The sequence below is a fragment of the Carcharhinus amblyrhynchos genome, unplaced genomic scaffold (assembly GCF_965287045.1).
Source record: "Carcharhinus amblyrhynchos unplaced genomic scaffold, sCarAmb.v2.hapA chromosome_245, whole genome shotgun sequence".
Lineage (NCBI taxonomy): Eukaryota > Metazoa > Chordata > Chondrichthyes > Carcharhiniformes > Carcharhinidae > Carcharhinus > Carcharhinus amblyrhynchos.
Window position 1 is genome coordinate 12174 of NW_027649985.1, and position 144179 is coordinate 156352.

The window sequence follows — 144179 nt, forward strand, 5'->3', positions numbered from 1 at the left end:
GGGGTGAACGGGATCAAAGGGGAGAAAGCAGGATGAGGCTATTGAGTTGGGCTATCAGCCCATGATGGTGATGAACGGTGGAGCAGGCTCCGAGGGCTGAATGGCCTCCTGCCCCTATCTACTACGTTTCTATAAGCTGCTACCAAACCCACGATTTTAACTCCTGGTGTCTGCGACAATCCATGTTCCAGCAATGGTCCAATTTAACCACCATTGGGACAGTTATCATAGAATCCCTACAGTGCAGCAGGAGGCCATTCTGCCCATTGAGTCTGTACCGAACTCAATCCCACCCAGCCCCTAGCCCCATGCATTTACCTTAGTGAGTCCCCCTGACACTAAGGGGCAATTTAGCATGGCCAATCCCCCTAACCCACACATCTTTGGACACCAAGGGGCAATTTAGCATGGCCAATCCACCTAACCTGCACATCTTTGGACACTAAGGGGCAATTTAGCATGGCCAATCCCCCTAACCTACACATCTTTGGACACTAAGGGGCAATTTAGCATGGCCAATCCACCTAACCTGCACATCTTTGGACACTAAGGGGCAATTTAGCATGGCCAATCCCCCTAACCTGCACATCTTTGGACACTAAGGGGCAATTTAGCATGGCCAATCCACCTAACCCGCACATCTTTGGACACTAAGGGGCAATTTAGCATGGCCAATCCACCTAACCTGCACATCTTTGGACACTAAGGGGCAATTTAGCATGGCCAATCCACCTAACCTGCACATCTTTGGACACTAAGGGGCAATTTAGCATGGCCAATCCCCCTAACCCGCACATCTTTGGACACTAAGGGGCAATTTAGCATGGCCAATCCCCCTAACCTGCCCATCTTTAGACACTAAGTGACAATTTAGCATGGCCAATCCACCTAACCTACACATCTTTGGACACTAAGGGGCAATTTAGCATGGCCAATCCACCTAACCTGCACATCTTTGGACACTAAGGGCAATTTAGCATGGCCAATCCACCTAACCTGCACATCTTTGGACACTAAGGGCAATTTAGCATGGCCAATCCACCTAACCTGCACATCTTTGGACACTAAGGGGCAATTTAGCACGGCCAATCCACCTAACCCGCACATCTTTGGACACTAGGGGGCAATTTAGCATGGCCAATCCACCTAACCCTCACATCTTTGGACACTAGGGGGCAATTTAGCATGGCCAATCCACCTGACCTACACATCTTTGGACACTAAGGGGCAATTTAGCACGGCCAATCCACCTAACCTGCACATCTTTGGACACTAAGGGGCAATTTAGCACGGCCAATCCACCTAACCTGCACATCTTTGGACACTAAGGGACAATTTAGCATGGCCAATCCACCTAACCTGTACATCTTTGGACACTAAGAGACAATTTAGCATGGCCAATCCACCTAACCTGTACATCTTTGGACACTAAGAGACAATTTAGCATGGCCAATCCACCTAACCTGCACATCTTTGGATACTAAGGGGCAATTTAGCATGGCCAATCCACCTAACCTGCACATCTTTGGGCTGTGGGAAGAAACCGGAGCACCAGAGGAAACCCATGCAGACATGGGGAGAACGTGCAAACTCCACACAGACAGTGACCCGAGCCGGGAATCGAATCTGGACCCCTGGTGCTGTGAGGCAGTGGTGCTAACACACTGTGCCTCTGTGCCGCCCCAGCTAGGCGAGGTACAGAGCCGACTTGGGCCTAGTTGATGCACTAATTGCTGGTCCACCGTGTGTGTCTGCACACTGGGGATTGCAGGGGGGCTGGGATGGTGAGGATAGAGGTGAGTGGACGGGAGAGGAGAACTTTCCTGACCATCTGCCTAACCAACAAATTTAAACACTCACCTTTATGTTACATCATCTCAGGACCATTCCATATCCTCCGTAACCTCTCCACCCCACCCTCCCCCACACTCCAATTTCCAAACCCTTCTAGCTGCTTCAATACCCCCCCCCCCCTTCTCCCCACCCCCCCATTTACCTCATCACTGGGCCCTAACCTTCCAAATTCCCTTAAACCTTTCCCTACACCTTTAAGACATTCATTTATCCTTAAGGGGGCGATGGCCTAGTGGTGATCGCTAGACTATTAATCCAGAAACTCAGCTAATGTTCTGGGGGACCCGGGTTCGAATCCCGCCACGGCAGACGGTGGAATTTGAATTCAATAAAAAATATCTGGGATTAAGAATCTACTGATGACCCATTGTGGGAAAAACCCATCCGGTTCCCTTTAGGGAAGGAAATCTGCCGTCCTTACCCCGGTCTGGCCTACATGTGACTCCCAGAGCCACAGCCAATGTGGTTGACTCTCAACTGCCCCTCCAAGGGGCAACTAGGGATGGGCAATAAATGCTGACCCAGCCAGCGACACCCATGTCAAACAAATTAATAAAAATGTATTGGGATACAGTGAAAAGCATTATTTCTTGCGTGCTATACAGACAAAGCATACCATTCATAGAGAAGGAAAGGAGAGGGTGCAGAATGTAGTGTTACCATCACAGCGAGGGTGTAGAGAAAGATCAACTTAATATTTGATTTGATTTATCATTGTTACATGTACTGGGATACAGTGATAAGTATTGTTTCTTGCACGCTATACAAAGCATACCGTTCATAGAGAAGGAAAGGAGAGGGTGCAGAATGTAGTGTTACAGTCATAGCTAGGGTGTAGAGAAAGATCAACTTAATATTCGATTTGATTTATTATTGTCACATGTATTGGGATACAGTGAAAAGTATTGTTTCTTGCGCACTATACAGACAAAGCATACCGTTCATAGAGAAGGTGGAAGAGAGAATGTCCAGGGTGTGTGGGGGGTCCTTGATTATGCCGGCTGCTTTTCCAGAGGCAGCGGGAAGTGTAGACAGAGTCAATGGATGGGAGGCTGGTTTGTGTGATGGGACTGGGCTACATTCACCACCCTTTGTAGTTCCTTGTGGTCTTGGGCAGAGCAGGAGCCCAGACCAAGCTGTGATACAACCAGAAAGGATGCTTTTTATGGGGCATCTGTAAAAGTTGGTGAGAGTCGTAGCGGACATGCCAAATTTCCTTAGTCTTCTGAGAAAGTAGTGTTGGTGGGGCTTTCTTAACTCTAGTGTCGACATGGGGGAGGGGACCAGGACAGGTTGTTGGTGATCTGGACACCTAAAAACTTGAAGTTTGATGTGGCTGGATAGTGAAATATTTGGCCGGTTCCCTCTTCTGGGGCTGCTTCAGGAGGCATTTTGTGAATGCAAGCAAATGTTCTGTTTTACATCCCAGGCCCCCAGGAACATCCCAAAAGGATTCTGCGCACTTTGAAGGTGATTTGAAAATCATACCAAATTATTCCAAGATCCTGACAATTAATGAAAGAATAATCATTCGTCCCGCCAGCAGCATTTTAGTATAATATTATTTTTGTGGGTGGCACAGTGGTTAGCCTCACAGCGCCAGGAACCCTGGTTCGATTCCGGTCTTGGATGACTGTGTGGAGTCTGCACATTCTCCCCATGTCAGCGTGGGTTTCCTCTGGGTGCTCCGGTTTCCTCCCACAGTCCAAAGATGTGCAGGTTAGGTGGATTGGCCATGCTAAATTGCCCCTTAGTGTCCAAAAATGTGCAGGTTAGGGGGATTGGCCATGCTAAATTGTCCCTTAGTGTCCAAAGATGTGTGGGTTAGGTGGATTGGCCATGCTAAATTGTCCCCTAGTGTCCAAAGATGTGCGGGTTAGGTGGATTGGCCATGCTAAATTGTCCCTTAGTGTTCTGAGATGCGTAGGTTCAAGGGATTAACAGATAAATATGTAGGGATATTGGGGTAGGGCCTGTGTGGGATTGTGGTCGGTACAGACTCGATGGTCCGAATGGCCTCTTTCTGTACTGTAGGGATTCTATCTATGATTCTATGAAAGTGGGAAGTCTCTGCCCTGCCAATGCCATTCAGAATCTACGTCCCGATAAGATGGGGTACTCATTCTTCTAAACTCCAATGGATCCAAGCCCAAAAATTGTAAAATTTCAACCTAAAACAGAATAAAGCAGGTTGAAATTCCCCCCCTCTCTGCACTAAGGGCAGGTGGCTGAAGGAGAGGACATGATCTCTTTAGCCTAGCTGGGTCAACCATCCTGAATGAAGGTGGCTGGAGAAGGATGGGGGAGGAAGAGTCCTCCGTACCGCCGCGTGGCGCTGCGGCCGGCGCCGCGCTGTAAAGACCGGGTGGAGATGTTCCCTCTTGCCCTCTGCTGCAGCCTCCTTGGCGCTGTCATGGCGAAGGGAGACGGATTCTCGCGAGATCGGGGCGGTTTCCAGTCCGGGCGAGTGGAGGGCGGGACTTGCCAGCCAGCCAGTCAGAAACAGCGCTGACTCGACTGACGGCGATATTGACCAATCAGATGGGGAACTTATGTTGAGCGACAGCTGAGCGCCCAATCGGCAGCTGTGCGCCTCTGAGTGACAGCTCTTACAACCAATGAGCGACCGAGGCGTCTTCCCGCCTCTTCTGGTTGGCCAATCACGAAGCAGAGGGGGTGGGCTTCCCTCGCTGGGTAGCTAATGGGGAGAGCGGGTCGCCGGGAACTGACCAATGGGCTCCCTTCAGTGGCGACCAAATGACCATCACAGGAAACCAACTGACCAATCAAATCCTTCCATGGGCAACCAACGGTCCAATCAGCCACTCTCGGGGGCAAATAATTGTCCAATCAAATTCCTTCAGGGCAAATAATTGTCCAATCAAATTTCCTCAGGGCAAATAATTGTCCAATCAGCTCCTCTTGGGGCAAATAATTGGCCAATTAGCTCCCATCAGGGGCAAATAATTGTCCAATCAGCTGTTGGGGGCAAATAATTTTCCAATCAGCTCTTAGGGGCAAATAATTATCCAATTAGCTCCTCTTGGGAGGCTACAGTTGATTGGATTATCATGGACAACATGGTGTCCATGGTCTCCATTGGAGAACCCCAGCTCAGGGCTGGCGGCCTTGGGTTGGGGGGGGGGTGTTCTCCATAATTCCCGTTTACAGTTTCCCGCCCGGCAACCCCCTCCTCTTAAAATCCTCATCCTTGTTCTCAAATTCTCCCCTCTCCACATCCTCGTCCCTCCCTATCTCTGTAACCTCCTTCAACCCCTACACCCCCTCCCTATCTCTGTAACCCCCTCCAGCCCCCTACACACCCTCCCTATCTCTGTAACCTCCTCTATCCCCTACACCCCCTCCCTATCTCTGTAACCTCCTCCAGCCCCTACACCCCCTCCCTATCTCTGTAACCCCCTCCAGCCCCTACAACCCTACAAGATCTCTGCGTTCCTCCAATTCTGTCCTCTTGAGCATCCCCCGGTTCCCATTGCTTCGCCATTGGTGGCCGTGCCTTCAGCTGCCTGGGGGGGGGCCCCTGAGCTCTGAAATTCCCTCCCTAAACCTCTCCATCTCCTTCTCTCTCTCTCTGTCTCTCTCTCTCTCCCTCACACACACTCTCTCCCTCTCTCTCTCTCTTTCTCAGATACTCCTTATAACTGTCCTCATTCACTGAAGCTTTGGTGATCTGTCCCTAATCTCTCCCCCTGTCTCTCCAGGTTGAGAATTATTCCTGTGAAGGTGTTTAATGGCATAAAGGTGCTATATGAATGCACATTGTTGTTGGGGATGGTTGACATTTCTCTCGTTGTCTGTTCCTGCTCTGTAACAATCTCTGATCCTGTTCCCTCTCACTCTGATCCCTGTGATTAGTCTCTGTATCTCAGAAAGGGATTATAGTTGCTGTTACTGTCTCAGTGTTTCTCCGTCCTGGGGAACCGGTGATATCCATTAGAACAGAACCACTCACTGGGAGCTGCTGCCCTGTGCAGATGCTGCCCTCTCCTGCTGCTTTGGGGTGTTGCTAACATTATGAAGTCAGCACCTCTCTTCTCCTCTCCCTCTTTCTCACATACACACACATCCATAGAAAACATCCTTTCTGGTTGTATCACAGCTTGGTTTGGGCTCCTGCTCTGCCCAAGACCGCAAGGAACTACAAAGGGTTGTGAATGTAGCCCAGTCCCATCGCACAAACCAGCCTCCCATCCATTGACTCTGTCTACACTTCCCGCTGCCTCGGGGAAAAGCAGCCAGCATAATCAAGGACCCCCCCCCCACACACCCCGGACATTCTCTCTTCCAGCTTCTTCCGTCGGGAAAAAGATACAAAAGTCTGAGGTCACATGCCGACCGACTCAAGAACAGCTTCTTCCCTGCTGCTGTCAGACTTTTGAATGGACCTACCTCGCATTAAGCTGATCTTTCTCTACACCCTGGCTGTGACTGTGACACTACATTCTGCACTCTCTCCTTTCCTTCTCTGTGAACGGTATGCTTTGTCTGTATAGTGCGCAAGAAACAATACTTTTCACCGTGTCCCAGTACCTGAGAATAAATCAAATCAAGTCATTTTCTCACACACTCCCCTCTCACACAGGGGCGGCACGGTAGCACAGCTCCAGGGTCCTGAGTTCAATTCCCAGCTTGGGCCAACTGTCTGTGTGTGCACATTCTCCTCATGTCTGCATGGGTTTCCTCTGGGTCCTCCGGTTTCCTCCCACAGTCCAAAGATGTGCGGGTTAGGTTGATTGGCTGTGCTAAGAAATTGCCCCTTAATATTTAGGGATGTGTAGGTTAGAGGGATTAGTGGGTATAATATGGGGGTAGGGCCTGGGTGGGATTGTGTTCAGTGCAGACTCGATGGGCCGAAGGGCCTCTTTCTGCACTGTAGGGTTCTATGATGATTCTATGATTCACACATGCTCACTCTCACACACATACACACACTCTCTCTCTCACCCCCTCAGCAGCGTGACGGGTTGATATGGCCACTTTCTATTAGGCCAAGAAATGTCATCACTTCACAATGGAATGGAGTTGATGGGAAGCCTTTGAAGGTACGATAGCCATTTAACGCATCCTTCCCGTCATCTCTTTTTCCAATGGAAACCCCCCCCCGCGGATGGATAATACCTCCGTCTTGACAAGGGAAGGCTGAACACTTGGAGACGGGGGGGGGGGGTAGTTCTGGCAGCTTTAGACGGGGGGGCTGGGGGGGTTAAAAGTGCACTGTTAGGTCATCCTGCCTCCAGAAGCCTGGCTGACCTTTACAGACACCCCTGCCGCAAGGGGAGGAGGCCACGGCCTAGTGGTATTATCCCTAAGGCTATCATTGCAGAAACTCAGCTAATGTTGTGGGGGAACCCAGGTTCGAATCCCGCCATGGCAGATGGTGGAATTTGAATTCAATAAAAAGTATCTGGAATTAAGAATCTACTGATGACCCATTGTGGGGAAAAACCCATCCGGTTCCCTTTAGGGAAGGAAATCTGCCGTCCTTACCCCGGTCTGGCCTACATGTGACTCCTAGAGCCACAGCAATGGGGTTGACTCTCAACTGCCCTCCAAGGGACAACGGGACGGGTAATAAACGCTGGCCCAGCCAGTGATGGCCACGGCCCACGAATGACTGCACAGCACAGTGGTTAGCACTGCTGCCTCACAGCGTGAAGCACCCGTGTTCGAATCCTGGCTTGGGTCACCGTCTGTGCAGAGTTGGCGTGTTCTCAATCCTGCGTCTGCGTGGGTTTCCTCCGGGTGCTCCGGTTTCCTCCCACACTCCAAAGGATGTGCAGGTTAGGTGCATTGGCTAAGCTAAATTGCCCCTTAGTGTCCCAGGAAGTGAAGGGATTAGCAGGGTAAATGTGTGTGTTTACAGGGATAGGGCCTGGGTGGGATTTTGGTCAGTGCAGACTCGATGGGCTGAATGGCCTCCTCCTCCTGCACAGTAGTGTTTCTATGTATGAAAAAACAGACCTCAGTCCTAAATCCCCAATCACCCCTCACTGGGGGATCATTATTATTTGGAGAAAGTGCGCAGAAAGCATTCCAGTGCCAATAAGAAGTGTAGAAACGCTTTGATCTGTGGTGACAATCCTCTCATGCCCCCAGCACCCTCCTACCACTGCCAGGGTATCTGGAAATGTGTAAGCACCAATGCAAGGTTAGTATTTTCAGTGCCTTGCCCAGGGCATGTTTCTGCTTCCCTGGTTAAGTAGTCATCAGAACTTGTTACAAAAGCCCCAATGGCCTAGGGAGCGAGAGTTTGTCTGCTTTGAGAAGAATGTGTTCCGTAAATGGTGTTCCTGATTTTGTGTGGACCAACTGATTGGGGTACTCACAGACATCTTTAACCTCTCAGTTCCCCAGTGTCACGCAGCAACAGACCCGTCCCCCAGCTGGTACCGTACCCCAGTGTCACAGTGACAGTCCCGTCCCCACCAGTGGTGTACCCGTGTTATACAGCGACAGTCCCGTCCCCCCCAGTACTGTACCCCAGTGTCGCACAGCGAGAGACCCGTCCCCCCCAGTACTGTACCCCAGTGTCGCACAGCGACAGACCCGTCCCCCCCAGTACTGTACCCCAGTGTTATACGGTCACGGCCCGTCCCCCCCAGTACTGTACCCCAGTGTTATACGGTCACGGCCCGTCCCCACCAGTACTGTACCCCAGTGTTATACAGTCACAGACCTGTACCCCAATGTTGCGCAGCGACAGACCCGTCCCCACCAGTACTGCACCCCAGTGTTATACAGCGACAGACCCGTCCCCACCAGCACTGTACCCTAGTGTTATACAGCGACAGACCCGTCCCCACCAGTACTGCACCCCAGTGTTATACAGCGACAGACCCGTCCCCACCAGCACTGTACCCTAGTGTTACACATCGACAGACCCGTCCCCACCAGCACTGTACCCTAGTGTTACACAGTGACAGACCTGTCCCACCGGTTGAAACAGTGTCGGCCGTCCTTCAAACAAAGATCTGTGTTTTCTTGCAAAAATCACAGCGATTCAGTGAACAGAGAGAGAATGAACTCCTGGTGGGTGGTAAAACCCACTGTCCCGACGGTTTAATTTCCTGTATGTATGTTATTTCTAGCAGACTGAATAACGAGCTGGTGTTACTTTCCACACCGCACTGTTTTGTAAATCAGTTTAATTTCAATGTGGTGTTTAACTTTTGTGGTTAACAATCAGCTGAACATAACATGGAAGGAAGTGAATCCTGATTCGCAACATTAAAAAACAAACACAAAACAAGACACCAGGTTCCCAGATTAACTGGTACTGCTTAGCCTGACTATCTAGGCACATGATTATATACAAACACAAAACATCACACAGAATATTCATCACAGGGACTTTCTCCAAACTCGGGAATCATAAATCTCCACTCATCTTCAGCAGCAAGACGCCAGGACATCAATCCTCGCGGTGATAACTCCTACGCCCAAGATTTACCAATGAACAGGAGGGAACTAGGGGATTTTCACAGTTGCCGTGTTAACGTAAGGCGACTGGTGACACTAAGAAATAAAGTTTAAACTTAAAATACTCACCAAAACGGAGGTGTATTTGGGGCAGATGGCAGGAAAGCCAATCGCCACTCACTGAGGTAAATCCTACAAGAGTTGGGGTGCAAGTGGTCATTGATTGGACGATGTCGTTAGGGTGCTGGAATCATAGAATCCCTGCAATGCAGAAGGAGGCCATTCGGCCCACACTGACAACAATCCCACCTAGGCCCTATTCCTGCAACTAATGTATTTACCCCTACATGTCCCCCAATATTAAGGGGCAATTTAGCATGGTCAATCCACCTAACCTGCACATCTTTGGGCACTAAGGGGCAGTTTAGCACAGCCAATCCACCTAACCTGCTCATCTTTGGACTATGGGAAGGAACTGGAGCACCCAGAGGAAACCCCTGCAGACACGGGGAGAATGTGCAGACTCCACACAGACAGTGACCCAAGCCGGGAATTGAACCCGGGTCCCTGACGCTGTGAGGCAACAGTTCTCTTATCCGGGGCGGATACGAAAGCAGAAAATGCTGGAAATGTTCAACAGGCCGGGCAGTGTCTGTGGAGAGAGAGAAAAACCAAATGGAAGTCTCTAGCTCTTCCTCAGAGCTGTGAAGAGTTGTTCAACTCCAAAGAGGAGTCACGTAGATTCAAGAGCAGGTTTCACAGACACAGCCAGACCTGCTGAGCTTTCTCCAGCACTTTCTGATGTTATTCCGGATTTCCAGTGTCCGCAGCTGTTTAGTTTTTTTTTAAAAAAATCTTGGTTTAGGAGCTGGTCGGTTCGGAGGGGCAGGAGGTAGGGTGTGTACCCTGCCACGGCCAAACCCACCCCATCGATTCACCAGCCCTGCTCAAAAAGACAGCGAGTTTTGGCTCAGTCCTCATTGCAGCCTGGCTCCCAGCGAGCAGACACGGTGATATTCCAGAAGCGCGCACGGTGACGAGGGGTTATCTTCCGGTGGTGCCTGCTCCTCACGCCAGCTCTGGAGGGTCGTCGGTCAGCTTAACTCACGAGTCCTGAAAGGAGGAAGGTAGTTGGAGGTTTAGTCACTGGAGGCCAGGGTGTATAAAACAACAGATCCACCCCCTCCTCTCTCTCCAAGGCTAAGGCCAGCGTTATTGCTTCAGGCACCATGTATGGCCCCCTTGTTAGTTAACCCGGTCCCTCTGCACGGCCCACAGTCTTTCCCCAGTCACCTTTCAATGCTGGTTAAATGTGGAGAGACTTAAACAAAGAAAATTACAGCACAGGAACAGGCCCTTTGGCCCTCTGAGCCTGCACCAACCATGCTGCCCGACAGAACTAAAACCCCCTATCCTTCTGGGGACCAAATCTCTCTATTCCCACATGTATTTGTCCAGACGCCCCTTAATTATCAACATTGAGAGATACAACCTTTCCAATGCATCACAGCTTGGTCTGGGCTCCTGCTCTGCCCAAGACCACAAGGAACTACAAAAGGGTGGTGAATGTAGCCCAGTCCCATCACACAAACCAGCCTCCCATCCATTGACTCCGTCTACACTTCCCGCTGCCTCGGGGAAAAACAGCCGGCATAATCAAGGACCCCCCCGCCCACTCTCTCTTCCACCTTCTTCCATCGGGGAAAAGATACAAAAGTCTGAGAACACATATGAATCATAGAATCCCTACCATGCAGAAGGAGGCCATTTGGCACATCGATAATAATCCCACCCAGGCCCTTTTCCACAGACTTTTGAATGGACCTATTTCTCACTAAGTTGATCTTTCTCTACACCCTAGCTGTGACTGCAACACTACATTCTACACCCTCTCCCTTCCTTCTCCCCCGTGTACTCTATGAACGGTATGCTTTGTCGGCATAACGTGGAAGAAACAATACTTTTCACTGTGTCCCAGTACATGTGACAATAATAAATCAAACATTAAACTGATCTTTCTCTACACCCTAGCTGTGACTGTAGCCTCTCCTTTCCTTCTCTATGAACGGCATGCTTTGTCTGTATAGCGCGCAAGGAACAATACTTTTCACTGTATCCCAATACATGTGACAATAATAAATCAAATCAAATTAAGGCTTTCCTAACATATTGGGCACTGAAGGATAAGGCTACCCTCATCACAATCATTCCACACCACCCGCCCCCCGCCCCACCAAAGTACCTAGTTCACCCCTGGGTCCCTGGGTGTTCAGCCTCAGCTGTGACTCCCTACATGGGGTAATCTGGTCTGAAGATGCCCACTGAGCGAGGGAGGGGCAAAGACAACAGTCAACACCGCCCGACCCGTGACAGACATACCCGCTTGCCCCACACCAGGAAGCCCCCCGCACCATGCCCTGAGGCAGATGCACCTGCCCTGTGCCAGGCACCCCGCCCCCGAGGCAGACACACCCGCCCAGCCCACGCCAGGCACCCCCACCCCAACCCGCCCCCAAGGCACACACACCCGCCTGGCCTGCGCCAGGCAACGCCCGCCCCACACCAGGCACCCCTGCCAAGCAGCCCCAGCCTACCCCCCCCAAGGCAGAGGCACGTGCCAGGCATCCCCTGCCCCACGCCCTAAGGCAGGCACACCCGCCCACTCCACGCCAAGCACCCCCACCCCGAGGCAGACAACCCGTCCGCCCCACACCATGAGGCAGACACACTTACCCAGATAGTCATCCATCAGAGAGCCAATCGCAAACTGGAAGGGAGAGAATGAGAAGAGAGCAGGTTATCAGAGCTCTGAACAAACGGGTGTGTGAAAAACACAGGGATTCCTCCCCACCCGCCTCACCATCGCCATGACACACACCACTAGCCCCCCACCCCAGGATCCTGCCACCTTCTCCAGAGTACTGGCAGAGTTGTGTGCGGAGGACCTGGTCCTGTTGGGAATCTCACAGTGGAGAAGGCACTGGTCACACCTGAGTGTTAAACTCAGTCCACCCCCCCCCACCCCTGCTCCTCACAGCTCTGTGGACATTCCCCTTTGGGTCTACGCCAGGTCCCCATGCAACCTGCTTCTTTCCGGCAGCGTGTTCAGGATCACAACAACTCGCCGTGCCAAGTGAAAATGGCTTTTGCCTCCCTCCTGCCACACACTTCACAGACATCCTCACGCACGGATAGTCTTCCGGCAGCATTCGTCAGAACGTAACGGGGAATGGGATGAGAATTCTTCTTTTTCAGACAAGGAGACCAGAACCTACCTGCCGCACACCTACCGGCTAATTCATAATGGTGCGTGGGTTCATCTGGGGCGAGGGAGCACGCAAGAGACTTGGTAAAACCTCAGCAAAATCTCAGGCTGGAGGAGGTTACAGAGATAGGGAGGGGGTGTAGGGGGCTGGAGGAGGTTAGAGATAGGGAGGGGGTGTAGGGGCCAGAGGAGGTTAGAGATAGGGAGGGATGTAGGGGGCTGGAGCTGGTTACAGAGATAGGGAGGGGGTATAGGGAGCTGGAGTAGGTTAAGAGATAGGAAGGGGGTGTAGGGGCCGGAGGAGTTTACAGAGATAGGGACGATTGTAGGGGCCGGAGGACGTTACAAGTATAGGTAGGGTGTGGGGACTGGAGGAAGTTACAGAGATAGGGAGGGGGTGTAGGAACTGGAGGAGGTTTCAGAGATATAGGGAGGGGTGTAGGGACTGGAGGAGGTTAAATAGGGAAGGAGTGCTGGGCTGGAGGAGGTTACAGAGATAGGGAGGGGGTGTAGGGGCTGGAGGAGGTTACAGAGATAGGGAGGGGGTGTAGGGGGCTGGAGGAGGTTACAGAGATAGGGAGGGGGTGTAGGGGGCTGGAGGAGGTTACAGAGATAGGGAGGGGGTGTAGGGGGCTGGAGGAGGTTACAGAGATAGGGAGGGGGTGTAGGGGCTGGAGGAGGTTACAGAGATATGGAGGGAGTGTAGGGGCTGGAGGAGGTTACAGAGATAGGGAGGGGGTGTAGGGGGCTGGAGGAGGTTACAGAGATAGGGAGGGAGTGTAGGGGCTGGAGGAGGTTACAGAGATAGGGAGGGGGTGTAGGGGGCTGGAGGAGGTTACAGAGATAGGGAGGGAGTGTAGGGGCAGGAGGAGGTTACAGAGATAGGGAGGGAGTGTCGGGGCAGGAGGGATTTGAGACCTGCTGAGATTTTCCAGTGTTTTCTCTTTTGGGTTCGAGCGACTCAATATATTAACAACCGAATGAAAATAACTTTAAAACTTCTCGGGGGCGACAAGGAATAAAATCCTGCCGAAATATTTCTCCTCGTTCTCCCAGTGGGTGAGGGGATCACAGCCCAGGCTCAGACACATCAGTGGATAGGTTGGGGGAATTATACAGTCTGCGAACGCTCGGGTCCTGTACTCACAATGTCGTTTTTGTCCACTCTGGTTCCGACCACCTTCAGTCGAATTTCGTCATCCTGCTGGATAACAATGTCCTGCGAACACACACACAGAGCGGGGAGGCCCGTGTTTACACTCAGAGTTCGGCAGCCTTGGCTAACACCGACAGTTTATAATCTCAACAGCACTCCGAATGATGCAAAGTGACCCCCCCCCCCCCCCCCCAACCCCGAGGCGCTTCCCGGGGGAGTTATAAAGCAAAGCGACGTGGAGGCACATGGATAAAATGGGGGACGCATGGGAGGCCAGAGTTGGAGGGAATGCACAGATCTGGGAGGGTTGTGGCGTCTGGAGGAGGTTAGAGAGATAGGGAGGGGGTGTAGGGGGCTGGATGAGGTGTCAGAGATAGGGAGGGATATAAGGGACGGAGGGGGTTAAAGAGATAGGGATGGTTGTAGAGGTTGGAGGAGATGACAGAGATAGGGAGAAGTGTAGGGGCTGGAAGAGGTTTTAGAGATAGGGAGGGGTATTGGGGATGGAGAGGGTTAAAGAGAAAGGAAGGGGTTGTAGGGGCTGGAGGAGGTTACAGAGATAGGGAAGGGGTGTAGGGGCTGGAGGAGGTTACAGAGATAGGGAGGGGGTGTAGGAGGGTTACAGAGATAGGGAGGGGGTGTAGGGGCTGGAGGAGGTTACAGAGATAGGGAGGGGGTGTAGGGGCTGGAGGAGGTTACAGAGATAGGGAGGGGGTGTAGGGGGCTGGAGGAGGTTACAGAGACAGGGAGGGGGTGTAGGAGGGTTACAGAGATAGGGAGGGGGTGTAGGGGCTGGAGGAGGTTACAGAGATAGGGAGGGGGTGTAGGGGCTGGAGGAGGTTACAGAGATAGAGAGGGGTATAAGGGGTGGAGGGGGTTAAAGTGATAGGGAGGGGGTGTAAGGGCTGGAGGAGGTTACAGAGATAGAGACGGTCGTACACATTGGAGGAGGTTTTAAGGTAGAGGGGATGTAGGTGGTTACAGGGACAGGGAGGTACGTGAGGGTAAGAACGAGAATCTTAAATGAAGAAATGCAGAGTTTTTGATGGCTTGAAGCTTCAGGAGGGTGAACGCCAGGAGTGCTCTGATGGAGCCGAATTCTGAGTTAAAAACATGAATCAGCTGGAGAGACTGGGCCGGGAGAAGCTGGGCAACGTTAATCAGGTGGAAAAAGGCTGAGTGAGGGTATGGATAGGAAATGGTGCACGAGAATGACTGCTGAGTGTGGAGCCGGTAATCTTAAGAGGGAGGGTACCAGAAGGAAGCAGGTTAAAATCACCGCCAGTCAACTCCACTCCCCTCAAAGAGGGGAGAGCAGCCTATGGTCCGTCTGGGACCGTGGTGGACCTTCTATTTAAATTTCACACATAGATGTACGAGGGAGAGAGAGGGATCGGCCGCTGGGAGGGGGCCAAGGCGTAGGTGAGGCTGTAAAGTGACTGATGATCGAGACAAGGGCTCACACTTCACAAACTGGCCCTGCACCGATTACTCAACATGAACTGTGACCCTCCAAGCTGCGGACATACCTCATCACTGGTCTTGTAACAGGGAGGGTTGGAATTGGGATCGAACTCCATTTCCGACGGGATAGACTAGGAGGGAAGAGAGGACAGTGAAAGGTTTAGCATCAAATCCCCCTCAGTTTTACACCCACCCCCAAGGGGACTGAATCCCGAGGCCCAGCGAGCCTCGAGGGGGAGCGGCATTCTGCTGGCCTCCGATCCATCAGGAGGCTGCCGAGACCGTGGAGCCCCTCGGCACTCTCTTCACCCAACACAGGGATTTTTATACCGGAGATCCATATATAAATGTGCCTGCCCTGGCAGAGAGGGATGAGGTTTATGCTCACGTCTCTCTACTTAGTATCTCCCTGCCGTTATTACAGGACTATAAAATCCTCAGTGCAGAAGAGGCCATTCAGCCCACCGGTTCTCTGACAGAGCAACTAACTCAGGCCCTTTCTCTTGCCCAATCCTGTAACCTCGCACATTTTCCACGACTAATCTCTCTCACTTGCACATCTGGGGACAATGAGGGGCAATTTTAGCATGGCCAATCCACCTAACCTGCACATCTTTGGACACTAAGGAGCAATTTAGCATGGCCAATCCACCTAACCTGTACATCTTTGGACACTAAGAGGCAATTTAGCATGGCCAATCCACCTAACCTGCACATCTTTGGACACTAAGGGACAATTTATCATGGCCAATCCACCTAACCTGTACATCTTTGGACACTAAGGGGCAATTTATCATGGCCAATCCACCTAACCTGTACATCTTTGGACACTAAGGGACAATTTATCATGGCCAATCCACCTAACCTGTACATCTTTGGACACTAAGGGACAATTTATCATGGCCAATCCACCTAACCTGTACATCTTTGGACACTAAGGGACAATTTAGCATGGCCAATCCACCTAACCTGTACATCTTTGGACACTAAGGGACAATTTAGCATGGCCAATCCACCTAACCTACACATCTTTGGACACTAAGGAGCAATTTAGCATGGCCAATCCACCTAACCTGCACATCTTTGGACTGTGGGAGGAAACCGGAACACCCGGAGGAAACTCACGCAGACGCGGAGAGAACATGAAGACTCTGCACAGACGGTGACCCCGAGCTGGGAATTGAACCCGTATCCCCGGCGCGGAGAGGCAGCAGTGCTAACCAGTGTATCACCGTGCTGCAGAGATGGATGTGTGACAGGTTATACGCAACCCACAGCCAGTGGGTCGGTCCTAAAGCTCTGCAGTGGTCTTGATGCCTCAGATGATGTGGTAGAGAGATGTAAAGCTTTCAAAAGATTACCCCAGCACCACACTGAAGACAACACACCTCCTGTTAATAAGTGTAACTGAGTCCCCTGGAGGTTCCTCCACTAATAGATGCCTTTCCATCACCACTGCTGGTCAGCAGAGGACACCACTCTTACTGACGCTACGACTCTCACCAACTTTTACAGATGCCCCATAGAAAGCATCCTTTCTGGTTGTATCACAGCTAGGTCTGGGCTCCTGCTCTGCCCAAGACCGCAAGGAACTACAAAGGGTTGTGAATGTAGCCCAATCCATCACGCAAACCAGCCTCTCATCCACTGACTCTGTCTACACTTCCCGCTGCCTCGGGAAAAGCAGCCGGCATAATCAAGGACCCCCACGCACCCCGGATGTGGATGGGAGGCTGGTTTGCATGATGGATTGGGCTACATTCACGACCTTTTGTAGTTCCTTGCGGTCTTGCGCAGAGCAGGAACTCATACCAAGCTGTGATACAACCAGAAAGAATGCTTTCTATGGTGCATCTGTAAAAGTTGATGAGAGTCTTAGTGGACACGCCAAATTTCCTTGGTCTTCAGAGAAGGTAGAGGCACCGGGGGACACCTTTAGCTTTCTTATCTATAGTGTTGACATATTGTGAACTGTTCCATGACTATCTGACAGCCTATGGTCACTATTGCCGCACCCCCCGCCCCCCCCCAAACTTTATTTATACATGGTTCAGGTTTCTTTTATTTTAAAGGAAATGCACAGAATTTGCTTTCTCAAGCTGTCGGGCTGGGATTTTAATCCCAGTGCCTGGATTCCCACAGCAACGAAAGCACTGTCACCAAAGAGGAGGTGTTTTAAACATTGCAACTCACGTGTCTGGAGATGAAACAGGACATGGGCCCGATCTCTGTGAAAAGTCCAACCTGTGACAGAAAAGAAATCCAATCAAACTAACAGGAACTCTGTGCAGTTACAGTGAGTGATCCTTACCCTGCTGAATAAACAGTGACTCTGTACAGTTACACAGCGAGTGATCCTTACCCTGCTGAATAAAGTATCTGAATAGTTACACAGTGAGTGATCCTTACCCTGCTGAATAAACAGTGACTCTGTACAGTTACATGGTGAGCGATCCTTACCCTGCTGAATAAACAGTGACTCTGTACAGTTACAGTGAGTGATCCTTACCCTGCTGAATAAACAGTGACTCTGTACAGTTACACAGTGAGCGATCCTTACCCTGCTGAATAAACAGTGTCTCAGTACAGTTACACAGGGAGTGATCCTTACCATGCTGAATAAACAGTGACTCTGTACAGTTACACAGGGAGTGACGCTTAACTTTGTGATAATACTGTACCATTGATGTATTTGATGTTTAAGGGGAATGTTTTAGAATTCAGTTTTTTTCCTACAGGCAGTCAGTATGTCTGGCAAACATTCAGCTCAGATGCTGGGAAAGCAGGATGATTACTCATTTTAGCCATGTCTTGTTAATTTAGGAGAGAGCTAATGGATTTTTGTTTCTAGGTGAAAAGGCAATTCCTACAATGGATCATCAGCTACAGAGTTTCCACCTTATGGTGGGTGTTGAATCTACAACTTTCTGACTGAGGGGCAGGCAGCGCTGATATCCCTTTGAAGGCAAAACCGAAGAACGGCTTCTTACCTTGTTGACCTGAGTGACCACAGCATCGACCACCTCCCCCTTAAATGGCCGGAAGACGATAGCCTTGTATTTGACTGGGTAGAGTACAAATCCCCTCCCTGGCTGAATCACTCCAGCTCCAATGTTGTCTATGGTGGTGACGGCAATGACAAAACCGTACCTGTGGGGAGATCACATCAATTAAAAGGGTTACTAGCTTAGGACATGCAAGATTCCGACTGGGACGCAGACGGTGCAATCACTGTATCCCAGTACACCTCTCCCAATGGTTTTGGAGCAAATGCATCAGGTCTGTTTTGATGCTTGATGGCTGGTGAACAGTACAGGCACAAGGAGGCGGCCATTCGGCCCACTGCTTTAGACATAGAAGATAGGAGTAGGTGGGAAAAAGACACAAAAGTCTGAGGTCACGTACCGACCGACTCAAGAACAGCTTCTTCCCTGCTGCTGTCAGACCACTGAATGGGCCTACCTCGCATCAAGCTGATCTTTCTCTACACCCTAGCTTTAACACTACATTCTGCACTCTCCCTTTCCTTCTCTATGAACGGTATGCTTTGTCTGTATAGCGCGCAAGAAACAATATTTTTCACTGTATCCCAAAACACGTGACGATAATAAATCAAATCAAAATCAGCAGCCCTGAGCAGGGAGAAGGGGCCTCAAATAATGGCTCCTCCAAAAGGCGGCACCTGTGACAGTGCAGCCCTCCCACAGTACCGTAACAGAGGGCATCAGCCTTGGTCTTTTTGGGGTGCTCAGGCCCACGGACTTGGACCAGGAACTTGTTGAGTCAGAGGTGGTGGTCCGATCCACGGCTGACGCTCGAGCAATGAACTGGGCGGCATGGTGGCACAGTGGTTAGCACTGCTGTCTCACAGCACCAGGGACCTGGGTTCGATTCCCTGCTTGGGTCACTGTCTGTGTGGAGTTTGCACATTCTCCCCATGTTTGTGAGGGTTTCCTCCCACACTCTGAAAGACATGCTGGTTAGGTGGATTGGCCGTGCTAAATTGCCCCTTAATGCTGGGGGGATTAGCAGGGTAAACATGTGGGGTTACGGGGATAGGGCCTGGGTGGGATTGTGGTCGGGGCAGACTCGATGGGCCAAATGGCCTCCTTCTGCAATACAGGGATTCTATAATTCCTGAAATGCCTAGGTCCCAAGAAAGGAAGAAGGTGAGAGGGTGGGAATCATCGCAGCAACTGGCTAGAAAAGCACGATAATAAACAGGCCACGGTGGAGGGGCACAGATTCTGGGTTCATGATTGCGTGTGAATGTTAAAATGGAGCTTGCTTAGCAGAGAATTGTACGATTCTACAGTGCAGGAGGCGGCCATTTGGCCCATTGAGTGTGCACCGAGCACAATTCCACCCAGGCAATCTCCCCATAATCCCATACATGTACCCTAACACATCCCCCTGACATGAAAATTGACAATTTAGCACAGCCCATCCACCTAACCTGCACATCTTTGGACACTAAAGGGACAATTTAGCATGGCCAATCCACCCTAACCTGCACATCTCTGGACTGTGGGAGGAAACCAGAGCACCCGGAGGAAACCCACGCAGACACAGGGAGAATGCGCAGACCCCACAGAGACAGTGACCCAAGCCGAGAATCGAACCCGGATCCCCTGGCGCTGTGAGGCAGCAGTGCTAACCGCTGTGGCATTGTGACAAAGGCTGTGCAACAAGGAGTGAGGACGTTCATGTGGGAAAGGGTGGAGGATGAGAGGGAAACATAAGAAATAAAGTTTAATATTTATTTACTACTGTCACAAGTCGGTTTACATTAACACTGCAACAAAGTTACTGTGAAATTCCCCTAGTTGCCACACTCCGGTGCCTGTTCAGGTACACTGAGGGAGAATTTAGCATGGCCAATCCACCTAACTTGCACATCTTTTGGACTGTGGGAGGGAAACCGGAGCACCCGGAGGAAACCCATGCAGACACGGGGAGAACGTGCAGACTCCACACAGACAGTGACCCAAGCCGGGAATCGAACCCGGGTCCCTGGCGCTGTGAGGCAGCAGTGCTAACCCCCACTGTGCCACCGGGTTCATCGTTGCTGCTTGTCACTCACTTTCCAGTGCAGGTTCCCTCAACTTCTGTGAACAGCTTCTGTTTGACGGTGTTGAGCAGGTTCGGGCCAAAATACCGAGGATGCAGCAGAATCTCGTGCTCCAGGGAAATCTAAAACATATCAGAGGAAAGCACAAATATTTAACAGGGGCTGGAATTTCACTGGAATGGAACATTCCCCGAGTTAGCGTCACTCATGGAAACTAGAAGCAGGGGGAGGCCACTCAGCCCTTCAAGTCTGCTCCACCATTCAATATGATCATCAAATTCAATATGCTGATTTCCCCCCCCACCCTTTACCCCCACATCCCTCAATCCCTTTAGCCCCAAGAGCGATATCTAATTCCTTCTTGATGTGGAAATGCCAGCATTAGACTGGGAAGGGCACAGTAAGAAGTCTCACAACGCCAGGTTGAAGTCCAACAGGTTTATTTGGTATCACGAGCCTTCGGAGCGCAGTTCCGGCGAGTCACCTGAGGAAGGAGTGCGCTCCGAAAGCTCGTGATACCAAATAAACCTGTTGGGACCTTAGCCTGGTGTTGCGAGACTTCTTATGAATTTCTTCTTGAAATCAAAGAACAAAGAGCAAAGAAAATTACAGCACAGGAATAGGCCCTTTGGCCCTCCAAGCCTGCACCGAACATGCTGCCCGACTGAATTCAAACCCCGCGACCCTTCCAGGGACCATATCCCTCTATTCCCATCCTATTCATGTATTTGTCAAGACGCTCCTTAAGAATCACTACCATATCCGCTTCCACTACCTCTCCCGGCAGCGAGTTCCACGCACCCACCACCCTCTGTGTAAAAAATCTGCCTCGTACATCTCCTTTAAACCTTGCCCCTCGCACCTTAAACCTGTGCCCCCCCTAGTAACTGACTCTTCCACCCTGGGGGAGAAAGCTTCTGGCTATCCACTCTGCCCATGCCTCTCATAATTTTGTAGACCTCTATCAGGTCTCCCCTCAACCGCCGTCACTCCAGTGAGAACAAACCAAGTTTCTCCAACCTCTCCTCATAGCTAATGCCCTCTGTACCAGGCAACATCCTGGTAAATCTTTTCTGTGCCCTCTCCAAAGCCTCCACATCCTTCTGCTAGTGTGGTGACCACAATTGAACACTATATTCCATGTGCGGTCTAACTAAGGTTCTATAAAGCTGCAACATGACTTGCCAATTTTTAAACTCAGTGCCCCTGCCGATGAAGGCAAGCATGCCGTATGCCTCCTTGACTACCTCCTCCACCTGCATTGCCAATTTCAGTGATCAGACAAAGTTTTGGCCTCAACTACGTTCAGTTCCAGGTATTAGGAAATAGAATGCCCACTGTTTCTGCAGCAAACTCCCGTAGACAGCTCTCTTATCATCCAGGTGCCCTCCCTCAGCCAGGAGGTGGGGGTTAGACATGGCTGAGAGCCCTACTAAGCACACGTGGAAAGGACCTCCTGGCTGTGGGACAGGGAAACCATTTCAAAAACATGGGTACTGATTCTGCCACTGTCACTCACACCTTGAGACCCATTGCTTGTTCACATGGAGTCATAGAGCATGGAAACAGGCCCTTCGGCCCAACCAGTCCATGCCGACCATGGTGTCCTCCCAGCTAGCCCCAATTGCCTGTGTTTGGCCCACATCCCTCTGATCCTTTCTTGTATTTATCTAAATGCTTCTTAAATGTTGCTTTTGAATCTGCCTCAACCACTTTCTCTGACAACTCATTCCAATGCACTCACCACCCTCTGGGTGAAGAAGCTGCCATTCAGGTCCCTTTTAAATCTTTCCCCTCTCACCTTAAACCTATGCCCCCTAGTTTTCAATTCCCCTTCCCTGGGGAAATGATGAGTGTGTTACTCCTATCTGATTTGAAAATCATGATTTTCTACACCTCAAGAAAGGTCACCCCTCATTCCAAGGGATAAAGCCCTGGGTTGGCCAATCTCTCCCTATAACTCAGCCCCACTCATCCTGGCAACATCCTTGTAAATCTCTGCACTCTTTCTCATTTACCAATGTCTTTCCTATAACAAATCTGACCAAAATTGTCCACAATACTCCAAGTGTGGCCTCACCAATGACTTATACAACTGTAACAATGTCCCAACTCCTATACTCAATACCCTGACTGAAGGCGGCCAGTGTGCTATCTGCCACTCTATCTATCTGAGACACTGCTCTCAATGAACTACACACTTGTACTCCTTGGTCCCTCTGTTCCCCAACACTCCCCCATTCACTGTACAAGTCCTACCCAGGTTTGACTTTCAAAACTGCAACGCCTCACACTTATCTGGATTGGAGTCCATTTGCCAATCCTCGGCCCACTTCCCCAACTGAGATCCCCCTATAATTTCTGATAGCCTTCTTCATTATCAACAGTCTTCATTTAGTCTCATCAGCAAACTTAACCATGCTGTGTACATTCACATCCAAATCATTCATATCAATAATGAATAAGAAGGGTTCTAACACATCTGAGACACAGCACCAGTCACAGGCCTCCGGTCTGAGATACAACTTTTAACCATCAATCACCCTCTGCTTCCTACCATAGAGCCAATTTTGAATTCAATTTGCTAGCTCTCCCTGGATTCCAAGCAGTTTAACCTTCCAGTCTAGCCTGCCACGCGGCCTTGCTAAAGTCTATATAAACAACATCCACTATCCTACCCTCATCCATCCTCTTGGTTAGCTCCACTTACCATCTCCCTTTGCTTTGCACCCTCGTCCCCTTTGTCACTTGCCTTTTAACACACAACAGACCTCCCGTTTTGTACCCTCCTCTAGCAACCCTCGGTAAATTAAAGATTAAGACGACGAGATTTTGTGGGACAGGTCGAATTGAGGAATGTGAGAATAGTGCGGGAAGTTGGGGGTCAAAGAAGGGTGGAAGAGAGGCTCGGCCACAACATCTTAAATTTTTAGCTAGGAATTAATCATGTGTACGGGCAACACAGTGGCTAGCACTGCTGCCTCACGGCAGTGGCGCAGGTTCGATTCCTGGCTTGGGTCACTGTCTGTGCGGAGTCTGCACGTTCTCCCCATGTCTGCGTGGGTCACTGTCTGTGCGGAGTCTACACGTTCTCCCCGTGTCTGCGTGGGTCTCCTCTGGGTGCTCCGGTTTCTTTCCACAGTCTGAAAGACATGCTGGTTAGGGTGCATTAGCTATGCTAAATTCTCCCCCCAGGTGTACCCAAACAGATGGCGGAGTGTGACGACTAGGGGCAATCTCACAGTAACTTAATTGCAGTGTTAATGTAAGCCTACTTGCGACACTAATAAATAAATTTTTAACTTAATTAAGCGTGAGAAGGGCCATTGAGTTGAGATGTTAACTGTTTTTTTCCCTCTTCATCAAACAGGTTAGAAGAGAGGGCAAAGAAGTGGCAGATGGAATGCAATGTGGAAAGGTATGAAGTTACACGCTTTGGAAAGAGGAATGGAGGCATAGACTATTTTCTAAATGGGAAAATGCTTAGGAAATCAGAAACACAAAGGGAGTCCTCGTTCAAGGTTCTCCTAAGGTTAACGTGCAGGTTCAGTCAGCAGTTGGGAAGGTAAATGCAATGTTGGGGGCTAGGGATGTACTTCTGAGGCTGTATAAGGCTCTGGTCAGACCCCATTTGGAGTATTGTGGGCAATATTCTGTAAACTGTGGGTGCCTTTATATGATGTGGATATGCCGGCGTTGGACTGGGGTAAACGCAGTAAAAAGTCTGACAACGCCAGGTTTAAGTCCAACCGATTTATATGATAGTAAACTCACAAGCTTTCGAGGTTAAGCACTTCTTCTCAGAACTCTCCATTCACCTGAAGAAGAGCTTAACCTCGAAAGCTTGCGACTTTACTATCAAATAAGTCGGTTGGACTCAAACCTGGTGTTGTCAGACTTTTTATATGGCCTGTTTGTGGTCAGAACTCTCCACTCACCTGACTGAAGAAGTGTTCCGAAAGCTAGTGGCATTTACTACCAAATAAACCTGCTGGACTTTAACCTGGTGTTCTGACTAGGTAGGCGCCTGCCAATCAAGCGACGTCACCGTCAGACGCCGCCTTGATAGGTCGGCACGGCTGTCAGTCAGGCGCGGTCACCGCCCACCTCCCGCTCCGGATAGGTCGAGAGGGCCTGCCAGTCAAGTGGAAAATCACCGCCCACCACCGGGCGCCCCGAGTCCGCGGCCGCCTTTCTTCTCCCTCCACGAACGATATATAGATAAAAAAAACAACGACCTCCCTCCCGACTTACACCCGTTAAACAAACTGTAACCGCTCACATGATAAAACATGTTTTCTTGCGTGAAGGGGAATCTGCTTCCCGTGAAGAGAGAGCGCGCCAAGCCAACAACCGTCAAGGCCACCACTAAGCCGGCGGCGGATGGAAGGGTGGGGCCGGGGGCGGGGAAACAGCTGACGCTGCGTCATGGCGTCACCAGGGGGGGATGCGCGCGTACGTCGTGACGTCGCCCAGCGCCCACCCTCCCTCCACGCATGCGCCGCCCCACCCCCCCTTTCAGAAGCATGCGCGCTCTTTCCCGCCATTTTGTCCGGCAGTTGTTGGTTGTCCCGTTGGGAGGAGCGGCGCCATCTTGTTCACTCAGGCGAGCGGTCGACGATCTGCGCCCCCCCCCCCCCCCCCGACAGGTAGGGAGGCTTCTTCCCTGACAGTGAATGGCATCCTGAATGTTGATCTTTATTAAAAAAAACCCTTGTGTCACTGTCTGTGCGGAGTCCGAAAGTACGTGCTGGTTAGGGTGCTAAATTCTCCCTCACTATTACCCGAACAGGCGCCGGAGTGTGGCGTCTGGGGGATTTTTCCCAGTAACTTCATTGCGGTGTTAATGTAAGTCTCACTTGTGACACTAAAAGATAAGCTTTAACTCAGAACTTAAACTTAAAACAATGCTGCTGCAGTAAAGTTTAAGTTTTGAGTTTAAATTTATTTATTAGTGTCACAGGTGAGGCTTACATTAACACTGCAGTGAAGTTACTGTGAAAATCCCCTAGTTGCTGCACTCCAGTGCCTGTTCAGATTACGCTAAGGGAGAATTTGGCGTGTACAATCCAGCTAACCTGCATATCTTTGGAGACTAAGGGACAATGTAGCCTGGCCAACCTACCTAATCTACACATCTCTGAACACTAAGGGACAATTTAAAGTTTAAAGTTTGTTTATTTTGTGTCACCATTAAGGCTTACTGCAATGAAGTGACTGTGAAAGTGTTAAAAGTGTGTAGGTTAGGTGGATTGACCATACTAAATTGTCCCTTAGCGTCAGGGGGACTAGGTGGTTAGGTGCATTGACCCGAACAGGTGCCAGAGTGTGGTGACTAGAGGATTTTCACAGTGACTTCATTGCAGTGTTAATGTAAACCTATTTGTGACACTAATAAATGAACTTTATATGGAATAACTTTGGTGCATTGACCTGAACAGGTGCCAGAGTGTGGTGACTAGGGGATTTTCACACAAACTTCATTGCGGTGTTAATGTAGGCTGACTTGTGACACTAATAATTAAACCTTAAACTTTCCTCCTCATCTTAGTTTTAAATCTACCGCCACGCAATCTCTTGTTCTGGATTGCCCCATGAGGGGAAGACGTTTACTCTGTCAATCCTACCCATCATCCTGGTAGCTATTAGCACCCTTATCACCACCATTTACATCCCCTTTGTCCATGACATTTTGGTCAATGATGAGACAGAGTATAGGAATGAGATAGAGAATCTGGTGAACTGGTGCGATGATAATCATCTCTCCCTCAATGTCAACAAAACAAAGGAGATAGTCATCGACTTCAGGAAGCGCAGTGGAGGACGTGTCCTTGTCTACATCAATGTGGACGAACTGGAAATGGTAGAGACCTTCAAGTTTTTAGGTCTCCAAATCACCAACAACCTGTCCTGGTCCCCCCATATTGACATAAATTTTGACCAGCCAGCGACGCGTATGTCCCACGAATGAGTAAAAAAAATTACACAACCTCCAAGCCCCATCATCCTTACAGTAGAAATTTTGTCTTATTTTCTTGATCTTCAGCTCTGACGAAGGGTCATCCCAACTAGGAATGTTGGGTCTGTTCTCTCTCTACAGATGTTGTCCAATCCGTTGAGAATTTCCAGCATTTTCTGTTTTTGCCTTGGAATTACTAGTCCGGTGACATTACTATTGTCTCCTCGTGGATAGAAAGAGGCTTGGCTCCTCCCTCTGCGTCTGGATCCTGAACTTCCTAACCTACAGACTGCAATAAGTAAGGATAGGAACAACATCTCTTCCACTATCATCCACAACACCAGTGCCCCAGAAGGCTGTGTCCTCAGCCCCTTACTATATTCCTCATACAACTATGACTGTGCGGCCAAATTCCCCTCCAACTCGATTTTCAAGTTTGCTGACAACACCAGAGTGGGTTGGATCTCAAACAATGATGAGACAGAGCACAGGAATGAGATCTGGTGTGATGACAATAATCTCACTCAATGTCAACAGAACGAACGAGATAGTCGTCAACTTTAGGAAGCGTAATGGAGGACATGCCTCTGTCTGCAACAATGGGGCCAAAGTAGAAATGGTCAAGAGCTTCAAGATTTTCAGTGTCCGTATCACCAACAAACTTTCGTGTAATTTAGAGAGCTCACCAATGCCTCTACTTTCTCAGAAGACTAAGGAACTTTGGCATGTCTGTACGATCCTCACCAATCTTTACAGATGCACGATAGAAAGCATTCTTCTGGTTGTGTCACAGCTTGGTATGGCTCCTGCTCTGCCCAAGACCACAAGAAATTACAAAGGATTGTGAAGGAAGCCCAGTCCTTCACTCAAACCAATCTCCCACCCATTGACACCGTTTACACTTCCCGCTGCCTCGGGAAAAACAGCCAATATAATTAAGGACACCACGCACCCCGAACATTCCCTCTCCCACCATATCCATCGGGAAAGAGATAAAAAAAATTCTAAGGACACATACAAACCTACTCAAGAACAACTTCTTTCCTGCTGCCATCAGGCTTTTGAATGGACCTACTTCGCATTAAGTTGATCTTTCTCTGCACCCTAGCTGCGACTGTAACACCACATTCTGCACTCCTTTCCTTCTCTATGAACGGTATGCTTTATCTGTATAACACACGTGAAACAATACTTTTCACTGTATCCCAACATGTGATAATAAATCAAATCGAGTCATAGAGGTTTACAGCATGGAAACAGGCTCTTCGGCCCAACTTGTCCATGCCGCTCTTTTTTTAAAACCACTAAGTTAATCCCAATTGCCCACGTTTGGCCCATATCCCTCTATCCCAATCTTACCCATGTAACTGTCCAAATGCTTTTTAAAGGACAAAATTGTACCCACCTCTAGCACTACTCTGGCAGCTCGTTCCAGACACTCACCACCCACTGTGTGAAGAAATGTCCCTCTGGATAAATGAAAGCCAAAGAGTCTTGACTAACAGAGGAGTCAAAGGTTATGGGGGTGGGTGGGTGGGCGGGCGGAATGTGGGGTCAATCTTATTTGAATGGCGGAGCAGACTCAATGGGCTGAGTGGCCTCCCTAATTTGGACAGTGACCAGCCTTCAACATGAAGGGGAAAGAATGAGATCATTTTGGGCTTTGGGTAGGTGGTGAGGTCAAAATGGCGGGCAAGGGAAAAGACCCATCTGCTCCATCAAGCCTGGCTGCTGGCCGTGGTCTTCGTGATCTGATACTGATTAACTGCAAACAGCCCACTCAATACAGGAGGCAATGCATATATATTGTGACAATACTGTGCCTTTAAGAAAGATATTTGTGTCATGTTTCTTGTGAGGGGACTGTCTTATACTTCAGCTCTGATTATGGTGCAGATTGTCTACAACTGGCAGCTTACATGCTGACCATAGAGAAGGATAATTGCTCTTAAGCATTGGGTTGTTAGTTTAATCCAGTTTTGTCATTTTTAGGTTGTCTCCTGAAGTTTCAGAGTAGGGTTTAATTAGGTTAATTGACAAGAAGAAAGAGTCATGCGAATGGGTGAAGCAAGGCTTGCAGAGAGACAAGCAGGCCATTGCTGTTTGAATTTGAAAGGAACAGCAGGCTTTTCTCTCTCTGGAAATTGAAGTCTGGATCCTGCTGGAAAATAAGTATCTCTCTCCAAAGGTCCGCAAATGGCAAGAGGTTTTTTCTCTCTGTCTCAAGTTCTGCTTTATGAAGACAGGTCGTTCTCTGGAGGCTGCTATCTGAGAATCAGAAGACAGAATCATAGAATTCCTACCATGCAGAAGGAGGCCATTTGGTCCATTACCTCTGCACCAACAACAATCCCCGATTGTGGGAGGAAACCAGAGCACCTGGAGGAAACTCATGCAGACATGGGAAGAACATGTAAACTTCAAACAGACAGTCACCCAAGCTGGGAATCGAACCCGGGTCCCTAGCGCTGTGAAGTAGCAGTGTAAATCACTGTACCACCGTGCCTCCCAAAGGTGTCTCTGTATCTCTGTTCAGAGGTGTTAAAAGGCTTGAGGACTGGAAACTCATGTAAGCCAGTGTGTTTTTGGTAACTGGTTCTGAAGAGAAGTTTATGTCTATGAGGTATTTTGCTTAAATTGGAACTAATAGAGAGAGATAGCAGTTAAGAATTATAGCTTTCATGCTTTGGGATTTCATTTCATGAAAGGTATGCTAATTCTTTTTGTTAGATAAGGTTTGTTTCAATAAAAACTTCCTAGTGATCAATAGAATCACACCTGGAGTGAATTACCTTATGCTCACACTAATGGCAAAATTCCCTCACAGATTGGAGACCTGCAGACCGCCCCCTCCCACCCCAAACACACACACACACACCGCCCAAATACCACTTGCGAACCACTTGTAATCACCCTGGGCATCCCTTGCCTTCCCTTCCCTTCCCTGGACTCTAGTCACTTACCTCACACCGGCATTCTGCACCCTGTACCCCTTTCAGCCACTGCAGTGCTGTGTCTGGATGGGCTGCTGAGCTGCTGGCTAATCAGATTGGCCGACAGCTCTCCAAGGCAGGTCTTCTGTCTTCTGTGATTAAAGCAAGCCCAAATGTTCCAGAATGGCCGTCCTGTTTTTGAACAAAAATGTCTTTACTGTTTACAGAACCCTGCAGCTTCAGTATTTTCCCAGGATCGATGCAGCACTTAACCACAGCAGTGTCTTATGGCAATACTAAAGGATATCTAGTTCTGAGATTAGCCCGCCAGTGACACAGCGGGGGTGGGGGGGGGGGGGGGGGGGGGGGGCGTGGGTGAGGAGTGGAATGTTCCTGTCCCGCCCGCCACGGAATCATAGCGGGTGGAACATGGCCTGCACAAAGGTCTGTTGGCCTTGGGTGGGATTTCCTGGTCTTAGAGTGAGGGAAAATCCCACCCTGGGTCTCCACAGTCCTGAGTTCTTGCCTGATTGATACGCTGATGAAAATCCACCCCACACACACACACACACACCCCCCTCAACTGCACCGCGACCTTTCACTCAACCCCAGACTCTCTCCCTCCTGATATTGGCTGGAATCCTCCAGCCTTGCCCGTGGCCAGGATTCTCTAGTCCCGGTGCAGTGAATGGAATTTTGGCCAAGCACCAAATTCCCCATTGTCACCGTCAGCGGTGGTGAATGAGATAGGAGAATCCCGGCCATTATCTCAGGGATTAGCCGCCTGCCTCATGACTCTCATTTCCCTCTGTATTTTTGATGCTGTGCCTCAGTGGGAATGATCGTGAAACAACATGGATGAGTCAGAGTCACTTGATCCTATGCTCCAAATTGAATCAGCCTGCTTAGTTGATTGAGTTAAGTACTGTGTTTCCGAAACTTGTGCCATATCGCTGTTCAATGTTTTATGGAATGGGACTAATTTAACATGTCAGCTATAATTCTATAAACATAACAGTTCCCCAGACAGAACAGGAAGGTTCCAAGATGGAGCTCAATCAGGGATTTGCTGACTTAGCTTGCCTCACTTGGGAACAAGCACTGTGCTCTGCGCTACCAGCTGGAAACGTGGAAGCCTCTGGATGTCAGGCAAAAACAGTGATGCCAAAGGCAGTTAAGTATCCTTGAGACACTCATATCCTAGGAATCCACGGGAGTCATTATCCTGGCACTTTTTAAAACTAATTCATTGGACATCAGCATCGCTGGATGGCCAGCATTTATTGCCCATCCCTGGTTGTCCGAGGGCAGCTGCAAGTCAACCACGTTGCTGTGGCTCTGGAGTCACATGTAGGCCAGACCAGGTAAGGATGGCAGATTTCCTTCCCTAAAGGACATTGGTGAACCAGATGGGTTTTTCCGACAATTGACAATGGTTTCACGGTCACCAGTAGATTCTTAATTCCAGATTTTTTACGTTGAATTCAAATTCCACCATCTGCTGTAGCGAGACTCAAACCTGGATCCCAAGAACATTAGCTGAGTTTCTGGGTTAATAGTCTAATTACGCCATTACAAATTGTGCCAGGGTCTGGGGGTGTAGCAAGTGAATATTTGTTTCAAGAAGGGTGATAAGATTATGCCAATTAATAATAGACTGTTTGGTTTAATATTAGTCAAGGATAAATTCTTAGACTCTGGTTTAATATTAATCAAGGCTAAATTCTTAAACTCCGTTGTTCAAGATTGACTTAGCGAGCGTTGGAAATGCGAGGGGTAATTGAGGTTAAATTTAATGGAGTATTTTGAAGAAGTGCCCATTTGAGTAGATGCTGTGGGTGTGGAATGTGTGGACTTTCAGAAGGCATTTATTAAGTTAACTCTCAGGAGGCTAACCTAGAAAGACTCAGTATTGTGACAGGAAGTGTAGCCAATGTGATTGGAGGAGGGGTTGACTGAGAGGAAATAAAAGGGTTAGGGTCAATGCTTGTTGTCTAAATTGGAGAAGGATTGAAAGTGGTGAGATTTGGGGGGTGGGGGTGGAGGTGTTGGGAGGGGGTGTGAGGGAGGGAGGGAGGGTTAACTCCTTGGGGAAGCTGCGGAAGACTGCTCAGGGCACCATTGCGGCAAGCTCTCGAATCACCCAGATCTCGATCTCCTGTCACCCAGCTCCCTCCCCCCACAGACATTGCCACCCTCCCAACCCCATCGTCAGCAACAGTGTAACCCTCCCCACCCCCAGCCTTCCCACGGCAACACGGGTTGCCAGCATCGGTACTCTCCCAATGAATTCCCCCATCACGACCTCTTCCTCAGCCCCATCCTTTGCCAATCATCCCCCCCTTACAAACCTCTCTTTGCCTCCCCGCTGCAGAGCTGCCCCCACTTGTTGTTCCCTCTCTACAGAACTCCCATCATTGCTCCCCCCCCACCCATCATAGCACCACCCTGGCACTGTTATGTTGCCTGGTGGGCACTGCCAGGATGGCACTCTCACATGGGTCCTGCCCCTGATCACCCAAGGGCTTCAATGGCCTTCGATTCCACACCACTGCCCCCCATCTCCCCCCCTCACCTGGTATAGCCGTCGTGTCTGGTCCCTGTTGGTGGGGACCAGCAAGAGGGAAACATCTGGGAGGCTGAAAACACAGTATGAAGTCTCACAAAACCAGATTAAAGTCCAACAGGTTTATTTGTAGCAAACGCCACTAGCTTTCGGAACCGAAGGAACAGCCAGTTTGCTACAAATAAACCTGTTGGACTTGAACCTGGTGTTGTGAGACTTCTTACTGTGTTTACCCCAGTCCAACGCTGGCATCTCCCCATCATGGCTGGAAACAGCCATGCCAGACATGTTAATGTCATGTCAATTTGTAAACTGTAAGCGTGAGAAGTTTTAGGTAGCTCATTACAGACAATGCATGGCTTAGATTCATCAGAATTATGTCAAATGATGGGAAACTCTAAGTAAGGAGGGGGAGGGGACTGTAATGACTTCAGTCAGGCCATTGAGATTGGCCTATTGGAATATGAACTCCCTAATTAAGGAGGCGGGTGTCCCTGGAAAGGGAGCACGCTGTGTCCGAGGGCACAGTTTGATGCCTTCTGTGCCCGCTGGGCACCGCAGAGGCTGGGTTAGAAATAGAATCAGAGAAATCCTACAGTGCAGAAAAAGTCCCATCGAGTCTGCATCGACCACAATCCCACCAAACCCTACCCCTGTATCCCTATATATACCCGCTAATCCCTCTAACCTACGCATCTCAGGACACTAAGGGGCAATTTTAGCATGGCCAGTCAACCTAACCCGCACATCTTTGGATTGTGGGAGGAAACTGGAGCACCCGGAGGAAACCCACGCAGACATGAAGAGAATGTGCAGACTCCACACAGACCCAAGCCGGGAATCGAACCCAGGTCCCTGGAGCTGTGAAGCCGCAGTGCTAACCACTGTGCTACTGTGCCGCCCTAGGGGTGTATTATTGACCCTTTTAATCACATTTTAATTTGACGTTTTAAGTTTCCTTTCCACATTGATTTTTGCTTCGGGCGGTTCCCCTCCTTTTATGGGAGCTGCCCTTTTTGATTTTTGCCCAGAAGTTAAGTTGATTTTGTTTATTTGATTGGATGCAGGAAGATGTCCCTGATTGGTGGACCAATCAGGGAGTCTTTTCCTTGTATTTAATGGAGAGTGTCGGTTCCTCTGGCACTCCCGAAGGTAGACTGCTGACTGCTAGCACTCTGTGTACTGCTGTTGGAATTGTAAATAAGGGAGTTTAGTGAAGGAACTTCTTCTGAAGACTTATTACAGACGCTTAGCTATATTGGGACCATTTCCAAAATACAACGTGGCTATTTGTATCTTTTTTAATTATCAAGAGTTTTGTAAGGGAAATGCTATTTCCTCTGGTTAGGAGTCAACATTGAAGGGACATAAATTTAAAATGATCATTGTAGCGAGGAAAAAAATTGGGATATCTTTTTAACGCAGAGGGTTGTTGAAGCGTGGAATATAGTTAAGCAGGGACACTTGTATCTTGGGAAATGAAAATTGCGTAAATAGTTCACAGAATTGTTATAGTGCACAAGGTCATTTGGCTCATCATTTTCGTACTGGCACTCCAAATGAACATCATGATTTAGTGCCATTCCCCAGCCTTTTGCCCATATCCCTGTTCATTGTTCCTTTTTGCACAGAATTTACATAGAATCCCTACTATGCAGAAGAAGGCCATTCAGCCCATCGAGTGTACTGATTGTCCGAAAGAGCATTTTAACCAGGCTCACCACCCACCCTATCCTCATAATCCTGCGCATTTACTTTGGCTAATCCCCCCAACCCCCACATTCCTGGAAACTAAGGGGTAATCTAGCATGCCCAGTCTACATAACCTACACATTTTTGATACTGGGAGGAACTGGAGCATCCGGAGGAAACCCACAAACACATGGGGTGAACGTGTAAATTTCACACAGTCACCCAAGGCTGGAATTGAATCCAGGTGCCTGGTGCTGTGGGACAGCAGTGCTAACCACTGTGCAGCCCTTGTTCAGATAATCATCTAATGCCCCCTCAAAAGCATTTAGTCGACCTGCCTCCACCACATTTCCAGGTGGTGCATTCCAGACCCGAACCATTTGTTGAGTGAAAAGGATTTTTATTGCACCACATTTGCTTCATTTGCTAATCACTTTAAATCTGCTCCCACTTGTTCCCAATGCTTTTACGAGTGGGAACGGTTTCTTCCTGTCTACTCTGTCCAGTCCCCTCATGTTTTGAACATCTCTGTCAAATCTCCTCTTAGCTTCCTTCTCTCCAAAGAGCACAGTCGCAACCTCTCCAATCTATCTTTGTAACTGAAGTTTCTCATCCCTGCACCCTCTCCAATGCGTTCACATCCTTCCTGTAGTGTGGCGGTCAGAACCGTACACAATTCTCCAGCTGAGATCCAACCAAATGGCCCCCATGTTGTACATTTCACTGCTTTTACATCAACAGTATCTCAGATGTACATAACCCATTCATGTAGCATGTTGTGCTGCCTGTTGTAAAATGAAATATCAGATGTGTTTTAATTTATTTTGAAGTGTTGATCTTGCACACAAAGAATTTTCAAAAATGCAATTCACAGTATGTGGTCTAAGAGGGGCCAGGTTTGGCAAACAGTGGTGCAGTGGGGGAGGAGTGTGCGTGCGGAGGCGAGCTGTTTGGAAGGGGCCGCTTCAATTCTCGGGGACAGCAGAGCAGGACGAGATTTTCCTGGGTTTCCCAGCCGCCTGGGGCGGATTCAGTGGGACTTTCCATTGACAGCGGTAGGACTAGAAGATCCTGCTGCTGGCCCGTGGTGGGGCACTTCCCGCCTCTGAGAAACATGCCACAGGCAGGCCAGAGAATCTCACCAATCCCCATTCCAATATTGTTCTAAATCACACACGCACACACACATATTCCACCATAACTCACTAAATTCTGGGCCCTGCTGCAGTTGTTCTCTTCGCACTTCAGCCCACAGTTCCTCTTACTCAAATCAAAGATTACTCTTTTCTTAATATGGATAAAAACTGAGAGACAGAGACAAGGCCAACCTTTAGGGTAATGAACAATTTATTTGATTTTTACAAGGTACACACTTGTCTTACATTCCCATTGTCTACTGTTTGACATAAAAGTGCGGACAGAATTATGAGGAAAAGTTCTATTAACAACACTTTTGAGTGGAACAAAAAAAAATAGACCAAGCAAAGTCATGATTTTCTTGTAATTAGTTGAAAAAAAAGAAAGTGTTTGCTATGTTACTGGGAGTATTGGTGCTATCTGTGGACTCAAGACAAGGCAGTATTTTATTGCAGTGCTCTCGTATTCGGCCGTTTAATGCTAGTAAAACAAATATTACGGGCTCCTTTGCTGAACAGCAAACTTCCATCAGACCAGCCAATCCACTCTGAAATTTCTACACGAGGCAATGCGTTTATGAACCAAGTCGTACTGCTGGGAGGGAAGGGGAATGGCGGGGAGCAGAGGGGAGGACATGTAGATGGACTATATGAGGTGCAATTAAATTGGATATTTAATTTAGTGACTCATACGTTTTAATATTGCATTTTGCTCCAAAGTATGCGGTTGGGCATTGAGTAATTTCCCCAGGACTTGACCTCTTGTGGCTTTGAGAGAACGGACACAGGGATAATAGATTACAGCAGCACCTCCACAAGATAAGATGGGTGGGGCGGGGGGGAGGGCAGTGAGTTGGGGAGAGAGAGAGACAGAGAGACAGGAGGGTGGCATTAACATTCACAGTGGAAAAAGGCCCTGACTAGATCCATAGACAACAGTTACACATTTCACAAAGCAGAAGAATTTAAGCTATCCAGAACAGATTGCTTTTTTTTTGCCATCCTCTTAATTTACAGGGAAAGAACGCTCCCAAAACTCATTGCTGTAGGACTTTGGCAATACGGCATTGATCACTGGACGAATTTAGTCTGTTCTCGCCATTGCCAGACTTTATATGGATAGGATGGCGTCTCTTTGTCTAAAAGACAGCTTAAACTCTTCCTCTCCAACTGTCTTTGCATCGGTCTTGCTCAAATCATTAATCAGTAAAACCTCTCATAGATTAGCTGCAATTCCATTGAATAAAATAAGCTAGCGAGAGAGCACCAGTGATTACATGTTTTAACACCTCCATTTTACCAGTATATGAAAATAACAAACCACTACATAGAAAATGTAACAAAATAGTTTTTTTTCTGCTAGTAGGCTATTGCTTTCAGCTCATAGTAATAGAACTTTAGTTTTGTTGTAATAGCTGGTACAGAAGTGTACTTGAAATACCTGCAGGTCAGATCTGACTATGATTCAATCACTTGCATTGTAAAAAAAACAATGGCTCAACACTTAAATATCCCATTCTATTTTTGACCTGCCAATGAGATAGGCACTGGACCCCCATGTCTCGGCTTATCTGTTAAAAGTAATGCAGTTAAATTTCTATTTACAAGGACTCGATTTTATTTACAGAATTATTCTTTGTTTTTGTTGAGACTTACTTCTACCTTAGGAAGGCGGAACCCTGTCCTGGATCCACTCTCGTTGCTGGATGAGGAGGACAGGCGGGACTTTTTGGAAACTAGAGATATTCCACTGCCCTCTCCTGCTGCCTCGCCTTCACCAAGCGTGACCTCGTAGGAGCCCTTTGACTTAGCCCCGAAGCCTCCGAATGTTCCAAATTTCAGCTTTGACTTTTTGCCTTTTGCGCCCACCGCCCCTTCTCCAAACTCTAGTCTGCCCTTGGGGGAACTCGGTGAGCCTTCGTGCTCATCGCTCAGAGATGACGATCTATGACGTTCTGACTTCTTGCCTTTAAATAATGAGAAATCTAGTGTGCCTGACTTCCCTTTTGGGGAAGTGCTTATATCCAGTCCAGAACCTTTCCCAGAAGCTGCCATTTCTCCTCCCTCCACCTCAACATCACCGAATCCCAGGCTACCCTTTGAGCCCTTAATGTCAATCTTTGGCCCTGATACACTGAATTCACCTTCTGCTCCTTCAATACTACTTTTCCCTTTAGACTTAGAAAAATTAAATTTGGGCAGCTTAATTTTGCCTTTTTTCACCTTGACCCCTGAACTTTCCATCTCACCCTCTGGCAGGTTGACACTTGCTTGTGGTCCTTTAATGCTGACACTTGCACTTTGTGACTGATCTGAAACACTGACTCCCGTTGCCATTTGTGGTCCTTCTAAACTCGGCCCCTTTACTTGAAATTGAGAGTGCTTGAATTTGGGTATTGTCATTTTATCCAGTGGAACGTCAAGGTCAGCTATTGTTGCTTTAATATTTGGCCTTACATCAGGAGCTTTCACATCAAGCTCTGGACCTTTCACATCACCTTTGAAACCAGAGGTCCCAACACCTTTTATCGTAGGGCCTTCTGCACCAAACTTCACATCAGTGGTAGGGATTTTCACTTCAGGGCCCTTTACTTTAGTACTTAGGTTCACATCTGGTACACCAACATTTATGTCTCCCTTCATGCCACCCTCGAGCTTTGGTTCAGAAAATCCTACATTAGCTTTTGGTACATTAAATTCAACACTGGGACCTTTTCCTTTTAAACCACCAAAGTTGATGTCTGGTGTATCCATTTTCACATCTGGCCCTTTAATGTCTACTTTAGGGCCTTTTATGTCAGTATTTATATTTGGACCAGAAAGATTAGCAGCCAAATTTCCTTCTAGTTTAGGTCCCTTCCCATTAATGTTGAAATCAGGTGCAGAGACCCCTTTCATCTCAATTTGAGGCATCTTTAGCTTTCCTCCTCCACCTTTAATGTCAATATCTGCAGCACCAAGATCTATATTAGGACCTTTCACATCCATATCTGGTCCTTTAAAGTCTCCTTTGATATTTGGGCTGGAAATATTGACATCACCTTTTAGTTGTGGATTCTTTAAATCTAGGTCCAGTTTAGGTGCTGAGATGTCAACTGATGGCATTGCAATCTGGGGGACTTTGAATTTACCATCAGCGTTGATGCCCACATCAGGTGTCTCAAGATTCACATCTAAACCTGGTGTCTTAAGATCGCCCCCTATCTTTGGTGCATTAATGCCGAAATTCAGATCAGAATCTTTAGAACCGGAAACATTAAATTCAGGCATCTTCAACTTTCCTTCTGCACCCTCGAAATTGACACCTGGTGACTTAAAGTCCAACCCTCGTCCTTTCACGTCTATTTTAGGTGCTTTGATGTCACCTTTTAGATCAATGTCAGATGAACAGATCTTGGGTCCTGAAAGTTTCAATGATGGCATCTCAAAACCTGATCCTTTCACTTTAGCAGCATAACCATCAATGTTTACATCAGGCGCACCAATTTTGATATCTGCCGCAGGTACGTTAATGTCACCCTCTAGCTTTGGCCCTGAAAGATCTGCCTTTGGAAGACTGACAGCAACATCCATATCTGGTCCTGTAGCTTTGGTGTCTAGTTTAGGCATGTTCAACTTTCCACCTACACCCGACGTGTCTAGGTTTATGTTTGGCCCTTTGATACCACATTGCATTGTTGGGTCAGATACAGTAACATCACCTTTAAGATTTGTCCCTTTCAAATGCAGATCTGGAGCGTCAATGTTAATATCAGGTCCTTTAATTCCACCTTCTAATTTAGATGTATTAATATCAACGTCCACACCTGAGCCTTTGAATTTCGGTCCTGAAATGTTGAACTTTGGTTTCTTCATTTTCATTTTTAATTTGCCCTCTGGTTTATCAATGTCAACATTTGGAGCATCAACATCAAAATCTATTTCTGGTCTCTTTACGTCAATTGTTGGTCCTTTTACATCTCCTGATACTTCACCTTTCAGATTTGCACCCTTTAAATTAATATCCAAATTTGGTTCAGGCATTTTTGGCGTCTTGATGTTCACTGAAGGCAATTTAAATTTCGTGCCTTTGGCTTTGAAATCAGGTCCTTCCATATCAACGTCTGTGTTGACATCTATTCCTGGTGCTTTGATGTCAACATGTGGACCTTTCATATCTGCAGTTGCAACATCAATGTTAGGCGCTTGTAGGTCTCCTTCAATCTTTGGACTAGGTAGTTCACCTTTGAATTTTGGTGATGCCAGGTCAAACTCGACATCTGGAAATGACAGCTTCATTTTTCCAAATCGTGGTTTCTTTACTTTGGATGGCTTGATGTTCAGTTGTCCATCAGATGATCCAAGGCTTACATTTAGATCTGGGGACTTCATATCTATATCTGGCTTGGATAAATCAAGGTCACTCTTTGGAGTAGTCACTTTCACGTCTCCTGCAGGCTTCTTTGATTTGATATTGAATCTAGGCATTTTAAATTTGCCCTTTTTACCCTTGGTGCTAATGTTCAAGTCTGGTGAATCAACATTCAAATCTACATCTGCACCAGATATGTCCAGAGATGGAGCATTTATGTCTCCTTGTGGTCCTTTAATTCCAAATCCAAATTTTGGTTTCTTTATTTTTGGCATTTTCAGGTGTGCTTCCTGACCATCTACATCAATTCCAGGTGCACTAACATCAAGACTTAAATTTGGAGATTTAACATCAGCACTACCTTCCAGATTTGGCCCCTTCAAGTCAAAATTCATTTCTGGGGAAGATATATTGGGAGCTGAGATGTCCAAAGAAGGCAATGAAATCTTGTGCCCATTTCCTTTTGCATCAGGGCCCTCAATATCTATTTTGGGGCCTTTAAGATCAACATTTGGGCCTTTTATGTCACCATCAATACTAATGTCAGCAGCAGCACTGCCACCAGGACCTTTAAACCCAAGATCAAAATTCCCTGGTTTAATTTTGGGCATTGAGATGTTAATGCCTGGCATGTGAAATCCCGGGCCTTTGACATCACCACGAGCATCCACATCCATCTCAGGAACATCAACCCCACCTTTAATTTTTGGTCCAGTTATATTAACATCTTTGTCAGGAAGGGTGGCATTGATGTCCAGATCAGGTCCTTCTAATTTAGATCCACCCATTTTGAAAGTGGGCATTTTAATTTTTGGCATGCGGAACTGTCCGTGGGCACCCTCCAACTCAACATCTGGAGTTTCTACATCAATCTTTGGACCTTTAATTTCTCCCTCTATATTTGGCGAAGAAATGTCAATATTCTGATCGCCCTTTACTTTGGGACTCTTGAAATTCAAATCAAACTCGGGAGCTTTAATATGTGGAAAATGTATCGAAGGCATAGAAAACGTTGGTCCGCTTCCTTTAACATCGGGACCTTCAATATCTACTTTGGGGCCTTTAATATTCAGATTTTGGCCTTTGATGTCGTGTTCCATTTGAATACCCGGGACTTCAACATCACCTGACAGTTTTGGACCTTTGAGCTCTAAATCCAAATCAGGCTTTGGGATCTTTAATGCAGAGATACTGAATCCAGGTTTTTTAAATTTAGGGCCTTGGAGGTCACCATCTAGACTAACATCAGGGACGTCAACATCACCTGACAGTTTTGGACCTTTGAGCTCCAAGCCAAAGTCAGGCTTTGGGATCTTCGGTCCAGAAATATGGAATTCTGGCATTCTAAATTTAGGGCCCTTGATCTTACCAGAACCTCCTCGAACATCTAGATCCACATCAGGCACATCAACACCACCTTCCATCTGAGGTCCAGTTAGTTTGGCATCTCCCTCAGGAAGACTGGCATCAATGTCTACATCTGGTCCTTCCAATTTAGGGCCACCCATCCCAAACTTGGGCATTTTGAATTTGGGCATCTGGAACCTCCCACTGGGACCTTTAATGTCAGCCGCAGGAACATCTACATCGACCTTGGGTCCTTTGATCTCACCCTGTATATCTGCAGAAGGAAGGTCTATATCATGGTCGCCTTTCAGATTTGGGCCGTGAAGACTCAAATCAAGGTCAGGAGTCTTGATTTTTGGCATAGTTATGGAAGGCATTGAAAACTTGAGGCCGCTTCCTTTGACATCAGGTCCCTCAAGGTCAACATTGGGACCTTTAATGTTCACATCTGGGCCTTTGAGATCCGTCCCCAGATTTACATTGGGGACGTCAACGTCACCGCTCAGTTTTGGACCTTTGAGCTGTACATCCAATTCAGGTTTCTTGAACTTGGGTCCTGAGATATTAAAGTCTGGCATTTTCAATTTAGGGCCCTTGATCTTACCAGATCCTCCCCCAACATCTAGATCCACATCAGGCACATCAACACCACCTTCTATGTGAGGTCCAGTTAGTTTAACATCTCCCTCAGGAAGCTTAGCATCAATGTTTACATCTGGTCCTTCTAATGTGCCCCCACCAATTCCAAATTTGGGCATTCTGAATTTGGGCATGTGGAACTTCCCACTGGGACCCTTAATATCAGCCTCAGGGACATCTACATCGACCTTTGGTCCTTTGATCTCACCCTGTATATCAGCAGAAGGAAGGTCTATATCATGGTCACCTTTCAATTTTGGGCCTTTTAGTTTCAAATCAAAGTCTGGAACATTGACACTGGGCAAATTAATGGAAGGCATTGAAAACTTGAGGCCGCTCCCTTTGACATCAGGTCCCTCAATATCAGCCTTGGGACCTTTAATGTTCACATCTGGGCCTTTGATGTTTGCATCCAGGTTAACATCAGGGACGTCAACATCACCTGACAGTTTTGGACCTTTGAGCTGTACATCCAATTCGGGCTTCTTGAACTTGGGTCCTGAGATATTAAAGTCTGGCATTTTCAATTTAGGGCCCTTGATCTTACCAGAACCTCCCCCTACATCTACATCCACATCAGGCACATCAACACCACCTTCTATCTGTGGTCCAGTGAGTTTGACATCTCCCTCAGGAAGATTAGCATCAATGTTTACATCTGGTCCTTCTAATGTGCCCCCACCAATTCCAAACTTGGGCATTTTGAATTTGGGCATGTGGAACTTCCCACTGGGACCTTTAATATCAGCCTCAGGAACATCTACATCTACCTTGGGTCCTTTGATCTCACCCTGTATATCGGCAGAAGGAAGGTCTATGTCATGGTCACCTTTCAATTTTGGGCCTTTTAGTTTCCAATCAAAGTCTGGAACATTGACACTGGGCAAATTAATGGAAGGCATTGAAAACTTAAGGCCACTTCCTTTGACATCAGGTCCCTCAAGATCAACACTGGGACCTTTAATGTTCACATCTGGATCTTTGATGTTTGTGTCCAGATTAACATCAGGCACATCAACACCACCTTCTATCTGAGGTCCAGTTAGTTTGACATCTCCCTCAGGAAGATCTAGATCTGGTCCTTCCAGTGTTCCCCCACCCATTCCAAACTTGGGCATTCTGAATTTGGGCATGTGGAACTTCCCACTGGGACCTTTAATATCAGCCTCAGGAACATCTACATCTACCTTGGGTCCTTTGATCTCACCCTGTATATCTGCAGAAGGAAGGTCTATATCATGGTCACCTTTCAATTTTGGACCTTTGAGTTTCCAATCAAAGTCTGGAACATTCACACTGGGCAAATTAATGGAAGGCATTGAAAACTTGAGGCCGCTTCCTTTGACGTCGGGACCCTCAAGATCAACATTGGGACCTTTAATGTTCACATCTGGGCCTTTGAGATCCGTCCCCAGATTTACATCGGGGAGATCAACATCACCGCTCAGTTTTGGACCTTTGAGCTGTACATCCAATTCGGGTTTCTTGAACTTGGGTCCTGAGATATTGAAGTCTGGCATTTTCAATTTAGGGCCCTTGATCTTAGCAGAAGCTCCCCCAACATCTAGATCCACATCAGGCACACCAACACCACCTTCTATTTGAGGTCCAGTTAGTTCAACATCTCCCTCAGGAAGATTAGCATCAATGTTTAGATCTGGTCCTTCTAATGTGCCCCCACCCATTCCAAACTTGGGTATTTTGAATTTGGGCATGTGGAACTTCCCACTGGGACCCTTAATATCAGCCTCTGGGACATCTACATCTACCTTGGGTCCTTTGATCTCACCCTCTATATCAGCAGAAGGAAGGTCTATATCGTGGTCACCTTTCAATTTTGGGCCTTTTAGTTTCCAATCAAAGTCTGGAACATTGACACTGGGTAAATTAATGGAAGGCATTGAAAACTTGAGTCCACTTCCTTTGACATCAGGACCCTCGATATCAACAGTGGGACCTTTAACGTTCACATCTGGACCTTTGAGATCCGTCCCCAGATTTACGTCGGGGACGTCAACGTCTCCGCTCAGTTTTGGACCTTTGAGCTGTACATCCAATTCGGGTTTCTTGAACTTGGGTCCTGAGATATTAAAGTCTGGCATTTTCAATTTAGGGCCCTTGATCTTACCAGAACCTCCCCCAACATCTAGATCCACGTCAGGCACATCAACACCACCTTCTATCTGAGGTCCAGTTAGTTTAACATCTCCCTCAGGAAGACTAGCATCAACGTTTAGATCTGGTCCTTCTAATGTGCCCCCACCCATTCCAAACTTGGGCATTTTGAATTTGGGCATGTGGAACCTCCCACTGGGACCTTTAATATCAGCCTCAGGAACATCTACATCCACATTAGGTCCTTTGATCTCACCCTGTATAGCTGCAGAAGGAAGGTCTATATCATGGTCACCTTTCAATTTTGGGCCTTTTAGTTTCCAATCAAAGTCTGGAACATTCACACTGGGCAAATTAATGGAAGGCATTGAAAATTTGAGGCCGCTTCCTTTGCCATCATGTCCCTCGATATCAACATTGGGACCTTTAATGTTCACATCTGGACCTTTGAGGTTCGTGTCCAGATTAACATCAGGCACATCAACACCACCTTCTATCTGAGGTCCAGTTAGTTTGACATCTCCCTCAGGAAGTTTAGCATCAATGTCTAGATCTGGTCCATCTAATTTACCCCCACCCATTCCAAACCTGGGCAGTTTGATATGCGGCATGTGGAACTTCCCACTGGGACCTTTAATATCAGCCTCAGGAACATCAACATCGACCTTTGGTCCTTTAATCTCACCCTGTATATCAGCAGAAGGAAGGTCTATATCATGGTCACCTTTCAAATTTGGGCCTTTAAGACTCAAATCAAGGTCAGGAGACTTAATTTTTGGCATTGTTATGGAAGGCATTGAAAACTTGATGCCACCTGCTTTGACATCAGGTCCCTCAATATCAGCCTTGGGACCTTTAATGTTTACATCTGGGCCTTTGATGTTTGCGTCCAGATTAACATCAGGGACATCAACATCACCTGAGAGTTTTGGGCCTTTGAACTCCAAACCGAAATCAGGCTTTGAAATCTTCGGTCCAGAGATATGGAAGTCAGGCATTCTAAATTTAGGGCCCTTGATCTTACCAGAACCTCCCCCAACATCTAGATCCACATCAGGCACATCAACACCACCTTCTATCTGTGGTCCAGTTAGTTTGACATCACCCTCAGGAAGCTTAGCATCAATGTTTACATCTGGTCCTTCTAATTTACCCCCACCCATTCCAAACCTAGGCAGCTTGAATTTGGGCATGTGGAACCTTCCTTTAGGAGCTTTAATATCAGCCTGAGGAGCATCTACTTCGACCTTGGGTCCTTTGATCTCACCCTGTATATCTGCAGAAGGAAGGTCTATATCATGGTCACCTTTCAATTTTGGGCCTTTTAGTTTCCAATCAAAGTCTGGAACATTGACACTGGGCAAATTAATGGAAGGCATTGAAAACTTGAGGCCACTTCCTTTGACATCAGGTCCCTCAAGATCAACACTGGGACCTTTAATGTTCACATCTGGACCTTTGAGATCCGTCCCCAGATTTACATCAGGGACGTCAACATCACCACTCAGTTTTGGACTTTTGAGCTCCAAATCCAAATCAGGCTTTTTGAATTTGCCACCTGAAATATTAAATTCTGGCATTTTAATTTTTGGTCCCTTGATCTTACCGGAACCTCCCCCAACGTCAAGATCAACATCAGGCACATCAACACTCCCTTCAATCTGGGGTCCGGATAGCTTAACATCTCCCTCAGGAAGATTAGCATCAATGTCAAGATCTGGTCCTTCTAATTTACCCCCGCCCATTCCAAACCTCGGCATTCTGAATTTGGGCATGTGGAATCTTCCTTTGGGAGCTTTAATATCAGCCTCAGGAACATTTACATCAACCTTGGGTCCTTTAACCTCACCCTCTATTGTTGCAGTAGGGAGGTCTATATCATGGTCACCTTTCAATTTTGGGCCTTGAAAACTTAAATCAAGGTCAGGGGTCTTTATTTTTGGCAGAGTTATGGAAGGCATTGAAAACTTGAGGCCGCTTCCTTTGACATCAGGTCCCTCGATATCAGCCTTGGGACCTTTAATATTCACATCTGGGCCTTTCACATTAGCATCCAGATTAACATCAGGGACGTCAACATCTCCTGAGAGTTTAGGGCCTTTGAGCTCCAAGCCAAAGTCAGGCTTTGGGATCTTTGGTCCAGAGATATTAAAGTCTGGCATTTTCAATTTAGGGCCCTTGATCTTACCAGAACCTCCCCCTACATCTACATCCACATCAGGCACATCAACACCACCTTCTATCTGTGGTCCAGTGAGTTTGACATCTCCCTCAGGAAGATTAGCATCAATGTCGATATCAGGTCCTTCTAATGTCCCCCCACCCATTCCAAACTTGGGCATTCTGAATTTGGGCATGTGGAACTTCCCACTGGGACCTTTGATATCAGCCTCAGGAACATCTACATCCACCTTGGGTCCTTTGATCTCACCCTGTATGTCTGCAGAAGGAAGGTCTACATCATGGTCACCCTTCAATTTTGGGCCTTTTAGTTTCCAATCAAAGTCTGGAACATTGACACTGGGCAAATTAATGGAAGGCATTGAAAACTTGAGGCCGCTTCCTTTGATATCAGGACCCTCAAGATCAACATTGGGTCCTTTAATGTTCACATCTGGGCCTTTGAGATCCGCACCCAGATTTACATCATCAACATCACCGCTCAGTTTTGGACCTTTGAGCTGTACATCCAATTCGGGTTTTTTGAATTTGGGTCCTGAGATATTAAAGTCTGGCATTTTCAATCTAGGGCCCTTGATTTTGCCTCCTCCAACATCCAGATCTAGATCAGGCACCTCAACAGCACCTTCAACCTGAGGTCCAGCTAGTTCGACATCTCCCCCAGAAAGATTAGCATCAACGTCTAGATCTGGTCCTTCTAATTTACCGCCACTCATCCCAAACTTGGGCAGTTTAATATGCGGCATGTGGAACCTCCCGCTGGGACCTTTAATATCAGCCTCAGGAACATCTACATCAACCTTAGGTCCTTTGATCTCACCCTGTATACCTGCAGAAGGAAGGTCTATATCATGGTCACCTTTCAATTTTGGGCCTTTTAGTTTCCAATCAAAGTCTGGAACATTGACACTGGGCAAATTAATGGAAGGCATTGAAAACTTGAGGCCACCTCCTTTGACATCAGGTCCCTCGATATCAGCATTGGGACCTTTAACGTTCACATCTGGGCCTTTGACATTCACATCCAGATTAACATCAGGGACATCAACATCTCCTGACAGTTTTGGGCCTTTGAGCTCCAAACCAAAGTCAGGCTTTGGGATCTTTGGTCCGGAGAGATGGAAGTCTGGCATTTTCAATCTAGGACCTTTGATCTTACCAGAACCTCCCCCAACATCCAGATCTACATCAGGCATATCAACACCACCTTCTATCTGTGGGCCAGTTAGTTTAACATCTCCCTCAGGAAGATTTGCATCAACGTTTAGACCTGGTCCTTCTAATGTGCCCCCACCAATTCCAAACTTGGGCATTTTGAATTTGGGCATGTGGAACTTCCCACTGGGACCTTTAATATCAGCCTCAGGAACATCTACGTCGACCTTGGGTCCTTTGATCTCACCCTGTATATCTGCAGAAGGAAGGTCTATGTCATGGTCACCTTTCAATTTTGGGCCTTTTAGTTTCCAATCGATGTCTGGAACATTGACACTGGGCAAATTAATGGAAGGCATTGAAAACTTGAGGCCACTTCCTTTGACATCAGGTCCCTCGATATCAGCCTTGGGACCTTTGATGTTCACATCTGGGCCTTTGATGTTTGCATCCAGATTAACATCAGGGACGTCAACATCACCTGACAGTTTTGGACCTTTGAGCTGTACATCCAATTCGGGCTTCTTGAACTTGGGTCCTGAGATATTAAAGTCTGGCATTTTAATTTTAGGGCCCTTGATCTTACCAGAACCTCCCCCAACATCTAGATCCACATCAGGCACATCAACACCGCCTTCTATCTGAGGTCCAGTTAATTTGACATCTCCCTCAGGAAGATTTGCATCAACGTTTAGATCTGGTCCTTCTAATGTGCCCCCACCAATTCCAAACTTGGGCATTCTGAATTTGGGCATGTGGAACTTCCCACTGGGACCTTTAATATCAGCCTCAGGGACATCTACATCGACCTTGGGTCCTTTGATCTCACCCTGTATATCTGCAGAAGGAAGGTCTATATCATGGTCACCTTTCAGTTTTGGGCCTTTTAGTTTCCAATCAAAGTCTGGAACATTGACACTGGGCAAATTAATGGAAGGCATTGAAAACTTGAGGCCACTCCCTTTAACATCAGGTCCCTCGATATCAGCCTTGGGGCCTTTGATGTTTGCATCCAGATTAACATCAGGAACGTCAACATCACCTGACAGTTTTGGACCTTTGAGCTGTACATCCAATTCGGGCTTCTTGAACTTGGGTCCTGAGATATTTAAGTCTGGCATTTTAATTTTAGGGCCCTTGATCTTACCAGAACCTCCCCCAACATCTAGATCCACATCAGGCACATCAACACCACCTTCTATGTGAGGTCCAGTTAATTTGACATCTCCCTCAGGAAGATTTGCATCAACGTTTAGATCTGGTCCTTCTAATGTGCCCCCACCAATTCCAAACTTGGGCATTTTGAATTTGGGCATGTGGAACTTCCCACTGGGACCTTTAATATCAGCCTCAGGAACATCTACATCTACCTTGGGTCCTTTGATCTCACCCTGTATATCTGCAGAAGGAAGGTCTATATCATGGTCACCTTTCAGTTTTGGGCCCTTTAGTTTCCAATCAAAGTCTGGAACATTGACACTGGGCAAATTAATGGAAGGCATTGAAAACTTGAGGCCACTCCCTTTAACATCAGGTCCCTCGATATCAGCCTTGGGGCCTTTGATGTTTGCATCCAGATTAACATCAGGAACGTCAACATCACCTGACAGTTTTGGACCTTTGAGCTGTACATCCAATTCGGGCTTCTTGAACTTGGGTCCTGAGATATTTAAGTCTGGCATTTTAATTTTAGGGCCCTTGATCTTACCAGAACCTCCCCCAACATCTAGATCCACATCAGGCACATCAGCACCGCCTTCTATCTGAGGTCCAGTTAATTTGACATCTCCCTCAGAAAGATTTGCATCAACGTTTAGATCTGGTCCTTCTAATGTGCCCCCACCAATTCCAAACTTGGGCATTTTGAATTTGGGCATGTGGAACTTCCCACTGGGACCTTTAATATCAGCCTCAGGAACATCTACATCGACCTTGGGTCCTTTGATCTCACCCTGTATATCTGCAGAAGGAATGTCTATATCATGGTCACCTTTCAGTTTTGGGCCTTTTAGTTTCCAATCAAAGTCTGGAACATTGACACTGGGCAAATTAATGGAAGGCATTGAAAACTTGAGGCCGCTCCCTTTAACATCAGGTCCCTCGATATCAGCCTTGGGGCCTTTGATGTTTACATCTAGATTAACATCAGGGACGTCAACATCACCTGACAGTTTTGGACCTTTGAGCTGTACATCCAATTCGGGCTTCTTGAACTTGGGTCCTGAGATATTAAAGTCTGGCACTTTCACTTTAGGGCCCTTGATCTTACCAGATCCTCCCCCAACATCTAAATCCACATCAGGCACATCAACACCACCTTCTATCTGAGGCCCAGTTACTTTGACATCTCCCTCAGGAAGATTAGCATCAATGTTTACATCTGGTCCTTCTAATGTGCCCCCACCCATTCCAAACTTGGGTATTCTGAATTTGGGCATATGGAACTTCCCACTGGGACCCTTAATATCAGCCTCAGGAACATCTACATCAACCTTGGGTCCTTTGATCTCACCCTGTATATCTGCAGAAGGAAGGTCGATGTCATGGTCACCTTTCAATTTTGGGCCTTTTAGTTTCCAGTCAAAGTCTGGAACATTGACACTGGGCAAATTAATGGAAGGCATTGAAAACTTGAGGCCACTTCCTTTGACATCAGGTCCCTCAAGATCAACACTGGGACCTTTAATGTTCACATCTGGGCCTTTGAGATCCGTCTCCAGATTTACATCGGGGACATCAACATCACCGCTCAGTTTTGGACCTTTGAGATGTACATCCAATTCGGGCTTCTTGAACTTAGGTCCTGAGATATTAAAGTCTGGCATTTTCACTTTAGGCCCCTTGATCTTACCAGAACCTCCCCCAACATCTAGATCCACATCAGGCACATCAACGCCACCTTCTATCTGAGGTCCTGTTAGTTTGACATCTCCCTCAGGAAGATTAGCATCAACATCTAGATCTGGTCCTTTTAATGTACCCCCACCAATTCCAAATTTGGGCAGTCTGAATTTGGGCATGTGAAACCTACCACTGGGACCCTTAACATCAGCCTCAGGAAGATCTACATCCGCCTTGGGTCCTTTGATCTCACCCCGTATATCTGTATCAGGAAGGTCTATATCATGGTCACCTTTCAATTGTGGGCCGTGAAGACTCAAATCAAGGTCAGGAGACTTGATTTTTGGCAGAGTTATGGAAGGCATTGAAAACTTGATGCCTCCTCCTTTAACATCAGGTCCCTCAATATCAGCCTTGGGACCTTTAATGTTCACATCTGGGCCTTTGACATTCGCATCCAGATTAACATCAGGGACGTCAACATCACCTGAAAGTTTGGGGCCTTTGAGCTCCAAACCAAAGTCTGGCTTTGGGATCTTTGGTCCTGAGATATGGAAGTCTGGCATTTTAAGTGAAGGGCCCTTGATCTTTCCAGAACCTCCCCCAACATCAAGATCCACATCAGGCATATCAACACCACCTTCTATCTGTGGGCCAGTTAGTTTAACATCTCCCTCAGGAAGATTTGCATCAACGTTTAGATCTGGTCCTTCTAATGTGCCCCCACCCATTCCAAACTTGGGCATTCTGAATTTGGGCATGTGGAACTTCCCACTGGGACCTTTGATATCAGCCTCAGGAACATCTACATCGACCGTGGGTCCTTTGATCTCACCCTGTATATCTGCAGAAGGAAGGTCTATATCATGGTCACCTTTCAATTTTGGGCCTTTTAGCTTCCAATCAAAGTCTGGAACATTGACACTGGGCAAATTAATGGAAGGCATTGAAAACTTGAGGCCACTTCCTTTGACATCAGGTCCCTCGATATCAGCCTTGGGACCTTTAATGTTCACATCTGGGCCTTTGAGATCCGTACCCAGATTTACCTCGGGGACATCAACGTCACCGCTCAGGTTTGGACCTTTGAGATGTACGTCCAATTCGGGTTTTCTGAACTTAGGTCCTGAAATATTAAATTCTGGCATTTTAATTTTAGGGCCCTTGATCTTACCAGAACCTCCCCCAACATTTAGATCAACATCAGGCACATCAACACCACCTTCTATCTGAGGTCCAGTTAATTTGACATCTCCCTCAGGAAGATTAGCATCAATGTTTAGATCAGGACCTTCCAGCGTACCCCCACCCATTCCAAACTTGGGCATTTTGAATTTGGGCATGTGGAACCTCCCACTGGGACCTTTAATATCAGCCTCAGGAACATCTACGTCGACCTCAGGTCCTTTGATCTCACCCTGTATATCTGCAGAAGGAAAGTCTATATCATGGTCACCTTTTAATTTTGGGCCTTTTAGTTTCCAGTCAAAGTCTGGAACATTGACACTGGGCAAATTAATGGAAGGCATTGAAAACTTGAGGCCGCTTTCTTTGACATCAGGACCCTCAAGATCAACATTGGGACCTTTAATGTTCACATCTGGACCTTTCAGATCCGCACCCAGATTAACATCAGGGACATCAACATCACCGCTTAGTTTTGGACCTTTGAGCTGTACGTCCAGTTCGGGTTTTTTGAACTTCGGTCCTGAGATACTAAAGTCAGGCATTTTCACTTTAGGGCCCTTGATCTTACCAGAACCTCCCCCAGCATCTAGATCCACATCAGGCACATCAACACTACCTTCTATCTGTGGGCCCGTTAGTCTGACATCTCCCTCAGGAAGATTAGCATCAATGTTTACATCTGGTCCTTCTAATGTGCCCCCACCAATTCCAAACTTGGGAATTTTGAATTTGGGCATGTGGAACTTCCCACTGGGACCTTTGATATCAGCCTCAGGAACATCTACACTGACCTTGGGTCCTTTAATCTCACCCTGTATATCTGCAGAAGGAAGGTCTATATCATGGTCACCTTTCAATTTTGGGCCTTTTAGTTTCCAATCAAAGTCTGGAACATTGACACTGGGCAAATTAATGGAAGGCATTGAAAACTTGAGGCCACTTCCTTTGACATCAGGTCCCTCGATATCAACACTGGGACCTTTAATGTTCACATCTGGACCTTTGAGATCCGTCCCCAGATTTACGTCGGGGACGTCAACATCACCGCTCAGTTTTGGACCTTTGAGCTGTACATCCAGTTCGGGTTTCTTGAACTTGGGTCCTGAGATATTGAAGTCTGGCATTTTCAATTTAGGGCCCTTGATCTTACCGGAACCTCCCCCAACATCAAGATCAACATCAGGCACATCAACATCACCCTCTATCTGTGGGCCAGTTAGTTTAACATCTCCCTCAGGAAGATCAGCATCAATGTTTAGATCTGGTCCTTCTAATGTGCCCCCACCCATTCCAAACTTGGGCATTCTGAATTTGGGCATGTGGAACTTCCCACTGGGACCTTTAATATCAGCCTCAGGAACATCTACATCCACCTTGGGTCCTTTAATCTCACCCTGTATGTCTGCAGAAGGAAGGTCTATATCATGGTCACCTTTCAATTTTGGGCCTTTTAGTTTCCAATCAAAGTCTGGAACATTGACACTGGGCAAATTAATGGAAGGCATTGAAAACTTGAGGCCACTTCCTTTGACATCAGGACCCTCAAGATCAACATCGGGACCTTTAATGTTCACATCTGGGCCTTTGAGATCCGTCTCCAGATTTGCCTTGGGGATGTCAACATCACCGCTCAGTTTTGGACCTTTGAGCTGTACGTCCAGTTCGGGCTTTTTGAACTTGGGTCCTGAGATATTAAAGTCTGGCATTTTTAATTTAGGGCCCTTGATCTTACCAGAACCTCCCCCAACATCTAGATCCATATCAGGCACATCAACACCACCTTCCAGCTGAGGTCCAGTTAGTTTGACATCTCCCTCAGGAAGATTAGCAGCAATGTTTAGATCAGGTCCCTCCAGCGTTCCCCCACCCATTCCAAACTTGGACATTTTGAATTTGGGCATGTGGAACTTCCCACTGGGACCTTTAATATCAGCCTCAGGAACATCAACATCTACCTTGGGTCCTTTGATCTCACCCTGTATATCAGCAGCAGGAAGGTCAACATCATGGTCACCTTTCAATTTTGGACCTTCAAGACTCAGATCAAGGTCAGGAGACTTTATTTTCGGCATAGTTATGGAAGGCATTGAAAATTTGATGCCATCTCCTTTGACATCAGGCCCCTCGATATCGGCCTTGGGACCTTTAATATTCACATCTGGGCCTTTGATGTTTGCATCGAGATTAACATGAGGGACGTCAACATCTCCTGACAGTTTTGGGCCTTTGAGCTCCAAGCCAAAGTCAGGCTTTGGGATCTTTGGTCCTGAGACATGGAAGTGTGGCATTTTAAGTGTAGGGCCCTTGATCTTTCCAGAACCTCCTGCAACATCTAGATCCACATCAGGCACATCAACACCAGCTTCTATCTGTGGTCCAGTTAGTTTAGCATCTCCCTCAGGAAGATTAACATCAATGTCTCCATCTGGTCCTTCGAGTGTCCCTCCACCCATCCCAAACTTGGGCATTCTGAATTTGGGCATGTGGAACTTCCCACTGGGACCTTTGATATCAGCCTCAGGAACATCTACATCGACCTTGGGTCCTTTGATCTCACCCTGTATATCTGCAGAAGGAAGGTCTATATCATGGTCACCTTTCAATTTTGGGCCTTTTAGTTTCCAATCAATGTCTGGAACATTGACACTGGGCAAATTAATGGAAGGCATTGAAAACTTGAGGCCGCTTCCTTTGACATCAGGACCCTCAAGATCAACACTGGGACCTTTAATGTTCACATCTGGGCCTTTCAGATCCGTCCCCAGATTTACCTTGGGGACGTCAACATCACCGCTCAGTTTTGGACCTTTGAGATGTACGTCCAATTCGGGCTTCTTGAACTTAGGTCCTGAGATATTAAAGTCTGGCATTTTCACTTTAGGCCCCTTGATCTTACCAGAACCTCCCCCAACATCTAGATCCACATCAGGCACATCAACGCCACCTTCTATCTGAGGTCCTGTTAGTTTGACATCTCCCTCAGGAAGATTAGCAATGTCTAGATCTGGTCCTTCTAATTTACCCCCACTGATTTCAAAGCTGGGCAGTTTGATATGCGGCATGTGGAACCTCCCACTGGGACCTTTAATATCAGCCTCAGGAACATCTATGTTGACCTGGGGTCCTTTGATCTCACCCTGTTTCTCTGCAGAAGGACGGTCTATATCATGGTCACCTTTCAATTTAGGGCCCTTAATGTTCAATTTAACATCTGGGACAGTCACACTGGGCATAGTTACAGAAGGCATTGAAAACTTCAACCCCCTTCCTTTTACATCAGGGCCCTCAATATCAGCCTTGGGACCTTGAATACTCAGATCTGGGCTTTTGAACTCATCCCCAAGATCAACATCAGGAACATCAACTGCCCCCGTCAATCTGGTTCCTTTGCCATCTAAATCAAATTCAGGTTTTTTGATTGTGAAACCGGAGATATTGAATTTTGAACCTTTGATATCACCGTGCAGATTGATGTCAGGTGCGTCAACATTATGTTCCAAGCTTGGACATTTCTGCTGCAGATTAATATCAGGCTTTGTCATCCTGGTTGTAGAGACACCTAACGCAGGCATTTCAAAGGTAGGGCCTGTGATACCACCCGCCACTTTAATGTTAGGGGCATCAACACCATCGGTTGATTTTGTGCCATTGACATCCAGATCAAAATCAGGTGTTTTGATTGTGCGTCCTGAAACACTGAATCCTGGCATTTTAATCTCAGGCCCTTTGATTTCACTGACACCCCCTCCTATCGCGTGTGTTTGAATGCCACCTTCTATCTTTGGTCCAGACAGCTTCAGGTGTGTCTCAGGCAATTTAGTACCAATGTCTACATCTGGTCCTTCTACTTTTGCCCACTTACTCGTAGCTTGGGCATTTGGAATTCCTTTTCCATCAGCATCTGAAACATTGAAGTGTGCTGTCTTCATTTTGATATTTAATTTCCCATCTTGCGCATTGAATCCTGAACCATCAAGCTGCACTTTCGACGTCTGAACATCAATCTTTGGACCTTTCAAATCATCACGATTTCCAGATACATTAAGATCGGCATCAACCTTAGGAGAAGAGAATTCTGTTTCTGCTCCACTCGTGCTGATATCAACAACCTTACCTTTCACAGTTACCTTTGGGACCGTGACATCAAGTTCTGAAGTCTGCACTGCCCCTCCTCTTCCTGCTATATTGATCTGCGGCATGTGGAACGTAGCCTGACCCTGCTCTGTATCCGGCCCAGTTACCTCTATGACTTTCGTTTTCACAATGTGCATCGTGTGTGTCGTCCGTTGGCCATCCGTTTGAAATTTCAGACCTTCAGTACTTGGGAGATTAACATCTACATCCATCTCTGGCGCATCCAGTTGCTCCGATCTCTCAATGGTGACTTGCTCGAACCTTGGAACTTTTATTTTAAATTCTGGATCCTGGATGTCCACGTCTGTTACGACCGTTGGGCCAGATGTATGAATTGTGCGTGTGATAACCTTTCTGGTGATATGCACATTGGAAGATCTGTCACCTTGATCTGATGCCTCTACACCATCTTCTGACTTCAGTCGCGGCTTGATTTTTGTTCGGAAAATCCTCTGATAGTCTTCATCGTCTCCACTCTAGAAAAAATATTAAATCTTTTGTCATATCCAGCTTTGTTTTTATTTAAGAGAAATTCTCATTCAGCACAGTAAAGTCTTAGTGTCAGGCCTGTGCTGAGCTAGCTAGTTTGGTAGTATGAGATCTCAGGAGCGAGTAAACTGTCAACCAGAATATCTATTTTGGACCTGGTCCTGTGATTCTGCTGAAAAGAGCAAGGCCGGCATTCTCCCCAAAAAAATTCTCAAAGCTCCCAAAAAAATGGGAGTAAATCTCGCCAAATTTTTTTGCATGATTTCCAGAATGAATCTCTGACACTCTGTACATCACGAAGTGTCCAAGTGGGATTCACTCTGGAAATCTGGGGGCTGAGCGGACCACTGCGCGGGGGCTGATCTTCCAGCGCCCACCCACTTGCCGGCTTCCAGATTGCTGGCCCTGCAAACCGCTCCCCTCACCGTCTCCCGATCGCCAGTCCTGATTGCCCTCATTCCCTCCCTTCTTCACTTTCTCTGGCAGCATGGCAGTGGTCATCCCTCCACCCCCAAAAGGCCTCTGCCCCGTGCTACTGCTGTGTGCCACTGTCAGATGCTTGGTGGGTGGTGCCAGGATACCCTTGGGTAATGCCAGGGTGCCTGGCTGGTACTGCCCAAGGGGCACCCCCCTTACTCCTGAGCTCCTGGGGCGGGGGGGGTTTGATAGCCTCTGTTCCTTTCAGCGGCGTCAGGCCGCCTGTTCCCTGTTAGTGGGGAGCGGGAGTAAGCCCCGTTGGAGTGAACCACTCCCGGCAGCAGGTGGAGACGTTAGCAGGTGCGGAGAATTCAGTCCCGGTCCAGTGCCGATTTCAATATGAAAAAATCAGCTCTGTGCGTATTTCTAGCACGGAGCTGATTACACAAAACAGTTTAAATCTGGGACACGCAGAGATTACTAGAGCAGCACAGGGGGCTGGGCGAATCGCACCCCAGCATGTCTTAAGACATTCAGTAGGAAGAGGATCAAACCTGACTCTGATGCCCTCCCTTGCCCACAGCTGGAAGGCCTTCCAATACAGACAGCCTAGACGCTAACACCACCTCTAATCTGTCTCATCCCATCCTCTATGATCTAATATCCAATGGGCCCTCTCCACCTTCCATTCCCCACTCCTTTGCCTTAAAGCTTCTCAAGAATTACTTTTGCTTTGCAACCCTTCCATCTTGCTACTCCCAGCCCACGCTTGAAAGCCTTTTTAAAACATGCATTAGTCCACATTTTCAGCCTGCTTTTCACACTCTCCCGCCTGCCATTTGTATTCTCCAGTGTGAAGTACCGTAAACTAATCTCTGCATCGAATGTGCCAATATTAGTGCTGTTGGTCTAGTTGCCCTATAGATAACAAATGAGTGGGATGCAGAGGACCCCAAGCAGTAGGAAGAGATAGCTCCTTCAGCAGTAACGGGAAAAATGCAAGAAATACATTTTGTTTAGTTTATTTATTAGTGTCACAAGTAGGCTTACATTAACACTGCAATGAAGTTGCTGTGAAAACCCCCATGTTGCCACCCTCCAGCACCTGTTCGGGTACACTGAGGGAGAATGTAGCATGGCCACTGCACCTAACTAGCATGTCTTTTGGACTGTGGGAGGAAACCAGAGCATCTGGAGATAACCCACGCAGACACAGGGAGAATGTGCAGACTCCGCAGAGACAGTGACCCAAGCCGGGAATTGAACCCGGGTCTCTGGCGCTGTGAGGCAGCAGTGTAGCCCTACTATTCTGCTAACATGCCATGTTCATGGTACTGCTGAAAAAAAAAACACATGCGACCGAAGCTTTTCATCTAGGTAGATTTGCCATGAATGCAAAATCTCCAAGGAAACGACAGTTCATCCTACATGAACAGAGGATGCTTATTGGTGGCAAGTGGGACCTGATGGAGACTACTGTGCTGAGAGTTACACTAACAACCAAATTAAGATTATCGGTCAAGACCATAGTGCACTCACCTATACAGCTAGAAATGACATATATTCATACACAGGTCCCTGTCCTTTGAAAACAAATGTGCATGTACTGCACCTTTTTACAACTGAACAAAAGCTTGGAGATGGCCATTCCTGGTTCATTTCCCATGGCAATGCTTTGACCCATCAAGAGTCAACCAGCCTGAATTTGAACTAAAGGCTTGGGAATTAACTGTTCCCTGCTGCATCCTCCATGACAGCATCTCTACCAATCAAGAGCCCACTGGTCAACAAATCAGCACACCCTACTCGTGCATTACAAACTGTTGTTCCTTTTGAGACTTGGTACACTTGCGAATCTGTCGCCGTGAGTGCAAAATGAAAAGTTTCAGCAACGTGGGCGGAATTCGCCATTCTCTGCACAGAGTGCTGACTGGGGCAAGAAAACCTGTGTGCAGCTTTCCAGCTGGCTTTTCCCGCAACGTTTTGTACACCCTGCTGGAAAGCTTTCTCCCACGCCATCATGCTTAGATTTAAATATTCATAATGAGCCCGGGATGAAATCTTCCGACTCACTTGCCTTAATGGCCTCGCCGGTGAAGGTCCTCACTGGCGAGAAACGCGCGTGGTCCCCAGCAACAGTAACCTGTCACGATGGCCTTGTTGATGGGACCAGAGACTGTGGAGGCCCCTGGGTGGTTGGGGGCAAAGTGGGCAGTGCCAGTCTGGGGCCCTGGCACTGCCCACTGTGCAGCCTGGCACAGGGGGTGGGGCCATGATGGGGCAAGAGCTAAGGGGAGGCAGGTAGGGGGGAAGCTGCGAACACTGCAGTTGGGGATCAACTGAGGAGGTGATCAACTGGGTGGTGGTGGGGTGATTGGCCCGAGGGGGTGGGGTGGGTGGTTTGTGAAGGCGTGATGGGCTGGGGAGACCAGCAATTGGGAGTGGTAGGGGGGGATGTCTTATTTTGCACAGAACACTGAAGATCTGCACATGCACAATAGTGCCCTCCAATGTGAGCAGCCAGCTTTCCAGTGTGAATAGACTCTGTCCATTCCACCTACTGGCATGAATCGCACTTTGTCTTTTCTTTTGTACTTTTGTCTGAAAGCTCGCTGAAAAAGTGAGCGCGATTCTCTCCCATTTGCATACTTGCTTGGCACTTAGAATTGACTTGGAAAGATTGTCACCCTTGCCTCTCCAGTTATTGGCGTGTACAGTAATTTTTAGAAAGAGAATTTTTATGCCATGAACTGCATTCGTCCATTATTTTGTTTTCTCCACAAATTCTCTCTGCTCTCCTCTTCTGAATGTGCTGCCTGCCTGGTTGAATGACTGTCTGGTACCACTAGTACAGAAGTGTAACACTGGAAAACCTGGGGGGGGGGGGGGGTGGTGCGGGGGGGATCCTGGGTCTAGGCCTCCATGCTGTGCCACAGAATGTGCCATACAATGTAAATGGGCTGGCCCACAGAACCTGGACTCTGGGGGTATTCTAGACCCACTCCTTTCCTGAAGCAGTTACGCAACATGAAAAAAAGTAATGCCATTCTGTGATTCTAAATTGTAAAAAATCATTTTACTTGCGACTTTATTCAACATGCCACACGTACCAGTACAGCATCTGGACTTGTAGCCTCAATCCGTTCTGGGTTCCAGGAATAGCTTCCCCCAGGAGAAAGCTTTTCTCCTTTTCGGTGTAGCTTCAGTCCCACAGTATGTCGATCCACAGTCTGTAATATCTTCTGCGCTTCTTCATATCCCATGTCATCAAAGTAAATAGTTGCACTCACAATCTGGTCACCTTAGAGACAGAGGTGGGGGGGAGGGGTGTGGTGGAGAGAAAGAGGTCATATTTATACAGCGCCTTTCAGGTTTGCAGGACATTTTAAAGTACAGAGAGGCTTCAAGATTAAAGCCAATCTCAGCCCAGAGTTAGATGAGAAACCAGCTGCATAGAATGAAAGAGAATGCCAAAGAGGGAGAGAGCAAAGGCTCATCTTGTGAGTGCACCATTCTGTGTGAATCTGTAATTACACAGAAGCAATCCCTAGTCTGTGCTGAGTTAACCAATTGGTCCCAGCTGTGTTGGCAGTTATAATGCTACAATCAGGCCCTGTATATGTCTGGCTGAACTCTATATTCAGTGACTTGTGCTGGAATGTACAGGTATTTCTTCTGGACCTTGGCTCAGGATAGAATTGAGCTTGACAGTGATGCCCAACAGCTTGCCAACACTCACTGTGATGAGGTGTGTCCACCTGAGTGAGACACTGGAGACCTGCAGCTCTTCTAAAGCCAGTGTCTATGGAAAATAAGATTGGCCATGGAAATTTTTAAAAATTCATTCATGGGGACATGAATGTGTGCTGGCTGGGAGCCAGCATTTTTTGTCCATCCATAATTGCCCTTGAGAAGGTGGTGGTGAGCTAACTTCTTGAATCACTGCAGTCCATGAGCTGTGAGTTGACCCACAGTGCCATTAGGGAGGGAATTCCCAGATTTTAAACCAACATGTGAAGGAACTGCCGCTACATTTCCAAGTCTGTTTGGTGTGTGGCTTGGAGGGGAACTTGCAGGTGGTGGTGTTCCCATGTATCTGCTGTCCTTGTCCTTCTAGATGGAAGTGGTTGTGGGTTTGGAAGGTGCTATCTAAGGAACCTTGGCGAGTTGCTGCAGTGCACCTTGTATATAGTACACACTGCTGCTACTGAGCTTCGGTGGTGGAGGGAGTGGGTGTTTGTAGATGTGGTGCCAATCAAGTGGGCTGTTTTGTCCTGGATGATGTCAAGCTTCTTGAGTTGTGATGGAGCTGCACCCATCCAGACAAGTGGGGAGTATCCCATCACACTGCTGACTTGTGCCTTGTAGATGGTGGTCAGGCTTTGGGGGGAGTCAGTCGCCACAGTATTCAGCAGAATTTCTGTTAACTCATAATATAGTTCCTGTTGTCCATCAGCAAAAGAGAATTAATGATTTAAACTTAGTGAAACAGGTTACGTAGAGGTTAGTGTATAAAATAATCATGTAATGATACATACCTTTCTGCTGGGGCCTGATTTCAAAGTTCCCTGACAATATTGCAGTTATAACTCTGAGTGACCCTAGCCTGTCTTTACTCAACAATAACTAGACTTTGCAGAAGAACGGGAGAGCTGATACAAACTGAACTGGCTTTTCCTAATAGTACAGCAATTATACTCTGAATGACCTCAGCATTTACTCAACAATAATTAGACTCTGCAGCTTTAAAGAGACATAATCACTGAAGCAAAATAACATATTGTGTATATGTGGTGTAAAACTTCTATCTTTATAAAGCATTATCCAATTTTATGGTAAACACAGGCAAGGAAGGTCCACCAATACATCTTCAAGTCTGTAACAGTAACTTCCAGATGTACAAACCCAGAAGTCTACATTTCTGAATGATTTTAAATAAGCTGTACATTTTGAACATAATCACAACAAGAGTGAAGGTAATTATCACTTAATTTTAATACAATAAATGATGAGATTACAAGGCCCTCCATTTAAGAATTAGACCATTTGTTCAGAGTGTTCTACCCCAACCTTAACCGTGAAAACCAGTATATGGAAAATGGCACTGGTACCTTCTCTCATCACACCACTCTTCCCTGCTGGAGAGTTCTGCACCACATCCTTGATGAAGATCCCATCATCGCCACCACTAATGCTGAATCCATGCGCAGCTGCTCCCGACCAGTTTGGGAGCAGCACATCGAGATCATCCTCCTTTTTAGCCATCTGCCAAAACCAAGAACAGCAAAATATAAGCCAACCTGCAGGAAAAAAGGGCTATCTGGAAGGTCAGGGAGTATATCTATCGTCATCAGTGTATCTGAATCCTTAACAACACTATTACCACTGCTTGCATTGGCAGTTAAAAGCTAAGTTCGACACAGGAAAGTCTGAGGTGATACCTTTTTTTGGTCGCAAGATGGAATGAGATGATGTGAATTGAATGCTACAATTTTAAAGGGAAAAGGGAGACCTGGAGGACTGTTTTCTTAAGGTGTAAGGATACATTAGCAAAACATAATGCATATGGGATCTTGATGTGGAGATGCCAGCGTTGGACTGCAGTGGGAACAGTGAGAAGTCTCACAACACCAGGTTAAGGTGTTATTTGGTATCACAAGCTTTTGGAGCACCACTCACCTGATGAAGGAGTGACATTCCAGAAGCTCATGCTACCAAATAAACTGCTTGGACTTTAACCTGGTGTTGAGAGACTTCTTACTATGGGATCTTGGTTAAATCAAGGAAGTTATGATTTATGAAACGTAGTTTAGCCTATTGTTTCTAATCCTGGACATCATATTTTACAGAAGGTGTACATACTTTGGCGAGGATACAGAAAATATTTACTAGAATAGTTCCAGGGGAAGGGATTGCAGTTACACGGAGAGATCGGAGACTTGGGAGCAACTGTTCTCCTTAAAACAAGAGGTTAAGAAGAGATTCGATAGAAGTGATTGAAGTCATGAAGAATTCAGATAAAGAGAAACTGTTTCTAGGGCTAAAGGGTTGCTAACTGGAGGGACACAGATTTAAGATGACTGGCAAAAGAACCAGAAATGACATGAGGTAAAACTTCTATGTAACGTTTAAAGTTTATGAAAGTTTAATTTATTAGTGCCCACAAGTTGGCTAACAATAACACTGCCATGAAGTTACGTGACAATCCTCTAGTCGCCGCACTCGGGCGCCCATTCGGGTACACAGAGAGAATTTAGTATGGCCAGTGCACCTAACTAGCATATCTTTAAGACTGTGGGAGGAAACCGGAGCACCCAGAGGAAACCCATGCAGACACGGGGAGAACGTGCAGACTCTGCACAAACAGTGACTCAAGGTCAGAATCGAACCCGGGTCCCTGGCACTGCAAGGCAGCAGTACTGGAATGTGGCAGCTAAGGGATTTTCACAGTAACTTCATTGCGGTGTTAATGTAAGGCTACTTGTGCCACTAATAAATAGACTTCAAAACTTTAAACCAGATTAGGAAAGCTTACAAACATTTTGAAGCACTGGTGTTTCTCCTCAACTAAAGTGCCAGAAGATATAAAACGGAGGCAACAAAGCGACGCCACGATTGGAAGGATATGATTACAGCATAACAAGTTAAAACAGGCAGTTTTAGGAATGTTAAGAAGGAAAAGTTGACAACAATAAGCAGGGCTTTGTAGACAAGAGGTAAATGCAGACATTGGGCAGTATCTGCTTCCCCTGTGGAGTGTTCTACAGAGGCAGCCTGCAACTGGCCAGAGGGAGAATCTTCCAGGGTTTCCTGCTGATCGCACCCTCCACCTATGGGGAACCTGTGGCTGTTTGGTTGCTGTTGGCAGGAATGGAATATCCGGGTGGCACGGTAGCACAGTGATTAGCACTGCTGCTTCACAGCTCCAGGGACCCGGGGTCGATTCCCGGCTTGGGTCACTGTCTGTGTGGAGTTTGCACATTCTCCTCGTGTCTGTGTGGGTTTGCTCCGGTTTCCTCCCACAGTCCAAAGATGTGCGGGTTAGGTTAATTGGCCATGCTAAAATTGCCCCTTAGTGTCCAGGGATGGTTAGGTTCGAGGGATTAGTGGGTATAATATGTAGGGATATGAGGGTAGGGCCTGGGTGGGATTGTGGCTGGTGCAGACTCAATGGGATGAAGGGCCTCTTTCTGCACTGTAGGGTGCTATGATTCTATGATTGATCCCACCAGCAGGAACAGCTGGTAAATTCCACCTATTGAGTTTTAATGTATTAAGGTATCTCTCTCTCGCTTTTGTTTTCAGCTAGGATTTTTTGTACCTTTTAATGTTATACCTCGTGTCAAACAATTTTTAAAAAATTCTCCAGCAACTAAAAATGCCCCTTTTCAGTGGCTTCAGGATGCTCTTGAACTCTCTAATTGTCCTGCAAAATAGGTGGGTTGGCTGTAGAAAATTGCTCATTATTAGCTAAGATGTGTAGGTTAAGGGGATTAGCAGGGTAAATATGTGGGGTTACAGGGATAGGGCATGGATGGGATGCTCTGATGGAGAGTTGGCACAGACTGAATGGGCCGAATAGCCTCTTTTTGCACTGCAGGCGTTCAACGATTCTAAATGATTAGACTTCAGAATCTTAAAAGGATAGATCATTAACAGCAGAATAAATACCACAGCAGAATAAATACTTCACATAGAATAATGCTCCTGTTCAAATTAAGCTGTGGATCATCTGCCTTGACAGTAAGCTGTGCCACAGGAGGTTAGGAATTTATGAAATGAACAACAACTTCAATTGCAATGTGTTCACAAACACTTCTGTGGCCCACTGTGCCTGTGGGGTCTGAGGAGGACATAATCAGAAAGGACATACCTTTGTGCAGTTTCTCCGGCTCTGGAAGTATAAAACTAAATCGCTGCCGGTTCTTTGGCTGGTATTGGGGTCTGTTGCTTCACTTTGGTGCTTGCTTCGGGCTCACAGCACTGAAAGAAAGGAGAGCAGCAGGGGGTCAGACTCAGAACTTTCAATCAAAGCCCACCTCTCCTACACACCACCAACAAATCTGACTGATCTTTTGTGGGGTGTCTCCAGTAAAATGATCAAGACAACTAATGGACTGTCATAAAAACACAACTTTTTAAAAATTCATTTGTGGGACATGGGTGTGGCTGGCTGGCCAGCATTTATTATGATGTGGAGATACCGGCGTTGGACTGGGGTAAACACAGTAAGAAGTTTCACAACACCAGGTTAAAGTCCTACTTTAACCTGGTGTTGTGAGCCTTCTTACAGCATTTATTACCCATCCCTAATTGCCCATGGAGGGGACATTGCTTTGGCTCTGGAATCACACACAAGCCAGACTAGGTAAGGACAGCAGATTTCCTTCCCTAACGGACATTAGTGAACCGGATGGGTATTCCCGACAATTGGCAATGGTCTCATGGTCATCAGTAGATTCTTAATTCCAGATTTTTTAAAAATTGAATTTAAATTCCACCATCTGCCATAGCAGGATTCGAACACAGCTCCCCCAGAACATTAGCTGAGTTTCTGGATTAATAGCCTAGCGATAATACCGCTCAGCCATCACCTCCCCTAACTGGTTCAGGGAAAGGGAAAAACTGCTATCCTTGCCCAGTGTAACCTAGGTGATTGCTACGTGTGATTCCATCCTACCTACTTGGTACTCTCTATGCTCTTTGAAAGAAACCAAGCAAGTCACTAATTTCTCTGGGGATACTTCCTGAGTACCGAAGGATTTCCTTGTGCGTTCCGAACCTCATGGTCTATCTAGGATGGTCTATCAAAAATGGTAAGAACTCACTGAATTACAAGAAAAAGGCCCCAATTGAGCTGTTCCAGCACAACAATGGAGCAGACACAAACTAGGTAGAGGCTTGATTTTTGTCAGATTAATAATAGAGTAAAATCCCTCTCTCTATTGAGGACAGTGTAATGAATTGAGTCAAACAGAGCCACACACAACCCCAAGGAAATACTGATCCAAATGCAAAATACCACAGATACTGAAAATCTGAAATGGAAATAGAAAATGCTGGAAGCACTTGGCAAGTCTGTCAGCATCAATGGAGAGGGAAGCAGAGTTTGGAGACACTGAACCGACTAATTATATAATTTGGACCTCTGCAGTTGGCCCCATTAGACTGAGGTGAACACCAAGTGGGGATGGGATCAGACTAGGCTGTAATGGCCACCGTGTTTATTGGCCACGCAGGACTGATTTAAATTGTTTGCCGAAAGAACCTGAAGTGATTGGAGGAAAAGCGCTTTTGCACAGTGGGTGTATAGGGTCTGCAATGTACCGCCTGCAAGCGTGGTGGAGACAGATTCAATCGTGGCTTTCAAAATAAAAAGGGTTGGTTAATTATCTGAAGGAAAATAAGATTGCAGGGCTATGAGGAAAAGGTCAGGAGTTACTCTGACAGAGACCTGGCACAGACACCTTTGGCAAAATAGCATCCTTTTGTTCTGCAACCATTTCCATGATAGTTGCTTCCATTCGGCTTCCTCGTGAGGCAGGATAGATAGAGCAACAACCAAAGAAATATTCCTCAGCACCTTCAGGAGAAGGAAATGTTTGATCTTGACATTGCAAGTTTCCCTGGACACCTCCAGTGAGAGATTTGGTAACCCTTGCAGGTTGCCTGGAATGGCAAGTTATGTTTTTTCCTTGTTCAAACATCCTTTACTTTGATGAGGACAAAAGTTCAAAAAGAATCTGGACCAGAACAACCTGTCTTGGAAACAGAATTATTCTTTGCATGAGTTACATTCTAAAGCTTAAAAGACCTGTGTTTTGACAGCTGTGAAGGAAGTACAGTTTTCAAAGGGTCAAATCCAGTTCCATCCACTGATTATTCAAGGTTATTTCCCTAATACATGATATGCTGGGACCAGTCCCATATTGCTGCCAATATTAAGTCAACAACTGCTCTTCTAATGTGACAAAGCTCTGTTCTAATCTGATTAAAACCTCTTTGACTATCACAAAAACCTAAAGAACAATCTTTCAACAGCTTGTGAGTTTGCAACACTCCCAGCCAAGTCACTGGGGCTGGCTGCCTCACTCATCTGATTCAGTTTTGTCGGTTCCCACCTCTCACCCCGGTCTGCCAGCCTCACTCAGTGAGTTTCGTCACCCTTTTTTGAAAAAAAACCCATCACTGCAGGGGAGATCTTCTTTCCCTGGAGAAGGAACCCACATGCTCAGTGCCAAAGTAATTCCTGCTCATTCAGTTAACTCTACCTTGCACTAGTGAGTGTGTGTCCCTTGCGTCACATGTTTGTTTGCAAGCAGTTCATGAGGGGTGAGGAAACTTATAGCAAACAAGTATAAAGAACAAACAATCTACAAAAGCTCTGTTCCCTCAACGTGCCAATTCACTGCCTAGATGGAACTGATCCATCCAACATCAATTTGGTTTGGCTTAAGACTCCCCCCAACAGCCAAACAACTTGCTCACCATCTTGGTCCATGTGAGGGATTGGGTTTGTCATGAGATAGAAAGAGAAAGCATAAAAAGCCTTGAAACTATTTAAGATTTTTTTCTAAAAAGAACCAAATACTGACATGCATCAATATAAGTCAATATAAGTAATAAGCTGAGCTGCCCAGAATCCTGCTTCCAACAATTTTGGGGACCAACAATGTTGGTTCTTATTCATTCTGAATGGGAGAGATCACCCACGTCAGTATATCTTCCTGCTTTTCTTGTCAGCGATGGATGGTTCACTGGTAGCATTCTCAGCCCTCAGAGGACTCTGTGTTCAGAGCCCATTTAGGAGCCTTGAGCCTACAAAAGTAGTCTGATGATCCAGTGCAACACTGAGGGAGTGTTGAATTGTCAGAGATGCTGCCTGCCAGAAGAGGCAGCATCTTTCAGGTGAAAGAAAAAGATCTTACGGTATCACAGCATTCAAAAAGCAACAAGTTTCCACTGCTGTCTAGGTCAACATTCCTCCCTTAACGAATAGCACCAAAACCCATTTAATGGGCCATTCATCTCAATCTTTGCTGGTGGGATTGGGCTGCATGGGGCAGTTGCCTGCCGTTTTTGCTTACAGAACAATACTTTGAAGATTGGCCATCAAGCACTTTGGGATGCCACCAAGTGAGTGACTAAATGCTTCATCAATACAGCCTCTTTCTTTATTCTACCATCTTTGCTTGCCCTGCTTTGTCAGCGCCCCACCTGCTGCAATAGGATTTCAATCTGTGTGCCATAGGACTACAAAACCACCCCGAATTACATTCCTGCAAGCTGACAGAAGCCTGAAAGAGTCATACTTCAGCAACAACTAACTATCTCACTGGAGCATTAAAACTGGAGCAGCTGTCAGGTGCTTAGTCCCTTCCTTTAACTGCCCCTCCCTCCCTCCTGACAGGCACAAAATGACAGAGTGGGCGGAATTTTACTGCCCCGCCTGCCATGGATTCAAATCGGGTTCAAATCCCATCACGCAGCTGGCGGAGTTTAAAATCTGTGAATCTGGAAATTAAACAAAACTTATCCAGACCACTGAGGATTGCTTTAAAAAATTATCTGGCTCACTAATATCCTTTAGGGAAGGAAATCTGCCATCCTACATGTGACTCCAGACCCCGCAACAATGTGGTTGACTCTTAACTCTCAACCACAACAGATAAGTCAACAAGGAATGAAACCAGATGGACCACCCAGCATTGAGCAACAGACGGCGATGGCACACCCAGCATTCTCCACCCTGCAAAGTCATCCTTACTAATATCTGGGGGCTTGTGCCAAAATTGGGAGAGCTGTCTCACAGGCTAGTAAAGTAACAGCCTGACAGTCCTACTCACAGAATCATATCTTACAGACAATGTACCACTGTCATCTTCCCTGGGTATGTCCTAACTATCCCGCCAGCTGTGAGACTGGGTTTGCAACAGATGGTGAGGAAACCAATAAGAGGGAAAAACCTACTTGACCTCATTCCCACTAGTCCATCTGTTACGGATGCATCTGTCCATGACACTTTTGGTAGCAATGAACAGTCATTGTGGAGACAAAGTCCCGTATTTACATTGAGGATCCCCTTTTGTGTTGTTTGGCACTAATACTGTGCCAAATGGGATGGATTTCGAACCGACCTAGCAAGTCAAAACTGGGCATCCATGAAGCATTGTGGGCCATTGGCAGCAGCAGAATTGTATACAACCACAATCTATAACCTCGTGGTCTGGCATATCCCTCACTTTACCATTACCATCAAACCAGGGGAATCAACCCCCATTCAATGCAGAGTGCAGGTGGGTATTTGAGGCACAGCACCTCAAAATGAGGTGTCAACCCAGTGAAGCTACAACCCAGGACCACCTGCCAAACAGCAAGTGATAGACAACCAAGAGATCCCACAACTGACAGATCAGATCTAATTTGTGTGGTTCTGCCACAATCAGTCATGAACAGTGGTGGACAATTGACTAAGGAGAAGGAACTTCCATAAATATCCCCATCCTCATTGATGGGGAAGTCCAGCACATCTGTGCAAAAGACAAAGCTGAAGCATTTGCAACTGTTGATTGCCAGAAGTACCAAGTGGATGATCCATCTTAGCCTCCTGTTGACATTCCCAACATCACAATCTTCAGCTATTTCGATTCACTCCATGTGATATCAAAAAAGGCTGAAGGTGCTGGTAACCAAATGCAAGGGGGGGCTGACAACATTCTGGCAATAGGACTGAAGGCTAGTGCTCCAGAACTGGTCGTGTGTCTAGCCAAGCTGTTTTCGTACAGCTTCAGCACCCACATTCACCAGATAATGTGGAAAACTACCCAGTTATGTCCTGTCAACAAGCAGCAGGACAAATCCAACCCAGCCAATTACTGCCCTATCAGTCTACACTGGATCATCAGCAAACTGATGGAAGGTGTCTTCAACAGTGCAAACAAGCGGCAGTTAAGGAGCAAGAATCTGCTCGCTAACACTCAAGTTTGGATTCTGCTAGGGTCATTCAGCGCTTGGCTTTAATCCATATATGAACAAAGGAGCTAAAGTCAAGAGACCAGGTGAGAATGACTGCCCTTAATACTAAGGCATCATTGCAAAACTGGAATCACTGAGAATCGGGGAAGACATCCAATGGTTGGATTTATACCCAGCACAAAACAAGTTGGTTGTGGTTGTTGAAGGTCAATCATCTCAGTCCCAGTATATCACTGCAAGAGTTCCTCACGATAGTGTTGTAGGCCCAACCATTTTCAGCTGCTTCATCGATGACCCTCCCTCCATTAAAAGATCAGAAGTGAGGATGTTCACTGATGATTGCACAATGTTCAACACCATAATACAACACCTCAGATACTGAAGCAATCTATGTCCTAATGCAGCAAGACCTGGACAATATTCAGGCTTGGACTAATGAGTAGCGAAAGTTACATTCAAGCCACACAAGTGCCAGGCAATGAGCATCATCAACAAGGAAGCAACTAACCATCTTTACTTGACATTCCATGGCATTACATCCTGGGGTATGCCATTGACCAGAAACTGAATTGAGAGTCAAAAAAATACTGTAGGTACAAAAGCAAGTGACAGGCTGAAACTTCTGTAGAGTACCTCACCTCTTCACTCTCCAGAGTTTGTTTACCATCTAAATGGCGCAAGTTTGGAGTGCAATGGAATTCTTTCCACATGCTGGGATGAGTGGAGCTCCAACACCTTCCAGGGCAAAGCAGCTCACTTGCCACCTTAAACATCTGTACCTTTCACCAGAAATGCAGCAGCTGTGTGTACCATTAACAAAATGCACAGCAGCAATGCATCAAGGTTCCTGAGGCAGCACCTTCCAAATCTACAATCCCTACCATCTAGAAAGACAAGAGATGCGTGAGAACACCACCACTTGCAAAGTCCCCTCCAAGTAACAGCTGTTCCTTCACTGTCACTGGGTCAAAACCTTGGAACTCCCTCCCTTACAGCACTGTAAGGGAGGGAGGCATACCCTCTGACAATGGTCCATAACCAGCGTCTTCAACTTAAGGGTGGATATGCTAAATACATTTTTTTGCATCAGTCTCACCGTGGAAGACACTGCAAATATCCCTAAGATATCAGATGGCCTGATTTAAAATAACATGGCAGAACTTACAAAAATCCCAGTCATAATGGAAAGAATGTTAGAGAAGCTCAAGGAGCTAACGGTGGACAAGTCACCAGGACCCGATGAACTACACGCTAGGGTTTTAATGGAAGCGACTGCAGAGATAGTGAACCCATTTGCTAAATTCCAGGAGGGTAGCAAAAGATTGGAAAACAGCCAATGCGACGCCTTTGTTCAAAAGGGAGAAAGGCAGACGGCAGGGAATTATAGGCCGGTTAGTTTAACATCTATTATTGGCAAAACACTAGAGTCAATAATCAAAGAGGAAATAGCTAATCATTTAGGAAAACTGAATATAATCAAACCATGGTTTTATGAAAGGTCAATCATGTTGATTTGAGGATGTTATAGGGAGAGTAGATAGAGGAGAATCTGTAGATGTTGTGTATTTAGATTTCCAAAAAGTGTTTGACAAGGTGCCACATAAGACACTGGTGCATAAACTAAAAGCCCGTGGATTTGCAGGGAGTGTGTTAGTATGGATTGAAAACTGGATGTCACATAGGATACACAGTCAGAATAAATGGATCCTTTTTAGAGTGGAAAGGTATAACTAGTGGGGTACCGAGGAGATCTTGCTCTGTAATTATTCACTATTTACATTAATGACCAGAATGCTAGGATTCCAAATTTGCTGATGATACAAAGGTAGGTGGAAGGGCGTGTTGTGATGAGGATATTGTGATTCTGCAAAGAGATATAGATCAATTGGGTGACTGGGCAAAAACCTGGCAAATGGTGTTTAATATGAGGAAGTGTGAGGTTGTGCACTTTGGTAGGAGGAATCAGAAGGCAGATTATTATCTAAATGGAGAGAGACTGTGGGGGAGTGAAGTACAGAGGGATCTAGGTGTTCTAGTGCAGGAATCACAAAAAAAAAAGGCAGATCCAACAAGTAGTTAAGAAGGCAAATAGAATTTTGGCCCTTATTGCAGAGGACTTCGAGTTTAAAAACAGGGAGGTTTTGCTGCAATTGTGCAGGTTGTTAGTGAGGCTTCACCTGGTTACTGCATACAGTTTTGATACCTTTGGACACAGTAACATTGGAGGCAGTCCAAAGGAGAGTCACCAAGCTAATTCCTGGGATGAGAGGGTTGTCCTATCAAGAAAGAATAAATCGTCTGGGTCTTCATTCCTTGGAGCTTAGAAGAGTGAGGGGGTGATCTTATTCAATCATACAAGACCCTGAGAGGGCTTGATAGGGTAGACTGTGAGATGGTTTCACTAGTGGGAGAGTCTTGAACAAGCGGAGATAGCTACAAGGTAAAGGGCTGCTCATTTAAAACAGAAGTGTGTAGAAATTTCTTCTCGCAGACGGTGGTGAACCTCTGGAATTCTCTGCTCCAAAGGATCATCAGAAGTATTTAAAGTGGGGGCTGGATAAATATTTGCTAGATCGAGGGATAGAGAGCTATGGGGAAATGACACAAAAAAGGGGTGGAGACCAGCATAGATCAGCCATGATCACATTGAATAGCGAGGCAGGCTTGAAGAGCCTGATGGCCTACTACTGCTTCTGTTTCTTGAGTGTTGTGCATAGACTGTAACATTTCATGAAAGGAGCTCACCACCACCTTCTCAAGGACAATTAGGTGTGGGCAATAAATGCTGGCCTAACCAGCGATACTCAGCCCTTGAAAGAATAAAAAAAAACTACTGATCACTGGTCCTGTGATGCCGTGGATGAAGTGATTTATTTCGTATAGTGATGGTAGTGACTTTTAAGGGGGCATCTTGACAAGTATATGAATAGGATGGGAGTAGAAGGATCTGGTCCCCCGTTGGGCAGCATGGTCGCTGCAGGCTTGGAGGGCTGAAGGGCCTGTTGCTGTGCTGTAATTTTCTTTGTTCTTTGTTCTGTATGTTGGATGTTGAAGGATGAAGCACTGGAATAGTTAGACATGAAAGACAAAAATGGCCACCTCGCTGAGTGGGGAGTGTTAAGAGAGTGGAAATCTAAGGAATGCTAAATCGTTTTAGAACGTATTGTGGCTTTGTTGCCTCTTACTGATATAAGACTGCATTGTTTGTGTAGGGTGGGTGTAAACTGACAAAGGCACTATTGTGCACACAGGGTATGGCCATTCTCCTCCTGAGAAGAAATATTGGCTGCTACTGAGCGACGGCTCAGTCAGGTAAAAAAAATATCTTGCAGTGATCAAAGATAAACAAGACTGGAATTTGGAGATAGCCCGGTGTCAATAGGCAGTACAAAGCAAAAGAAGCGGAACAGCAAAATGAATGAAATCGCGAACAATGGCGTGGTCTCCAGGATACTCCTCTGGTGGAAAGGGAACAGGTCCACTCACCTCTCCCTGTATATAATTAGACTTTCCAGACCTAGCCATGCAGGCAAGAAAGACCCCAGATCTGAAGTTCCATCTCTTTGGTACGGAGAAGGGCAGGATTTTGTGTGTGTGTGTGTGTGTGTGTGTGTGTGACTCCCAGAAAATGTGCTGGTATGAATACTGGATTAGATAGCGTGATTCCCTACCCTTTGCTGCTTCTTTGCCTTGGCTAATACTGGTAGGAGGTTTAAACAAATACATTCAGTGGCTCCAAAGGTCATCCCGGAAAATGGAAAACTCATGAAGACATCAAATCCGGGCTACATGAGCTCAGAACCTTTCAGGCAAATACAAAAAATGGAGTAGAAGTGGGCCATTTGGCCATCAAGAATGCTCTGCCATTCAATATGATCATGACTGATCCTCTATCTCAACGCCATACTTCCACTCCGTCCCCCCTTGATGCCTTTAGTGTCTAGAAATCTATCTATTTCCTTCTTAAATATTCAGGGGCTTGGCCTCCACAGCCTCACATGGTAGAGAAATGCACAGGTTCACCAACTTCTAAGTGAAGATATTTCTCTTCATCTCAGCCTTCAGAATGGAATCATGGAATACCTACAGTGCGGAAGGAGGCCATTCAGCCCATCAAATATGTGCCAACTCCAACAGAGTATCTTACCCAGGCCCACCCACACCCCATGTATTTACCATGACTAATCACCCTAATCAACCCATCTTGGGACACTAAGAGATAATTTAGCATGGCCAGTCCACCTAACCTGCACATCTTTGGACACTAAGGGCGCAATTTAGCATGGCCAGTCCATCTAATCTATACATGTTTGGACATGAAGGGGCAATTTAGCATGGCCAATCCACCTAACCTCTACATCTTTGAATGCTAAGGGATAATTAACATAGCAAATCCACCTAGCCTGCATGTCTTTCTATGGGAGAAAACCAGTGCACCCAGAGGAAACCCACACTGACATGGAGAGAACGTGCAACCTCCAAACAGGCAGTTACCCAAGGCCAGGATCAAACCCTGATGCTGTGAGGCAGCATTGCTAATCACTGTGCCATCGTGCTGTCTTTAATGGCCTCTCCCATATCCTGAGACTGTGACCCTCTTCTAGATCCGCCAGCCAGAGGAAACAACATCCCTGCATCCAGTCTGTCCAGCCCTGTCAGAATTTTATACGTTTCAATCAGATTCCCCCTCTCATTCTTCTAAACTCCAGTGAGTACAGGCTCAGTCGACCCAATCTCTTCTTGTACGGAAATCCTATCATCCCAGGAATCAGTCTGGTGAACCTTTGCTGTCTTTTCTCTGTGGCAAGCGTGTATTTTCTTAGGTAAGGAGACCAAAACTATACACAGTACCCCAGGTGTGCATTAGAAAGATAGCTTTGAGAACTTGGTACCTGGATGAATTCTAGGTGCTATTAGCTGCTGTTTTTTTAATGCATGACCCAATTGGGCAAGAAATTTGCATGGTGCCCCTTTAGAGGCACTAAAATCTTCCAGAAGGCATCAGCACCAAAGGCAGGCGACAGCTATCTTGTGAACAGGGGGTGAAACAAGGCGGAAAATGGCCATAGAAGCTAAGGTATACTGCTGCGCTCGACAGCGTTAAGTGGCCTATCAAATTTCATTTAAAATAAACCCAGACAAACGTTCCAACACTGACATGCACCAGACCGTTTGGGTTTGCCAGAGAGAAAAAAAAATAAACGTGGAAAATGCCATTCTGCACCAGACAGGCCCCTTAACAAACCCCGGGTTTCTGGTTCCCTCTGCTTCACCACAAATAACCAAAGTTGAAATGGTGCCCACGTTGCATCCTGACCCCACAACCACTTAGATGACAATGTGCGACTTTAAAACGGGGACTGAGCGACATCTGTGCTCACTGATAATTAACCTGGGCCTCTGACACGGCTTCATCTCTACTTGACTCCCTGGACTGCTTTTAATTTTCAGCCTCAGTGGCAGGGATGAGGCGGTTCAACAGGGAGCCTGAACTGCCATCGCCGGCTTTCTCCCTACCCCTGTGAGCTGAAAATCAGACCTTCCCTTGTGCAACATCACAGATTGGCACACTAAAATGTGCTTTCGCTGAAGTGGGCAGAGAATGATCTTTTTTAAAAAATGGTTTATTTTCCTTTGAATTTTTGTTTCTGCTTGACTTCCAATCCTGCGTGTACTGGGGTGTGGATTTATCGACCCTCGCATTTTTCTGCTGCTACATGTGATGTCATTCTTCATGGGTGAGTTATTCGATTGCTATGGGGGTGGGCAGCACCCCACCTGCAACATTCATCAGCAAATTCCGAAAAACAATACACAGTGGGTAGCGTGGTTGGTTTTCTTTTGTCTCCCTCCCCACACACTGTGTCAGCTACCACAGACCCTCACCCTGTCTAGTTAGGTCACCTAGCTCAGTCATCTCGGGCAGAGTTCCCAGCCCATTTTTTTAAACTCTGAAGTTCCCTAGTTGTTCAGGACAGGAGCGTGAACACTAATCCTCAATGGGCAAAGCGGTCACCTATACCGCCCGGCCTGCACCGTCAGTGGGAGACACATAGGTCTAATCCTCTTTGGTGCTGTCACCTACATTCCAGCACATGTGAATGTAGCCCAATCCATCACGCAAATCAGCCTCCCATTGTCTCTGTCTACACTTCCCGCTGCCTCGGGAAAAGCAGCCGGCATAATTAAGCACCCCATCCACCCTGGACATTCTTTCTTCCGCTTTCTTCCATTGGGAAAAACGATATAAAAGTCTGAGGTCACATACCAATCAACTCCAGAACGGCTTCTTCCCTGATGCCATCAGACTTTTGAATAAACCATGTGCGGCATGGTAGCACAGTGAGTTAACGCTGCTGGTTCACAGCTCCAGGGACCTGGGTTCAATTTCTGGCTCGGGTCACTGTCTGTGTGGAGTTTGCATGTTCACCCCATGTCTGCGTGGGTCTCTTCCGGGTGCTCCAGTTTCCTCCCACAGTCCAATGATGTGCCGGTTAGGTTAATTGGCCAAGCTAAAATTGCCCCTTAGTGTCCTGGGATGTGTGGTCTAGAGGGTTTAGCAGTTAAATATGTAGGGATACGGGGATAGGGCCTGGTTGGGATTACTGTCGGTGCAGACTCGATGGGCTGAATGGCCTCTTTCTGCACTGTAGAGTTTCTATGGAGAAAAAAAAGCCTACTGCACTCCAAGTTGATCTTTCTGTATATACTAGCTGTGACTGTAACACTACATTCTGCAGTCTCTCCTTTCCTTCTCTATAAACGGTATGCTTTGTCTGTATAGCGCGCAAGAAACAATACTTTTCACTGTATTCCAATACATGTGACAATAATAAATCAAATCAAATCAACCCAGAACCTTTCACAAACCTGCATTATCTGCAGGAAACTCTATCAGACAGACTCCAAGGCAAGATTTCTCATCATGACTGCGGTAGACAAGTATCCAGAAAGGCCACACAGAACACTGATTGTATAATGAAATGGTGAGATAAAATGCTGTTTAATGAGCTGACCAGGGTAGAGTTCCCAGAATGCTTGGCATCCCTTCAAAACTTCAGCCAAATAACCATTTCCTATATATGTGTAGTCTGTGCTACTCAGTATCACATCAAGAATAGGCTGTCTCAACAATAAAACCGTGATGATTGCTTCAAGGTTTTATTGTATTGTTGTGAGTTATCTTTTTTCCTCTAATTGTTTAATAATTGGCAGTATAGATCTTTAAAGAAGTCAGTGCAAACAATGCATTGTTTTATTGCACAATTGTGTTCATCCAGATGAAAGTTTCAGTGATTTAGACACACTTTCAGGGCTACATTGCACTTTTATACTGCATATCTGAAGGAATACCATCACGGTTTTAATTGGCAGGCTGCAGCATTCTGCAAAGAATACTTCCCAACAAATCACATCTGTCTTAAGACTTTGGCCTACATGGGACTCCAGAACCACAGCAATGTCGTTGACTCTCCACTGCCCTCAGGCAACTAGGAATAGGCAATAAATGCTGGCCCGGCCAGCGACGCCCATGTCCCATGAATGAACAATAAAAATCACCGATGCCACATTTTGAGAGGCTCTTCAGTATGCCTGTCATCTGCCAGGTCATTGATGTTCTGCACACCTCGCATCTTGCAAGGTGTACCTTATTGTCTGTCTACAGATGGTCTTCTGTGTCTCGCCCTTCCTAAACTCCTCACACACTGCCCCACCTGTCCTTCCACTCACACTGTTAAAATTAAACTCACTGTACTGCTTCCAGTTATGATGCTTCATTTTGTGAACCTCAAATCTGGAGAACGTACATTGTTACTGGGAGAGCAGCTGAACCACAGGCAAGAAAGTCCCAGGGACCATCCCCATCAGCGCTAACAAACATTGCTGATCTCTGCTCAGTGGAATAGTACGGCTCGTATAATTGGTCCCAGGGTCAACTAAGGGCTGAGGAGAAAATTTGTCCAGAGTTCCAATTCCTGAAAATTATTCAATTTAACTCCCTCCCTGACCTCTCCCACCCTCACAAATGAAGGATGAAGATTGGGTGCAGCTTTTCAAATGGACACTTCAGTAATGAAGACTCAGACATGGCGACAAGGGGTAAGCAGAGCCGCTAAAACCTTAGACCAGCAAGGGCTCAATGTCTTTGAAGCACGTTTGAGAAAGTGGTTCTGAAAAATGACTCTCCTTCCACCCACAATCCACAGGTTGTGGAAACCAAAGCTTGGTGTCATTTGATCACCACTTCTTGGATTTATGCTGTCCTCTCTTCTGGAATTTGGTGATCTCCCCCACCGCAGCCCTTGGCCTTTCACCATGGATTTCCCCCTCTTCTATTCCAGTCTTCCTCCCCTTCAAGTTCTGATCCTTGCTGCCAGCAGTCACACCTACTTCAGGTACACCCATAAGTAGGTAACACGAAGCCCCAGAATATTAGCAGGCTGCTTCATTGCTGAGCATCACAAACAGGCATGATTCTATTAGTAACCTCAGAATGTAGGAGCAGGAGTAGGCCATTCAGCCCTTTGAGCCTGTTCCACCATTCAGTATGATCACAGCTGATCTAGCTGGTGATAGTCTCTGCCGTATACCCTCCATAACCCATGACTCCTTTGCCTATCAAGTATCTGTCCAACTCAACCTTGAGTAAATTCCCAACCTCCGATGCTTTCTGGGGAATGGAATTCCATAAACCATCCTTTGAGCTCCAGGGACCTGGGTTCAATTCCCAGCTTGGGTCATTGTCTGTGTGGAGTTTGCACGTTCTCCTCGTGTCTGCGTGGGTTTCCTCCCACAGTCTGAAAGAAGTGCTGGTTGGGGTGCAATAACCAGAACAGGTGCCAAACCGTGGTGACTAGAGGAATTTTACAGTAACTTCATTGCAACATTAATGTTAGTTTTACTTGTGACTAATAATAAATTTTAAACTGTCTTCTGCTGAAATCCTCACCCAATTTTTTTTTAGCTCCAGACATGACTATCCAATGCACACCTGGCTGGCTCCCATCTTCTGCCCTCCACAAACCTAAACTCATCCAAAACCCTGTCCGTTGCCTGTATCCCAGCTGGTACAAAATGCCATTCACCCATCACCCCTGGGCTCACTGAAAACTGGCACCCCATTTACCAACACCTTGATCTTAAAATTTCTCACCCTTGTTTTGACATCCTTCTATGACCTCTCAACTTTCCCTCCTTATCCTGGTAAACTCCTCTAGCTCCCACAATCCTAACTTCTTTCTGCACTATAGGAATTCTATGTTTCTTGCAAGGTACAGAAGCAAAATACTGCAGACGCTGAAAATCTGAAATAAAAACAGAAGCTGCTGGATGTATTAAATACCTGTGAAGAGCAACACATGAAATGTTTCAGGTTGATGAAGGAGGCCATTTGGCCCGTCAAGTCTGCACCGACAACAATCCCACCTAGGCCTTATCCCCGTAATCCCACATATTTACTCAGCAAATCCCTCTAACCTACGCATCTCGGGACACTAAGGAGCAATTTAGCATGGCCAATGCACCTAACCCACACATCTTTGGACATTAAGGGGCAATTGAACACGGCCAATCTACCTAACCTACACATGTTGGACTGTGAAAGGAAACCGGAGCACCTGGGGAGAATGTGCAGACTCCACACAGACTGTGACTGGAGCTGGGAGTCGAACGTGGGTCCCTGGGACTGTGAGACAGCAGTGCTTGCCACTGTGCTGGAATTCATCGGAATGTCCCATGATGTATTTGCTTTTCTTCAATTCTGGCTCTTGCACATTCATGATTTTATTTCCTTCATGGTACTTTCACCTATTTTTGGTCCTTCCCTTCCTATCTCCTGCTGTGGTTCAGTGTCAATCTTTGTTCGAAAATGCTGCTGCGAAATGCCTTGAACTCTTTGTATAAATGCAAATTGTCATTACTAGTATACTCCACCTGGCTTCACTGTAATTCTGCTATAAGCCACATCCGTCATTCGAACACTGCTACAACAATATAAGCCACCCCCCCCAACCTCTATATATCAGAGTTCTTTTAAAAAAAAGGGTTTACACATCAAAAGCAGTTCCTTCATTTCTGGGGATTAAAAGTATCTTTCAAACCAGTTTCTAGACCCTCGTGACAGAGTGCATTGGATGTAATTAAAAAGCAGATGGTCCGTACCATCACACAAGAGCCCTGTGTATGTTGAGAGAGGCTTATTATCCACATGACCCAAGGCGTTGTCTGAAAGTTGGGATTCGGGAACAAAACTTCCAAAAAGTGAGACAGGGAAAAAGCACCCCACAGCAGAAACAGAGCAAAGCAGATGGGGAATGATAACGAGAGAAACTTTAACACAGATAGAGAGAGAGAGAGAGATAAACATTGCAGAAAAACCGACAGTGAGATACATAGATAAAGAGAGAGAGAGATAAAAGAAGAATTTGATTCAAGTGTACGATAGGAGGCACAATGGAGAAAAATAGAGGAATAGGAAAAAGATCCTCACTCTCTCCCATGCTCCATTTCTAATTCTTTTCTCTCTCCACCTCCCATCCTCTCACTCTCTCTCTTCATCTCCCATCCTTCACACTCTCTCCATCTCTTGACCCCTCACACTCTCTCCCTCTCTCCCCCCATCTCCAATCCCTCCCTCTCTCTCCATCTCCAATCTCTCTCTCTCTCTCCCCATCTCCAATCCCTCCCTTTCTCCACCTCCAATCTCTCTCTCCATCTCCTATCCCTCTCTCTCTCTCCAATCTCTCTCCCTCCTTCCTTCTCCTATCCCCCACACTCTCTCTCCATCTCCAATTTCTCACTCCCCCACTCCCCCTTCCTCCCACCCCTCTCTATCTCTCTCTCTCTCTCTCTCTCCATCTCAGGTCATCACATTGACGGGAGTAGATCAGAATAAAACTGAGACAGGAGAAATAGGAAAAGGGAGTGAGAAGAGAGAATACCGAAGGATTGACCTGTTGAACGAGACAGGAAATGTTAGAGAACTGGGGAAGGAGACGGTAAGGGCAGGAGACAGCAGGCGAGAGAGAGGGAAGCCAGGCAAGCCTGAAATGGAACAGTTTATTGGCTCCAAAAGCACTGCAGACTGACAAAACAAGGGCTTCTCTGAAGACAGGCAGGACCCCATGCGCTTCTCTGATGAATCATCAGAATTAGTTTCAGGATCTCATTATTCCAATTAATCTCATTCCGTTTCACATGTCCCAGAAAAATGCCCACATTAGCTTCTCTTCGGGTAACATTGAGGCCAATCTGTCACAACTGTTGCAGGCATTAGCTCTGGAAAAGTCAGTCGGACAACAACAGGCTTAACCAGATAAAACCCTCTTTTGTTGGCTGTTAATTCGTTGAATTTAATTTGTTTAATTCTGTCCTACACTGTTTTTTTCCTAAACAGGATATGCGTCAGTCGCAGGCCTGGGTCCAGTAACACTTGGCACACGGCAGAGTGCCATTGCTTTCCTCCCCTCCTATCCCCAAAATCAGAGTTTCCATCACCTGGAAGGTGCCCTCTAGTACTTGGCTCAAAGGGTGGCACAGTCAGGGACATGAGTTTGATCCCAGCCTTGGGTAACTGTGTGGAGTCTGCACGTTCTCCCTTTGACTGCATGGGTTTCCTCTGGGTGCTCCAAGAATGTGCAGGTTAGGTGGATTGGCCATGACAAATTGCTCCTAATAATTGCCTTTTGCTCACTCTCTGCGTATGCTTTCTAATTTGCAGAGAAGGTTGGGGGTGGAGGGGTGAGGTGCTGCTGTGTGGTGATTAGCTAATTATTCCCTCTCTCTGTGTGTGATTGCAATGCCCCTTACTCCTTACTGCAGCCGGGGCTACTGCTCCCGATCATTCAAAACAAGTGTTGACTGAGGACACAGTCAATTTGATTCAAAGATGCAACTGTGGTGCCCCCTGTAGTCAAATAGTCTACAGGCACTCATGGTCCAGCACTCCTTGAATGGCCAGCAGACAAGGGACCAAGGAGGTCCCGGGAACTGCATCCCAGCCCCGCTCAGCCTCCAGAAAACAGCTATGTTTAGAACTTGGTTGACCAGCTCCTCTAGAATCATACCAGGAGAGCTGCAGGCACCAGCCATAGCCTTGGAGGCAGCGTGCAACAACAACAACTATTCATTAGTTGTGGCAATTTGTTGTTGCTCCCTCTATAATTTAGTATTCTTACAAATCTGTCCTGATAAGTGCTAGATGAAAAACTTTGACAGCATGTCTCCTTTTTCAGCAATAAGTTCTGTATGGTCAAACAACTATTTCTAAGTGTTTTTCTTAAATACATCACAGTGGTCAGCACTGCTACCTCACAGTCCCAGGGACCCAAGTTTGGTTCCCAACTTGGGTCACTGTCTGTGCGGAGTCTGCACATTCTCTCCATGTCTGTGGGGGTTTCCTCCAGGTGCTCCAGTTTCCTCCTACAGACGTGTTGGTTTGGGTGCATTGGCCGTGCTAAATTCTCCTTGAGTGTACCCGAACAGGCGCTGGAGCGTGGCGACTAGGGGATTTTCACAGTAATTTCATTGCAGTATTAATGTAAGCCTTACTTGTGACACTAATAAATAAAATTAAACATTTTGGTCTGGTCTCTTTAAAGGACTGCTGGTTGGGTTGCTTGTGAACCAAATAATCCTGAACTTATGCTTACAGGTTAAACACATTTCTGGCTAATTTCATCCTAAAACAGGGTTAGCAGACAAGCCAGCTGCCAGAAACACCTCTGACGTAGCTGAATCGCCTTCACATCAAACATGTTTACAGCATTGCTCCAGATTATTCCCTTTGATTGCACCTCTTGGCGCCTGCTTTTTTTGCAACCTCCATTTTCAATCACAGTGTGTGTTCATAGTTGAAAACTGATGGAGGGTTTAGAAAAAGCGGGGCTGAGTGTAGGCTAGGCAAGCTCTGGTTAAGCCCCAGGATGCCATTTTCCCTCCCTGCTGTCTGCCGCTGTGTAAACAGCTAGGGCAGTCAGTTATTTCTCAGGATATGAGTAAATCTGGACCCTGCACTCATTACATTCCCTGCTGCATTCCACAGATTCCTAAGCCTGTCTGAAGGATGCCGTGGGCAGATGGTGGTGGGCTCAGCGAGCAGGGTTGGCGGGGGGAGTCACTGGTCTCTGCCTTGTACACTGCGCAACTGCGCAGATAAACATAGTCTTCGCAACTCAAAGACTTCCTTGTACGTGTCCTCAGTCCCGCGATTGGAGGATATTCCCCTTCGTTTCCGTTCCCCTAATGCCACCAATTTAAAGATTTAAATTCTTTGTCTTCAAATGCCCCCACGACCTCACCCCTCCCTCGTTCCGTAACCGCCTCCAACTCTATTAAAAAAACCCTCTCCACCCCAAAACTGTCAGTTCCTCTGGTTCTGCCCTCTATCCTCCCCCTTCATTTTGTGTCATCGGCAGCTGTGCCTTCAGCCACCTAGACTCCACACTCTACAACTGCCCCGCGCCACCCCTCTCCTCATTTTAAATTCTCCTTTAAGTCCACCTGTTTATCCACTGGTTCGGCCGCTCCTCTTAACACTACCTTCAATGGCTCTGCCTCCACTTACTTCTACACGTCTTTGTAAAGCAGCCCGAGACCTCTTTCTACAGCGTGAAATGCATTTGTTGACTTGGGTACGCATAGCTCTCTGGTATTTAGGAGGCCTGTCAAGCAGACGGGTAATAAATTGATTCAGGGCAAGACCAAGTTCACAGAAAATGCTAACCTTTGCCAAAATAAGCAGATGCTTGTCAGTCGGGCCTCACGATGATGCTATCTGGAAACTCAACATCCGATTGGTTTGAACCAGCCTGGAGAGAGATTCAAACTGCAGGTTTCACCCTAGCTGGTCACAATCCCTCAAGCACATAACCATATCAACTCAAAACAACGGAAGACTCTCCGCAGGGAGTGGCTGTGTAGGATAATCCCCAACTCCAGACCAAGACTGACTCCACAGCCAGGCTGGCTGAGGGCAATTCGGACGGTCTGAATTCTCAGATCACACTCACCCTCCTGCAGGTCACAGGTGTGACGCTGAACACCCAGAGGTGGACTTGGAGTTCATGGGGTCCTGTGCTCAGTTTCATTCCGCTGCCTCCCCACCATCCACTTCCCCCCAGATCTGAAGGCTGAAGCCCACCCCTCACACACACACACACTCCTCCCTGCCCATCCGACACCCTCTCTCTTCCCCCTCCATCTTGCCCTCCTCCCCCTCCACCACCATCACCAGAGGCATTAAGAAAAGGCACTGTCCATATAATTTCTCAATATTCCATCACATTGTTTTCCTATGTATTAATCATCTGAGTCACCAAATATCAGTAAAACTATGCTTTTAAGTGAAAAATATTAGTGAATTTTGGCATTTTATTACAATGAATCATTAGTCTTTAGCACAGCTGGAAATTTATTATGCAACAATTTAATGATGTAATTCAAGCCTATTAAAACATGAATTACAAAGCTTCACTTCCAAGATATGAATCAAAACTGAATAAATAGTTAAGATATGGATCAGTTATAAAGGCAGAAAAAAAGCTCAAGAGGCAGAATGGCCTACTCTTGTTCCCGTGTTCCTATCTCGATCGTAATGAATGGGGCTTGGTACATGTGTGCAAACACTCATGCATCAAGCTCTATCTCCAATCAATTCAAACTGGTCCAGATCTCAAAGCCAGCTGAACTAACTGTTTGCATAATACGTACAGTGTTTTGAGTTAAACGTTATCAGGTCCAGCAACCTGATCAGACTTCAGTGCCTCCAATCAAGCTAAGGCCATGTATACATTCACATCCAAAGGGGTCAATATCGAAAGCATTTTTACCCACCGCTTTATCATCTTCAATCGTGAAACTGAATACGAAGCCCATATTTACATTTCAGCAATAGCCTACTCCTCAATTCTAACCACCATGCTAAATTGTTCAAAGCACATTTTCTGTGGCTATTATGGCCAAGGACAGGATTTACAAATCTTCAGCATGAGTTTTTAAAGTTTATTTATTAGTGTCACAAGTAAGCTTACATTAACGCTGCAATGCAGTTACTGTGAAAATCCCCTAGTTGCCACACTGAGGACGAATTTAGCACCCTAACCAGCACGTGTCTCAGACTGTGGGAGGAAGCCGCAGCACCCGGAGGAAACCCACACGGACACGGGGAGGAGGGCGCTGTGAGGCAGCAGTGCCACTGTGGTGTCGTCCATGGATAATGCCACCTTATCAGTTGTTTCTTTTCCAATTAACTTCTGACATTCAGTTGTGGTTTTAGTTAACTTCAGCTGTATTTGATACCTATACCTGCAATCTTGACAATGGTTTACACCCTGTGAAATATTTATTTTTGAGGCTACTTTATAAATATTTATGTAAATAACTTTAATTTTCTACACTATTCCCTATTTCCACCCAATCCTCATTTTTGAAACCTTTCCTTATACCTGAAAATCGAACCCATTCTTTTACAGCAGGTACAGCATGTTGTTAGCAGCATCCTTTTCTCAACCAAATGAAATATGATGACGCAATGAGTATCAATATCAATTGAGGGGGGTTATTAGAACATGGATTCTTCTCACCAGAAACAATAGACTACATTGTATGTTTCATATCTGAAACTGCAAGAAATAGAGAAGTATGGGTACTAGGATGACATGGAGAGAGAAGCAGGAGAGAATCAAGGTAATAACACGATATATGGGAAAGGAGACCACATGGATAATTCTTGTTGAGAGATATGCAGCAGCAATGGTGGGCCAAATAGCTTCCACCAGTGTCTGCGACGGTTTCCGATGGGTGCTCCGGTTTCCTCCCACTGTCCAAAGATGTGTGGGTTAGATGCATTGGCCTTGCTAAATTCTCCTTCAGTGTACCCGAACAGGTGCCGGAGTGTGGCGACCAGGGAGATTTTCACAATAACTTCATTGCAGAGTTAATGTAAGACTACTTGTAACTAATAAATTAACTTGAACTACTTTGAAATTCCAGTTCCCACATGGAAACTGGATATCATCTCAGGAGTAGTGCTGGTGACTAAATCCATTACTTCCCAACAGATTGAACAGGGAAGAAATTCTTGTCTGCATCCTCAACTATCTTTCTCCTTTTTAATATCTACTAAATAAAGTAACATTCACGCACAACCTCCATTCCCATACATAATTACTTGTAAACAATGTGATTATGCTTCAAATAGGATAAATGAAGTGATTGACAAAACTTCTGCCTTTAAAGAAACCTCAATGTTCATACAGAATTTGGCTTTATATGACCAAAGTCTTATAATAGAGTCCCTACAATGCAGAAGGAGGCCAATCAGCCCATCTGGCCTGCAATGACAACGTTCCCACCAAGGCCGTATCCCTGTAACCCCAAGTATTTACTCTGTTAATTCTTCTGACACTAAGGAGCAGTTTAGCATGGCTAATCCACCCAACCTGCATATCTTTGGACTGTGGGAGGAAATAGAAGCACCTGGAAGAAACCCACGCAGACACGGGGGTGGGGGGGGGGGGGGGGGCGGGGGGAAGATGTGCAAACTCCACATAATCACCCAAGCCTGGAATTGAACCCGGGTCCCTGGCGCTGTGAAGTAGCAGTGCCAATCACTGTGCCACCGTGTTATCTTACATTGATTCTTCTAAAATATTTATTAGGTTGGGAAGTCTAAGAAGGTCACAGCTCTGGTGCTGATATGCTATAATAGTTGCCAAAACTTTGATTCACTGACATTAATCAAAAAACAGAATGCATTATTCTTTCTGAGGGAATACAAGCTTAAAGTGGACTAACTTGGCTTCGCCTCAGTGCTAAGGTGTGGGATTTACCTACTGAATGTGCTTCCTTCTCTATATCATCTTATTTCCCATACTCCTCTATTTTTATAACATTTCAGATATGAAATATATGATGTAATCCATTCCTGTTTCTTGAGGGAGTACAGCTGAACCTGGCACCCTGGCACTGCCAACCTGGCACCCTGGCACTGCCCACCAGGCTGTGCCAAGTTGGCAGGGCCTGATGGGCCAGAAGTAGGGAGGTCAGTAGGAGGGAAACTCTGCATTGCGGGGTTGTGGGGGCTATTCAGTGGGGCCACCGATTGGGGGTCGGGCTGGAAGGAGTGAATTCCCCCCACCACCACCCCATTCCATATTGCTACTACTTACTGCACAGGCATGCAGCATCACAGCCGCATGGGTGATACAATTCCAGCCCATAACAGTGTTAGGAAAGAACTGGCTCCTCCCTTCCTCCCTCACTCGGCTGACTGACTTGTAAGTTCTGGAAGGGATTTCAGAGTAGTTCTGTCCCTGATTGGCTGTGTTAAATTTATTTGTACAAGTAGACTTACATTAATACTGCAATGAAGCTACTGTGAAAATCCCCTAGTTGCCCACACCCCAGTGCCTGTTCAGGTTACACTGAGGGAGAATTTAGCATGGCTCAATGCAGCCTCACCAGCACGCCTTTCAGACTGTGGGAGGAAACTGGAGGAAACCCATGCAGACAGGGGGAGAATGTGCAGACTCCACACAGACAGTGACCCGAGCTGGGAGTTGAACCGGGGACTCTGGCGCTGTAAGGCAGCAGTACTAACCCACTGTGCCACCGTGCTGCCTGCGCTCAGTCATCATTTTGGGGGGTCCCATGTCGTTTGGCAGTCGTGCGCCTAGGTGCTGTGTGTTTCACTGTAAATCTATCCCTGTGAGCAATCTCACGATGTCCCGCACTGTTACTTCCTATCGTCAGAGGGGAGAAACATAGCAAGCTGCAGTAAACACAGGGGTGAGTTTTCAACCCAAAGCCAAAGCAGACAATTTATTAACCAGTAAAAACAAATCACACTGCGTAGCTTGCTTTAACATGGAGTCACTCCCGGATTCAGTCTGAATTCACACCAAGCAGACACTGTCTGACTTGGCTCCCACGTAAATGGTCAGGGGGTGAGTACCAGAACTCCACCACAGCAAGAGTGTGACCTTTCAAGAAGCCAAAATTTGGAGTGGGGGTTGGATGGAAGTAAAACATTTAGTTTTCCCCTTCAATTTATGTTTTCATTCCCGTTTGGAGAAATCTCTGTGAGCCATGACGTGTGGAACTGGAATCTTCTGACCCTCTGCACAAGGGAAAGATGAATCAATTTCAACAATGGCCCTCGTTAATAAAAAAAACCCCAGAGAGAGAGAAAAAAAATGACTTTCTTCTTCTCAGCTTCCTCCGAGTTACAAGTTCCTTCTCTGCCAGTTTCCTAAACTCCCCCTGAAGGGAGAGCAAACTGCACTCCTCCAGTTAACATCAACAGGGCTCGGAGAGACTCAGCCAAGAAAAATAACACAGCTCCTTTCAATTCAGCCGAGCCACAGACTCCCTTGACCTACATACAGTTTGTGGCAGAGCAGTTACTTGTTTACTGCGTTTCTCAAACTTAATCCAAATTGAGAGCCGAGTTAGCCATTAGCTAATTTCTGTTACGAAAAATCTATCTGCCTGTTTTCAACTATCCCTTGCCTTTTCTTTGTGAAGGCACCTATTCTTGCAAAGCTTTAGTTCTGCTAGCTGTCTTCATCACAGGTTATGAGAGGTACAATCTTAACCCGCCTGTTCATGCCACACTTCCACTGCAGAGAAGGCGGAAAATTTGGCAACAAGCCAAATCTCCATTCAGACCTTTTCAAAGTTTACTTATTAGTCACAAGTAGGTTTACGTTAACACTGCAATGAAGTTACTGTGGAAATCCCCTAGTTGCCACACTCCGGCACCTGTTCGGGTACACTAGGGACAGAATTTAGCACGGCCAATGCACCCTAATCAGCATGTCCTTTGGACTGTGCGAGGAAACTGGAGCACCCGGAGAAAACCCACACATACGCCGTTGTGTGTGTGTGTGTGGGGGGGGAGGTGGTGGAATGTGCAGACTGCACAGACAGTGACCCAAGCCGGGAATCAAACCCGGATTCCTGGCGCTGTGAGGCAGCGGTGCTAACCACTGTGCCACCGCGCCTTCACTGCAGCAGGATGGGAATATCCCAACAGCATGAACAGTTGATAAATCCTGGCCACAGCCATTTTAACATTTGCTACCTATAGGAGCATGCTGTATACAAATTGGCATTTCCTACATTCCAGAAGTAACAGCACTTTGAAAGAACTTCATCGGCTGTAAAGCACCCGGGGGCCATCCAGGACCAAGAAAGATGCCACAGAAACCTCTCCTTCTTTTGCCCCGGGCTCAGATTCTAAGATAGCTAACCCCTGGCTCTCCAATCTTGGTCTCCTGGAGTCTGAAATTGAATGTTGTGCCATGTTAAACAAACACTTTAAGCTCATCGTGGCTCAAACAGTGCTAAGGGCACAAAAGTTTGACCAATGCTGCGTAGGAAAAGCTGCCTGGTCTTCCTGCACTCAAAGGTTATAACTCTTGGAAGATGAGGAGTTTGTTTTGGGGGGGGTGGGCGGTGGTGGAAATCAGGCCAGCCTCATTAACCATCCTCCTCTTTTTCTCTCTCTCTACGTCCATCTACCACCATTTCACCATTCACAGTCTTTTATTTTACTCACTCGTGGGACAGGAGTGTCACTGGCTGAACAGCATTTATTGCCCATCTCTGAGTTAAGGGTCAACCACATTGCCGTGGATCTGGAGTCACATGTAGGCCGGACCAGGTAGGGAGGGCAGATTTCTTTCCCTAAAGGACATTAGTGAATCCAGGTATGACAACTGACAATGGTTTCATGGTCATCAGTAGATTCTTAATTCCAGATATTTTTTACTGAATTCAAACTGGGGTCCCCAGAACATTAGCTGAGTTTCTGGATTAGTAGTCCAGAGGGATAATACCACGAGGCCATTGCCTCCCCTGACTAACTTCATACATAATAGACAGGCTGAAGAGGGTGGCCAGCCCCTCCCTGGAACAGTGTGAGAGAGAGAGAGAGAGAGAGAAAAACCTGAAGTTCAAGAAAGCCAGTCGGAGTCAGACATGGGAAGCCGAGTTAAGAAAGCACAGAAAACGCACTGCTCTTGCAAGTATCTGTAAACAGATATTCAGACGGTTCATGACTTAGCAAGCTATCCTTTTGCTCTGCCTCAGCATGAAAGGCCAGAGATTCTGCCAACACACAAAACAGCAACAGCTAAATGGTGCACTGCGTTCCTGCATGTCTCTTGAAAAGCTGTTTATGAGACTGAACGGCAAAGTATCAGGTTCCAGCCAGAGCTGGTGGCAGGACAGAAATGAACCTCGTGGCTCTCCAGTGAACCTCTGATTGGAGAGTATGTGAGGACTTCGAGGGAGTAGTAACTGAGTCTTAATCCTCCCATGTTGGTGGAACAGACATTTTATTGCCAAAATACATCCATAAGGTATAATCCGTGAGAGATACTAGAGGGTGCCAGACACCAAGGATAGAGTTAACGCCTTCAGAAGAGAGACAAAAAAAAACATGGACAAAAATAAAAGAGTAAAAAGTCTGACAACACCAGGTTTTAGTCCAACCTATTTATTTGATAATATACTCGCAAGCTTTCGGGTTAGCCCCTTCGTCAGGTGAAGGGGCTAACCCGAAAGCTTGCGAGTATATTATCAAATAAATAGGTTGGACTAAAACCTGGTGTTGTCAGACTTTTTACTGTGTTTACGCCAGTCCAACGCCGGCATACCCACATCAAAAATAAAAGAGGCAGGAATTTCATTGGAACACCATCGCCTCCAGGTTGCCCTATGAGCCACACATCACCCTGGGCATTTATCACCATACATTCACAGTAGCTCAGGTCAAAATCCCGGATTTCCCTTCCTAATGGTGTTTTTGGGATTTGCCCACTGTCGCTTTTTCAGTCAACTCAAGAAAAGCCGCTAATTGAGGTCTCGCCACATCCTGTGGCAGAATAATGCTTCAGAGCCCCTGGATGGATTTCAGGTAACCTGCCCAGGTGGATGCTGAGTACTCAAGCCCCATCCCAGCCAAGCAGAGAATGTGCAAGCAACGCTCTGCCTCTGGACAATCTCAGACGCCTCCCAGTCACTGGGCAAAACCTCAGCTGTAAGTTATCCACTGTCCCGATTAGAAAACAGGTGTGGGTTAAATGAAAAAAAATGCCTGCCCTCCACGGCTTCATCCGACTAAGCCTGCCAGACCTGGAAAGTCGCAACTTCATTCCCTGATCCGTGGGGAGCTTCCTCAGCTTCGCCTGGGACCATGCAGTTGGGTGCCAGCAATTTCCACAGCACCCAGTGAGTTGGCAAGATGACAAGTTGACGCTGGGGAGCTGCTCCCAGTCACTGCACAGCGATCTCTGCGTGAGGTCAGGATTACAAAGGCCCACAAAGAATATCCTGCTGTTGTGCTAAAATTACCTTTCCCCTCCCGCTCACCTTTTTCAGACAATCTATCACTCAAAGTGCTATTAAATTGGGCACCCGTCCTGTATATAATGTCTTCATTGCACAACTGCCCCTCTATTCGCCTGCGTTTTGTACTTGTGAATTCTTCATGGTCACATGGGCAGGCAAATCTAAAATACCTGTGAGTTAACAGTACTCTAGGAATAGCAGTCGTTGATGGATTCTGTTGTTGAGACAATGGCTGCAGCAGCTGTTCCCTTCAGTGCTTTTTTTTCCTCTCCTCTGTGGCATGTAGAGAGACATTGGGCAAATTCTCCGGCTGTGTGCTCCCCAAGACCAGAAATTCCCACCTGAGCTCAATGGACTTTTGAATGGTCTGCCAAATTCCTGTCTCACCCGCTGCCATTCCTGCAGCGTACAACACGGGAGAATTTAGACCATTGTTCCTATTTCACCACCTCTTCTCCCTTGAAGAGTCTGATTCCTAGTTGTTTGGTAGTACAGAACTTGAGAAAATTACTGAAAAAAGAGACATGCTGTTGAAGCTTTTTGTCCTGCACTCATCAGGACAGATTCACAAGAATACCAACAGCAACCTGTATTGTCTGAGAAGAGTGCTGAAACAAAGAGACGTACTGTCAAAGCTTTTCATCCTGTATTATCCTTTCATCCAGTATAAATTGTTGTTCGGTTCCCTTTCCAAGTTGCATTCTTGCAAATCTGTCCTGATGAGTGCAAGATGAAAAGCTTTGACAGGATGTGTCTTTTTCAGCAACACGTTTCGATTCCCGTTCAGGTGGAGGACACCAGCTGTTCCAACGGGCCACATTTCATGCTTTGGCAGAATGTGTCACTGATGGGAGAGATATTGCAGCAAGTGATGTTTTCACCCTATGTCCACCTTCCAGCACACACAGCATTCAGGAGCAGGAACCAACCCCGGTTCCAGTACCAGTCATTAGCCGTCCCTCTTCATTCATCCCTGCTGGCTCCCAGCTCCAATGAGCTGACCCAAGGAAATACAGGAATTGAACCTTTCTGTGTAGCTGTAACACTTTGCAATGTAACAGAGCATGCAAGCGGGCTATGAATATTCGAACGGGATCCGAAAAGGGGTTGTTACTTTCTAATGATGCCTCGGGAAGTTGTCACAGTTGGAATGGATTGCACAGAACGATGGTGACATTTGTGGCGAGGGAAGCTGTCTTTGTGGTTTGGCGGGGCCCCGAGGGGGGAAAGTGGGGGAGCGGTGACCTTTAGAAACTGGCAGTATTTACAGGGGCTTCCCTGTATGGAGCTATTTGGCGTTTGCCAATGCTTACAGGGGATCCCAGAGAGTAACATTTGAAATCATAAAACTTAAAAGTTTATTTATTACTCAGAAGTAAGGCTTACACATTCACACTGCAATGAAGTTACTGTGAAAATCCCCTAGTCGCCACACTCTGGAGCCTGTTCAGGTACACTGAGGGAGAATTTAGCACGGCCAATGCACTCTAACCTGCACATCTTTTGGACTGTGGGAGGAAATCGGAGCACCCGGTGGAAACCCATGCAGACACCGGGAGAACACACAAACTCCACACAGACAATGACCCAAGCTGGGAATCGAACCTGGGCCCCTGGCGCTGTGAGGCAGCAGTGCTAACCAAATATAAATTCTGTGTAGTGGTGTGTTAAAGAGCGTCTTGACAGTGTGGGCTGTTTGTACGTGTGGAGCACAATCACATTAGCAGGATCTGGTTGGGCCGAATGGCCTCTCTCTGTGCTGTAAATACTTTGCAGTACTGTATGTAATACCAGTCTGTCAGCGCTTACATACGATCTGTCAGTGGCCTCAGTTGTTTAAATTATTTTTAAAAGGATTATACATTATAAAAATGATGTGATTAACAAATTAGATTATTTACAAAATTATGCTCAACCTTCTGCTATTATAAGGCTGCCAGATTTAATAATCTCTGTACCTAGCTTTTACACAACTTTGGTTCGCATGTACACTGTACCCCGTCTACTTCAGAAACACATCAGCATTTAGCACATGGGTTCCTTCTGTAAAACAGTCACCACTGCTATGCAGACAGACCACTGCAGCCATTTTGTGAACGGCACCAAAAGTCCAGCATAAAATGAATGGCCAGTTCATCTGTTTTCAGTGGTGTTTGTTGAAAGAGAGGAATGTTGGCTGGAGAAGCAGAACAACTCCCCTGCTGTCCTTGCGACAGCACCGTGGGACCCTTCAACATCCACCCGATCTGGCAGATAGATGGAGCCTTGGTCACAGGCTACGTGCGAAAGGCAACACCTCCCAACAACACAGCACCCTCCCAATTCCAACCTAGACCTGTGGGGTCAAGTATTTCTGAGAAACAGAATGTAACGGCCTCTGTTTTTCCGTAGTAAATGAAATGAGCATCCAACAACACACTCACGGCAGGAACACTATTTTGACATAAACAGCCAACAGCTAAAAACCTAACAAGCTCAAGCAGCATTTTAAGTACCTCTTTCTGACTATTATTTTGACCATTCTTGGCACTCTCTTCCCCAACCACCTTGTCCCTGTTACCACAGTCCAGTCCCAGCAGTTAAGAGCACTTCGCTCTCTCCCCGTTCCTCTCCTGAAAATTCAGGTTCAGGTTCCCTCAGGACACCCACCACCTTACCCTAAGTATCCATTATTTGGTAGACAGTGAATGCCTGCTGGGCTATGGAGGACATCACAAACAAAGAGGGTACCCACGTGCTTACCCCGAAGAGTCACCAGACCACAAAATTGGGAGCCCCTCACTCCAGGTTGTGTTGGGTGGGGTGGGATCTGCAGTGGAGTGGTTTTGATATTAAGATTAGGCTAGAGGTAAAATGATCAGCCCACGCTTCTCACTCCTGAACGCTACACAGTGGTCCCCTACAGGAAATTGTGTGGAAGAAACTGGGTGGCAGTGTGATGCTACCTGTGGTTGAATAGCCAGGAACACTCATTATAGCGACCACAAATTAACAACGGTATAAACACTGGAGAGCAGCTGCTCCCAGGGGATGGGTTCCACCAGCTTCATCAGAAGAGGAAAGTCAGGGGAAAAAGTTCAGGAGTAAAGTTGACAGCAATTAGAACTTACAGCAGCGGTATCAGAGAGAGCTACTTCAATAAGAACCGGAGATGCACTGAACTTGAGCAAGAATCTAGTAAAGACCATAACAAAACAAAAGCATTTGGTAAAAGCAAAAATGCTGCAGATTCTGGAATAACAGCAAGTGCTGGAAAGACTCAACCCAGTCTCATTTGTGGAGAGAGAAACAGTTAATGCCTCAAGTTGAAAATGAAGAACTGAAGAAGAATCATGTTCAGCTCGACAAGTTGACTCTGTTTCTCTCACCACAGATGCTGCCAGACCTGCTGAGTATTTGCAGCACTTTCTGCTTTTATCATAAAAGCATTTTGTGTTTCATGATGCCCAAGTAATCCAGACATTGGCAGCTTGAGAATGCTGTTGAAAGAACTCCACCAGCAGCACCGAGTTTCACAACTGCTCTCCATCCCAAGGGACAGCTCTTTTGACCTTGTTTACAGCCCAGTATGCTATCTGAAGTCCTTTCGCTACATGACTGAAATGGTGCAGTCTGCAATCATAGACTCATAGAAGCCCTACAGTGCAGTGCTGCTGCTGCGGTGAGGAGAGCTACCTGGGCTGCAGACAAGTGGCATCCCTGTGCCCCAGCTTGAGGGGTTGTGAGAGAATGGACCAATGCAAAATGGCTTCCACATCTTGAAAGCACCACCATTTTGTCATTGTTGACAAAAAAGCTGTAACCACAGCTGGCTCTAAACCTATTTAAATCAAAATTCTCCCATTTTAGATCTGTATGCATTCAGTTTCCATTTTGTGGGAAGTTCAAGTCTGTCTCACCTCCCTCCTTAAAAAATTGAGAAGCTACCACAATACAAATCAAAAGTCACACTAAACCTCAGGGCTTAGGTCCTATAGAATTCCTGTTTGCTATTTCAAGAGTAGTTGCTAACGGGTTAAAACACTGAAGGGAAATTTTACACGACTTTGTATTCCAAGTGGTTAAACGATAACAATATCTGAAAACATTACCCCCTCCAGTACCACCTCCGCAGTTTAACAAACCCCAGAGGCAAGGTTCTACAGAAGTTTCTTCACCAGAAACTGGCAGTAAATATTTACAAATCGTTTCCCACAGTCAAGGCTCCAAAATATTCTCACGCAATGTCACTCAAAAACAAATTGTAACTTTTTTTTCATCAGTTGCTTTGGGTAGTTGCTTAGATTCTAAAATAAGACAACGGGGAATCTGAGTTTTCTGTTTGTTTTTTAACTCACTTCTCACCCCACGTCTGGGAATGTCGTCACATTCCCAAATCTCCTCGTTAATGGATCTTCTCACTGAACCCAGTATATTCCTTTGAAGACAGCTCTTTGCGTCTTCGCAGCACCTCGTCCCAGATCTCAAGAGGTGTCTCAAAGGGGATTAACTCTGAAAACTTATTTTACACAAAACAAGATTGACAACAACAAGAACTTGTCTGCAATGTGGGAAAATGTCCCAAGGCGCTACAGAAGAGAACATTCAAAAACTGACAACGGACAAATGGAGGAGATATTGGGACAACTAAAGGGCTTCCAGTAGGATATGCAACCTGCTGGTTGAGGGATGAATGATGACTTCTTCTTTAGAAAGTGCCACATGACCTTTTAACATCCACTTGTCCAAGGGTCCAAGATTAAAACACTGCCCAGAAAATAAATCCATCCCCATTGTCAGCAAAATACACTGTCTCAGTACTCCAATCTCTTTACGAGGAATACATATTTCCTGTGGCTTTTTTTTGACAGCTTCACATTTTTCTCGAACATTTTCCACAAGCAAGATGGCTGGGGTATGTTGTTGTTTGACTATCCAGTTGGTAGATTCTTATGCTAAAGTTGTTAGCAAAGGCATTGACCACAAACACAGATTTTTTTTATATGTCGCCTCTTTGGTCCATGAAATTGTCACAGGCTAAACAATTTAGCCTCATTATTCCCAACTTCCCCTTGGGTTTAAAACTGCGACCTTGTACAGTATGTGTAATTTTTCCCTGTGCACATCTCATTGGTCACTGTCCTGATTTTGTCCTGTGTCCCTTCAGTGTCTTATTGCCTGGAGGGGAGGGGGGTGGAGATTGGGGCCAGAATCTGGGGGCACAGTGTCAGGAGGGGGGGTTGTGGGTGACAGATTTCCCACTGTGCACAGTGAGAGAGATCAGGATTCATGCATAATGGCGCCCCTAGCCGTCTTCAGTCGACTTCCTGATGTGAGTAGGCTCCGCCCACTCTCCCCACTGGTGGGAATCACATTCACTCAAAAAGCAAGCACGATTTTCTCCAGTTTTCACACTCATTCAGCACTTAGACTTTTCTTTGGTAAGATCCCCCACCCTGTCCCTCTGTAGCCATATCTGTATCAGTGTTCTCAGTGTGTCTCAAGTTCTGGGTTTGCATGTCACTCAATAACTGTGATGCTCTGCAACTTTCAAAATCTGGGTCTAATCTCGGATTCCTTTTGCAACTCAGCATCTGTTTCTGAGTAACTGTGAGTGGAATTTCCCCTTTTGGAGACTAAAGGCGGTGGTGGGCGACTCTGGCAGAGTCGGACCCGCTGACCAGAATGGCAGGACCCTGCGCCCGATTCAGTGCTTGGAGGCTCATTGATTAAACAGGGCTGCGTGAGAATCGCTGGCCAGCAGCTGATGGGTTTGGAGGACTTGGCACCCTATTGAAACACCAGTCCAGCACACTCTTATCACTTGCTCCAGCCCAGCTGTCTTCACCAAACCATGCAGAATGTCAGCAGCCCACAGGGAAACGGTTAGCAACCTCAAGTAGAAGTCTGTTCCTCGATTCAACCACCCACCCACAAGCCTATCATCCGCAAGGCGATCGTGCCTCATTTGGACCACTACCCACTGCATCTGAAGTCTTCATTCACCCCCTTCCAGTAAACAATCTGGTATTCCTTTGACTTTCTTGTTTGCAAACTTCTCATGCTGCCCTGTTGGGCTCCAGCTTCCTGCCCCTCAATCTTCCGCTGGTCTTCTTCTGATTCTACTTCCTTGCCCCTCGGCTTGCCATTGTGAGTTCTCGCCCTTTCGCCCTGCCTCCTAGCACAGCCCTCCTTCCAAACTGCTCCCCTTGTATTCATTCAGCCACACCTCCCCCCTCCCACCCAGCCTCCCGCTTGTTCAAACTTCAGACCTTTGTTACATTGGCAACATGAGTCCCACAGTACAGTCCTGTCCACATAAAAACTGCTATGTGATACCGCGGCAAGGAGATCCCTGCACTGTGCAACCCTGGGCGTAATACTAATCCGATGCTGTGAGACAGGAGGATCCATGGGTCCAGCAGCATGGTACTATCCATGAAGACCAGCTTGGCAGGAACCAGTTCCAGCAAAGTGGTGAACGCTGCATCAGGAGCAATGCAGCACTAAAGCCCTGAAGTCGCTGGTGAACTGTGGACTACCTTGCACACACCACTCATTAGTAATCGGGTTTGGCGCTGACCTCATTTCCTGCTGGCGTGATGCAAGATTGAAAGACCTGATGGGATGCTGCTTTAATAAGCAAGATGCAAATGAATGCAAATGGTCCGTCACCTGCCGGGGAAGAATGACCAGTCTTTAGCCCACCATCAGGAGAACTGCAACCCACAGGGTTTCAGACTTCTTGGCACATGCCAGATTCACTGCATCCACCCGCTGATTAGGAGAATTCCCCCTTTTGTCTTTTCATGTTCCTCAATGCCTGTCTTTGTATTATTTAGTATCTGTGTATGTTCTTTCAGTGGGTCATGAGTCTCTGGAACTCTCTTGTGCTCCATGGAGGCACAGTTACAGATGTACACTGCCATGTGGACGGCACAGTCGTTGACACTGCTGCCACACAGTGCCAGGAACTGGGTTCCACTCCGGCCTTAGGTGACTGTGGTGTTCAAACATTCTCCACATGTTGGCATGGGTTTCCTCCAGGTGCTCCATTATCCTTCCAAAGTCCAGAGCTGTGCGGGTTAGGCGGATTGACCATGCTAAATTGTCCCTTTAGTGTCCAACGATGTGCAGGTTAGGTGGATTGACCATGCTAAATTGTCCCTTAGTGTCCAGAGATGTGTAGGTTAGGTGGATTGGCCATGCTAAATCGCCCCATAGTGTCCAAAGATTTACACGTTTGGTGGATCAGCCATGGTAAAGGCACAGGGTTATGGAGATAGGGCAGTTGGGAAGGGCCAATGTGGGAAGCCCTTTTGGAAATCTGGTGCAGACCAGCTAGGCCAAATGGCCTCTTTGTGCACTGCACGGATTTTATTCTTGATTAACAGGGGTGGGAGAGCTTTGTTGGGCAGGCTTGTAGTGTTGAAATTATAATCAGTTCAGCCACGAGCTTATTGAATGGCATGGAGCAGGGTGGAGGAGCCAAGTGGCCTATTCCTGCTCCTAATTCATATGTTTGCATGTCTCAGTGCCTGTGTTTCTCAGTAACTCTGAAGTTACTGATGGAGTTGTACAAAACTTTGGTGAGGCCACAGCTGGAATACCGTGTGCATTTCTGGTTGCCATATTATAGGAAGGACGTGATTGCAGTGGAGGGGGTGCAGAGGAGATTCACCAGGATGCTGCCTGGGATGGAGCACTTAAGTTATGAAGAGAGGTTAGATAGGCTTGGTTTGTTTTCATTGGAGCAGAGAAGACTGAGGGGCGACCTGATCAAGGAGTTCAAGATTATGAGGGACATGGACAGAGTGAACAGGGAGCAGCCATTCCCCTTAGCTGAAGGGTCAGTTACGAAGGGACACAAGTTAAAAGTGAGGTTTGGGGGGGATTTGAGGAAAAATATTTTTACCCAGAGGGTGGTGACGATCTGGAATTAGCTGCCTGAAGGAGTGGTGGAGGTGGGATACCTCACATCCTTTAAAAAGTACCTGGGTGAGTACTTGGCACGTCTTAACATTCAAGGCTGTGATGCCAAGTGCTGGCAGGTGGGTTTGGGTGGGCAGGTCAGGGCATTTCATGCGCCAGTGCAGACTCAATGGGCCAAAGGGCCTCTTCTGCACTGTAGTATTCTGTGAACTCTTTCTTGCTACGTTCTTCAATGCCTGTGTCTCAGAAGTCTCTTGGTATGTACGAGTGTGAGTGTGTGTGTGTCTGCGTTGCTCCATGTCTGCCTGTTCCGAATTAACTTTCACTGTCAGCTCTCGCCGACAAGTTAATAATCTTGCGCCCTCGGCATTGCTCTCTGAGGACGAAGAAGTGGGCCCTCATCCCATCATACATTTAAAACTGCACAGAAACAAAAGATGAGGCCAGAAACCTAAACCACAAAAACATTTCTCAAAAATTCCTGGAACAGATCTAGCTTGAGCCCAGGGACTGCAAATACCAAAATCTCAGAGATATTAACACTGTACAGCGTGGCTGCTGGTTCAGGGTTACATTTTGATGTCTGTGTATTTAATCAGAAAGATACTGGTTAAAAAAGTGTAAATGTGATTTGGCATGCCAAAGTTCTTAAAGTTTATTTATTCATGTCATAAGCAGACTTACATTAACACTGCAATGAAGTTACTGTGAAAATCCCCTAGTCGCCACACTCCAGCGCCTGTTCAGGGACACTGAGGGAGAATTTAGCAGGGCCAATGCACTTAACCAGCATGTCTTTCGGACTGTGGGAGGAAACCGGAGCACCTGGAGGAAACCCACACAGACACGGGGAGAATGTGCAGACTCCGCACATATAGTGACCCAAACCAGGAATCGAACCCAGGCCCCTGGAGCTCTGAGGCAGCAGTGCTATCCCACTGTGTCACCCAAGCCTGGTCACGGGGCGGGGTGGGATGATGGAGCGAATCACTGAAGTGTTACAGTTCAGGAGGCCAGTCAGTCCATCAGGTCTGCACCAGCTTTCTGAATGAGCAACTCACAGACTGCTGTTCTCTCCGCCCCCATTTTTGGATAACTGTCTAATTCCTTTTTTGAAGCCTCCGCCCACTCTCAGACAGTGTATTGCAAACCACTGGATGATCATTGAACTGCGCTCTAACCCTGAGTCAGGCTGCTGGTTGGTAATATTCATGGAATCTGACGAAAAGGTAGGGATCCAGTCACCACAGCCCAGCCCAAAGGGTTGTGTAACCAACTAATGCAGTCCCCTGGCCTATTGGTGAGAGTTCACACCTTAAGTAGCTGGAGACCAGAATGAAGTACAACAGGAACACCCCCCCCGAACAGAATCCGCTGGAGTCTCCCCCAACCCCCTGGCGAGGGGGGAGAGCTACCCACGTCAGCTGAAGTTGTCCCCTTTGCTGGCTCATCCTCCAATTTGTGAGCAACCTTCCCCTAGTGAAAACTATTGCACGAGAAAGACCAGCTAACCACACTGCAGAAATATCACCGCGTCCCCTTCCTGTGCCAGCGAGACGTGTAACTTTCTCTCCCCAAAGCAACGACCATTCTTTCTGCCCTCTCCCCCCCCCCCAACTCTATCGAGGGCTGGCTTTGACCGATAGTTCCTGAGCAATTTCGGGACCTGCATATCTGTAGACAGTTTTTCTTCTTGTTACCCTCTCGCCCCCACCCCACCCCTCACATCTCCCCTCATTACTCTTCCCCTCTTCCGGACAGTGTAGGTTCACTGGGACTCAGCCTCTGCTGCTAACAGCTGCCTCTTCCCCCCAAAGTCATCTCACCCAAGAGGCCACTCCTTCATGCAACAGAGTCTGAACAGCTGTGCAACTATTCAGCTAGGTGGGACATCACAGCCGCGCCTAATCCTGTCTCTAAGACCTCAGCACTGGCAGCAGAGGACTCTGGACAGTGTCCTTTAGGCATGGAGGCTGGGGGCGGGGGGGGTGGTTAAAGATATCATATCTAACCTCCTCCATGCGCTAACTCTGCCAACCTAGCCCATGGGGTCATGATGAACCTGTGACGCCTCCTACTGCCGCATTCCCAGCTGTACAGCAGCTAACTGGTTACAGACCAGGGTGGGGTTGTGCAACTGAACACGCTGTCGTGTACAGCTCACCACTGCATGGGGAGGGGAACTATTGCAAATATGACTTTGAAACTCCAAACACCCCTCCACATCCCTCTTAAGCGCACAACATACAAACACCCCTCCACATCACTCTTAAGCACCCAAAATAATCAACTGGATGTCTCTGCAGCGCAGTGGCTCACAACCGACCACCAGCTTCAACCAAAGTCTTGCCAAGGTTTGGACAACTGTGGTGGGGTAGACTTTCTGAACCTTGTCCGTATGGAGACGGATCATGAGGCACGGTGGGAGGGGAGCTTTGGTGCTTCAAATAAAAATCTGCCACCTTCTTTCTTATGCTGGCTCCCATTCCAGATGCATAGAAAACATCAAAGGTAGCGCCCAGCCTACAAGTGCCAACCAGCTGGCATCACCCTCTGGAGTGCTTGCAGGGTCGCCAGGAGGTAACATGTGTTGGGTGGAAGAAGAGACTGGGCTCCCCCCCTGCTTTCTCTCTCTCCACCCCACCACAACCCCTCTCCCCTCTCTCCTGCAAGCCACTCCGCCTCCGTGAAGAGGGCGGGGTGGGTCAAATTTGAACACCAGCATTCCAAAGAGCGGGATTTCACCCCCTCAAAAAGCAGTGACTGCCAAGACATCTCACTGCAATGCATCAATCCTCTTGCCCCCCCCTTCCAAATAAAACCTTATATATTAATCACCAGACAGGCAATTGGCTCCGAAAATTTTGCAATATAGATTTTTTTGTAAAAAAAACCAAACCGTATCCCGATCGGATGGGATACACCCCTTTCTGCAGGCGAAAAAAAAAGCAGGCGGTTATACAATCCTTGCACACTTACATTTGCACGACTCCCCAAAACCATTTCCAGCGCACATGCAGCGTGACACACCCTTAACACATTCAGGGAACTTGGTTCCTTCCACCGACAAGCACGTCTGTGCAAAACAATGTTTAGGGGGGATTTCGTTTAACTTTTCTTTTTGTCTGTTTAAACAACCAGAGGCACCGACACAAGTTTTCAATTTTTCCTCCTTGACATTAACCCCATATTCTTTCGGCCCTGAGGTGGGAGAGTGGGTGGGTTTGGGAGGGAAGGGGTGGTATTAAAAACCAGAAAAGCAACAAGCCAGCCAACCAACCAACCAAGCTACAAAGTAAACACTTCCCCCAAAAGTGGTCCCCATTACAAAAACAAACACCGGTGGGGACCCGGGAAATCTGAAGTTAAAAACAGGTAAAAAAAAATGCTGGAATATACTCGTCTGACTTGCTGAGTATTTCCAGCATTCTCCCCCCACCCCCAACACACACATACAAATAATTCTGCCAACCTGCATTCAAGTCAAACGCCAATGACAAGGAGATTTTTAAAACTCCTTTTTAAACTTTATTTTTAATCTCTCTCAAGAGAGCAAAAAAAAAGTTTGCCCAAGAGTTTGAAGATACATTTTCAGGCTGGAGGGTGCTTCAGGATTTAAACGCCCCTCCTGCAACCTTCAAATAGTAATTTGCAACTTGGGACGATTTGATACAAAAACAATCCCTCGATATCTCGCGGAGTTGTAGGAGTGCCATTTGTTTAATCTTCAAATAGCCTCGCCACACCCACTCCAGGATTTTCTTTACACTCCTGCTATCTCTCGCACAGATTTAAAGCCACTCTGTTCTCCCTCTCTCTGTAACTCCGTCCCTTCAATTTATGTGAAGTTCTGGCGTGCTCTCACTCTCTCTCTCTCTATCTCGTTCCTTCAAATTATGTCAAGTCCTGGCGTGGTTACATTTTTTCCCTCTCCTTCCCTTGCCCTCCCCTCTCGCCCTCTTCTCTCTCTCACACAGCAAAAAAAAGTTTCATTTAAGTTACTCTGTCTTTCCAACCACAGCCAAGAATTCCAAGCTTCAGACCCCTGGCCCAATGCCCAGAGACTTTGGGGGAGTGGGGGGAGCGGTAAGGAGAGGCGTTTTTCTTTCCTCCTTTTCCACACACACACACCCATGTCAAACACCATGCCCAAATCTCTCCTTTTTCTTTTCAAAATAAACCCCTTAAAACTTGTCAACAACATCCCAAACCCCTTTTCCCCTCTTTGCCAATGCAAAAACCTACACGTCCCATTACGTTTCCTGATGGTGAAAGTCTCCAAATTAAACCTCCCTCCTGCCTGCTGCCACAAATTAAATTTTAAAACAAAGTTCTGACACCCAGCTAGAAATTTACATGTTCAGATTCTTGCAGGGGCTTTTGCGTACCTTTTTTTTAACCCCCTGGCTGCAGTGGATTTGCAAACTTTCCTGAGGCGGGGTTCAGTTCATTTTTTTTCCTCCACGCATCTAGGCAGCTTAAAAAGATTACGCCCACGATCAGACTCAACTCTTGTCCAAAACAGCCGCCAACAGCTGGAAGTAACTTATTTTTCGCGTGCAAAAAAAACTCCCAAAACTTCTTGACAACTTTGCAACTCGAGAAAGCAATCGCTGAATCCTTTTTTTTCTCCTTTTTTTGCAAATCACAGCTCTTAAGCTAAATACTCTTTTTCCCCCCTCCCCAGCAAATTTGCACACATCTTACGGATCACTCTCTATTCGAATTACCTGGTGGCAGCGATTTGTACGCTAAAGCCCCCGCCGTCTCATGGTGCCAGGGCACCCAATGCTTGTGTGGTATAGCCCGTTATTGAGAATGCAGCACTCTCAGTGTAGCTCCAGCCTCTCAGTACTCAATAAAGCTCTACTGTTACAGGGTTGGGCTCTTGTACACGATCGGGTGTGTCCTTTAGGGGTGGAGACTGGCTCTGTGCTGTAGGACTGAGAGAGCTTGCATCAGGGATGTGTCAGAGCAGTCATGTGCCCTGGCAAACCCACCTCTCCAACGCTTGCGAGAAAACAGCAACAGATTACCAGATCAGACCCTGAGGGGCACAGCACAGCCTCGGTCTTGCCATGTCTACCAGGACACGTGCAGCCTAGTTTTTCCTTGTCTACCAGGACAGATTGGCATAGTGCTCCCTGGTTACCTGCATCAACTAGGGCAGAGCGTTGTGTGAATGTAGCCCAGTCCCATCACGCAAACCAACCTCCCATCCACTGACTCTGTCTACACTTGCTGCTGCCTCGGCGAAAAGCATGATGTGGAGATGCCGGTGTTGGACTGGGGTAAACACAGTAAGAAGTTTCACAACTGGTTGGACTCTAACCTGGTGTGGTGAGACTTCTTACGGGGAAAAGCAGCCAGCAGAATCAAGGACCCCCACACACCCCGACATTCTCTCTTCCACCTTCTTCCATGGGGAAAAAGATACAAAAGTCTGAGGTCACGTACCAACCGACTCAAGAACAGCTTCTTCCCTGCTGCTGTCAGACTTTTGAATGGACCTACCTCGCATTAAGTTGATCTTTCGCTACACCCTAGCTATGACTGTAACACTACATTCTGCACTCTCTCCTCTATGAACGGTATGCTTTGTCTCTATAGCGTGCAAGAAACAATACTTATGTGACAATAATAAATCAATTCAAATATTAAGCTGATCTTTCTCTACACCCTAGCTGTGACTGTAACACTACATTCTGCACCCTCTCCTTTCCTTCACTATGAATGGTATGCTCTGTCTATATAGCACGCAAGAAACAATACTTTTCACTGTATCCCAATACATGTGCCAATAATAAATCAAGTCAAAAATCAAAAAACACACGGTCACAGTATAGGGGCGGCACAGTGACACAGTGGCTAGCACTGCTTCCTCATGTCAACAGGGATCCAGGTTCGATTCCCGGCTCGGGTCACCGTCTGTGTGGCATTTGCACATTCTCCCCATGACTGCGTGGGTTTCCTCCCGGTGCTCTGGTTTCCTCCCACAGTCTGAAAGACATGCTGGTTTGGAGCTAAATTCTCCCTCAGTGTAACCCAAACAGGCGCTGGAGTGTGGCGACTAGGGGATTTTCACAGTAACTTCACTGCAATGTTAATGTAAGCCTACTTGTGACACCAATAAATAAACTTTTTAGCCTGGTTTTCTGTGCAGATGGGCACCGTCCCGCCCTGTTCCATGCATGCCTATCAGTTGACCCTCAAAGTGCTTTTGGACCCCCTGAGATCATGAGTAGCCTACTGAGCAAAGCCCAAGAGAGATAAAATAAGAGCTAAAATCAGGGAAGGGCGGAGTTGGAAAGATTTACCTTAAGTGGGACCAGTAATAAAATTGCAAGGAATGTGAGGTGGACATATGTCTGCAAAGTTAAATAAAATGAAGCTTGAGTAAGATATTGGAAAGTGGTGAAGAGAGAGACTTTAACTGGATGGTGTCCCATGTGCGCTTGTGTTCAGCAGCACAGACCCCATTGGGCTTTTAGTATACATAGAGTTGAAGGCCAGCTAGCCCCTGAAGAGATAAGTTTTGGAGGAGGAGGGGGTGGGGAGGAATCAGGCAAATTCCAATCTAGTTAATATCTTAAAGAGATGTACAAACAGTAAGTCTGTAATCAGGACAGGAGAGTGGATTACTTCGATAGTCATGAACGGACAGGGACTTAAATTGGACATTTCACATATTGTCCCCTGGCTGAAATGTTAAACCGGGGCTTATTCAAGTGGACATTGAAGACAGCTTGGCACCGTTCGAAGAACAGCAGTGAACTCTCACACTGTCACAGACAGCATTCCACCTTAAGTCAACACTACCAAAGAACCCCAACATATAAACCGATTATTTCTCATGGGGTCTTGGTGCATACAAAGTAGCTGCTGCAGATGGCAACAGTCATTGCCTCCAGGACAAAGCAGCCCACCTGATTGGCACCCCATCTATTACCTTAAACATTCACTCCCTCCACCACCGACGCACAGTGGCAGCAGTGTGTACCATCTACAAGATGCACTGCTCGACTCCCCAAGGCTCCTTCCACAGCACCTTCCAAACCCACCATCTTTATTGCCTAGGGGGGGTGGGGGTGCGGCAGACGCATGGGGAACACCAACACCTGCAAGTTCTCCCTCTGAGTCACTCACCGTCCCGACTTGGAAATATATCGGCTGTTCCTTCACTGTGGCTGGGGGTCAAAATCCTGGAACTCCCTCCCTAACAGCACTGTGGGTGTACCTACACCACACACATGGGGGGACTGACTGATGTCCAATCACAATCCTGGAACTCCCTCCCTAACAGCACTGTGGGTGTACCTACACCGCACATGGGGACTGACTGATGTCCAATCACAATCCTGGAACTCCCTCCCTAACAGCACTGTGGGTGTACCTACACCACACACGGGAACTGACTGATGTCCAGTCACAATCCTGGAGCACCCTCCCTAACAGCACTGTGAATGTACCTACACTACACGTGCTGCATCGGGTTCGGATGGCATCTCACCACCACCTTCTCAAGGAGCAATTAGGGAGGGAGGATAAATGCTGGGCCTTGCCAGCAATGCCCACATCCCACGAATTAAAAAAAAATTTGGAGGAAAGAATCCTTAAAGGATCGTGAAGGGAGTCAGTAATGCCAAGTTACTGGTAACTGTTAATAGAATTCCATTCCAAATACGGCTGCTTGAAAATTGATATAGAGTGTGACCAAACATTATGCAACCTAGAGTTAGACAACACTTGCATGCAGAAACAAGATTTAACCATCGCAAATGTAGTCACTTTCTTTAAATTGACGATTGTTGCTTTGCAGGAAAACACATAGGATAATGTCACAACCCTGTAACGAGATGAGTATAACAACAGGACATTTCCCAGTCTACACCAATGGAGACAAAGTAGAAACGGCCGAGGGCTTCAAGTTTCTAGGTGTCCAGATCACCAGCAACCTTTCCTAGTCCCTCCACGCCTACACTATAGTTAAGAAAGCCCCATCGGTGCCTCTACTTTCTCAAAAGACTAAGGAAATTTAGCATGTCGGCTACGACTCTCACCAACTTTTACAGATGCACCATAGAAAGCATTCTTTCCGCTCATATCACAGCTTGGTATGGGCTCCTGCTCTGCCCAAGACCGCAAGGAACTACAAAAGGTTGTGAACGTAGCCCAATCCATCACTCAAACCATCCTCGCACTCATTGACTCCGTCTACACTTCCCACTGCCTCGTGAAAAGCAGCCAGCATGATGAAGGACCGCACGCTCTCCGGACATTCTCTCTTCCAACTTATTCCATCGGGAAAAAGATACAAAAGTCTGAGGTCACGTACCAACCGACTCAAGAACAGCTTCTTCCCTGCTGCTGTCAGACTTTTGAATCGACCCTAACTTACGTCAAGTTGATCTTTCTCTACACCCCCTGGCTGTGACTGTAACACCACATTCTGCACCCTCTCTTTTCCTTCTCTATGAATGGTATGCTTTGCCTGTATAGCATGCAAGAAACAATACTTTTCACTGTATCCCGATACATGTGACAATAATAAATCAAATCAAATATTAAGTTGATCATTCTCTGCACGCTCGCTGTGACTGTAACACTACATTCTGCACCCTCTCCTTTCCTTCTCTATGAACGGTATGCATTGTCTGTAATGAACGGTGTGCATTGTCTGTATAGCGTGCAAGAAAGAATACTTTTTACTCTATCCCAATACATGTGACAGTAATAAATCATATCAAATTACTAGTTACTTCTTTCTCAGTGATGTTTATTATGAGGAAAATTTTGGTCAGGCGAATTTCTTGCCCTTGGAGGTTTCCATGGAATGCTTCTTCCCCACTATAATAGGCAGGTATGGCCTCGGTTTAAACATGTCATCTAATTTGATTTGATTTATTTATTACTGCCATATGTATTGGTATATAGTGAAAAGTATGCGCTATACAAAGCATCCCATTCATTGAGTACATAGGGGAGAAGGAAGGGACAGGGTGCAGAATGTAGTGTTACAGTCACAGCTAGGGTGCAGAGAAAGATCAACTTAATAGTTGATTTGATTTATTATTGTCACATGTACTGGGACACAGTGAAAAGTATTGTTTCTTGCGCACTATACAGACAAAGCATACCATTCATAGACTACATAGGGGAGAAGGAAAGGAGAGGGTGCAGAACGTAGTGTTACAGTCGCAGCGAGGGTGTAGAGAAAGATCAACTTAATGCGAGGTAGGTCCATTCAAAGGTCTGATGGCAGCAGGGAAGAAGCTGTTCTTGAATCAGTTGGTACGTGACCTCAGACTTTTGTACCGTTTTCCCGACGGAAGAGAGAATGACCAGGGCGTGTGGGGGTCCTTGATTATGCTGGCTGCTTTTCCCCGAGGCAGCGGGAAGCGTAGACAGAGTCAGTGGATGGGCGGCTGGTTTGTGTGATGGGACTGGGCTACATTCATGATACTTTGTAGTTTCATAGAATCGTAGAATCCCTACAAGTGTAGAAGGAGGCCATTCGGCCCATCGAGTCTGCATCGACCACAATCCCGCCCAGGCCCTATTTCTGCAACCCCTCATATTAACCCTGCTAATCACCAAGACACTAAGGGTCAATTTAGCACGGCCAACCTGCACATCTTTCTCGCCGTCTGCTTCGGAGCAGGAGCCCATACTGAACTGTGTCCGGAAAGGATGCTTTCTATGGTGCATCTGTAAAAAATCTGAAAGACGGCACCCTCCGCTTTACCGCACGCCATCAGTGCGGGGCTCAATTTTCAGCCTGGGTGTTGTGGTTGAGCCCGGGAGTGGGGTTTGAGCCCACGACCTGCTAATTCAGGGGTGACAGCGATGCTAACCGAGCCAAGTTAAAGAAGCAGTGCGCAAGACAGAAACGCTGGCAGAGGATTTAACTTAAGATGTAGCAAAAAGACTCGGTTGCACCATGTCTACTGCAGCCTTTGATCTGCTGCCCTTGTCCTACTCATGACCCAGATGCATCCCTTTGACGTTAGGGGGGAGTCAGTCTTTGGCATCTAACAGTTCATTCTCACCCAGTCCATTGGATTCCATCCACGCACAGCTTTTGGCTGCAGTCAAGTCCAGGACCGACAGATTTGGCTTCCCTGCAACCTTGCTAACAAGGCTGGCCGTAATAACCTATCACATAGGCAGTGCAAAACACACATTTCCCTGTCAACTGACAAGTAAGGCTAAGCAGGCAGCACGGTGGTCCAGTGGGTTAGCACTGCTGCCTCACAATGTCAGGGGACCCTGGGTTCGATTTCTGGCTTGGGTGACTGTCTGTGTGGAGTCTGCACATTCTCTCGCTCTCTCTCTCTCCTCCTCCTCCTCTTCCCCCCACCCACCCCCGCCCCCTCATGTCTGCATGGGTTTCCTCCCACATGCTGAAAGACACGCTGGGTAGGGTGCATTGACCCGAACAGGCATTGGGCTGTGGCAGCTAGGGGACTTCATTGCAGTGTTAATGTAAGCTTCACTTGTGAGTTATAAGCTTTAAGCTAAACTAAAGACTTAGTGTTCTCAAGGTTTCCCACTCTCCATTTCCCCATGCATCTTGACTGTTTGTGTAGCCCCACGTTAGAAGTAAGCCAAGGAACTGAAGGATTGATTACATCTGAAGTGGAGAGCTGGGTGGTCAGCAGTATTCCTCAACCGCTATCGCTCTCCATCCCTGCACTACCCAAGCCCACACACAACCTTGTCAGCAGCAACCTCGGAGAACGTGACCAGTGCCTACCTCTAATTTGCCTGAATTTTCAGGAGAGGCATTTGAGAATTCCACGCGTGAGGCTTGTTCAGAGGTGAAGGCCAGATGGAATTAAGAGCAAGTTAACCAGCTTGCAATCTAAAGTTTATTCATTCGTGTCACAAAGTTACACTAGTTATTTGTTATTAGTGTCAGCATGGGCGCCACGGTAGCACAGTGGTTAGCGTTGCTGCTTCACAGCTCCAGCGACCTGGGTTCAATTCCCGGCTCGGGTCACTGTCTGTGTGGAATTTGCATGTTCTCCTCGTGTCTGCATGGGTTTCCTCCGGGTGCTCCGGTTTCCTCCCACAGTCCGAAAGATGTGCAGATTAGGTTGATTGGCCATGCTAAAATTGCCCCTTAGTGTCCTGAGATGCGTAGGTTAGAGGGATTAGCGGGTAAAACATGTAGGGCCTGGGTGGGATTGTGGTCGGTGCGGACTTGATGGGCCGAAGGGCCTCTTTCTGCACTATAGGGTTCTGTGATCTATGACAAGTACGCTTACATTAACACTGCAGTGAAGTTACTGTGAAAATACCCCAGTTGCCACACATTCCGGTGCCTGTTCGGGATACACTGAGGGAGAATTTTACATGGCCAATGCACCCTAACCAGCTGGTCTTTCCGACTGGGGGAAAACCGTCCAAAAGACGTGCAGGTTAGGGTGCGTTGGCCATGCTAAATTCTCCCTCAGTGTACCCAGACAGGCGCTGGAGTGTGGCGCTTAGGGGAATCTTCACACTGGTGTTGATGGCGTGGCTTCAGGCAGAATATCAATGAAGTTAGCTGTTTATCTGGTCATGAATGAGGCTGAAGGTCTCAAGGACGGTGCTGGCAGAAAGTACCAATCCTGCAAAGATGATCAACAAGAAAGTCATTTGTGGAATGCAGCTGGTCAGGACTAAGAAACATTACACTGATATCTCAGAGATTGCCAACTTGATTGCCTCAAAGCGAGGAAAGTTCATCTTTCGTAGGATTCACTGTTTTACTATCCATCACTCAAAAATGTATGGGAAATCTAAAAGTCTTTCCCTCTATGGGAAGTCGGGAGATCAGCTGAAAATGCCAAAATTGATGGATTTTAATCAGGCATGTGTATCAAGGGATATGGAAATAAGGCAAGTAGATGGAATTAAGTTCAGATCAGCCATGATCTCATTGAATGGGGGTGGAGGGGGCGGGGGGGGCAGTATCGAGAGGCTGAAAGGCCTCTTCCTGTTCCTATATTCCAGTCTGTCTTCCTATGTTCATGTAGAATAGGGTGGCATGGTGGCACAGTGGTTGGAGCTGCTGCCTCACGGCGCCAGGGACCTGGATTCGATTCCCGGCTTGGGTCACTGTCTGTGCAGAGTTTACATGTTCTCCCCCCTGTGCCTGCGTGGATTTCCTCCGGGTGCTCCGGTTTCCTCCCACAGTCCGAAAGATGTGCTGTTCAGGGTGCGTTGACCCGAACAGGCACCGGACTGTGGCAACTAGGGGATTTTGACAGTATCTTCATTGCGGGTGTTAATGTAAGCCTTACTTGTGACTAATAAATAAATTTAAACTTATGATTTGATAGGAGGAGAAAGTAAGAATTGTAACTTTTTAAAAATTCTTTCATGGGATGTGGGCTTCACTGGTAAAACCCAGCATTTGTTGCCCATTCCCAACTGCCCTTGCACTGAGTCATTTGCTCAGCCATTTCAGAGGGGCAGTTATGAATAAACCACATTTGCTATATGTGTGTGGGGTCTGGAGTCACATCTAGGCCAGACTGGGTAAGGACGACAGGTTTCCATCCCTTTTCATAGCATCCGAGGTATCTACCTGGCACCTTATCAACCGTCCCTGAGCCTTCACAATGAATCTCTCTTTTCATAGAATCACTATAGTACAGAAGGAGCCCATTCCGCCCATCGACTGTGCCGCCCCACAATCCTACCACCCAGGCCCTATTCCCGTAACCCCACACATTTACACTAGCTAGCACTAAGGGGCAATTTAGCACAGCCAATCCACTTAACCTACACGTCTTTCAGATTGTGGGAGGAAACTGGAGCACCCGGAGGAAACCCACACAGACATGGGGAGAATGTGCAAACTCCGCACAGACAGAGACCCAAGCCGGGAATCAAACCCGGGTCCCTGGCACTATGAGACAGCAGTGCTAACCCACTGTGCCAATGTGCCGCCCTAAAGGACATCAGTGAACCAGATGATGGGTTTTTACAACAATCAGGGATAGTTGTCATGGTCACCACTACTGAGAATAGCTTTACATTCTAGATATGAAGAAAAAAAATCGAATGAATCTAAAAGACACCAACTGCCCTGCGGGGAGCATTATCTCAGGCCTCTGGAATATTACACCACTCTCTCCTCCTTCTAAATGGATCAGTTGTAGGAACACTGGCTGCTTTCTGTCCCACCCCACCCACTAGCACCACCCTTCCAAGGAGAAGCCAAACATTCTTCCAGAAGAGAGTTGAGCTGGTGCAGCACAACCGCGGAGAATTGAAACCAGACAGAAAATACTGCAAAGGGTCATCCAGGTTCGAACCTTTGGCTCTATTCTCTCTCCAAAGCTGCTGTAAGACCTGCTGAGATTTTTCTGCCTCTGAATTGAAACCAAAGACCTCCCTGGATCTGTAATGCCTACACACCAGACGGGGAAGCTACCAAACCAGTCGTGGAGGGAACCTGCATCAACTTGTCACCGTTTGTCCTCGAGATGCTCCCAGCACTTAATTAATATTAGTATGCCTGAGACAGCAGGAGCTCAATGTTCTTGGCTGAAAGATTCACCAAAATAAGGGAGCGTCTTGGATTCTACCCTTTCGGCTCAAACCTACACAGTGCCAGAGAAAAAAAACATTTACGTTGCATGAATCAAATTCCCAGGAGGTCGCAGAGTTTTTGTTTAAAGCCAACAATGTCTCCTTCAAGTGTATTTACTTTGGAATGTAGGAAGCATTAACAAATGCCCAAAACAACAATCATTACCAGGGTGACCAAATCTTATGGCATAAAATGAGGGACATTGCAGTGGGGAGGGGAAGGGGACAAAGTGACACCAGCACCACACAAGTGCCAGGCAGTGACCATCTCCAACAAGAGAGAATCCAACCATCTTCCCTTGGCATTCAGTGGCATTGCCAACACTGAATCCTTCACTCTAACACCATGGGAGTTGCCACTGGCCAGAAACTGAATCAGCTGCATAAATACTGTTGGCTACAAGTGCATATCAAAGACTGGGAATCCTGCAGCGAGTATTTTGCCCCCCGACTCTCCCAAAGCCTGACCGCCATCTACAAGGCATAAGTCAGGAGTATGATGGAATATTCTCCACTTGCCTGGATGGGTGCGGCTTCCACAGCACTCAAGAAGCACAGTTCCATCCAAGACAAAGCCTCCACTTCATCAGCATCCCATCCACAAACATTCACTCCCTCCACCACCGACGCACAGTGGCAGCAGTGTGTACCATCTACAAGATGCACTGAAGTGACTCGCCAAGGCTCCTTCGACAGCATCTCTAAACACGCCACCTCTACCACCTAGAAGGACAAGGGCGGGGACGGCAGCAGACACATGGGGAGCACCACCAACTGCAAGCTGCCCCCAAAACCACACAGCACCCTGACTTGGAAATACATTGGCCTGTCACTGTCACTGGGTCGAAATCCTGGAACACCCTCCCAAACAGCATTGCGGCTGCACCTACATCTCAGGGACTGCAGAGGGTTCAAGATGGCAGCTCACCCTCCACCTTCTGAAGGGCAGCTAGGGATGGGCAATAAATGTTAGGTTTAGTCAGCGACGCCCTCGTCCCAAAAATGAATGTTAAAAATTGCCCTGTGAATCTTAATGGTGCACCACACCTGCACAGTCTCCAACTCTGACTTCCCTCCCACCCTCACAGGAGGTAGAAGGTTCAACCATATCCATCCCACCCACAGGAACTTCCTCGCAGAATCTTTCGGTTTCATCTCCCACCTTGAAAAGTTTCCTCAAAAACCTTGAGGAGAGAAACTGGGATTGTTCTTGGAGGCGAGAAGATTAAGGGAACACTAGGGACAATTTAACATGGCCAATCTACCTAACCTGCACATCTTTGGTTACTAAGGGGCAATTTAGCATGGGCAGAGCTGTGGGGTAGGGCCGAAGTGGGGGATCTGGCAGCTTTGTGTGAGCACACAAATGGGAGCAGGATCCCAATTACAGGACAAACATTGTCCCGGAGATATGCAATCTGGGACAAGGGACAGTTTGTTTGCTTTTTTAGTCGTTGTTCAAAATTGAACAAGAATCATAGAATCACTAAGTGCAAAAGGAGGTAATTCGGCCCATTGAATCTGCAACAACCCTCTGGAAGAGCATCTTATCCAGGCCCTATCTCAGTAACCCCACTTATTTGCCCCACTAGTCCTCCTAATCTGCACATCTTGGGACACTGAGGGGCAATTTAGCAAGGCCAATCCACCTAACCTGCACATCTTTGGACACTAAGGGCATTTAGCATGGCCAATCCACCTAACCTGCGCATCTTTGGACTGTGGGAGGAAACTGGAGCACCTAGAGGAAACCCACGTAGACACAGGGAGAACGTGCAGAAACTGCACAGGCAGTGACCCAAGGCCGGAATTGAACCTGCTTCCCTGGCACTGTGAGGCAGCAGTGCTAACCGCTGTGCCACCGTGGAGAGATTTTGAGGAGATATTGTTTCCTGGGTAAAGATTTTCTTCCCTAAAGGCTTTCGCAACAATGGTTTCATTGTCATCATTAATTCAAGATTTTTACTGAATTCAAATTTCACCATCTGCCGCAGTGGGATTCGCACCCGGCTCCTCAGAGCATTACCCTGGGTCTCTGGATTACTAATCCAGTGACGATACCCCTACGCCACTGTCCATCTCTCTCCTGCCTAGCCCCTGCTTAACTCCGCCACCTTCTCCAGCCTAGCACGATTGCTCCGCAAGGGTCGTGAATGTAGCCCAGTCCCATCTCGCAAACCAGCCTCCCATCCAGTCTACACTTCCCGCTGCCTCGGGGAAAAGCAGCCAGGATAATTAAGGACCCCGTGCACTCTGGACATTCTCTATTCCACCTTCTTCCGTCGGGAAAAAGATACAAAAGTCTGAGGTCACGTACCGACCGACTCGAACAGCTTCTTCCCTGCTGCCATCAAACTCTTGAATGGACTTACATTTTATTGAACTGACATTTCTCTGCACCCCTAGCTGCGACTGTAACACTACATTCTGCACCCTCTCCTTTCCTTCTCTATGAACAGTATGTTTTGTCTGTATAGCGCGCAAGAAACAATACTTTTCACTGTATCCCAGAACATGTGACAGTAATAAATCAAAAGATCTCTTATTCCAGCCAGTTGCACATCCCCTGATTCCTTTTGGCTCGCCTTTAGCATCCGTGCCTTCAGCTGCCTGAGGCCCCTAAACTCTGGAATTCCCTCCCTAAATCTCTCCGCCCCTTTTTCCCCTCTCTCTCTCTCTCTCTCTCTCCCTTTTAAAACTGTGCCTTTGACCGATCATTTCACACTATTATGACATGCCTCCTGCTTGGCTCGGTATCCATTTTCTACCTTGTAATGCTCCTGTGCAACGCCCTGGGGCTTTATCCTGCGTTAAATTCACTATTGACAGCCCTCGTGATCTGCATAGCTCAGTTCTTTACTAAACAAATGAGCAACGAATGCGAGGTACTGTAGGGGAGCTTGCCTGATGCCGGTGAGGCAATGCTGCCTTCAGAAGAGAGTAGGGAAGGCATAAAGGAGAAACACAGAAATCTAGAAACTAGAAGCATGAGTAGGCCATTTGGCCCTTCGAGCCTGCACTGCCACTCATTATGATCATGGCTGATCTTCAAATTCAGTATCCTATAATATGGTGACCTAGGGCAAACAGACGGCATGGTGGCACGATGGTCAGCATTGCTGCATCACATGGTTCAATTCTGGCCTTGGGTCACTGTCCGTGTGGAGTCTGCATGTTCTCCCCATCTCTGCGTGGGTTTCCACTGGGTGCTCCAGTTTGCTCCCACAGTCCAAAGATGTGCAGGTTAGATGGATTGGCCGTCTAAATTGCCCCTTAGTGTCCAAAGATGTGCAGGTCAGATGGATTGGCCATGCTAATTTGCCCCTTGGTGCTCAAAGGTGTGCAGGTTAGATGGGTTGGCCATGCTAAGTTGCCCCTTAGTGTCCAAAGATCTGCAGGTTAGAGGTGGATTGGCCATTCCAAATTGCCCCTTGGTGTTCAAAGATGTGCAGGTTAGGTGGATTGGCCATGCTAAATTGCCTCTTAGTGTCCAAAGATGTGTAGGTTAGGTGGATTGGCCATGCTGAATTGCCCCTTAGTGTCCAAAGATGTGCAGGTTTGATGGATTGGCCATGCTAAATTGCCCCTTAGTGTCCAAAAACATGCACATTAGGTGGATTGGCCATGCTAAATTGTCTCTTGGTGTCCAAAGATGTGTGGATTAGGTGAATTGGCCATGCTAAATTGCCTCTTAGTGTCCAAAGATGTGTGGGTTAAGTGGATTGGCCATGCTAAATTTCCCCTTACTGTCCAAAGACATGCGGGTTAGGTGGATTGGCCATGCTAAATTGTCCCTTAGTGTCAGGTGTTTAGCAGGGTAAATATGTTGGGTTACAGGAGTAGGGCCTGGGTGGGATTGTGGTCAGTGCAGGCTCGATAGACCGAATGGCCTCCTTCTGTACTGTAGGGATTTATGACCTATGGTATGTGATAAAGGCTCACATGAGTCCTTTGTCAGCACCCACCTTCTGCACACAGTCAGATACAGATAATATATAATCTGTGGGGGTTCTATGATCCCGCCTTCTTCCCATATCCCCTTAGCCCCACGAGCTACATCTAATTTCTCCTTGAAAGCAGACAACGTTTTGGGGTCCAAACATGATGCAAGAGGGAAGTAGACTTATATCTTTTGGATGCAGCAGAAATTTGCTGGGTTTGGCCCTGTAATTATTTTTGGCAGTCTATAATCAGAACGGGTATGAGTCTACTTCATTCCTTCAACATGTTTGTCAAAGCAACAGAACTGCTCACCACAAGCTGAATGACTTCCTGATATGATGTATTCCAGGCCTGGGAGAGACGGTTGTAGGCTTCTGTTAGATAACCTCTCCTGTCACTCGGCCTGGTGCCCTTTTTCAAGTCTCCTGAGGCTATATGCTGTACTCCCCCACCCTCCCCTATTAAACCATAAGACATAGGAGCAGAATTAGGCCACTCGGCCCATCAATACTGCTCTACCATTCAGTCATGGCTGATTTTTTTTTTCTCATCCCCATTCTCCTGCCTTTTCCCCTTATTAATCAGGATCCTATCTGTCTGTACCTTAAAGACACCCAATGACCTGGCCCCCACAGCCTTCTGCAGCAAAGAGTTCCACAGATTCCCCACTCCCTGGTTGAAGGAGTTCCTCCTCATCTCTGTTTTAAAGGATCGTTCCCTTTAGCTGGAGGTTGTGCGCTCTGGTTCTAAATTTTCCTACTAGTAGTAGTGGCAATGTGACACCGATCCACAGACAGAGCAGGCCAGTTGCGGTTTGATTCCACCCCCCCCTCCCCCCCCCCCCACCCTTTTGCTGCTGCCCAGCCTACATGGTCATCAATTTCAGCCACAATTCCAGATCAAAGCATCACAACCCACTTTGGTGGCATTGGGTTGAGGGAGGAACGTCAGTCAAAACATGGAGTGAATTCCTTGCACGTTTTGGAACAATGGCATGGCTTCCATAAGATCCATCTGAACATATTTCATTCAATAGGCAGCAACTCTTAGCAATGCAGGAGACTCTTGGCACCGCCCTTTGAATGTCAACCTAGGTGAGGTGCCTCAATCCTGGAGTGGGTTCTTCATGCCTGAGTTAGAGAGGAGAGTCCTGCCTACAGAGCAAGCCGTCATAAGGTAGAATGGATGTAGAGTGAAGGGAGGATGAGGTGTGCCTTCCCAAAGCTCACCGATAAAGAGATCCACCCCTCCATCCTAAGGCCAGAGGTGGAGAGGTTCACTGATAATTGCATGCTGGTCATCAACATTCACAACTCCTCTGATATTAATCAGTCTGTATCCAAATGCAGCAAGATCTGGACAACATTCAGGCATGGGCTGAAAAGTGGAGAGTTAAATTTGCGCTGTGCAATTGTCAGGCAATGATCTCCAGAAAAAGAGAATCCACCCATCTCCCTCAATGTCATCATCATCACCCAATCCCCCACAACCAACGTCCTGGGGGTTACCATTGACCAGAAACTGAACTGGATCCAGCCAGATAAATACTGTAGTTACCAAAGTAGGTCATGAGCTGTAATCCCGCAGAGAGTAACTCACCCCCAAAGCCTGTCCACTGGGAATCCTGCAGAGAGTAACTCACCTCCTGACTCCCCCCAAAGCCTGTCCACTGGGAATCCTGCAGAGAGTAACTCACCTACTGACTCCCCCCAAAGCCTTTCCACCATCTACCAAGGCACAAGTCAGGAGTGTGATGGAATACTTCCCTTTATTTTGGATGTGTGGCTCCCATAACACTCAAGAAGCTCGACATCATCCAGGACAAAGCAGCCCCGCCTGACCAGCATCCCATCCATCACCATAAATATTCACCCCCTGTACAAGATACAAAGGTAGAAAGTAGTAGCAGTGTGTACCATCTACAAGGTACACTTCAGCAACTCAAGGTTCCTTTGACAGCACCTTTCAAATCCATCTACTCCCCTACCCCCAGAGGGATAATGGGAGCAGACGTTGAGAGTCAACCACATTGCTGTGGCTCTGGAGTCACATGTAGGCCAGACCAGGGTAAGGATGCCAGATTTCCTTCCCTGAAGGGGACCAGATGGGTTTTACTGCCAGTAAATCTTTTCTTAGATAAAAAGACCAAAATTGTTCACACTATTCCAGCTGCAGTCTAAAATTTGTGCCTCCTATAGTGTAGGCAAGACTTCTTTATTTGTATACTCCATTCCCTTTGAAATAAAGGCCACTCTCCATTTCTTTCCCCTGACCCTGCTGAACTTGCAGGCTAGCTTTTTTGTGATTTCTGCACGAGGACCCACCCAGATCCCTCAGCTTTCTGCAGTCTTTCTCCATTTGAATAATATTCAGCTCCTTTATTCTCCTCACCAAAGTGCATGACTTCACATATTTTCACCGGAGCAAACCACAGCTCAAACCATGGGCCGTTTCTTCTTTCGTTCTCCCTCTCAGTGATTTGTTTCATCGCTGTGTTGCCAGGTGATTAAGTGGAACGCCAAACGGCGGGGTCAGGTGGAGCAATTGCAGGATTTGCTTATGCAAATTGAATCTGTCATAGACCAGCCCCTGTCATGTGAATGAGAGGTGCTCTGGGTGCCGGCAGATCCAGTTTGCGTCGGTCGAGTAGGCTTTACCCTTCCCCCACTTTGGCTCTGAAGCTATTCAGTCCACAACCAGGTTCAGAAGGCCCCTCAAACAGATAGCCACGGCATGAGTTACATTCATCAGGAGGTGCTGGCAGGGTGATTGATGCGTCCAGAGCCCCAGGCTCTGGGGACGTGGGTGCAAATCCCACCATGGCAGGTGGTGGAATTAGAATTTAGTGAATAAATCTGGAATTATAAAGCTAGTCTCAAGGATGGTGATCATAACAACTATAATCGATAATTGTAAAAACTCACCTGGTTCATTCCCTTTAGGGAAGGAAATCTGCCATCCTTACCAGGCCTTTTTATTCATTCGTGAAACATGGGTATCGCTGGCTGGGCCAGCATTTATTACCCATCCCTAGTTGTCCCTTGGAGGGGCAGTTGAGAGTCAACCACATTGCTGTGGCTCTGGAGTCACATGTAGGCCAGACCGGGGTAAGGACGGCAGATTTCCTTCTCTAAAGGGAACCAGATGGGTTTTTCTGACAATGGGTCATCAGTAGATTCTTAATCCCAGATTTTTTAAAAATTGAATTCAAATTCTAACATGTGCCATGGTGAGATTTGGTTTCGGATCTCTCAGAATATTACCTGAGTTTCTGGGTTAATAATCTTTTGATAATACCGCAAGGCTATCGCTTCCCCAGTCTGGTCCTCACATGACTCCAGACCCACAGCAATGGGTTTGACTCTTAAAATGTCCTCTGAAATGGCAAAACGAGGCACTCAGTTCAAGGGGCAATTAGGGACAGATGACAAGTGCTGGGCCTTGCTAGCGATGCCCCTACATCCCATGAAAAATAAAGGAGGATAGGAGATGATAGATGAAGAATGTGACTTGCGCGCGAGTAGGATTATAGTGAGGAAGATTTCCCCATTGTCAGCCTCACTCTGTCATACTGTCTAGTTATCCTGTCTAGTGGCAAGATGGCTGATGATCCATCTGGAGGTGCAGTAGGTGGCCAGGATGCCTTCTGTGCCTCGTTGAGCTCTTATGGTGCTGATCTGACTTCAGGACCCTTGAGATTTAGATTGATCTCATCCGCCCAGTCTGTTGGAATCAGTCTTCGCAAGCGGGGGTAGACCAATCCTCCAATCTCCAAGGAAAAGGATGTGAAGACCACCTCCACCTGGTTTGGCCCCCCTGTCAAAGGGGGCTGTGTCCACTGTTGCATGCTACCAACTACCTTGAACTACGGGTAAGAGTTGGGTGAAGATGAGGACCACTATTGGATCCAAAGAACCCGCCCTGTGCGAAGTGCTACCCCTCCTTTCTGTCCCTTACACTAAAGGAACCATGGTAAAGGGGCAGGGGAACTCTGCCTGATTTCTCTTCTATGCCCCGTCAAAATGTTTAGGTGTCTACTTTGGCTCAGCGCACTCTCACACTTTGCATCAGAGAATCCTTACAATTTTAAAACTTTCTCTCCCACCTCCCCACCCCAGAGGAAATAGTTCCTCTTTTATCTACCTCTGAGGGCGGCATGGTGACACAGTGGGTTAGCACTGCTGCCTCACAGCGCTAGGGATTCGAGTCCCAGCTTGGGTCACTGTCTGTCCGGAGTCTGCACGTTCTCCCCATGTCTGCATGGGTTTCCTCGGGGTGCTCCGGTTTCCTCCCACAGTCCAAAGATGTGCAGGTTAGGATGCATTGGCTGTGCTAAATTCTCCCTCAGTGTACCCGACCAGGCACTGGAGTGTGGCGACTAGGGGATTTTCACAGTAACTTCATTGCAGTGTTAATGTAAGCCTACTTGTGCCTAATAAATAAATTATATCTTCCTCCCACAGTCTGAAAGACGTGCTGGTTAGGTGCTAAATTCTCCGTCAGTGTAACCCGAACAGGCGCCGGAGTGTGGCGACTAGGGGATTTTCACTGCAGTGTTAGCGTAAGCCTACTTGTGACTAATAAACTTTAAACCTTAAATTCTCTTAAGCATCTTGAACAGATCGGTTATACGGCACTTTGAATGCAGTCCCTGGGGTGGGATTTTACAGCCTCGCTCAGTCAAGACTAGAAATTTACACCCGAGGTTAATGGAGATTTACAAGGTTGTAAGACCCTTGCCCGCATCGATTTTGTCCGTGGGCGGGGTGGTAGAGTTCCGGCCCTAGTCTGTGCAACAAAACATCTTGGATGCCTGAAACCTGGAAAGTTCTGGAAATACCCAGCAGGTCTGGCAGCACCCATGGAGAGGGGAACAGCGGTTGGAACTTTCAGGCCGTTTGCGTTGGCGGGATCTTCCCTTCCAGCCAATGGCGCACTCCCCTGCTGCGGGTTTCCCCGGCAGCCCGGGCTGCATTCAACAGGAAACCTCGTTGACAATAGGCACGACCAGGAGATCCTGCTGTTGGCCAATGGTGGGCATCTTCCTGCCTCCTCAAAACACATGGCGGGTTGCCCTGTAAGGCCTGCCCAGGGTTAATAATCTTGGTTCAAGGCGAGTCTGTGAACTTGCCCTTGAAATTTGATCCTTTTGTCCCTGGTATAAAGCTGCAGTCTCCATGTTGAAAGGCCAACATCTCTTCCTGCGGAGAGAATCAAAGAATCACACAGCGCAGGAGAGACCCTCTGGCCCATTAAGTCCACACCGACACATTAAAAACACTTGAAATCCCACCTAATCCCATCTGCCAGCACTTGACATAGAAGAAATGATCAGAAAGAGGCCATTCGGCCCTTCGAGCCTGCTCCGCCATTCATCGCCATCATGGCTGATTGTCCAACTCAATAGCCTAATCCTGCTTTCTCCCCGTAACCTCTGATCCCGTTCGCCCCAAGTGCTATATCCAGCCGCCTCTTGAATACATTCAATGTTTTGGCATCAACTACTTCCTGTGGTAATGAATTCCACAGGCTCACCGGGTGAAGAAATGTCTCCTCACCTCTGTCCTAAATGGTCTACCCCCAATCCTCAGACTGTGACCCCCTGGTTCTGGACCCCCCTCACCATCGGGAACATCCTCCCTGCATCTACCCTGTCTAGTCCCGTTAGAACTTTATAAGTTGAACCATAGCCCTGAAAGTTGTGACGTACCAAGTGCTTATTCAGATACTTTTTAAAGGATGTGAGGCATCTCGCCTCAACCACCCTCCCAGGCAGCATATTCCAGACTACCACCCCCTGGATAAAAAGGTTTTTCCTCACATCTCTCCTAAACCTCCTGCCCCTCACCTTGAACTTGTGTCCCCTCCTGACTGACCCTTCAACTAAGGGGAAAAGCTGCTCCCTATCCATCCAGTCCATGCCTCTCACAATCTTGTACACCTCGATTGGGTTGCCCTCTCAGTCTTCTCTGCTGCAGAGAAAACAACCTAAGCCTACCCAACCTCTCTTCATAACTTAAATGTTCCATCCCAGGCAGCATCCTGGTGAATCTCCTATGCACCCCCTTCCAGTGCGATTGTGTCCTTCCTATAATGTGGTGACCAGAACTGCACACAGTGCTCCAGCTGTGGCCTCACCAAAGTTCAATACAACTCCATCACGACCTCCCTGCTTTTGTAACCTATACCCCGACTGATAAAGGTAAGTGTTCCATATGCCCTTTTCACTACCCTGTCAACATGCCCTTCTGCCTTCAGAGGTCTGTGGACAAACATGCCAAGGTCCCTTTGTCCCACAGAACTTCCTCATGTCCTGCCATTCATCACTTGTCAAATTACTCCTTCCAAAAGGTACCATCTCACATTTTTCAGGATTAAATTCCACCTGCCACTTGTCTGCCTGTTTGACCGTTCCGTCAATATCTTCTTGTAGACCAAGGCACTCCGCCTCACTGTTAGCCACCTGGCCATTTGATAGTCGCACCCTTCCTTAGGACAACAGAGAGCGTTGATGCTGAAATGCGTGATGGCATGCCAAGTTTAACTACCTATGATAAAACATCTAAATTATTTTGTGTCTCTGTTGCTATTTTAATACAGTTGTGCAACCTGTTACACAATGATTTAGGCATCTGTTGATACAGTTCCAGAGACAAGGTTATTTGCTGCCATTTTGTAGAATTGTGTTTATGGTCAGCCTGGTGGCACACTGGGTTAGCACTGCTGCCCCACAGCTCCAGGGACCAGGGTTTGATTCTCAGCTTGGGTCACTGTCTGTGTTGATTTTGCACATTATCCCCGTGCCTGCGTGGTTTCCTCCGGGTGCTCTGGTTTCCTCCCACACTCCAAAGATGTATAGGTTAAGTGGATTGGCCATGATAAGTTGCCCCTTAGTGTTCAAAGATATGTAGGTTAGGTGGATTGGCCATAATAAATAGCCCCTTAGTATCCAAAGATGTGTAAGTTAGGTGGATTGGCCATGCTAAATTGCCCCTTAGTGTCCAAAGATATGTAGGTTAGGTGGATTGGCCATAATAAATAGCCCCTTAGTGTCCAAAGATGTGTAGGTTAGGTGGATTGGCCACGCTAAATTGCCCCTTAGAGTCCAAAGAAGTACAGATTAGGTGGATTGGCCATGATAAATTGCCCCTTAGTATCCAAAGATGTGTAGGTTAGGTGGATTGGCCATGCTAAATTGCCCCTTAGTGTCCAAAGATATGTAGGTTAGGTGGATTGGCCATGATAAATTGCCCCTTAGTGTCCAAAGATGTGTAGGTTAGGTAGATTGGCCATGCTAAATTGCCCCTTAGTGTACCGGGATGCATAGCTCAGAGGGATTAGTGGGGTAAATATGTGAGGTTGTATGGATAGGGTCTGGGTGGGATTGTTGTCGGTGCAGACTCGATGGGCCGAATGGCCTCCTTCTGCACTGTAGGGTGTCTATGATTCTAATTGACTCTCCTTGTCAATGAGCCCATTTCTTAACCTACCCCGGGCAAGTGGATGAACTGTGGGCAATTTTCAACTCCGGTCACAGAATCACAGCATGGTTATGGCATGGACAGAGGTCATTCTGTCCATCATGTCCATGCCAGCCCTCTGCAAGAGCAACTCCAATGGCCCCACCTCACGGGCCATTCCCAATCCTCTTTGCAAAGCTACAATTGAATCAGCCTCCACCACGCTCTCAGAATAACGTTCCACGTTCTAACTGCTTAAAAAAAGATTCTTCTTAGTTCGCCAATTGTGTGTACGTTGATTGCCTTAAATTGGTGTCCTCTGGTTCCCCGGCCTCCCACTGATGGGAATAGTTTCTCTCTATCCACTCTTTCTAGTGCCCTCTAACAAATCTCTCAACCATCTCCTCTCCAAGAAAAACAACCTCCCATCTTCTCCAATCTATTATCATGCCCTCATCAGTGGCACTATTGTCAGAACCCTTTTCCTTCTGAAAGCTTCACATCCTTCCTATGGATCCTTCTGTGGGGTGGCACGGTGGTGCAATGGTTAGAACTGCTGCCTCACAGTGCCAGGGACCCAGGTTCAATTCCCAGTTGGGTCACTGTCTGTGTGGAGTCTGCGTGTTCTCCCCATGTCTGCATGGGTTTCCCCCTGGGTGCCCTGGTTTCCTCCCACAGTCTAAAGTTAAAGTTTATTTATTAGTCAGAAGTAAGGCTTACATTAACATTGCAATGAAATTACTGTGAAATTTCCTCGATTCGCCACACTCCGGCACCTGTTCAGGTTAATGCAGGTAACCAGTCTTTCAGGCTGTGGAAGGTGACCGGAGCACCCGGAGAAAACCCACGCAGACACGGGGAGAATGTGCAAACTCGACACAGCGACCCAAGCTGGGAATCGAACCCAGATCCCTGGCGCTGTGAGGCAGCAGCGCTAACCACTGTGCCACCCATGTGCAGGATTGGCCATGGTAAATTATCTCTTAGTGTCAGGAGGATTAATGGGGTAAATATATGGGGTTACAGGGATAGGGCCTGGGTGGGATCGTGGCAGGTGCAGACTCAATTGGCTGAATGGTCTCCTTCTGCACTGTAGGCATTCTAGGATTCTAATGAAGTGTGGTACCCAGAAGTAAACACCATAGTGCTGTTGAGGCCAAAACAGTGTTTAGTAAAGTCCCATCACAACTTCCTTGGCGTACATTACAAAGTGAATAATTAGGGAGCTTTTGTCTGTCGGCGCCAGAGCTCTTTACAGTTGGAGCAAAGAATGTCGCTTTACAGAGATTCTGCACAGGGGCTGTGGTGAGTTGCTTGATGGCCTGGTGAGGAGTGAATGGGGGAAGGGGTGACTGCCACCATTAACCTCAGAGCAAGGGGAGGTGCAGATCCAGGAGGAAATTACATTTCTGCTCATCATCCAGTGAGTCCCTGTTTAAAGAAACTAGGAAGAGCCTGGATTAGAACATAAGAACTAGGAGCAGGAGTTGGCCATCTGGCCCCTCGAGCCTGCTTCGCCATTCAGTAAGATCATGGCTGATCTCTTCATGGACTCAATTCCACTTACCCGCCCACTCACCATAACCCTTAATTCCTTTACTGTTCAAAAATCCATCTATCCTTTCCTTAAAAACATTCAATGAGGTAGCCTCAACTGGGCAGGGAATTCCGCAGATTCACAACCCTTTGTGTGAAGAAGTTCCTTCTCAACTCAGTCCTAAATCTTCTCCCTCATATTTTGAGGCTATGCTCCCTCATTCTAATTTTACTCACCAATGGAAACAACCTCCATGCTTCTGCCTTATCTATTCCCTTCATAATCTTGTATGTTTCTCTAAGATTTCCCCTCATTCTTCTGAACTCCAATGAGTATAGTCTCAGTCTAATCAGTCTCTCCATATAATCCAACACTCAGAAGAGTAAGGAAATTTGGCATGTTAGCTACGACTCTCACCAACTTTTACAGGTGCACCATAGAAAGCATTCTCTCTGATTGTACCACAGCTTGGTATGGGCTCCTGTTCTGCTCAAGACTACAAGGAACGACAAAAGGTCGTGAATGTAGCCCAATCCATCACGCAAACCAGCCTCCCATCTATTGATTCTGTCCACACTTCCCGCTGCTGCAGCAAAGCAGCAGCATAATTAAAGACCCCACATATCCTGGACATTCCCTCTTCCATCTTCTTCCATCGGGAAAAAGATAAAGAAAAGTCTGAGGTCACGTACCGACCGACTCAAGAACAGCTTCCTCCCTGCTGCTGTCAGACTTTTGAGTGGACCTACCTTGCATTAAGCTGATCTTTCTCTACACCCTAGCTATGACTGTAACACTACATTCTGCATCCTCTCCTTCTCTATGAATGGTATGCTTTGTCTGTATAGTGTGCAAGAAACAATACTTTTTACTGTATGTTAATACATGTGACAATAATAAATCAAATCAAATCAAATCAAAACCCTCTTGATTCTGGAATCAAGCTAGTGAATCTCCTCTGCACCCCCTCCAGTGCCAGTATATCCTTTCTCAAGTAAGGAGACCAAAACTGTACACAGTACTCCAGGTGTGGCCTCACCAGCATCTTATACAGATGCAACTTGACCTTGCTGTTTTTAAACTCCATCCCTCTAGCAATGAAGGACAAAACTCCATTATCTGCTGCACCTGCAAGCCAACTTGTTGTGATTCATATGTTCTGGGCAAAGGTTGCATTTGTATAGCACCTTTCATGATCTCAGGGCAATTGGGATACTTTTGAAGTGTAGCCTCTGTTGTAACGTAGGAAATGATGTGGAGATGCTGGCGTTGGACTGGGGTAAACACAGTAAGAAGTCTCACAACACCAGGTTTAAAGTCCAACAGGTTTACTTGGTAGCAAAAGCCACTAGCTTTTGGAGCACTGCTCCTTCGTCAGGTGAATGGGAGTTCTGTTCACAAACGGCATATAAAGACACAAACTCAATTTACAAAATAATGGTTGGAATGTGAGTCTTTACAGCTAATCAGGTCTTAAAGGTACAGACAATGTGAGTGGAGGGAGCATTAATCACAGGCTAAAGAGATGTGTATTGTCTCCAGAGAGAACATGTCTGTTAGTTTGCAGGTGCAGCAAGTAATGGAATTTTGAGCTTCATTGCTAGAGGGATGGAATTTAAAAACAGGACATGTCTTCGGTTCATGTCACACTACCTGGAACCCCCCATGACTTGCCTGGACTTGCAAAATCTCACTAACTGTCCTGTCTGGAGACAATACACATCCCTTTAACCTGTTATTATCCCTCTCTCCACTCATACTGTCTGTACCTTTAAGACTTGATTACCTGTAAAGACTCACATTCCAATCATTGTTTTGTAAATTGAGTTTGTGTCTTTATATGCCCTGTTTATGACTTAATAGAGGTTTATGAGATGATGAGGGGGGATAGATAGAGTGGACGTGCAGAGACTGTTTCCTCGATTGGATGTAGCTGTTACTAGGGGGCATAGCTATAAGGTTCATGGTGGGAGATATAGGAGGGATGTCCGAGGTAGGTTCTTTACTCAGAGAGTGGTTGAGGTGTGGAATAGACTGCCTGCTGTGATAGTGGAGTCGGACACTTTAGGAACTTTCAAACGGTTATTGGATAGGCACATGGAGCACACCAGAATGATAGGGAGTGGGATAGCTTGATCTTGGGTTTGGGCATAGCTCGGCACAACATTTGAGGGCCGAAGGGCCTGTACTGTGCTGTAATGTTCTGTGTTTGTGAACAGAACTTCCACTCACCTGATGAAGGGACAGCACTCTGAAAGCTAGTGGCATTTGCTATCAAATAAACCTGTTGGACTTTTAACTTGGTGTTGTGAGACTTCTTACTGTAATGTAGGAAATGCAGCAATCAGTTGGTAGGCAAGAGAATCCCACAAAACGCAACGTAATCTTTGACCAGATAATCTCTTTTTGGGTTGTTGTTTGAGGGGTGAATGTTTGCCACGGTGAGAATGCAGCCTGGAGAGGGAAGGGGAGCTTAACAATTGAAGGAGAGGCACCTCGGACAATGCAACATCCTCTGAGCTGTGGCACCATGATGCGTCAACCAAGATTGCCAAAGTACTGCTTCTGCTGGGTGCACGTGCCCTCGGATGTCAACCCTCGAGGGTCTGCTGAGCTCCAGGGGCTTGCTAGAGCATGCAAACAGCGGGTACCACCTGTCGGCATGTTTACCCTCTCCACCTTCTTTGGGGGGGGGGGGCGGGGGGGGGGAGAGGGTAGAGTGGGCGGTAGAACATTGCCAGTCCCTTGACAGGGTGGGAGGAGAGGGTGGTACGGCGCGATGTTGGGGGCTGCGTCTGTGTCAGCAGCTTACGTGTGACACGGCAGAGGGGATCAGGAGGTTTAGCGATTTTCTGGGTTTTTCTTTGTAAAAAAGAAGGGACTGTTGAGAGGATAGTCTGGGTTGAACCCAGCCACGCCCAGCATAACAAACAATTCCAGTAGCAGCTTCAGGGCGCACAGGTGCTTCTTCACAAAGGCGCTTGTGTCTGAGGCTCCACCAATTCAAATAGACAGTATTAGTCCCTCCTCTGTCTCTACCTCTCATGTTTCAGTGTTTGGATCAGTAAATTACTCATACGCTCCAGATTTCACACACCGTGACTACTTAAGAAAATAAGTCTTCCATCAGCAGGAACTATTGAAGGCACTCAGCATCTCTCTCCACAGATACTGACTGACCAGCAGGCTATTTCCAGAACATTCTGGTTAGTTTTCCAGTAGCCGTGGCATTTTTTTCCCCGTTGTATGTGCATCCCTCCAGCACCCTTCGTAACCTCGGGAAATCCCAAAGTGCTTTGCAGCCAATGAAGTCATCTCAAAGTGAGTCACCGCTGTAATGTAGGAGATGATGTGGACTGGGATAAGCACAGCAAGAAGTCTCACACAACCAGGTTAAAGCCCAACAGATTTATTTGGTAGCAAACGCCACTAGCTTTCGGAACTGGCTGTTCCTTCGTCAGGTGGGAGTGGGCGGTCTGCCACTCACTTGACGAAGGATTCCCCACTCTCTGGCTGAAGATGTTCCTCCTCATCTCTGTTTTAAAGGATCGTCCCTTTAGCCTGAGGTTGTGCCCTCTGGTTCTAGTTTTTCCTGCTAGTGGAAACATCCTCTCCACGTCCACTCTATCCAGGCCTCGCAGTACCCTGTAAGTTTCAATAAGATCCCCCCCTCATCCTTCCTAAAGGACTAAATGGACTTCACCCCTTAACCTGCACCATTTCTGATTTGTGCTTCTCTCTGGATACACTTGGCCTTATTAAAAACATTATCTTGCAATCAATGATCACACCTAAAACCACCACTTGTAGAAACACTTCTGTATTGTACAAATATTTACTGTTGCCTTATCCTACATGTATGACCTCCTATTTAGCCACATTAAGAATATCCATCACATAAAGACAAACATCATTAGTCTAAGATCTCAGAAGATATCCAATTGTTCTACTTGGCACCTGTCCTCACAGTTCATTAGTAAATAGGGTAGGCGATGGCTTAGTGGTATTATTGTTCCAGACACTCACCATCCTCTGTGTGAAAAAATTGCCCCTCTGGACCATTTTGCATCTCTTCCCTCCCACCTAGGCCGTATTCCCGTAACACCTAGGCCCTACCCCCGTAACCGCACCACCACCACCACACCACCACCCCCCCCCCCCACACACACACACACACACACATATATACCCCATTAATCCCTCTAACCTACACACCCTGGGACACTAAGGGACAATTTAGCATGGCAAATGCACCTAATTGCACATCTTTGGAGCGTGGGAGGAAACTGGAGCACCCGGCAGAAACCCAAGCAGACATGGGGAGAATGTGCAAACCCCACATACTTACCCCGCTGACCCCTCTAACCTACGCATCCCGAGACACTAAGGGACAATTTAGTACGGCCGATGTACCTAACCCGCACATCTTTGGCGCATGCGAGGAAACCGGAGCACCCAGAAGAAACCAATGCAGACACGGGGAAAAAGTGCAGACTCTCTCTCACATGCTCTCTCACTCTCTTGCTCTCTCTCTCACCCTCAAGCTGGGTTTGTTGTTGGCGCAGACTCGATGGGCCAAATGGCCTCCTTCTGCACTGGAGGGATTCTATATCTAATTCTATATCTAAACCAGTTAGTAACCAGAAGATACAGATCTAAAGATAGAATTAGAAGGTATGCTGGATATAGCTTACAAGAAGTTGCCTCGCTCCGGTGCCATCTTGGAACTCCCTCTCTAACCCAATGACAGTGATTTTGATCCAATGACAGTGAAGGAACAGCCAAAGCAGTTCCACGAACTCCGAATGGTGTTAAGGCCCCCCTCCCACTCTTCCCCAACAACTTCTCCATTAATCATCATCTTTTTGTCTCGGTTTTATCAAATCGGGCCAGTGATCCTGTATCCCTCTTCTCTCTGGTTCTTCTTGAACTCAATATCCCTCTTGCCGAAGATCAGAGGGAGTTATTTGACCCTCACGTCCTACGCTCCATTTTATTCTCTCAGCATGACCTAATGTCCATTCCCAGTGCTATCCCAAGAAGCTGCCACTGAGACTCATGGCTTTCCTATCCTCCCAGATTAGAGCATGTGAGGGTGCCAGACAAGGAGGGCACCAAATATAACCATCTTTTTCAACAGTCCACCAGTTTCTTAGACCTTCTGGTTGCTTTGCTCCCAGCAGTAGTGAGAAGGCTGTGGGGCCTGGAACCTGGGAAATGAGTCCCCAGCTGCAGGTTTTTCTTTAGCATATGTAGTTGCACCTTTGATCCTGAGTCCTGATAATCTGTGCATCTGTGTTCCGGTTCTAACTTTTCCTTTTCATGGGATATTGGCGCCACTGGCACCCATTGCCAATTGAGAGTCAACCACATTGCTGTGTGTGTGAGGAGTCTGGAGTCAGGTGTAGGCCAGAGTGGGTAAGGATGCAGATTTCATAAGAACATAAGAACATAAGAAATAGGAGCAGGAGTAGGCCATCCAGCCCTTCGAGCCTGCCCTGCCATTCAATAAGATCATGGCTGATCTGTCGCTGCTCAGTTCCACTTTCCCGCCCTCTCCCCATAACCCTTAATCCCCTCTCCTATCAAAAACCCATCAACCCGCGTCTTAAAAATATTTAGCGAGGCAGCCTCCACCACTTCAACGGGCAGAGAATTCCAGAGATTCACCACCCTTTGAGTGAAGAAGTTCCTCCTCAACTCCGTTCTAAACCGCCCCCCTTTTATCTTGAGGCTGTGCCCCCTAGTCCTATTGTCTTTTTTGAGCGGACATTAATGAACCCAGATCATAGAATCCCGACAGTGCAGAAGGAGATCATTTGGCCCATCGAGTCTGCGCCGACAACAATCCCACCTAGGCCCTATCCCCGTAACCCCCCCCTCCACACACACATATACCCCACTAATCCCTCTAACCTATGCAAACTGGGACACTAAGGGGCAATTTAGCATGGCCAATGCACATCTTTGGAGCATGGGAGGAAACTGGAGCACCCGGCAGAAACCCAAGCAGACATGGGGAGAATGTGCAAACTCCACAGTGACCCAAGCCAGGCAGCGAATCCAGGTCTCAGGAGCTGTGAGACAGCAGTGCTAATCACTGTGCTACCGTGCCACCCATTTTAGGTAGATTCTTTACTCAGAGGGTAGTAAGGTCGTGGAATGCCCTGCCTGCAGCAGTTGCGGACTCGCCAACTTTAAGGGCATTCAAATGGTCAGTGGATAGGCATATGGATAACATTGGAATAGTTTAGGTTAGAGGGTCATTAGATTGGTTCCGCTGGTTGGCGCAACATTGAGGGCCGAAGGGCCTGTACTGCGCTGTAATGTTCTATGTTCTATTTTATGTTTTTAATAGCAATCGATGATAGTTATCACTATCACCGTTAGAGACTAGATTTATAATTCCAGATTTTAGTCATTGAATTTAAATTCCACCAGCTATTGTGATGGGATTTGAACTCATGTCACCCTCACTCTCCCAGAGCATTAGCTGGGGCCTCTGGATTACACTAGCCCAGCAATAATCCACCATCTCCTCATAAATGGCCTCTTTCTCTTCCTGTGCCCTAGGATTGTTTCACCGGAAAGACAGAGGCTGAGGGGGGGACACCTGATAGAGGTCTACAAAATTATGAGAGGCATAGACAGAGTGGATGGTCAGAGACTTGTTCCCAGGATGGAAAGGTCACCTACAAGAGGGCACAGGGTGTGAGGTGGTAAATTTAGGGCAGATGTGCGGGGGAGGTTTTTCACACAGAGGGTGGGGGTGCCTGTCAGTAGAGGTGATGGATGAAGGTGCATTAGCAACATTCAAGGTCTATCTTGATAGACACACAAATGGGAAGTGAACAGAGGGCTAGAAGCCGTGTATCGGTGCAGATTTGGTGGGCCGAAGGGCCTGTTCCTGTGTCGTATTGTTCTTCCCTGACCACAAAACTGCGCACTGATCTCCTCCCGTTCTTACTAAGTTAAAAAGCTGCCATCGCAGCCAACGCTGTGCGTGTGCAGTTGTATGCTGTTGGCAGGTCAGGGTTAATGGGCGCCATATTAATGCTCATGTGTGGCCACTCTCTTTATAGGTTTAAGGTGCGGCAGGGCGCACGCGCAGTCATCACTGCAGCAGGAGGAGAGGATGTTGCGAATTTCAGTCCAGGACTGACAGGATTTTGGAAACTCCTTTACAGGGGATTAGAAGAGAAGGGTACGCAGGGGGGGAAGCTAAAGGGCGCGATCTCACCAGATGTTCACAGTCATGCTTCCGCTGCAGCAAAGGTCAGAGAATTTGGCACCCAGCCAAATCTCCGTTCGATGCAGCGGGATGGGAAAGTCCTGCTGTTATGGACAGTGGTAACATTCGGCCAAAGTCTAAATGAGTGGGTGAGGGTCTGGTAGACGGAGTACAATGTTGGTAAATGTGAGGTCATCCATCTTGGTAGGAATAACAGCAAAATGGACTAGTATTTAAATGGTAAAAAATTGCAGCTTGCTGCTGTGCAGAGGAACCTGGATGTCCTTGCACACGAATCACAAGGAGTTGGTTTGCAGCAGGAAATGAAGAAGGCAAATGGAATTTTTGTCCTTCATTGCTAGAGGGATGGAGTTTAAAAACAGCGAGGTTATGTTGCAGCTGTATAAGGTGCTGGTGAGGCCACACCTGGAGTACTGTGTACAGTTTTGGTCTCCTGATTTGAGAAAGGATATACTGGCACTGGAGGGGGTGCAGAGGAGATTCACTAGGTTGATTCTGGAGTTGAGAGGGTTGGCTTATGAGGAGACACTGAGTAGACTGGGGCTATACTCATTGGAATTCAGAAGAATGAGGGGAGATCTTATAGCAACATATAAGATTATGAAGGGAATAGATACAATAGAAGCAAGGAAGTTGTTTCCACTGGCAGATGACACTAGAACTAGGGGGCACGGCCTCAAAGTAAGGGGGAGCAGATTTAGGACTGAGTTGAGAAGGAACTTCTTCACACAAAGGGTTGTGAATCTATGGAATTCCCTGCCCAGTGAAGCAGTTGAGGCTACATGATAGAATGTTTTTAAGGAAAGGATAGATAGATTTTTGAACAGTAAAGGAGTTAAGGGTTACGGTGAGTGGGCGGGTAAGTGAAGCTGAGTCCACGAAAAGATCAGCCGTGACCTTATTGAATGGCGGAGCAGGCTCGAGGGGCCATTTGGCCGACTCCTGCTCCGTGTTCTTATGTTCTTAAAATCTTTTCCTTGTGGGATATCTTACTGCAGCCGTGTTAGTAAGCGCTCCCAAACTATCCTGGTGGTGCATTGTACGTTACTGTGAATGTTAAGACTACAGGTCAGACTCTCTGACCTCGCCCGCAGCTCCGATCCCGCCGCAGTGAACGGAGGTTTGGTTGAGTCGGAGGTTTGGCTGAGCGCCAGATTCTCCCTTCCCGCTGGCAGGAGCTGTGGGGCATGAACGGCCAGACAAGTCCAGCCTATATTGCCTCATTTAAAACCCACAGCAACCTTACAATGGGTTGTAGAGGCAAAGAACAAAGAAAATTACAGTGCGGGAACAGGCCCTTCGGCCCCTCTAAGCCTCACCGACCATACTGCCCCATAAACTAAAACCGCCTACCCTTCCGGGGACCAAATCCCTCTAAAGAACAAAGAAAATCACAGCACAGGAACAGGGTACAGAGACAGAGGCAATGCCATAGTGGTATTGTCGCTGGGCCAGTAATCCTAAGGCAATACCATGGGGACTTGAGTTCAAATCCCGACGTAGCAGATGGTGGAATTTAAATCCAATAAAAATCTGGAATTAAAAATCAAATCATAACCATAAAACCATGGTCGTAAAAATCCACAATGTCCTTTGGGGAAGGAAATCTGCCTTTCTTACCTGGCCTGGCTTCCTGACCCCATACACGTAATTTGACCCTTAACCGCCCCTCTGAAATGACAGAGCGAGACACTTAGGGACGGACAACAAATAGTGAATCTTGCCCAGCGACGCCCATGAAAGAATTTTAAAAAACAACAATCCACTCACATTACTGGGATAGTGAGATGGAGTTTAGAAACAGTCACCAAAACGACTGCAGTAAAGTATCCCACAAGGAAAGGATTTTAATTTCCTGTCTGAAAATGCATCCCAACCCCTTCTGTCACTCTGAATTCTAGTCTGCAGGCTCCACTAAATCTCTGCACAAGTTGCCGGCTAGTGCATGTGCGCAGGCAGGGACTGGCAGCCGTCTTGTGGGGCCGCACCACTTTGGCAGGAGTCACAATGTTTTAAAAACCCAAGTTTGGTGTCACCTGTCCACTGATTTCCCTCATCTTCTCTCCTGTCGTTCTCAACCTTGGTGGTATCCTGAACTCTGAATCTTTCCCTGCGTACCTCGTAAGAATGAGACCAAAGATACAAAAGTCTGAGGTCATGTACCAACTGACTCAAGAACAGCTTCTTCCCTGCTGCTGTCATGGACCAACCTTGCATTTTCTACACCCTAGCTATGACTGTAACACTACATTCTGCACTTTCTCCTTTCCTTCTCTATGAATGGTATGCTCTGTCTGTATAGCATGCAAGAAACAATACTTTTCACTGTATCCCAATACATGTGACAATAATAAATCAAATCAAATATTAAGCTGATCTTTCTCTACACCCCAGCTATGACTGTAACACTGCATTCTGCACCCTCTTCCTTCCTTCTCTATGAATGGTATGCTTTGTCTGTGTAGCGCGCAACAAACAATACTTTTCACTGTGTCCCAATACATGTGACAATAATAAATCAAATCAAATTAAATTAAACATTCAGTCGAAAGCCTCTGGGTTTCCTGGGTGGAATCCTCAGAGTTTTCATTCCCTTTAATCCTATTAAACGTTATGGTGTTTGGTTTCCTGTCCTTTCTTTGGCTCCAGCTCAAATATGTAAGAAAATAAAAATCTTAAAGCTCCCACCCCCACAATGACAAGCTTGGCAGAAGCCAAAACCTTTAAAACTCAGTGCAGGTTGCCCAGATCAGTGTTGTGCAGCAACACAAAGAGATTGACCTGCAGACCCAATCATTATCGTGGGACGGCAGGGTGGCACAGTGGGTCAGCACTGCTGCCTCACAGCACCAGGGACCTGGGTTTGATTCCCGGCTTGGGTCACTGTCTGTGTGGAGCCTGCATGTTCTCCCCATGTCTGCGTGGGTTTCCTCTGGGTGCTCCTGTTTCCTCCCACAGTCTAAAGACATGATTGTTAGCTGCATTAGCCACGCTAGACCCTCCCTCAGTGTACTCGAACAGTGTGACAACTAGACGATTTTCACAGTAACTTCATTGCAGCGTTAATGGAAGCCTACTTGTGACGAATAAGCCTAGCGCCCAGTTCTGATCACAAGCGAGGCAGCTTAACCCTGGAAACAAAAGACAGTAAAACGGCAAGTGCCAGTTCCCGAGGATGAACTAGGATAAACTTTGGTGTTAACCAGAGCTTTGCGGACTCTGAGGCAGAATGCCATGACCTCCAGTCCACTGCAGGGAGTAAGAACATAAGAAATAGGAGCAGGAGTAGGCTATCTGGCCCTTCGAGCCTGCCCCGCCATTCAATAAGATCATGGCTGATCTGAAGTGGATCAGTTCCACTTTCCCGCTTTCTCCCCATAATCCTTAATCCCCCTGTCTAACAAAAACCTATCTACCCATGACTTAAATATATTCAGCGAGGTAGTCTCCACCACTTCAACGGGCAGAGAATTCCAGAGATTCACCACCCTTTGAGTGAAGAAGTTCCTCCTCAACCCTGATCTAAACTGCGACCCCCCCCCTTATCTTGAGGCTGTGCCTTCTAGTCCTGCTGTCCTTTCTAAGCGGGAAGAATCTCTCTATCTCTACCCTATCCATCCCTTCATAATCTTAGTTCAGCACAAGAGCTCCACTGGCACTCCCAGTGCCACTACTGAGTGAGTGCTGCACTGCCAGAGGTGTTGTCTTTTGGATGGGCATTAAATATCCCAAAGACATTGTTGGAAGAAGGATGAGGGAGTTTTGGTCAAAGTTTACCCCTCAAATGAAATCCCTAAAAAGAAGAACTATTTATTATTTCATTGCTGTTAGAAGTTTACTGTATGCTAAATTAATGCATTTCCAACATTGAAGTCTACATGTTCTTCCCTTGTCAGCTTGGGTTTCCGCCGAGTCTCCAGATGTGTAGTTAGGTGGTCATGCTAAATTGCCCCTCAGTGTCCAAAGATGTGCAGGTTAGGTGGATTGGCCATGCTAAATTGCCCCTTTGTGTCCAAAGATGTTCAGGTTAGGTGAGTTAGCCATGCTAAATTGCCCCTTAGTGTCCAAAGATGTGTAGGTTAGGTGGATTGACCAGGCTAAATTGTCCCTTAGTGTCCAAAGATGTACAGGTTAGGTAGATTGGCCATGCTAAATTGCCCCTTAGTGTCCAAAGATGTACAGGTTAGGTGGATTGGCCATGCTAAATTGCCCTTAGTGTCCAAAGATGTGCAGGTTACATGGATTGGCCATGCTAAATTGCCCCTAGTGTCCAAAGATGTGCAGGTTAGGTGGATTGGCCACACTAAATTGCCCCTTAGTGTCCAAAAATGTTCAGGTTAGGTAGATTGGCCACGCTAAATTGCCCCTTAGTGTCCAAAAATGTTCAGGTTAGGTAGATTGGCCGTGCTAAATTGCCCCTCAGTGCCCAAAGATGTGCAGGTTAAGTGGATTAGCCATGGTAAATGTTTGGGATAAGGTGTGGGATAAGATCCAGGAATGATACTGTATCAGAGAGTCAGTATGGATCCAATGGAGTGAATGGTCTCTTCTGCACTGTGGGGATTTTATGATCTACATTACATCAATATCTTCAGCTGAAAAGTACCTATATGTCCAGAGCACTTTGGGACATCCTGAGGGTATGATAGGTGCTATAGAAATGCAAGACTTGGTTTTATGAGGGATGGACATTGAATGACTGAAGCCCCGAATCCTTGTTTGGTAGCCCACTGTTGGATGCATGTGGCTTGCAGGTGTGTTTACCGCTGGGTGCATGAATGCTCCATTGTGGAGCGATGCAGTTCTCCCTGAGCAGACTGGGTTGCCTTCCACACACATGTGGTTTCACTTTTAGTTTGCTATTCCGGGAAGGCCCAGCTTTGTTGCAGCCAGGAAGAGTGGGCTGAAGTCAATCATCAAGCTGTAGCAGCAGCAGCGCAAATGGTGTAGCAAACACAGCAGTGTTGCAGTGCCCTGGCGATGTGTGACATTATCTGCTGGCTGTTCCTCCCCCGCCTCAACTGCAGCCTTCATTGTAGAGGCTGCTTGGGGTGGGACTATCGCTTGTGAGGCCACTACTTATCGCCCGTCTCTAATTGAGAAGGTGGTGAGTGAGTCGCCATCTGTTCGGGAGGGAGTTTCAGGATTGCGATTGGACATCAGTCAGTCCCTGTGTGTGGTGTAGGTACACCCACTGTGCCGTTAGGGAGGGAGTCCCAGGATTGCAACTGGACATCAGTCAGTCCTTGCGTATGATGTAGGTACACCCATAGTGCTGTTAGGGAGGGAATTCCAGGATTGTGATTGGACATCAGTCAGTCCCCGTGTGGTGTAGGTACACCCACAGTGCCGTTAGGGAGAGAGTTCCAGGATTGTGATTGGACATCAGTCAGTCCCCCATGTGGTGTAGGTACACGCCACTGCTGTTAGAGAGGGATCTCCAGGATTGTGATTGGACATCAGTCAATCCCCATGTGTTGTAGGTACACCCACAGTGCTGTTAGGGAGGGAGTTCCAGGATTTTGACCCCAGCCACAGTGAAGGAATATATATTTCCAAGTTGGAATGGCGAGTGGCTCGGAGGAGGACCTTGCAGGTGGTGGTGTTGTGGTAGATAATAAAGGAGAATCTTTGGCGGATTCTCAACCACAATGTCAAGGAAAGAGATCTCGTTAGACTGGCCCATTTAGAAGATGAACTTAAGCTCAGGTTGGAGCCATTCAGGTGTGTAAGGAAATTCTTACACACAGCTGCAGATCCAAATATAGTAAACTTGGCATCTCCGTATTGGAACTATCCAAGGGAAGGAAGGAGGTGAGATGCCAGTGCATTGAAAGCCTGGTTCTGTTGGAAAGCAACAAAAATGTCACTGAGAGCTGGGCCGAGAGGGGATCCCAAGGCAACAGCAATTATTTGGGCTTGTATGTTCCTCGTTAAAATCTACCTTCACTGGTCAGTTTATGCATTAGGATTCCTCCATTTCCACATAAGATTGGCCTGATTGGCAACCTCGTATATAGGGCCTGAGGCATTTGCTTACCATGCAAGCTGGTTGCCAAAATAGGGCGCATCAAAGCCATTCTGCTGGATAAAGGCTATCCTGATCAGATCATTGCTCACTGCACATGGTGCCCACCCTCGGCTGAGTCTCAGGCCATCACTTTCTGACCAGAAAAGTGCCCATTCTACCTCAGATTACCATGGGGGGATAAGGTATCTCAAAAATGTCAGCAACTGGAGAAATTGCCGTTTCATCCTGCTACCACGCAAAAAACCAAGAAAAGTACAGCACAGGAACAGGCCCTTCGGCCCTCCAAGCCTGTGCCAATCATGATGCTCTAACTAAACTAAACAAAAAAGCCTTATACCCTTACTCAGTCCATATCCCTCTATTCCCTCCCTATTCATGTACCCATCCAGATGCCTCTTGATTGTTGCTATTGTGGCTGCTTCCATCACCTCGTCTGGCAGCGCGTTCCAGGCACCCACCACTCTGCGTGAAAAACTTCCCCCGCACATCTCCCTTAAATTCTCACCTTGAACCTGTGCCCCCCCCGCCCTTATGATTGACCCTTCCACCCTGAAGAAAAAACCCCTGACTATCCATCCTGTCCATGCCTCTCATCATTTTGTAGACCTCCATCAGGGTCTCCCCTCAGCCTCCGTCTTTCCAGTGGAAACAATCCCAGTTTATTCACCATCTCCTCATAGCCACCCTCGAGACCAGGGCAATATCCTGGTGAACCTTTGCGCTCTCTCCTCCTGGTGGTGTGGTGGTCAGAGCTGCACGCAATGCTCCACATGCAGCCTAACCAAGATTTTATATAGCTGCAACATGATTTCCCAACTCCTGTACTCAATATCCGGCCGATGAAGGCAAGCATGCCATATGCTTTCCTAATCACCTTGGCCACCTGTGTTGCCACTTCTAGGGAACTGTGGACCTGCGTGCCCAGATCTCTCTGTATGTTAATTACACAGTTGCAACATGAGTGGTATTTTCCATAAACAGGGTGCTGCCATCAAGCTAAAAAGGGGTTTTGCCTCCCACACAAATGAATGATGTGGCATAAGAATTTCAGTGCAGGTATGACATAGAACATAGAACATTACAGCGCAGTACAGGCCCTTCGGCCCTCGATATTGCACTGACCTGTGAAACAATCTAAAGCCCATCTAACCTACACTATTCCAATATCATCCATATCTTTATCCAATGACTATTTAAATGCCCTTAATGTTGGCGAGTCCACTACTGTTGCAGGCAGGGCATTCCACGCCCTTACTACTCTCTGAGTAAAGAACCTACCTCTGACATCTATCCTATATCTTTCACTCCTCAATTTAAAGCTATGTACCCTCTCCATCTCCATCTGAGGAAAAAGGCTCTCACTATCTACCCTATCTAATCTTCTGATCATCTTGTATGCCTCTATTAAGTCACCTCTTAACCTTCTACTCTCTAACGAAAACAGCCTCAAGTCCCTCAGCCTTTCCTCATAGGACCTTCCCACCATACCAGGCAACATCCTGGTAAACCTTCTCTGCACCCTTTCCAATGCTTCCACCTCCTTCCTATAATGCAGTGACCAGAACTGGACGCAGTACTCCAAGTGCGGCCACATCAGAGTTTTGTACAGCTGCAACATGACCTCATGGCTCTGAAACTCAACCCCTTTACCAATAAAAGCTAACACACCGTTCACCTTCTTAACAACCCTATCAACCTGGGTGCCAACTTTCAGGGATCTATGCACATGGACACCGACATCTCTCTGCTCATCCACACCACCAAGCAACTTACCATTAGCCCAGTACTCTGTATAGCAGGTATAGAGGTCATTGCCAAAATATTGCTGCCATTCACACCGGCTGGATCTTAAGGTTCTGCCGACAGCACACCTCCCCCCCGCCCCGTCGCAGGTTTCCTGGAGTCGAGTGGTAAGTCCAATGGGAAATCCCATTGATAATACTGGGACCATAGATCCGGCCACCCGCAAGCGGCGTGTCACCACCTGCCTTCGCGAAGCACGCCTTGGAGAGGGAGAAAAAAAATCCGCCCTGTATGCCCCAATGAATGATGGATCGAATCAACAGCACACTCCTTCTACTGTTCACAATAGGGCAAAGTGCTGACCGCGCGCAACCAGCCCCGGGCGTGTAGAGCTCAGAAGCCAGTGTCTAACATTAGATGTGATTCCGTGATCGGGCAGCACTTGCTGAACAATCCTAAGTGCGCTCGGAATTCAAGGGCGGCACTGTGGCACGGCAGTCAGCACTGCTGCCTCAGGGACCTGGCTTTCGATTCCTGGCTCAGTTCACTGTCTGTGTGCAGCCTGCATGTTCTTCCCCCCACCTCTGTGCCTGCGTGGGTTTCCTCTGGGTGCTCCGGTTTCCACCCACAATCCAAAGATGCGCTGGTTAGGCTCATTGGCCATGCTAAGTTGCCCCTTAGTGACCTATGATGTGTAGGTTAGAGAGATTAGCCGGATAAATATGTGGAGTTATGGGCCTGGGTGGGATTGTTGTCTATGCAGTCTTGATGGGCCGAATGCTCTCCTTCTGTACTGTAGGGATTCTATGGTTCTGTGAATTACACTAACAGCCAATTTAAGCTTGTCTGTCAGGATCACAATGTGACCCACTTATGCTCTCTTGAAGCTTCAGATAGCCATCAGTCCCCTGCAAGCAGGAAGCGCTTGTCCAGGCATTCCATCTTTTCTTTCCATTGAATGGGTGATAACATTTCTTTCGTGCATTCTCCGCGACAATGCCTCACCCAATCAGACTCAATCAGCTCCCTTTCCTCATATGGTACAAATGGGGGTTGCTGTCTTTGAAATTTGGTATTCTCGCACCTGTCCTGATGAGAGCAAGATGAAAAGCTTCGACAGCATGTCCCCTTTTCTCAGCGATAAACAACGAGATAAATGACCGAATGACTTGTCTGTTTCTAAGAGTTTCAGAGAAGAGTAATAGAGGACTTGAAAGATTAACTCTGTTTCTCTCAGTGTCATTGCCTCCAGGCCTGTTGAGTTTATGTTTTGCCCACCTCCTTCTGTTTTTATTACAGATCACCAGCATCAACAGTATTTTGCCTGAGGGTACAGCTCCCTTGCTGTTCTTCCAAGAAGGGCCATGTGATCCTTTAGGCTTGTTTGAGACAGGGGACAGGATCTCAGTTTCCTTTCATAGAATCCCTGCAGCGCAGAAGGAGTCCATTTGGTCTGCACTGGCAACAATCCCACACAGGCCCCACCCCTGTAACCCTACACATTTACCCTGCTAAAGCCCCTGATATTAAGGGGCAATTTAGCATGGCTAATACATCTAACCTGCACATCTTTGGATACTAAGGTGCAATTTAGCATGGCCAATCCACCGAACCCGCATTTCTTTGGGCACTAAGGTGCAATTTAGCATGGCCAATCCACCTAATCTGCACATCTTTGGACACTAAGGGGCAATTTAGCGTGGCCAATCCACCTAACCTGCACATCTTTGGACACTAAGGTGCAATTTAGCATGGCCAATCCACCTAACCTACACATCTTTGGACACTAAGGTGCAATTTAGCATGGCCAATCCACCTAACCTGCATATCTTTGGAGTGTAGGAAGAAACTGGAGCACAAATCCGCACACGGAGAACTTGCAAACTCCGCACAGACAGTGATCCAAGGTTGGATTCGAACTCGGGTCCTAGATGCTGTGAGGTAGCAGCGCTAAATACTGCACCACCGCGCCACCAAGGAGGAAGGCATTCAGCTCTTTGAGGCTGTTGCACCAATCCAGTCGGCTTGTGGCTGCTCCATACCTCAGCTCCGCTTCCCTATCTTTGCCCCGCATCCCTCAAAATCCTCGTCCAACAGAAACCTCAGGCTTGAACAGTTGATCCCCTGCCATCCACAGCCTTTCAGGACCGGGGGGGGGGAGAGCAAGTTCCAGATTTCCTCCGCCATTTATGTGAAAACTTGGTTCCTAATTTCACTCCTAAATGGCCAAGCCCTGGATCTTGTTGCACCAATGACTCTTGTTTCAACAGAGCTGACAGCTTTGCCCCATTGACTGCTTTTATCATTTTAAAGACCTTGATTATATCATCCATTGCTCAATGGAGTACACACCGGATTTATGCAACCTGTCTGCATCAGTTAACTCTTAAACTCCTGACCTATCTCAGGCGAAGTTGCACAGCCCCTTTCCTCCAAGGACAAGGTTGCCAACCCCCTCAGAATGGCCCGGAATCTTCCGGAATCGGCACAATCTCCCAGTGGCCAAAGGGAGCCTCCCGTGAACCTGGGTTAACTTTATGAGATGAAAATCCTCAACTTGCCCTGGCGGGATTTGAACGCGGCCTCCAGGTAGCAGGTCCGGTGTCGGAAACACTCTACGTCAGGGGAGGCAATGGCCGAGTGGTATTAGCGCTAGACTGTTAATCCAGAAACTCAGCTAATGTTCTGGGGGAACCCGGGTTCGAATCCCGCCACAGTGGAATTTGAATTCACTAAAAAATATCTGGAATTAAGAATCTACTGATGACCCATTGTCGGAAAAACCCATCTGGTTCCCTTTAGGGAAGGAGATCTGCCGTCCTTACCCTGGTCTGGCCTACGTGTGACTCCAGACCTCACACGCACAGCGATGTGGTTGACTCTCAACTGTCCTCCAAGGGGCAACTAGGGGTGGGCAATAAATGCTGGCTCAGCCAGTGACACCCATGTCCCATGGATGAATAAAGAATGTCACAGCGAGTTCCTCGTTGGGGTAGTTCAAGCTTTGGTGGAAAAAAGGGATGGTACGTATGGGTTAAGGTACCAGCCATCAGGACTGACCCTCTCTGGATTTGGAGAACGGGTGGGAAATTGGGGTTGAAGCCCAAGATTAGTCGTAATCGTACATGAACTCAGGGGTCACAATATGAGGATTGGGGGTAGACCATTTAGGATGGAGGTGAGGAGACATTTCTTCACCCGGTGAGCCTGTGGAATTCATTCCCACAGGAAGTAGTTGATGCCAAAACATTGAATGTATTCAAGAGACGGCTGGATATAGCACTTGGGGCGAATGGGATCAAAGGGAGAAAGCAGGATTAGGCTATTGAGTTGGACGATCAGCCATAATCGTAGTGAATAGCAGAGCAGGCTCGAAGGGCCGAATGGCCTCCCGGGCTCCTATCTACTATGTTTCTATATTGGCCAAGCAGGTGCAATGGACCATGCACCGCACCATCCCCCTGACCCACACACCCACACACACACACCCACCCACACACTCCACCGCCCTCCACTTACGCACACCCACACATACACTCACACACACACACCCACTCACAAATACACACACACCCACACACACACACACACACCCACCCACACACTCCACCGCCCTCCACTTACGCACACCCACACATACACTCACATACACACACCCACACACAGACACACACACACACACACCCACCCACACACTCCACCGCCCTCCACACACGCACACCCACACATACACTCACACACACACACACACACACACCCGCACTCACACACTCCACTGCCCCCCACACACGCACACCCACACACACACCTACACACACATCCACATCCCCCACACACATACACACCCCCCACACACATACATGCACCCACACACACAAACACACCCTCGCACACACACATACACTCACACACCCCCACGCACACACATACAGTCACTCACACAGACACACGCACACACTCACACACACACAGCTGCCCGTGTTAGTTAGCTGATCTCAATTGGTATTCAATGGATGGCCTCACTGCCCCGGAGTATCTAATGGGAAAACAATCAGCTACGACTGCTGCGACCCTTCATCGATACCCAACGTGGAGCGAGTTGGCAGCGATGCCCCCATCCACCCACCCCCCCCAGCACGCAGCTGGTATTCGGCGCTGGATCTGCAAAACATGGCCACTTGACGTGGGGCGGGCAGGACTTTTGCCAGTGTACCTGAGTGGGGAGTCAGCACCTTCGGGACAGGAGAGAGAGAGGGGAATATTCTAACAGCAGGGAATGGGGTGGAAATGCTGACATTCCTACATAAATTCCTGTGTACAAACCGCTCCCTCCTGCGCAATGTTTAGTAAGCCTGTCTTTGAGCCCCAGTGATCTGTGCTGTGCCAGAGCTCGGCTCTCCTCATTCCCCACTGTTCCTGACACAATCCAGTTGTGCATTCCTGGACCTTGAGTCACTGGGGCTGGGAGGGGCTGGAATGAGCCAGTTTCCTCTGGTGAGTCAGTGGAAAACAGCCTCGTTATCTCCCTCCACAGCGTTAGTCACTCGCATTTCCTTAGAGAAACCCTATTCCTTGCTCTGACACAGTAATCCGCACTCTGCCAACCAAACCCCCCCCCCTCACAACCCCACCCCTCCACTGCCTCCACGCTGAATGAGTCTCTGAAATGTGCCAATTCATTCTGTTCCTTTATCTCTGTGAAGCAGTCAACATGCCTGCTGTTTCCTTTCCCCTGCTGTGTGCCAGGTTGGTGTGAAACCCACACTGCCTCCACAACTCAAACCTACCGCCCGGGCTGCCTGCACAGGGTTGTTACCTTTTCTTTGTGAGTGAGGCTCTCCCAGCTCTCCCCACTCCCAGCTCGCCTCCCTACCTCTGTAATCTCCCTCCGCCCCTCCGAGATCTCTAACTAAAACAGAAAATGCTGGAAGGACTCAGCACGTGTCAGGCAGCATCTGCGGAGAGAACAAAGAGTGGAAACTTTGGCTTTT

General features: G+C 47.2%; 2 protein-coding genes across 4 annotated transcripts; both read right to left on the minus strand.

The window, feature by feature from the left end:
• Positions 1-9005: 9005 nt before the first annotated feature.
• Positions 9006-24626, minus strand: polr2g (RNA polymerase II subunit G). The gene is made up of 8 exons (XM_080183317.1): positions 24533-24626; positions 20263-20372; positions 18170-18329; positions 17373-17423; positions 15245-15310; positions 13707-13778; positions 12028-12061; positions 9006-10407 (listed from the first exon to the last, which is right to left on the minus strand). Exons 1-8 carry the CDS (start codon positions 24542-24544, stop codon positions 10394-10396), a joined length of 519 nt encoding a protein of 172 aa, XP_080039443.1. The 5' UTR covers positions 24545-24626; the 3' UTR covers positions 9006-10393.
• A 10103-nt stretch (positions 24627-34729) lies between these two features.
• ahnak (AHNAK nucleoprotein) lies at positions 34730-102491 on the minus strand. 3 transcript variants are annotated; one of them, XM_080183322.1, is made up of 6 exons: positions 102367-102491; positions 63267-63376; positions 60505-60658; positions 58504-58694; positions 48876-54963; positions 34730-47753 (listed from the first exon to the last, which is right to left on the minus strand). In XM_080183322.1, exons 3-6 carry the CDS (start codon positions 60656-60658, stop codon positions 36166-36168), a joined length of 18021 nt encoding a protein of 6006 aa, XP_080039448.1. In that variant the 5' UTR covers positions 63267-63376; positions 102367-102491; the 3' UTR covers positions 34730-36165. The 3 variants fall into 3 exon arrangements, with proteins under 3 accessions (XP_080039448.1, XP_080039445.1, XP_080039444.1); XM_080183319.1 differs by having other exon boundaries at positions 34730-42119; positions 42702-54963; XM_080183318.1 differs by having other exon boundaries at positions 34730-54963.
• Between the last annotated feature and the right edge of the window lie 41688 nt (positions 102492-144179).

Bases quoted from the DNA above. Each gene is read 5' to 3' on its own strand.
- ahnak (XM_080183318.1), bottom strand. From the start codon at position 60,658: ATGGCTAAAAAGGAGGATGATCTCGATGTGCTGCTCCCAAACTGGTCG. The intron at 58,695-60,504 runs GTACCAGTGCCA...TCTGTCTCTAAG, and splicing joins GAGTGGTGTGATGAGAGAAG to GTGACCAGATTGTGAGTGCA. The intron at 54,964-58,503 runs GTACGTGTGGCA...TATTTTTTCTAG, and splicing joins CAAGTCCAGATGCTGTACTG to AGTGGAGACGATGAAGACTA.
- polr2g (XM_080183317.1), bottom strand. The intron at 17,424-18,169 runs GTAAGAAGCCGT...TTTCTGTCACAG, and splicing joins TGGTCACTCAGGTCAACAAG to GTTGGACTTTTCACAGAGAT. The intron at 15,311-17,372 runs GTGAGTTGCAAT...CTTCCCTCCTAG, and splicing joins CCTGTTTCATCTCCAGACAC to TCTATCCCGTCGGAAATGGA.